Below are 121,896 nucleotides of genomic sequence, written 5' to 3' on the forward strand. Positions count from 1 at the left end.
TAGATGATAGATAGATAGATAGATAGATAGATAGATAGATAGATAGGAGATAGATAGATAGATAGATAGATAGATAGATAGATAGATAGATAGGAGATAGATATGAGATAGATAGATAGATAGATAGATAGATAGGAGATAGATAGATGATAGATAGATAGATAGATAGATAGGAGATAGATAGATGATAGATAGATAGATAGATAGATAGATAGATAGATAGATATGAGATAGATAGGGGATAGATAGATAGATAGATAGGAGATAGATAGATAGATAGATAGATAGATAGATAGATAGATAGATATGAGATAGATAGATAGGAGATAGATAGATAGATAGATAGATAGGAGATAGATAGATAGATAGATAGATAGATAGATAGATATGAGATAGATAGATAGGAGATAGATAGATAGATAGATAGGAGATAGATAGATAGATAGATAGATAGATAGATAGATAGATAGATAGATAGATATGAGATAGATAGATAGATAGATAGATAGGAGATAGATAGATAGATAGATGATAGATAGATAGATAGATAGATAGATAGGAGATAGATAGGAGATAGATAGATGATAGATAGATAGATAGATAGATAGATAGATAGATAGATAGGAGATAGATAGATGATAGATAGATAGATAGATAGATAGATAGGAGATAGATAGATAGATAGATAGATAGATAGATAGGAGATAGATAGATAGATAGATAGGAGATAGATAGATAGATAGATAGATAGATAGATAGGAGATAGATAGATGATAGATAGATAGATAGGAGATAGATAGATAGATAGATAGGAGATAGATAGATAGATAGATAGATAGGAGATAGATAGATAGATAGATAGATAGATAGATAGATATGAGATAGATAGATAGGAGATAGATAGATAGATAGATAGATAGATAGATAGGAGATAGATAGATAGATAGATATGAGATAGATAGATAGATAGATAGGAGATAGATAGATAGATAGATAGATAGATAGATAGATAGATAGGAGATAGATAGGAGATAGATAGATAGATAGATAGATAGATAGATAGGAGATAGATAGGAGATAGATAGATGATAGATAGATAGATAGATAGATAGATAGATAGATAGATAGATATGAGATAGATAGATAGATAGATAGATAGATAGATAGATAGGAGATAGATAGATGATAGATAGATAGATAGATAGGAGATAGATAGATAGATAGATAGATAGGAGATAGATAGATGATAGATAGATAGATAGATAGATAGATAGATAGATAGATAGGAGATAGATAGATAGATAGATAGATAGATAGATAGATAGATAGGAGATAGATAGATAGGAGATAGATAGATAGATAGATAGATATGAGATAGATAGATAGATAGATAGATAGGAGATAGATAGATAGATAGATAGATAGATAGGAGATAGATAGATGATAGATAGATAGATAGATAGATAGATAGATAGATATGAGATAGATAGATAGATAGGAGATAGATAGATAAATAGATAGATAGATATGAGATAGATAGATAGATAGATAGGAGATAGATAGATGATAGATAGATAGATAGATAGATAGATAGATAGATATGAGATAGATAGATAGGAGATAGATAGATAGATAGATAGATATGAGATAGATAGATAGGAGATAGATAGATAGATAGATAGATAGATAGATAGATAGGAGATAGATAGGAGATAGATAGATAGATAGATAGATAGATAGATAGATAGATAGATAGGAGATAGATAGGAGATAGATAGATGATAGATAGATAGATAGATAGATAGATAGGAGATAGATATGAGATAGATAGATAGATAGATAGATAGATAGATAGATAGGAGATAGATAGATGATAGATAGATAGATAGATAGATAGATAGATAGATAGATAGATAGGAGATAGATATGAGATAGATAGATAGATAGATAGATAGATAGATAGATAGATAGATAGGAGATAGATATGAGATAGATAGATAGATAGATAGATAGATAGGAGATAGATAGATAGATAGATAGATAGATAGGAGATAGATAGATAGATAGATAGATAGATAGATAGATATGAGATAGATAGATAGGAGATAGATAGATAGATAGATAGATAGATAGGAGATAGATAGATAGATAGATAGATAGATAGATAGATATGAGATAGATAGATAGATAGATAGGAGATAGATAGATAGATAGATATGAGATAGATAGATAGATAGATAGATAGATAGATAGATAGATAGGTAGATAGATAGGAGATAGATAGATAGATAGATATGAGATAGATAGATAGATAGATAGATAGATAGATAGGAGATAGATAGATAGGAGATAGATAGATAGGAGATAGATAGATAGGAGATAGATAGATAGATAATAGATAGATAGATAGATAGATAGATAATAGATAGATAGATAGATAGATAGATATGAGATAGATAGATAGATAGATAGATAGATAGATAGGAGATAGATAGATAGATAAATAGATAGATAGATATGAGATAGATAGATAGATCGATAGGAGATAGATAGATAGGAGATAGATAGATAGATAGATAGATAGATAGATAGATAGATAGGAGATAGATAGATAGATAGATATGAGATAGATAGATAGATAGATAGATAGAAGATAGATATGAGATAGATAGATAGATAGATAGATAGATAGATAGATAGGAGATAGATAGGAGATAGATAGATGATAGATAGATAGATAGATAGATAGATAGATAGATAGATAGATAGAAGATAGATATGAGATAGATAGATAGATAGATAGATAGATAGATAGATAGATAGGAGATAGATAGATGATAGATAGATAGATAGATAGATAGATAGATAGATAGGAGATAGATAGATAGATAGATAGATAGATAGATAGATAGATAGATAGATAGATAGATAGGAGATAGATAGATAGGAGATAGATAGATAGATAGATAGGAGATAGATAGATAGATAGATAGATAGATAGATAGATAGATAGATAGATAGGAGATAGATATGAGATAGATAGATAGATAGATAGATAGGAGATAGATAGATAGATAGATAGATAGATAGATAGATAGATAGGAGATAGATAGATAGATAGATAGATAGATAGATAGATAGGAGATAGATAGATAGATAGATAGATAGATAGATAGATAGATAGGAGATAGATAGATGATAGATAGATGATAGATAGATAGATAGGAGATAGATAGATAGATAGATAGATAGATAGATAGATAGATAGGAGATAGATAGATAGATAGATAGATAGATAGATAGATAGATAGGAGATAGATAGATGATAGATAGATAGATAGATAGGAGATAGATAGATAGATAGATAGGAGATAGATAGATAGATAGATAGGAGATAGATAGATAGATAGATAGATAGGAGATAGATAGATAGATAGATAGATAGATAGATAGATAGATAGATAGGAGATAGATAGATAGGAGATAGATAGATAGGAGATAGATAGATAGATAGATAGGAGATAGATAGATGATAGATAGATAGATATGAGATAGATAGATAGATAGGAGATAGATAGATAGATAGATAGGAGATAGATAGATGATAGATAGATAGGAGATAGATAGATAGATAGATAGGAGATAGATAGATGATAGATAGATAGATAGGAGATAGATAGATAGATAGGAGATAGATAGGAGATAGATAGGAGATAGGAGATAGATAGATGATAGATAGATAGATAGATAGATAGATAGATAGATAGGAGATAGATAGATAGATAGATAGATAGATAGATAGATAGGAGATAGATAGATAGATAGATAGATAGATAGATAGATAGATAGGAGATATATATATTAGGCAGATTTCTCTTGCATAAAGGCCTCCATGAACCTGAATTATTGATGTCATTGTGTCACCAGTAATAATCAGATGTGACCAGGGACCCCATCATTGATCTGTACAGCGCACGGAATACGATGGCGCTATATAAAGCTTTATTATTATCATCCAGACTGCACAGAACTTTCCTGGGTCCGTGCTGAGTCCCTTTTTATCGGTTTGGGAAAGGGAAATATCCTGAGGAAATATATTCCTGAATGGATATAGAGAGAATAATATAGTCCACAATAGTCCCTTCAGTGCCGCCCTTTATAGCACACAATGGCCTGGAAGCGGTGATCCGGGTATAGAAGGATACTGTTTACTTTTCGGCTCAGGACCCCCCTCCCTCTTCAATAGGTTTTCTATAGACATTTAACCCCTTCCTTGTTGGCAGTGAATGAGAGCTGTCTCTCAGGCCTCGGTGATCTCGCCCCTGGGGGGTCATTTGTTTTACGGACTTTAAGTGCCGCTATTTCTCATTCCCAAAATGCCTTTAAAATCCTTAGTGCCCCATTAAGTGCGGCTTTTATTCAATTCCACGGAGGTCGGACCATGAAAATGTAAAACAAAGATGAGCGCTCATCGGCGGCCAATGGCCCACTTCATTATCTTGTCGGATTATGCGGGAGGGACAGTCATGCGAGGAGAAGCAATGCACCGAGCAAAAGGCGACGGAATCTCATAAATATCATAGAATTTCCTGTATGTATCTATAGGACAATGAAGATCAGGCCCCTCAGTGCTGGGAAATGCTGCGGGGGTCGCACCAGGGGGGTGTTGGGGGTTTAGTCATCTCCATTATATTACCAGATCTCGTGATGGAAGCGATAAATTACTCGATTTCAGGATATGCTGCTTTCTTAAAGGAAGAAACTTCTGGGCTGATTTACAAACTCACTCAGTATTTATTGAATATGGCACCAACATATTCCATCACTCTGCACATAGATTATCCTTTCTCAGATCAGTCCCTATTCCAGGGAGAAAACAGAATATGCAATATAGGGAAAACTTGGAAACTCAATGCAGATGTTTCACTTGGTCAGGGACCAGACCGGTCCTAACCACTGAGCCACCCAGTAGTTATCACCAGTCTAGCCGCTGACCAAGTGCCACATCTGCATTTAGTTTGCAAGTTATCCCTATATTTCATATTCTGGGCATATTTTTTTTTGGTATTTTTAGGTCAATTTTTTGGTCAATTAAACCATTGACCTGAGCACTGGCAAACAAGAGTGCTACCCACTGAGCCAGGCCCCGATGCAATATGTCTTCTGCTATCAATCCCAGGACCACAGCAATGAAGGGCAACAGTGCAGACCTCCAAGCTGTACATCTATAGTAGTCATGTAAGAGATGTGGCTGTGGATTTCATTTACAACACAAGGAGATCTAACCACTGAGCCACCATGATTAAACTCTGCACAGTTTGTGTTTTTAAGCTATGGCCCTAGCAGGTATAAGGAACAGTAACCACTGAGCCACATTGCTTTAGGTCTTGCTTTAGGTGCTATCAAATACCCAAGACCCTAGTGCTCCAAGGCAAGAGTGCTGACCACTGAGTCCCTTGCTTTGAAACCCAGGGCCACAGAACTGCAAAACAACGGAGCTACCCACTTGGCTGGACATCTTGGCCTATTGTTCCATTGTAATCAAGGGGGTAGGGGGTTTCCTATACAACACTGGGAAAATATAAAAACTCAGTGCAGATGCTGCTATTCAGGACCACAACAGTATTAACCACTGAGCCAGTGTGTTGCACACCCTGTTCTATTGAACCCATAACTGCAGAACTGAACAGAAATAGTGGTAACAACTAAGCCCTTATGCTCTCAAACCCACAACTATACAACAACTATACAAGGCAAGAGTACTAACCACTGAGCCCCCATGCAGTATATCTTGTGCTAGTGTTCCATTGTAATCAGGAGAGAGCTGTGTTTTGCAGGTTTCCACTTGCAACATAGGAAGGACATACAAACTCTGTAGGACTATTTGCTCTTGGTCAGATTTGGACAGAAGTGCTAACCACTGAGCCATCATGCAGCACTTGTTCCATTGCACTTGTTTTCCATTATTGGAAAACAACAGTGCTAACCACTGATTCCTCCAGCTGTATGCCTTATGTTATCAAAAGACCTTAGCACTGCAAGGCAAGAGTGCAAACCACCAAACCTCTGCACTACAAGAAAAGAGAGCTAACCAATGAGCCAAACTGTATGATTTATGATAAATAGCCCAGGACCTGCAAGAAAAGCGTGCTAATCACTGAGCCAAGCTGTTTGCCTTATTTTATCAAACACAGGACCATACCACTACAAGGCAAAAATGCTAACCACTAAGCCAACATATATTCCATATATTATCAAACACAGGACCTCAGTCATGCAAGAAAAGCATGCTAACCACTGAGCCAAGCTGTATGATTTATGTTATACAGCCCAGGACCTCAGTCATGCAAGAAAAGCATGCTAACCACTGAGCCAAGCTGTATACCTTATGTTATCAAACCCAGGACCTTCACTACAAGAAAAGCATGCTAACCACTGAGCCAAGCTGTATACCTTATTTTATCAAACACAGGACCACACCACTACAAGGCAAAAATGCTAACCACTAAGCTAAAATATAATTCTTATATTATCAAACACAGGACCGCAGCCATGCAAGAAAAGCATGTTAACCACTTAGCCAAGCTGTATGATTTATGTTATACAGCCCAGGACCTCAGTCATGCAAGAAAAGCATGCTAACCACTGAGCCAAGCTGTATACCTTATGCTATTAATCCCAGAACCGCAGGACTGAAAAACAAGATTGCTAACCACTGAACCAAAGTGAACATCACCCAAGCTTCACTTTACCTGGTATGACATTTTCCACATGGAAGCAAAAAAGCCACCGAGGTGTTCAGGGTCCTGCACCTATTACTTACACAACTGAATAATGTAATGAACTTTTTTTAAAAGCCCCAAATATATAAAATGAATGAAAAATTAAAAATCAACATTTACCAAACTGCAGATTACGAGTTTCCAAGATGAAGCATCCTTTAGCGGAGCAGACTGGCATTGAGTGGAATGAATTGTGTACGATTTATGGCAGGCTTTGGCTATGGCTTTCATTTGTATTTTTTTGTATTTAAATTATTGGAAAGGGATTTTATTACTAGGAAAATTTAAGGTTTTGGGTCAGAATATAGTTAAAGCAAAGGACATAAAAGGGGCCACAGACAATGAAATATTTGGTGAGGAGGGGAATGCCAGGGATGCTGGAATGATGAAGGTCCCACATTCCTGCTGTTCCTGTAATGGGGACAGAGAGATGGATGTGAAGCCATTTGACTTTCTTGCCTTTTGGCCGCTGAAGCACAGCTGTGTGATGGACAGGACAATGGCCGGAGCCACAAAGGATGACTGTGACCCTTGGAAGCCATTGAGGCCGGGCTCAGAGCCAGCTTTTATATTGGAAACAGCTGCGGGTAATTACTAAGAAACACCAATACATTAATACAACCAACTTTACTAACACTCACATAAACCTGCACGGTACCACCCGGACCACAACCCATACAAATATCCAGGACATCCATCATCTCTCCACCCCCATTCCGCCTGACTGCTGATATAGATATACCCGGGCCACCACTAGCATTTTCGGGGGCTCCATTTTGTGGGCAGCCACCTATACATGCTAATTTCCTATCTTATACTACTACACCAATAATATAATAATAATCCTTTATTAAGACACAAACATAATACCTAGATACATCACCAATCTTACTACATAGACAAAGGACCAGAACCAAGAATATTAAACAGATATTAGACCAGAACAAGATTACTACATAGATACAGGGACCAGAACCAAGATAACTACATAATAATAATAAGAATAATTCCTTAATTTATATAGCGCACACAGATTACCCAGCGCTGCACAGAACTTGCCAAATCAGTCCCTGTCCCCAATGGGGCTCACAATCTAAAAAAAACCTACCAGTATGTTTAGGAGTGTGGGAGGAAACCGGAGGACCTGGAGGACACCCACACAAACACGGAGAGACCATACAAACTCTTTGCAGATGTTGACCTGGATGGGACTTGAACCCAGGACCCCAGCACTGCAAGGCTGTAGTGTTAATCACTGAGTCACTTTACTTCCTTAGATAGATACAGGGAACCCCCCTCCCCCACTCCACCAAAAAAAATACTACATAGATACTAGATCAGAACCAAGATTACTACATAGATACAGGGACCAGAACCTAATTGCTACATAGATATATTACCAGAACCAGGATTACTACAAAGTTTCATGACCAAAACCAATCTTACTACAGATACAGCAGTGGAATTGAGCTACTATGTAGATACAGAACCAGAACCAAGATTACTGTATAGATATGTTACCAGAACTCATATTGCTACATAGATGCATTAACAAAAAGAAAACTTACTACCTAGATATGTCACTATTCTTACGACTGAGATACAGAACCAGAATCAAGAATACTACATAGATACAGCACCAGAACTAAGCAGAGTGAGTAAGACAGAGGGTCAAGGGAATTTGACCTTCCTCTATAAGCCAGACTAGAGCGTTTTTCTGTAGGCTTCCATACAGGGCAATTTGCACTTGCCTTGGATAACAAGTCCACGTTTCTCCTGCCACGTTATTCTTAGGATAAATGCCTGGAGGAAGGCGGATAGTAAAATGTTTGTCTGGGGGGTGACCTGAGTGGGATCCCTGGGATCAGTGAATTGCCCCTATTACATGGTACCCATTAAAACGTATAGGCACCTATGTTATACACAGACCAGTCCTCCACTTTACGGTCACAGTTCTAGTGCTGAGTTCTGGACCCCTGTCTATGACATCTACAGGAAAGGTTGTCCTAATGGTACTATCCCTTTAAATAGGTTGGTCCCCATTCTCTTGCTAAGTCTTTCGCAAAACTAGCCAATCCCTTGGCCGCTGCTACTGGTACATCCCCAAGTTGGTTCTGGAGAGCCCAACTAATGAATCGGGTCTTAAAAAGTTTCAAGGGATGAACCTGGTCCACCAATATTTCACTCTTCATATTAGGATCCTGCATCATTACCTCCTGCGTCCTAGTAGGATACGTCCACTATCTTTGGCACCATAACTAAGTTACCCGAAACTTTCGTAAGTGAGATGTGGTCATCGCATGACAAGTGATAGGATAAGAGAACCACAACAATGTGAACATGCCCCTAACGCTGACCACATGTGAAGACGTCGCCTTATCATGGAGGAGCCAACCTCCTGACCCATTATCATGTCCCTGTTCTGCATCCGCTCAGTGCCATAAGACAAGATCCAGATCAGTAACATCGCCGTGTCTATGGATACAAAAGTATCAGTAATGGAGCGGAGATAAGAAATGGCGCCATTCGTTTGTATGATCTGTGACCCATTGGAGGGCATTCATCATGACTGATGCCCCAGTATCTAGAATACAAGGTGATGAATGTGGCAGAGGCCAGTGGCATCTGTGCAAACAATTTTAGGCAAATTGAGTTAAAAAGATCAAAAACTAAGGTTTTTGACTTTTTTTCAAGCCAGAAAGAAAATGATACATTTACCCAACTGGGTTTGAGGTGCAATGCCACTTATGGCCTGTAGACAAGAGTGGCGCTGTAATGAAATCTGAATTCATATTTTATTTGAGACATCTTACATTTATGCAGTGTATGGGGAGATGATAATAGAAAAGTCCGTTTCAGGGACAGTCCTGTATAATAATGAAACCAGTGTTAGGTATTGTCCCTGGAGAGATGTGTAATCAGACCTATGTGTATGTTGTTAGTAACAGCAGAACTGTGAAGTTTGAATTTGTATTCCAGGATTGTAGCTGCTCCAAGTGCACTGGGGGCGTCCTCAAACTACTGTGCTCTGTGCCTTCTGCAGTGTTAGGTATTGTCCCTGGAGAGATGTGTAATCAGTCCTTTGTGTATGTGTCTTAGTAAAAGCAGAACTGTGAAGTTTGAATTTGTATTCCAGGATTGTAGCTGCTCCAAGTGCACTGGGGGTGTCCTCAAACGGTTGTGCTCTGTGCCTTCTGCAGTGTTAGGTTTTGCACCGGAGAGATGTGTAATCAGACCGTTGTGAATGTTATTAGTAGCCGCAGGACAGTGAAATATACATTGTTATTCTGTAATTGTAACAGTGACATGTCTATACATTGCTGTACTCTGTGCTCTCTGCAGCCAGTGTTAGGTATCGTCCCTGGAGAGATGTGTTATCAGAACTTTGTGTATGTTCTTAGTAGCAGCAGGACTGTTTCCAGGATTGTAGCTTCTCCTGGTGGACTGAGAATGTGTCCTCAAACTGCTGTGCTCTTTGCTTTCTGCAGTGTTAGCTATGTCCCTGGAGAGATGAGTAACATATCTCTATGTACTGTATATTGTTAGTAGCAGCAGGACTATGAAATATGAATTTATATTTGAGCATTGTAGCTTCTCCAGGTGGACTAGGGAGTGCCCTCACACTGCTGTGCTTTTGTTCTCTGCTTTGAGTTGCTCTACTGCTTATTCTCTGTGCAGGGCTGACTCCAGGTTTCAGTAGATCCTTAGGCGACAGAGCCTCAGTGGGCCCCTTTGGAGTGAACTCATGTGGTGGCATTAAAAATTGAGAAACTAAAACAGTCCTCTGTTCCTCTAGTTTATCATCCCAGCAGCCCCATCATGGTAATGTTATATACAGCCCCTTATAGTTTAATTATATACAGCCCCACACGGTTATATATATAGTGAGATTCAGACATGTGGGCCCCCCCAGCAGCCCTGGGCCCTGGCAGTTGCCTGAATATGCCTGTTGCTGGCCCCGGCTCTGCCTCTCTGCTCTGAGGTAAAGTAGCTAATGGATTCTGGTAAAATATTACAGTTGTCAATCAAAGCAGAAGGGAGTGGCTATGGAGCGGACCAATGCAGAGAGCACAGAGCACAGCAGTGTGAGCACTTGAGTCCAGTGCACTTGGAGAAGCTACAATCCTGGAATATGTGATTATAGAGCAAAACATTTCAGCTGTTATGGAAAATGTAAGATCCTAAATATCCCCACATTTACTGGAGTTTCTTATGACCCTTTGATGACTCCGATGACATCCTCCTGTTATTCCACATCCTTAAATACATTGTATAAACTCTACAAAATGAGTTATATTTCTAATAGTCCCAGAGGAAAGTTGAAATGACAGAGCTGAGTCCAGAGAAGTCATACAATTTACTGCTCTGTAGAACCATGTAATTATTCCTGGATTCAGATGAAGTTTTAGCCAAAAAAAAGTAAATTTTCCTGGATTTTAATGAGAAAAAAAATTGTGTTCTATCTTAAAAGTAAAAAATGTAATCTTTGAAGCAGATGAGACCAGCTCTAGATGTACATGGGTGCAAAATGTGCCCCTATCATTCCCATCCATTACTTGTACCTACCCGTATTTACCCAAATTTTCATGGGCCCCCTAAGTCTGTGGGTCCTAGAAGTGGTCCCAAATTCCTGGTCATACTATCCCATTGGGAGGAGCCATGAGGAGATGATGATGAGGTTACGCCCTACTATGAGGTCTGGGGGACGCAGGTTCTAGCATCACTCATGGCTGTTCTTATTTAACCATTTCCTAAAGTCATACAACTATAGAGTACAGGGCTTTGATGATGACACCTCCTCCATGTCTTGTATGTGGTCAGGTATGGATATGAATGGCCAACTAGAAGATAGTGGGTAGCCATGTCCCTTAAATTGAATCTGATCACATATGGACACATATGACACTAGGCAGGAAGAATTTACTAGGTGGGAGGCAACGAGCTTGATGGTTACAATTTAGCAGAGGCAACAAGCTTATAGTTACAAGTCCTAAAATGAAAGCAGCAAGTTATTAACAGTTACTAGCAGCTACAAGCCTTGTGACGCGGCCCCTCATCAGTCCACAACAGACTGTCTCACAATCTCAGCACCGACTTTGTTACTGGGTATCAACCCTTCTCTGGCAGTCACCTCCAGTAAGAAGGTAGGTAATCAGTATGTGATCGGTGATGCTGCTGTTCTAGTTGCCTGAACCAATACAGTGGAAAGTAGAAGCCTCCGTTCACAGTTTAATAGGTAACTGGTGCAACAGGGGCGTAACTACAGCGGTAGCAGCCATAGTAGCTGCTATGGGGCCCGCAGTGTCAGGGGGCCCCATCATCCGACCTGACACACTAAAGAGTGGAGGATGTGCACAATGTACAGCATAATATGTATGTACCATATATGTATATATGCTGTATCAGCGATGTGTATATGGTGTATGGTGTCTATATATACTGTATGTGTGTACATCTGCTGTATGTTTGTCTGTGTGTGTATATGCTCTATATGTGTGCGCATGAGTGTATAAAAGTTTGATTGTAACTTGCATGTGTGAGTAGACAAATATGTATATTTTTTAAGTGGGAAGGGGGGCCCCATGCAGAAGCCTCCTGTAGGGCCCTGTAGTCTCCTAGTTACGCCACTGTGCTGCTATGATTATGATCTTATTCATTGGAATGGAAAGTGAGCTGCAATACCCTGACATCACCACTGTACAAAAGAAGGGGCCTTCTACTTCTACCTCCCTCTACCCCATCCAGAGGCAGAACAGTTGTTCATTAAAGGGAACCTGTTACCAAGGACCTCATTTTCACTGAAAACCAATTGTAGAATCCCATGACACCTGCAGTGCACATCTGCCTCTCTGCCTTTTCTAAGCATTTGCATTTCAATATAATTGTGTGTTATGACTTACGTTGCTCCACGACAAAATCCTGGGGTAGTCACAGGGGTTGGGCTGTGGTTTGGATGCATTTCAAAAAACAACATGTGACTTGACTGTGCTGTAGGCTGCCTCCATCTTTGTGCTCCTTTACAGCTTGTCCCTCCCTCACTGATGTCATCTCACCAGGCTGTGACCTCTGAGAAGGAGCAGGAGGTGGAGCTATACAGGAGCACAAAAGCTCTGAGGAGTAAGTAAGGCACATGTTGTATTTTGAAATGCATCCAAACCAAAGTCCAGCCCCTGGGACTACCCCAGGATTTTGTCAGGATGTAAGAGTAAGTTACAACACACAATTATATAGTGATGCAAATGCTTAGAGAAGGCAGACAGGCAATTTTGCACTGCAGGTGTCACGGGCTTCTGCAACCTGTCGTTAGTGAAAATTAGGTCCCTGGTGACAGGTTCCCTTTAAGGTTTATTTTGTTGTGTAAGAGGGCGGTAGACCTATTTCCATTGTGTTATGTAATACTACACTCCACCTGTAGTGGCCGCTGCAGGGAAGACTCATCACTTTATCTGGATCCCAGCGATCACCTGATCACGGGGGCGTTTGCTACGGATTCAAAAAAGTCTCATCATAAAGACATAACAAAATAATCTCTTTACAGAGAAAAACATTTGCTTTTGATAAAAACAGAAATCGTCATATACGGCAGAGTGTGAGCGACGTGACTGTGTGCAGCATTGTGATCTACAATCAGAGGCTGCCGCCTGTACACACGTAATAAATAGGTCTCCAGATAAAGCGGGGATTGTACTCAGGGACATCTTTGACTTTCTTCAGTTTGATCTTTACTCCCGGCTTATGCATAAAACCTCTTAAAAAGGAGGCATTGACAGCGTAGCCCGAGGGAGCGCCGCGCACAACAATGTATCTCAGAGCGCGGGTAGGTTCTCCTGCAGGACGGGTGAGTGGACTTCTGAGACCTGATGGGGCTTTACTTTTAGCCTCTTTTATTGTCTTTCTATCTGGGCCTGTTCCATCAGGAAAGTTTATTTAAGGAAGAAATTTGCTTTTATGTTGTGAAAAGTCTGAGCTGAATGTCCCGGGACTCCTTTATCAATGGGCCAATGAGATCAACTTGTCAATTTTTTTAGGTAACTAAAAGGCATTTCCACCTTGAGCAGGGGTGTACCTAGGAGAGGCTGGGCCCCATAGGGCCCCTTTACCGCTTTGCCAGGCAGTCTTTTTATCCCAGGGGGTTGAGGGCCCATATCTGTCCCAGTAACTGCAGGTCCCATGGGGGAAGTAGATGTCAGGAAGCGAGAGATGAGAGATTCCTAGTCCTGTCTCCTCCCCCTCAACATTTCTTATCTGGTTTCCTGACTATGTTGTGTACAGTAAAAGATTATATACATATGATGATATAACTGTGCACATTCACCATTCCTTAGTGTGTCAGATCAGATGACAGGGCCCCCTGACACTGCAGGCCCCATAGCAGCTGGATGCTATGGATGCTACTGCTGTAGTTACACACCTGACCTCAAGTATGTATGATGTTATATACATATTATGATGTACAATGTGCAACATAATACGTATGTAACTGTTATATACATATTAGATATACATATTATATACATATTATGATGTAGAATGTGCAGCATAATATGTATATAACTGTGCACATCCTCCACTCTTTAGTGTGTCAGGTCGGATCATAGGGCCCCCTGACACTGCGGGCCCCATACTAGCTGCTATGGCTGCTACCACTGTAGTTACACCACTGACCTTGAGTATGTATGACACATGCACTGGGTATGTCTTAGGCCCCTTACACACTAGTGAGTGTATTGCGTTCAATTTGCAGCATGCGCTGGTTAGAAACTCGGTCCCGAACACTGAGAACTGGAACTGATATGCTGAGTGCCAGATGTTACATCCACAGGCTGCAAGTTGGACGCATCACATGTGCTCGTCTGTAACGGGCATTAAACACTTGATAGGTGTAGTATAGGGGCCATCTGTGGGGCCGGCACCTATTTCAAGAACAGGGGTTTGCCGACCACATTCCCTCAGCTGAATGGAGTGTTGGGTGCGCATGCGCGATTACTATCCATTCAAGATATGGGAGCTCTGTATTTATGTATCAACTATTTCTGGTGCCCCCATAGGCCTAGATAGAGAGTGGCCACGTCATCCTGACTGCAGGAAAGGGGGTCATTCAGTGTATATGTCATACACTTCCATGACTAAGCTCATCTGAGCGAAACGCGTTGGATTTACCATGTGTTTCCATTGTGTTGTGCACTCTGCCATCACTCATGCTTTTAAAGAGGTACGAATAAAGAAACTATTATTTTTATTGCAATATTCTTCTGAAGCGCTGGTCTTTTCTACAAATGCGCTATTGCCTCGAGTCCATGGGGGATCTCCTCGTGTCCGAGCGCTGGAAGATTTTCGTCTGACTGGTGAGCTGGATTTTGCCTTTTTGTCTTAATGTGCTTATGTCATACAGTAAATACTGCGATGAGATGGACAAGGGCATGACACCTGGCGGCTCCACCGGTCTGCCGTCACTAGACCCTGCAGCACTCAGATCAGGGCCATGACTTCTCCTCTGTGTACCTAGCACAGCGCTGTACGTTGTATAGTGGCTGTGCTTTGTATTGCAGCTCAGCTTATTAACAGTTCAAGTGTCCGATAAATGTAACATCAGCGGCCTGGGAAGGAGAAGAATGATTGGTGGTAGCTCTCATATAGATGACCAATCCTAAGGAGAGCTGAAAAAGTCCAAAGAACCTTCATGTATCATGTATAGTACCTACCGAAACCCCCGCAGGCTCCGAGGTCCTGGTGGGACATCAGCACCTACAGACCTGCTGCTCCTCTGCACCTGCACAGGCCCGGGCTTGAATGAGGTCCTCTCAGTAGACGGTTGTGCCTCAGGCTGGTGTATTGTGAGCAGATTAGGAGCCATAATCCGCACCTCTCAACATCTCCGCCGGACAAAGAAGAACACTTAAGACGTAATGAGTAAAATGTCCGGGTACTTATGTGGTTACATACACCTGCCAGAGACAAGAGGATGAAGGCGCAGGATACAGAGGCCTTGTCTGAAATCTGTATAAAAGGAACGAGGGTGGAGGAGCACCTATTACAAGGAGAAGGGGGGGGGTGATCCCTTGCGATATAGAAACAGGTGGGATTAGGGGGTAAGGGCTTCTCTGCACCCAAATATTCTAGACCTGAATGATAAGGTTTACATTGTAGACCTATAGTCAATGTAATTATCAATATTTTTATGGTAAGATTGTCTTCAGGTCCCGTCTCAGAGTGTCTGCTCCTTGTAGCTTCTGGACCCAAATCCAAAATCTTTTCCAGGTCTCCGTAAGTGTAATGTATAATCACAGTACCCGCCTATTCACATGGGGAAAACACACCTTATAGACCACCTAAGACTCCTGAGCCTGGGTGTGACCACACACTTGTCACCTTTTACCTTGGGTGCTAGACTCTGTACCACCCAATGCACATGTCCAGGAAGCCCTTCCAGAAGCTACACCAGTGCCATAGAGGGTTTCTGTAACAGGAATTCCAATGCTCAGCTGTGATATATGGGAAAACTTAGGTAGCAAGTGTTTGATATCCCTGCAGCACCACCACAGGTCAAATGGAGTACTACACAGTTGAGTCCTCCAGCACGAGAGGGCCTCTTTGTAACCCCTCTCTAGTCTAGTCTAGTGTTTGATATCCCTGCAGCGCCACCACAGGCCAAATGGAGTACTACACAGTTGATTCCTCCAAAACGAGAGGGGCTCTTTGTAACCCCTCTCCAGTCTAGTGTTCGATATCCCTGCAGCACCACGACAGGCCAAATGGAGTACTACACAGTTGAATCCTCCAGAATGAGAAGGGCTCTTTCTAACCCCTTTCTAGTCTAGTCTAGCCTAGTGTTAGATATCACTGCAGCACCACCACAGGCCAAATGGAGTACTACACAGTCGTGTCCACCAGCACGAGAGGGGCTCTTTGTAACCCCTCTCTAGTCAGCTAATCGGATATTATACAGTAAGTTGTTTAGAGCCCATCTGTTAGACTTCTTAGTATAAAATGATCCAAGTAGAGGATTTGCATCAGGAATCAGAAGTTTCTAGACATCTTCATACAGTGAGATTATAGAGGATACTTTGTTCTTCACAGGATGGAAATCAGCCATGCTGACACGGGAAGAAATGTCAGCGCTCATCGCTCCTGATAATATGATTTACATCCATAGTGCGCCTGCAATCTGTGACGGCCCCGCTGCCAAAGAAACCAGCAACGCCTTCCAGAAATGGAGATTACTCTCATCCCAGACGTGACAGGCCCAGATTTGTAGCCTTGGACCCTGGACAAAAGGAATTGAAAAACCCAGTATCTATTGTCTAGTGTTTGTCAAACACTTGTGGGTGCAGGCAGCGGTCCCTGAGGAATACGAAGCTTCTTTCATCCCTCATTTCTCCGGATTGTCCGGATAGAAGCCACTTGTGCACGGTTGGTGATGTAACACGAGACGCCATAACTGTTGGCAGTAATAATAACTCCAGGTGCCTGCTGCGGAGTATAATAGGCAGGTAGCGGCGGCCACGCTTTTATCCTATGACTTCAATAACTCCATTGTTTAGATGCCGAAAAATCCCAGAATAAAATGGACATTCACACATCAAAGAGGTTTTTCCCATTAGTATTGATCCCCTATTCACAGGATTCTGGATAAATACCTTATCCCTGGGGGTCCAAATGCTGGAACCATCAGCGATTATGAGACTGGGGTTTTACAAGTGCCATATAGGAGCTCGTCCAGACTCCTTCTAGACTCTAGTTTTGGAAAACCCAGTTATTTTGGTAAATTTGCCAACATATAAATTAGTATTGTCTTACAAATTGTGCACATTTTTTTACAAAATTGGCACATATTTCTAATATAAATTGTAAAAATTTTTTGCCAGTGGTTCCTTTTTTTGGTAAAATGTTGCAGTTATAAATTAAAGATGGAGGAGCAAATATAAAGATATTGGGGCTCATTTACTTATCCAGTCCAGATGCGATCCCGTGGCGTGTTGTCCGGCGAGGATTTGGGTTCTGCCGGGATTCACTAACATCATGCGCCCAATATTCTGCAGGTGTCGCTGCTGCGCTGAGGTCTGCTGGAGTTCACCTTCTTCTTACTGGTGCATGTAAGTGCTTGATCTCGCGACACATTTCGTTTTTTAAATTATGCAATTTTTCGGAATCCGTTGGGTTGTCCGACGGCTACTACGCCACTTTTGCGTTAAAACCGATCGCGTGCGCCAAAATCCTGGTGGAATTCGGCGCAAAACGGAAACCTGACGAAAATGCGTCCGCGGAGCCCTTAGTAAATGAGCCCCATTGGGGCAGAGATCTCCAAAGTTTTCAGAGCATTCTTCACCCTTTAATTTTTACCACATTTTTTGCATTTCCTGCTAAGATTTTTTAGTAATTTTTAAACATTTGTAGAAAATTTTCTATTCCCATGCAAATATTTTTGTATGAAGTTGTGGACAATCCTTCACCAAATATCCAATTTGCCCCCCTATCCATGTGCCTAAATTCCCAAGGCAGATGGGCTTGTTGTCATCACCTTAATGCCCAGACACATGCTCCAAAAGGTTATGCCCCTCTATTTAGCAGAAATCCTTTCAAGGGTTAAGATGTTGACAATAAAATAGTTTGCATTTTGAAAAATCTGTGAAAAATTTGTAAAACAAAAATCTTAACTATGCAAAATTAAAATGTGTAGATGTCTAGCTTGAGCAAAATTTCGGTAAATTTGAATGAAATTCCATTTAGCAAATTTGTGCAAAATATTTGAAAATTTGCAGAAAATTAAAATTTGTGGTGTTTTTATTGAAAATTTCTAATTGAATGGCACTTATTTTATTAGCGTGTCCCAGTGTGTAACCCCAGCCAAGTGCCAATAACTTCACACCATGTAGGGCAGTTTGTTAAAATTTGCCACCCCATTAAGTTTGTATAGTGAATGATACGTCCCTTATAAATCTTATCCACAAGGCGGTGATCCGGCTCTTAGTCTAATGACTCCGGTCCCTAATAAAGTCCCTCTGCGACCATCTCCCAATGTGTTCCTCTTGAAGATTTATGCTTTGATCTGGACAATCCGATCAGAGGGGCACAAAAAGCCACTTGACCTGGACCTCATTACTTGCTGCAGCCAAAAATCTGGACAAGTTTTTGCAATTTTTCTGCCACTCCGACAAATAGTCAATCAGAATAAAAGAAACAAATGTTCCCCGGTCACTTGTCATATAGAGCCCATAATACATAGTGACAGCCAACAAGGGGCAGGTCCTAACAGTCCCCGAGGAGCTCAAGTTACTTTATGGGACTGGAAGAACTAATGTAGATTTCTTACTTGAAGAAGAGACTTATGACATTGCTACAGGATGATGATAAACTTGATGTACAATACAGAATGATTGATACTGTAGTGTAATTAAACTACTGTATGTACACCTATGACTCCACCAGCAGAATAGTGAGTGCAACTCTGGGGTATAATACAGGATGTAACTCAGGATCAGTACAGGATAAGTAATGTTATGTATGTGCACAGTGACTGCACCAGCAGCAGAATAGTGAGTGCAGCTCTGGAGTATAATACAGGATGTAACTCAGGGTCAGTACAGGATAAGTAATGTCATGTATGTACACGGTGACTGCACCAGCAGCAGAATAGTGAGTGCAGCTCTGGGGTATAATACAGGATGTAACTCAGGATCAGTACAGGATAAGTAATGTCATGTATGTACACAGGGACTGCACCAGCAGCAGAATAGTGAGTGCAGCTCTGGGGTATAATACAGGATGTAACTCAGGATCAGTACAGGATAAGTAATGTCATGTATGTACACAGTGACTGCACCAGCAGCAGAATAGTGAGTGCAGCTCTGGGGTATAATACAGGATGTAACTCAGGATCAGTACAGGATAAGTAATGTCATGTATGTACACAGGGACTGCACCAGCAGCAGAATAGTGAGTGCAGCTCTGGGGTATAATACAGGATGTAACTCAGGATCAGTACAGGATAAGTAATGTCATGTATGTACACAGTGACTGCACCAGCAGTAGAATAGTGAGTGCAGCTCTGGAGTATAATACAGGATGTAGCTCAGGATCAGTACAGGATAAGTAATGTCATGTATGTACACAGTGACTGCACCAGCAGCAGAATAGTGAGTGCAGCTCTGGGGTATAATACAGGATGTAACTCAGGATCAGTACAGGATAAGTAATGTCATGTATGTACACAGGGGCTGCACCAGCAGCAGAATAGTGAGTGCAGCTCTGGGGTATAATACAGGATGTAACTCAGGATCAGTACAGGATAAGTAATGTCATGTATGTACACAGTGACTGCACCAGCAGTAGAATAGTGAGTGCAGCTCTGGAGAATAATACAGGATGTAGCTCAGGATCAGTACAGGATAAGTAATGTCATGTATGTACACAGTGACTGCACCAGCAGCAGAATAGTGAGTGCAGCTCTGGAGTATAATACATGATGTAACTCAGGATCAGTACAGGATAAGTAATGTCATGTATGTGCACAGTGACTGCACCAGCAGCAGAATAGTGAGTGCAGCTCTGGGGTATAATACAGGATGTAACTCAGGAACAGTACAGGATAAGTAATGTCATGTATGTACACAGTGACTGCACCAGCAGCAGAATAGTGAGTGCAGCTCTGGGGTATAATACAGGATGTAACTCAGGATCAGTACAGGATAAGTAATGTCATGTATGTGCACAGTGACTGCACCAGCAGCAGAATAGTGAGTGCAGCTCTGGAGTATAATACAGGATGTAACTCAGGATCAGTACAGGATAAGTAATGTCATGTATGTACACAGTGACTGCACCAGCAGCAGAATAGTGAGTGCAGCTCTGGGGTATAATACAGGATGTAACTCAGGATCAGTACAGGATAAGTAATGCCATGTATGTACACAGTGACTGCACCAGCAGCAGAATAGTGAGTGCAGCTCTGGGGTATAATACAGGGTGTAACTCAGGATCAGTACAGGATAAGTAATGTCATGTATGTACACAGTGACTGCACCAGCAGCAGAATAGTGAGTGCTGCTCTGGGGTATAATACAGGATGTAACTCAGGATCAGTACAGGATAAGTAATGTCATGTATGTACACAGTGACTGTACCAGCAGAATAGTGAGTGCAGCTCTGGGGTATAATACAGGATGTAACTCAGGATCAGTACAGGATAAGTGATGTTACTTATAAATAGAAATAGTGATACAGATCTGGGGTGTAATAATTATAAATAATTATGATTGCACAACACCTGTGGGGCTATTTTAGCTTCCGGTCATTAGGGTATATCAGTCAGAGTCCGAATCACCATCATATCTATGACTAAGGACCTAATGGTCTGAAACGCGTAAGATGTAATCTGTGTACAGCACCTTTACTTTGTACCTGCCGTCATGTGTATTGTCCTCATCTTGGATCAATAAAACTACTGAAGAATTTTAAACGGACCCAGTGAGTGCCGATCTACCTTCTTTTGTTTTTCTTCCTATTGCCTGCTACAAGAGTGGAGACTCTCTTTGGATTGAGCACCTGGTGGTGAGCGAGCCTGAAATTTTCCTCTGTTCCCGTTGTAATAATTATAAAGTACAGTAATAGAATGTTTATCTAAAACAATTTAAGTTTAACTTTTACGTGTGAATTGGATTTTTAATGAGATAGAACTGATGACATCTATTACATTTTGTTTATATTTTAAGACATATTTCCTCATTTCCATTGATGTCTTATTGCTGTATTCGTTATGCCATTGCCCGAACATTAGTCAGAACATTCTGGGAGATGATAGAAGTAGAAATCAAAAGGTTTGTTCTTAAGTTGAATTTGTACGTAAGTCGAAACTGTAAATTTAATAATTGTAGATCCAGACAAAATGTATTTTTTTGCTCCAGTGACAATTGGAGTTTTAAAATTTTTTTGCTGTAATTGGACCAAGGATTATCCATAAAGATTCATTACAGACTCCTTACAGCTGATCACTGCAGTCTGGGACTATAGTAACATCCAGAGAGGTCACCAGAGGTCACAGTGGGCAGAGGGGTCCGTCTGTAACTAGGGGTCGTCTGTAAGTCGGGTGTCCTTAAGTAGGGGACCGCCTGTACTGGGATTACAATCCTTATAGGGACAGTCTATAGGGTTATATCATCCTGTGCAGAACATACAGGAGTATAAAGTGAAAGGTTATCACATGAGTGACTGCACCTGCCCCCTCAGCGCACCCTTTCCATTCCGGATGCGGCCTGTACATAAAGTTCTGGTTCTGTTTCCTACGAGTGCTCACACTGTGCATCAGTCACGGTACTCGGGATACAGAAGAATATATGATCGCACTATATTATTAGTATATGGTCAAGAATTCATAAATTGTATTAAAATTACTTGCACCAAATTTAAAATTCTTAAAATTTTACCTTTTTCAAAAAAAAAAGAATCGAATGAAAACATTGCGTTCGGCGTCTGTTCTACTTCAGAAAACCCCGGCGCTCATGTTAAAAGCCGAAAAAAATCCCAGCAACAGGTGAAAATTAGGAGCTTATGTAACGCGATACGGTTAATGAGTGGTAGGAAGCAGTCGGATATATATATGGTCTGATCGTGTTAAGCGCGGGGGTCTCTAAGGAGCGGGGGGGGGGGGGCCAGATGGAGCCTTAGATGTTCCTTTCATTGCACGTGCAATTTTAACAATGTGACCCTACCTACAACATTAGGCTACTATACACACCACCCTATATGGATTTATTGACATCTGCACCCCCCTCCCTAGTGACAGAGGGGGCCGCCGCTCCTCAGATCTTCAGATGCCTCGCCCTGACCTTTGACTTCACATACGGCCCTAAAATATACACAGCCATCCCGTAAAAATGCACTAGACAAGCAGACAGCGGCGTCACACCCGTGTAGTCATGTCATTATGGGAAATTAGAGGGGGACACGCACAGCCCCTGCTCTGGATACACGTCAGATACCGATCACATGCAAAACCTTATGGAGCGTTTCCCCTAATATATGTAATTTCCCCTTTAAGAGAAGGTCCTACGGTCATCCTAACGATAAGAGTGATAAGGTGCCCATCATGGGTCACAACCCAAATATATAACCAGAAATAAAATGATATGATTTTTATTATATGCAATTTTCGTTATATGAGATAGAATACGGTTTAAAGGGGTCCTCTGCTTGTAGGAGTGATCTCCCAGACATAAGCTAAACACATGGTGGTCCTACAGATTAATGATGGGACCAAAAGGTAAGATAGTTTGACAGCTTCCACCCTCCATGATTCCCTAGGAAATGGATCTTCGTGGTCCCCAAAATAATGTCTTGCTGCAGGACCTAAGGGATATAATATTATGTTAGAGTCTGGACCCACTAGAGCCTGGGGTTACCAGTAACTTCTCCCAAAATAGACAGCCTTACATCAGCACAAAACAGGAGCAGCCATGAACAGAATTCGGGTAAGGAATGTAGACGCCGTCCACCAACTGCACTACATATGTTCAAGCCTGGCACCAAATTCTTACAGAGAGTGACATTTGGTTCATAGGTAGATACACTACACAAATGGACGACTCTATCATCAGAATGGTGAATACTGCCCCCTATGTACAAGAATATAACTACTATAATACTGCCCCCTATGTACAAAAAATATAACTACTATAATACTGCCCCCTATGTACAAGAATATAACTACTATAATACTGCCCCCTATGTAACAGAATATATATCTACTATAATACTGCCCCCTATGTACAGGAATATAACTACTATAATACTGCCCCCTATGTACAGGAATATAACTACTATAATACTGCCCCCTATGTACAAGAATGTAACTACTATAATACTGCCCCCTATGTACAGGAATATAACTACTATAATGCTGCCCCCTATGTACAAGAATATAACTACTATAATACTGCTCCCTATGTACAAGAATATAACTACTATAATACTGCCCCCTATGTACAAGAATATAACTACTATAATACTGCCCCCTATGTACAAGAATATAACTAATATAATACTGCCCCCCATGTACAAGAATATAGCTACTATAATACTGCCCCCTATGTACAAGAATATAACTACTATAATACTGCCCCCTATGTACAAGAATATAACTACTATAATACTGCCCCCTATGTACAAGAATATAACTACTATAATACTGCCCCTATGTACCGGAATATAACTACTATAATACTGCCCCCTATGTACAGGAATATAACTACTATAATACTGCCCCCTATGTACAGGGATATAACTACTATAATACTGCCCCCTATGTACAGGAATATAACTACTATAATACTGCCCCCTATGAACAAGAATATAACTACTATAATACTGCCCCCCATGTACAGGAATATAACTACTATAATACTGCCCCCTATGTACAGGAATATAACTACTATAATACTGCACCCTATGTACAGGAATATAACTACTATAATACTGCCCCCTATGTACAAGAATATAACTACTATAATACTGCCCCCTATGTACAAGAATATAACTACTATAATACTGCCCCTATGTACCGGAATATAACTACTATAATACTGCCCCCTATGTACAAGAATATAACTACTATAATACTGTCCCCTATGTACAAGAATATAACTACTATAATACTGTCCCCTATGTACAAGAATATAACTACTATAATACTGTCCCCTATGTACAAGAATATAACTACTATAATACTGCCCCTATGTACCGGAATATAACTACTATAATACTGCCCCCTATGTACAAGAATATAACTACTATAATACTGCCCCTATGTACAAGAATATAACTACTATAATACTGCCCCCTATGTACAAGAATATAACTACTATAATACTGCCCCCTATGTACAAGAATATAACTACTATAATACTGCCCCCTATGTACAGGAATATAACAGCTATAATACTGCCCCCTATGTACAGGAATATAACAGCTATAATACTGCCCCCTATGTACAGGAATATAACAGCTATAATACTGCCCCCTATGTACAGGAATATAACAGCTATAATACTGCCCCCTATGTACAAGAATATAACTACTATAATACTGCCCCCTATGTACAGGAATATAACTACTATAATACTGCCCCCTATGTACAAGAATATAACTACTATAATACTGCCCCCTATGTACAAGAATATAACTACTATAATACTGCCCCCTATGTACAGGAATATAACAGCTATAATACTGCCCCCTATGTACAGGAATATAACAGCTATAATACTGCCCCCTATGTACAGGAATATAACAGCTATAATACTGCCCCCTATGTACAGGAATATAACAGCTATAATACTGCCCCCTATGTACAAGAATATAACTACTATAATACTGCCCCCTATGTACAGGAATATAACTACTATAATACTGCCCCCTATGTACAAGAATATAACTACTATAATACTGCCCCCTATGTACAAGAATATAACTACTATAATACTGCCCCTATGTACCGGAATATAACTACTATAATACTGCCCCCTATGTACAAGAATATAACTACTATAATACTGTCCCCTATGTACAAGAATATAACTACTATAATACTGTCCCCTATGTACAAGAATATAACTACTATAATACTGCCCCTATGTACCGGAATATAACTACTATAATACTGCCCCCTATGTACAAGAATATAACTACTATAATACTGCCCCTATGTACAAGAATATAACTACTATAATACTGCCCCCTATGTACAAGAATATAACTACTATAATACTGCCCCCTATGTACAGGAATATAACAGCTATAATACTGCCCCCTATGTACAGGAATATAACAGCTATAATACTGCCCCCTATGTACAGGAATATAACAGCTATAATACTGCCCCCTATGTACAGGAATATAACAGCTATAATACTGCCCCCTATGTACAAGAATATAACTACTATAATACTGCCCCCTATGTACAGGAATATAACTACTATAATACTGCCTCCTATGTACAAGAATATAACTACTATAATACTGCCCCCTATGTACAAGAATATAACTACTATAATACTGCCCCCTATGTACAGGAATATAACAGCTATAATACTGCCCCCTATGTACAGGAATATAACAGCTATAATACTGCCTCCTATGTACAGGAATATAACAGCTATAATACTGCCCCCTATGTACAGGAATATAACTACTATAATACTGCTCCCTATGTACAGGAATATAACTACTATAATACTGCCCCCTATGTACAGGAATATAACTACTATAATACTGCCCCCCTATGTACAGGAATATAACTACTATAATACTGCCCCCTATGTACAAGAATATAACTACTATAATACTGCCCCCTATGTACAGGAATATAACTACTATAATACTGCCCCCTATGTACAAGAATATAACTACTATAATACTGCCCCCTATGTACAAGAATATAACTACTATAATACTGCCCCCTATGTACAAGAATATAACTGCTATAATACTGCCCCTATGTACAAGAATATAACTACTACTAATACTGCCCCCTATGTACAGGAATATAACTAATATAATACTGCCCCCTATGTACAGGAATATAACTAATATAATACTGCCTCCTATGTACAAGAATATAACTACTATAATACTGCCCCCTATGTACAGGAATATAACTACTATAATACTGCCCCCTATGTAAGTTGGAGCTGTAGTTGATCTGTGTGAGCCAAACAACTCCATTTGTGTCCTTGACCCCCCTATGATGTGTGATTCGGGGTACTTTGGTTAATGGTAGTCACTCCTGAGATAAGATTCGAAATTTACAGTGCCAGTGCCGGGTGAAATCACTTGGTTTCTGGATTTTATTTCGATGACACACAGAAGAAGGGATTAGATCATTACAACTGGATGAGAGCTCACTACACCCGGGGGACCCTGCGAAATACACTAAAGGCAGCAGCTCAGCAGATGTGACCGGCCCTTTAATCACGGCGAGTGTATTAAATAGATTTAGTTATCTCTTAATGAATGAATCTATGAGGATGAGCTCATACACCAAGAAGGAAAGATTACGTAACCACATTGGTATCAGGAGAGTAAAACAAGTGTAATACACAATATATGTATATATATATATATATATATATATATATATATATATATATATATATATATATACAGGCAGTCCCAGGGTTACGTACAGGATAGGTTCTGTAAGTTTGTTCTTAGGTTGAATTTGTATGTAAGTCGGAACTGTATATTTTATAATTGTAGCTCCAGACAAATGTTTTTTGTCTCTGTGACAATGGGATTTTAAAAATATTGGATTGTCATAAGAACCAGGAATAACAATAAATCTTCATTACAGACACCGGTGATAACTCTTATAGCTGATTACTGTAGCCTAGGACTAAAGTACAGTAAGTTACCAATTACCAGAAGTCCTTTGTAACTAGGGGGTCGTCTGTAAGTGGGGTGTTCTTAGGTGGGGGACCGCCTGTATCAGGCAGACGCCTGTGATAACTATTACCAGGCCCGGCGCCAGCACCCGGCCAACCCGGGCAAGTGCCGGGGCCCCGGGGTACTGGAGGGGCCCACTCGGGCCCCCGGATCAATTGTACCAGTGTCTCTATGAGACACTGGTACAATTGATCACCATCCGGATCGATCACTTTTCTGCCTCTATGCTGCGCTGGTGGGGAGCGCAGCATAGAGGCAGAATCTAAAACTCACCTGTCCCGGTTCCCACGATGCGGCGCTCCGCAGGGTATGCGACGGCTCTGAAGCCGGCGCACACGATGACGTCATCGGGTCACGTGTGCCGGCTTCAGAGCCGGCACGTACGGGAGGCCCAGGCCGAAGACAGCTGCAGGTGCTGCGCCGGGGGAACCAGGACAGGTAAAATACTTCTTTCCCGGAGGGGGGGTTCAGTGTGTCCGCAGGGGGGGGGGTGAGGGGGTCAGTTTGTCCGCAGGGGGAGGTTGGGGGGGTCAGTGTGTCCGCAGGTGGAAGGGGGGGATGTCAGTGTGTCCGCAGGTGGAAGGTGGGGATGTCAGTGTGTCCGCAGGTGGAAGGTGGGGATGTCAGTGTGTCCGCAGGTGGAAGGGGGGGATGTCAGTGTGTCCGCAGGTGGAAGGGGGGGTGTCAGTGTGTCCGCAGGGGAGGGGGGGTGGTCAGTGTGTCCGCAGGGGAGGGGCGGTGGTCAGTGTGTCTGCAGGGGAGGGGGGGTGGTCAGTGTGTGAGGAGGGGGGGGGGGGAGTGTGGCCACTGGAGGGTGGCCCACGGAGGGGCCCACTAAGGCTCTGTCGCCCAGGGGCCCACTAAAACCTGGAGCCGGCCCTGACTATTACAGCTGATTATTGTAGCCTAAGGCTAAAGTACAGAAAATTACCAACATCCAGAGGTCCGTCTGTAACTACGGGTCGTCTCTAAGTCGGGTGTTCTAAAATTAGGAAACACCTGTACATATATATATGTATGTTTATGGTTTACATATAGGGATTAATTTATTCTTTACTAAAAGTTGCCATTATGTTTGTATCGAAAAAGGCACCGCCCCTTTAAATCACCCTTATTATTATCTTGTTAACCCCTTTAAGACCCATGTCGCTTCTCAGATAATAGCCAGAACCCCATTTTCTGACCTCCGCAGATCAGATGTTCAGTGCAGTTAATAAATAGAGAATGGGACAGGATGCAGACAGCGCCATTCTCTGTGTGGTGGCTGAACTGGGTGACTGCAGCTTATCTCCCATTCAACCTTCAACCCAAGATCCAACAGGCACGGAAATAAGGATAAAAAGGGAATTTTTATTACATGAACCAGTTGTATTGTTCTCTGGATACAGTTTTGTAGCAATCTCTGGACACGCAGGGCAAATACAGTTTCCATTGTTCCGTGGCTCAATGCACAGTGATGTATGAATAGTATTTACGAGCCATGACCAATGTATATTAGATAGATATTAGTAGTGAAAGGATGGTGGAACTTTCCTTTGTTAGGCTACATTCACACACATGTATGGGGGACGTATATACAGCCGACATATATATGGCCCATATACATCCCCCATACACTTCTATGGGCTCACGGCACTGCACGGGAGAGGTACGGTGCAGTCCCCATAGTGGACTTAAATTTTCCCTATTTTGTTGATGAACATAATGGGGGTCATTTTCTTACCCGGTCCTGTCGCGATCCAGCAGTGCGTTCACCGACGAGGATTCGGGTCTTCCGGCGATTCACTAAGGTTGTGCGCCCGATGTCCACCAAGTGTCGCTGCTGCGCCGAGGTCCGCCGGAGTTCACCAACCTATTCCCGGTGCATGTGAGTGATTGATTTTGCAAGACAATTAATTTTTTAAATTCCGCTTTATTTTAAAATCCGGCGGGTTTTCCGATGGCCACGCCCCCCCCCCCAATTTCTGTCGCGTGAAAGCCGGCGCCGATGCACCACAATCCGATCATGTGCACCAAAATCCTGGGTGATTTGGCGCAAAAAAGAAAAATACGGGAAACCGGAAGAAAATGCGCGATTCGGACCGTAAATGACCCCCAATGATTCCCATCAGATCCAAATACAGGCAGTCCCCTACTTAAGAACACCTGACTTACATACGACCCCTAGTTACAGACGGACCTCTGGATATTGGTAATTTATTGTACTTTAGCCCTAGATTACAATAATCAGCTATAACAGTTATCACAGGCGTCTGCACATAAGATTTAGTGTTACTCCTGGTTCTGATGACAACCCAACATTTTTAAAATCCAATTGTCACAGAGACCAAAAAATATTTTGCTGAGGTTACAATTATAAAATATACAGTTCCGACTTACATACAAATTCAACTTAAGAACAAACCTACAGAACCTGTAATCTGAACCAGAATCTTGTGCGTAACTTGGGGACTGCCTTAAATTAAACTTGCTGTTACCACTAAAATCAACAGTGGAGCACTTCTCCTCTATCCACACAACAGGCTCCTCAGCAGAGGTGATGCTATTCTCTTGATTCCTTCTGCTAATGAGAGGCTCGGTCACTGCAGAGTGAGCTTCCAGTCCAAATGCTTTTAAGCATTGAGACACTTTATGACTAGATAGATCCTTACCTTACTCAGTGCCGAACTGCAGAGAAACTTCAGCTGCAGCGATGAAACAATTACCCATGGAGAGTCTCTGCATTATCCTGTCCTCTTCTGCATTTGTATTTTGAGGGCAACCAGACGGTTTGGGGGAATGGAATGCAATTGTGATAGTGTAAAGTGGTGCATTTAAGCACATTGTCACCAGGTGCCAGATTAACACTAATAACTTGCAGGGATCCGAAAGTGATCCCTAATCTTGATCAGTGTCTTTTACAATTATCTCGTATTATATCTTACGTATATACTTAAGTATAAACCGACCCGAGTATAAGCTGAGGCCCCTAATTTTACCACAAAAAACTGGGAAACCTATTGACTCGAGTATAAGCCGAGGGTTGGAAATACATTGGTTACAGCCTCCCCCTAGTATATAGCCTGCCAGCCCCTACCCCATAGTATATAGCCAGCACCTGCCCCCCAGTATATAGCCTGCCAGCCCCTATCCCCCAGAATATAGCCAGCCCCCTGCCCCAGTATATAACCAGCAGCCCTTGTCCCCCAGTATATAGCCAGCAGCCCCTGCACCAGTATATAGCCAGCAGCCCAGGTCCCCCAGTATATGGCCAGCAGCCCCTGCTCCAGTACATAACCAGCAGCCCTTGTCCCCCAGTATATAGCCAGCAGCCCAGGTCCCCCAGTATATAGCCAGCAGCCCCTGTCCCCCAGTATATAGCCAGCAGCCCCTGTCCCCCAGTATATAGCCAGCAGCCCCTGTCCCAGTATATAGCCAGCGGCCTCTGTCCCCAAGTATATAGCCAGACAGCCCCTGCCCCAGTATATAGCCAGACAGCCCCTGCCCCAGTATACAGCCAGACTTCCCCTGCCCCAGTATATAGCCAGACAGCCCCTGCCCCAGTATATAGCCAGCAGCCTCTGTCCCCCAATATATAGCCAGCAGCCTCTGCCCCAGTATATAGCCAGACAGCCCCTGCCCCAGTATATAGCCAGCGGCCTCTGTCCCCCAATATATAGCCAGCAGCCCCTGCACCAGTATATAGCCAGCAGCTCCTGCCCCAGTATATAGCCACCAGCTCCTGCCCCAGTATATAGCCAGCAGCCCCTGCCCTAGTATATAGCCAGCAGCCCCTGCACCAGTATCTAGCCAGCAGCCCCTGCCCCTGTATATAGCCAACCCCAGTTCCATCGTGCAGACGCCTCTCCGTTTCCCGTCGTGCAGCCAGTTGATAAAAAAAAAATCAAAACTCCCCCCGACCCCCGTGGGTCTTCTGTGTGATCTGTCTGTGACATCAAGTGGCTGTGGCTGCTGACATACACAATACCACTGCAGCGGCTGACGTCAGAGCATGTGACGACGCACGGACCTGCTGCCGGACGGAGCGCAAAGAAGACCTGTGGGGGCCGCCGGAAAGGTGATTTTTGTATATACAATTTATGAAATATATAAATAGGTGGATATTCTATATATTGTGATGTAATGAAGGGGTTAGGTGTCATTATTAGTAACTCTGTTATGGGGACATCGGTACTAGGGTATGGAGATGTCCGTGGCGTTATACGATGCCGCCCTTTGATGATTGTGTGTTCCTCTTATTGCTGTGAATCTATAGGATTGATGCTGTTTTCTCTCCACAAAGAGATATTTTCATGGCGCTGATAAAACCTTACTGATAGATCGATCAAACGCTTCTCCTCTGTGTGGAGGCTTTGTAATCCCCCCGTTATGTGTCAGCTCGGAGCGGTGTCATCTGTGTGTAATTTACACGCCAGTTTGGCAGAATCCGCAGGATTTCGTGACAATCTCCACTGTGTTGTCACCCCGTCAGCTGCTTCCCCTACCGCACGAATCAATGGTGGCTTCTTGTTATGGGGAGACAAACAAGTCTGCGGCTGTCTGAGCCACACTCACCCCGGCTGCTGCAGGGTGACCCCATGCCACTATAGGATAGAAATTACTTCTTATAGCCCGGTCATTGCTTCAGCCTTAGCTAATGCTATTCCTAGAACTCAACTTTATGCAAGTCCACTGTTATTCCTCCTGGAAACGTTTAACTAAATGGACAAATGGAGGTAATCATTCCGCTTGCAATAAAAGGGAACCTGTCACCAGGTTTTACCCAAACTACTAGTCCCCTCAAGTAAGGGATGAAATGTCTTATCTCTAATTCCCTCTTTTATGTGAAATCTCATTAATTTACTAATAAAATGAAATCTCTCCCAAAGTCACCTAATTTTTACATGAGATGAGTCAAGTTTAGTGGTTGCATGAAGAGTGTCAAATGTTGAAACTCCTATAGCACCTAAAAACAAAGTTTTTGTGTAATATTAAAGATAAAAATCTTATCTTATAGATCCAATCGGGCCTATGGTTCTGTGAGATGCAGAACTGGACATACTGGAAGTTTAAAAATAAACACGCACTGGTTCTTTATCTGCAGCTTGCATTTTCAACTATGTATTTAGCTGCCTGTGTCTATGGTTCAGCAGCTCATAAAGCAATAAGTCTGATGTGATATGAAACATGTGATCCTTATCTTTAATATGACACCAGCAGTATTTTTCTAGGTGCTATAGAACAGAAAATAGTGCCACTCCATTAAAGCCACTAAACTTGACTCATCTCATGTGAAAAATGGGGTGAGAAGAGTCATATTTGCCTAAAACTGGAGATTTTTGTTTATAAGTAAACAGGTGAGATTTCACATAAAAGAAGGAATTCTAGAAATTATATTTCATCCCCTACTTGATGGCGCTAGGGGTTTTGTGGGGTAAATCCTGGTGACCGGTTCTCTTTAAATGCAAGTCTCAGTGGTCACACACTCTATTTATAAGATTAAATGGTACCACCCATTTGTCAATTTATTCCAAATCTTTTCATGAGGAATAAGTAGGGTATAAGATGCTTTAGGCTTATGTTTTGTACATTTAGAGTCCTTAAAACATATACAATGGAAAAACAGACCGATCCCCTTTAAAAACTCCTCCTCTATTAATTGTAATACTTTTTTTTTCCATTGTGCCCTTGTTTCTAGGTAACACATTCCATAGACTTTGGGGGGCGCTGTTCAATTTTTTTTCTAATTTGTTTCAAATTTCGTACAATTTACATAATTTCCTACTTTGGATCCAATGGGGTTTGTAAATTTGAGATTGGAGACATAAATGTCATTTTCGAGCCCAACAACCGTGCTGCTATTTGCTCCATTTGGCAGCAAGTGCATCGTCATTTATAAGAGCGTCGTGATTCATGGCGGCTCGGATTCCTTCTCTTGGCAGCGTTACATTTTCTTGTGCAGATAAGATCGCGGTATTAACGTCTCGTTGTGATAATGGTCTCATTAATCTTCTCTCACCTTGGAGAATTTGCATAAATGTATTATTCAGCTCTTCCCGCCGGGAGCCCATGTGATGTTTATCGTTCATCTTGTTGAACAATCGTCAATCTTAAACGAGTATTAAAGAATTAGCGAAGACGCTAAAAAAAGTAATTAGTCACTTTTTCCCAACAGGTGTAAAGGAGATGCCCACTAACGTTGATTTGTTCAATCAATAAAGATTTTACACATTGATGTATTACAGGGAGAGGAGATGTGTAGGGGGTCACCAACCCCAATGTGAGGTCTTGTGGGTGACATGTTTTTACATCCAATCAGGTCTAGGACATTGTGGGAGACCAGATGACAGATATACACAGTTGGGGGACATGTGGCGAGTCAGTGGGCTGAGCTAATTAGGTTGATCTGGCCCAGCCCACTGACTCGCCACATGTCCCCCAACTTTTCTGGCACAGTTAGGAGTGCTGGACAGACAAACGACTTCTGCAATGTTTGTAAAACCCCTTTAAATATTGGGAAAATTATGGAAAATTCCTCAGCTACAGCTGCAGATGAATGCACTTGTTAGGATCAGTGGATCCTCTGGACCACCGCGGGAGATGTAACTAGCCAACACCCGGAACCGGAGCCTAGCGGCACCTGGTATTCACCAGAGCCCGCCGCAAAGCGGGTTGGACTTGCTGCGGCAGGATACCACTAGGTCGTTCCCAGGTGTGACTAGCCCACGGTGGTAGCCGAGGTCGAGGTACCTTAGCGGATGACAATCTCGTAGTCGGGTCCAGGCACAGGGTCAGGGCAGGCGGCAGAGGTGCAACGTCAGGTCCAAGTCCGGGGTCAGCAACAGGAGGTCCAGGCAGGTGGGAACGGGAACACAGGCACACGGAACACAGCAACACGGAGGAACTCAGGTAACACGGCAACACAGACTCAGGAACGGGAACACACAGGAATACACAGGAACACAGGAATACGCAGGAACACAGGAATACTCGCTAGGAAGCTTTCTCTAAGGCTAAGAGGCACAAAGATCCGGCAGGGAATGATGGGAAACAAAGGGTTATATACAAAACAGGAAATGAGCAATACTAATCACCTGTGCGCTGGCCCTTTAAATCTTGAGAGAGTGCCGCGCGCGCGCCCTAGGGAGCGGGGCCGCGCGCGAGACCTAGTCCGGACGGGAGCGGGAGCCAGGAGAGGTGAGAACACAGGAGCGGGACCGGGGCAGCGGAGAGAGGCACGGGTGCACCCGCGATCCGCGATATGGATCGCGGGGGTGCCCGCAACGGAGGCACGGGTGCCTGTGACAGCACTTCATGCCAGGTGTTGCCAAAATTTGCCCCAGGAACATGGTGTACATGTAGCCACTGCTGGGGTGAAATTACTCTGGAGCTATCAAGGGCACACATTGGTGAAGAGGATGTGGTAGGGTTAGTCTATTGCAACTCCAAAATTCCAGCCATAATGGGGAGTGATTCAAAATGACTATCTACTATACAGGGGACTCGTAGATAATGGGAAACTCAAACATGTCAGCCAAGATCGGTGGAGGACTCAAAAACGCTGGCCAAGATAATGGGAACTCAAAACATTAGTCAAGATGGTGCAGAAGGGCTCAAAAATACCAAAATAGAGGAGAATCGGAAATAGTGGCCACTATAGGAGAGAAAAATATAGGCAACAATAAGGACGGGAGGTGGAATCAAAAATACTGCCCACTAAGGGGGGTTCAAAAATACTACAGTAATAACAATGGGTGATGACTCAAAAATACCAACCCAGAAGGAAGTGTGCTCAAAAATACTATCCAAAGTAAGAGGGCTCAAAATACAAACCAAGAAAGGGAGGACCCAAAAATACTGACCACTATAGGGGAGAAAGAAAAATATAAGCCACAATAAGGAGGGGGGATCTCAAAAATGCAGGTCAAGATAGTGGGAGACTAAAACATATCAGCAAAAAGAAGGGGGCAGGGCTCAAAAATACTGGACATAACATGGGGAACTCAAAAATACCCACTAAGGTAGTTTTGACTCACAAATAGGGGGGACTAAAAAGTACTATCGGAAATAGGGGGGACTCAAAAATACAGGCCATAGAAAGGGGGGACTCAAAAATACCAGCCACAAAAGAGGGCACTCAAAAATACAACTTACAAAAGGGGGGACTCAGAAGTACAGAGAAAGAGTGGGGAAACTTATTTGCCCCTAAAGGGGGAATTAAAAAATTCTGCCCACTGAGGGGGCAATTTAGGAGGGGGGGCACAAAAAACACTGGTCACAATAGGGGGAGGACAGAAGACTACTGATCACAACGGGGAGGCCTAAAAATATCATCCGTGATAGGGGATAGTTTACGGGCCCCATAACCTGAAAGTTGCACACAAATAAATATACTAGCCTATAATGGAGCCTCTAAAGGCTAAAGAAATCACCGGCTGTAGAACATGGACCCTGAGATCAGAGGTGATTTACTCATCTGCATCTGGGTCCAAGATCTTTAAGTTAAAACAAGGGCAAGGGCAGCTAAATATTTGCCCCAGGGTGAAGTGAAGCCTGGATACAAGTCTTTTTGTGAGGAGCCACTTTCCTGCTCATTGTCTCCTAATACAAGGACAAACAACCCTTCGGGCTTTTCATGGATTTTTCGGCCGTATTGATTGACAGGTAAGCAAATTAGCGAAATGTGAAAGGTCCAAAGGGAAAAGTGCTATTTGCTGACACACATTAGCCGCGGTGACCACAGAAATCCTCCTGTCAGGCGCATGTCAGGGGGATTAGCGCTTATTCACAAATGGGGAGGATTTAGGTTTTTGGGAGTTATGTTTCTTCAGTGACCCTGCACCACGCACTTGGGGTCTCACTTATACCCAGAATTGTAATGATCCGATACTCCTCCGACCTGTGCCTGCGGCGCGTCCGATCGCCGCCTGTTTGATGGTCCCTGAGTCACTGAAATCTGAAAAAAGCTAAATTTTCACGGTTCTTGACACGGCATGAAAAGTCTCAGCAGACGCCATATAGAGTGTCAGGATCACAGAACTTTCCGGGGATCAGAACTTTTCGACTCTTCCACCACAAACACATTACTCATGCGGCCGATAGAAATGTGATGACAAACGCCAGCAACATAAAAGAACAAAGTCCTTCTGATATTACAAGAGCAAAATATTAATGTCTCGGAGACGGATATTTGATTCCGAAGAAGAATAATTTGCCGTGGAAAGGGTCACTGGGGGCGTCGGAGGAGTCAATGACGCCCACTGGAATCTCAAATAATTTAATATCATATCCCAAAACCAGGCATTTTGAGAGGTCAAGTCTTTGGTCGTGTTCAGTCGCCAATGATCAGTCTGGGAAATCTGGACTACAAGGCTCATTTACTAAGGGTCCGAACGCCGCACTTTTGTCGGGTTTCCCGAATGTTTCCGATTTGTGCCGAATTGCCCCGGGATTGTGGTGCATTGGCGCCGGCTTTCACGCAACAGAAATGGGGGGGGCGTGACCGTCGGACAACACGACGGATTCGGAGAAAACGCAGAATTTAAAAAACGTTTTGTGTTGCAAGATTAAGCACTTACATGCAACGGGAAGAAGAGGGTGAACTCCGGCGGACCTCGGCACAGCAGCGACACCTGCTGAATATCGGGCGCACGACCTTAGTGAAACCCGACAGACCCAAATCCAAGTCGGACATCGCGTCGCAGGATTGTGACTGGACCGGGTAAGTAAATGAGCCCCTTCGTGTCTGAACACTGCCCTGGATCCAAACTCACATCATAGCCATCTATATAAGAAGTCCCTAACCCCATATTGTCCTGAAAACATGATTCCAGTATAGGACACGACACTTAGGGTGACACCTACTATCATAGATGACTATTATACTGTGAGTCTGGGTCACGGCACAATATCCAATCAAAGAAATATGGCCGACACAATGGGGGTCATTTACTAAGGGCCCGATTCGCGTTTTCCCGACGTTTTACACGAATATTTCCGATTTGCGCCGATTTCCCCTGTATTGATTTTGGCGCACACGATCGGATTGTGGCGCATCGGCGCCGGCATGCACGCGACGAAAATCGGAGGGCGTGGCCGAGCGAAAACCCGACGGATTCGGAAAAACCGCCGCATTTAAAAAAAATAAATTTGTAGCTTGGGACGCGCTTACCTTCACTTGGTCTGGGTCGGTGAACTCCAGCGCGTTCAGATGCTTTTCAGCGCAGCAGCGCCACCTGGTGGACGTCGGAGGGACTACCTTGATGAATCCCGGCCGGACCCGAATCCACCGCAGAGAACGCGCCGCTGGATCGCGAACGAACCGGGTAAGTAAATCTGCCCCAATAGATCAAAGTGACAACCTGTATATAATGGGGCAGATTTACTTACCCGGTCCTGTTGAAATCCCGCAGTGCGTTGCCTGACGAGGATTCGGGTCTGCTGCGATTCACTAAGATCGTGCAACCGAGTTCCTGCAAGTGTCGCTTCTGCGTCGAGGTCCACCGGAGTTCACCTTCTTCTTCCCAGTGCATGTAAGTGCTTGATCTTGCGACACAAATCCTTTTTTAAATTCTGCGGTTAGTCCGAATCCGTCGGGTTGTCCGACGGCCACGCCCCCCCATTTCTGTTGCGTGAAAGCCGCCGCCGATGCGCCAAAATCAAATTGCGTGCGTCAAAATCCCGGGGCAATTCGGCGCAAAACTCAAACATTCGGGAACTAAAGTGCGGCATTCGGACCTTTAGTAAATGAGCCCCAATATGTAAAATCATCCATATTGACTGTAAATTGATGTTTTTTTTCTTTTTCCTATAAAGAAAATCAACCATCAAAACCAAGCAGGATAAACCAGGGACTTCATCCTTTTAAAACCAACTTTTAAAATTATGCTCATTAGAAAAAAGGGCTCTAAGGAGTGGACGTTACTGTAGCCTGTAGCTTCACAGGCTGTTACACTGTGCCTCTCTGATGCCATGATTAGTTCTGACCGCAGCATAAGAGGGGTAAATATCCAAGATCCCAGGTATTTCCCATCACAGACACTGCAGGACCCGGGCACAGCCCCCAGCACCTGCAGTAATCCCACTGCTGATATTGCATGTATGTACTGTGTATATCTTAATAACCCCCATATAGTCAGGGTATCCTTGGACTGTGTGAGGAAAGTCTGGAGACTCTGTATAAACTAATGATGATGGCACCACACAGGCCGGCCATAAAACAAGTGTGAGTGGCGCAGTGTGAATAGGGTCCTGTCCTCTCTTCCCGCTCTTTCTGCAGCTTAAATTTGCTAAGGCTGTTACAATGATAAAATCTCCAGCTCTAACTTTACAGCCTCCTCCTACTTTCATCATCTGCACTTTGAACCCAAGAGACTTGACTTTATTGATGTCCATGAAACCAAGATGACTTCCTGGGACTGACCAGCTGCCTCTGCAGATGTGAGCTCCGACCTCTCAACATATGGCAGCGAGTGACAATGTAACAGTCCAGTATCATTATCATCCGACACTACAAATCCAAGGTCTACGCACCGGTCTTCTCTACTGAACAACAATTCCCAACAATGATGTGATGTTTATGATCTGGAACAGGACTCCCTGCTCTGCAGTCCTGACTCGCACAGTTAGAATTACTTATTCTCTACTGTCCTTGAATTTCCTCCTGTACTGCACTCACTATTCTGCTGAAGTCACTGTGTACATACACATACATGACATTACTTATCCTGTACTGATCCTGAGTTACATCCTGTATTATACCCCGGAGCTGCACTCACTATTCTGCTGCTGGTGCCGTCACTGTGTACATACATGACATTACTTATCCTGTACTGATCCTGAGTTACATCCTGTATTATACCCCGGAGCTGCACTCACTATTCTGCTGCTGGTGCAGTCACTGTGTACATACATGACATTACTTATCCTGTACTGATCCTGAGTTACATCCTGTATTATACTCCAGAGCTGCACTCACTATCTGCTGCTGGTGCAGTCACTGTGTACATACATGACATTACTTATCCTGTACTGATCCTGAGTTACATCCTGTATTATACCCCAGAGCTGCACTCACTATTCTGCTGCTGGTGCAGTCACTGTGTACATACATGACATTACTTATCCTGTACTGATCCCGAGTTACATCCTGTATTATACCCCAGAGCTGCACTCACTATTCTGCTGCTGGTGCAGTCACTGTGTACATACATGACATTACTTATCCTGTACTGATCCTGAGTTACATCCTGTATTATACTCCAGATCTGCACTCACTATTCTGCTGCTGGTGCAGTCACTGTACATACATGACATTACTTATCCTGTACTGATCCTGAGTTACATCCTGTATTATACTCCAGAGCTGCACTCACTATTCTGCTGCTGGTGCAGTCACTGTGTACATACATGACATTACTTATCCTGTACTGATCCTGAGTTACATCCTGTATTATACTCCAGAGCTGCACTCACTATTCTGCTGCTGGTGCAGTCACTGTGTACATACATGACATTACTTATCCTGTACTGATCCTGAGTTACATCCTGTATTATACCCCAGAGCTGCACTCACTATTCTGCTGCTGGTGCAGTCACTGTGTACATACATGACATTACTTATCCTGTACTGATCCTGAGTTACATCCTGTATTATACCCCAGAGCTGCGCTCACTATTCTGCTGCTGGTGCAGTCACTGTGTACATACATGACATTACTTATCCTGTACTGATCCTGAGTTACATCCTGTATTATACCCCAGAGCTGCACTCACTATTCTGCTGCTGGTGCAGTCACTGTGTACATGCATGGCATTACTTATCCTGTACTGATCCTGAGTTACATCCTGTATTATACCCCAGAGCTGCACTCACTATTCTGCTGCTGGTGCAGTCACTGTGTACATACATGACATTACTTATCCTGTACTGATCCTGAGTTACATCCTGTATTATACCCCAGAGCTGCACTCACTATTCTGCTGCTGGTGCAGTCACTGTGTACATACATGACATTACTTATCCTGTACTGATCCTGAGTTACATCCTGTATTATACTCCAGAGCTGCACTCACTATTCTGCTGCTGGTGCAGTCACTGTGTACATACATGACATTACTTATCCTGTACTGATCCTGAGTTACATCCTGTATTATACTCCAGAGCTGCACTCACTATTCTGCTGCTGGTGCAGTCACTGTGTACATACATGACATTACTTATCCTGTACTGATCCTGAGTTACATCCTGTATTATACTTCAGAGCTGCACTCACTATTCTGCTGCTGGTGCAGTCACTGTGTACATACATGACATTACTTATCCTGTACTGATCCTGAGTTACATCCTGTATTATACTCCAGAGCTGCTCACTATTCTGCTGCTGGTGCAGTCACTGTGTACATACATGACATTACTTATCCTGTACTGATCCTGAGTTACATCCTGTATTATACCCCAGAGCTGCGCTCACTATTCTGCTGCTGGTGCAGTCACTGTGTACATACATGACATTACTTATCCTGTACTGATCCTGAGTTACATCCTGTATTATACTCCAGAGCTGCACTCACTATTCTGCTGCTGGTGCAGTCACTGTGTACATACATGACATTACTTATCCTGTACTGATCCTGAGTTACATCCTGTATTATACCCCAGAGCTGCACTCACTATTCTGCTGCTGGTGCAGTCACTGTGTTCATACATGACATTACTTATCCTGTACTGATCCTTAGTTACATACTGTATTATACTCCAGAGCTGCACTCACTATTCTGCTGCTGGTGCAGTCACTGTGTACATACATGACATTACTTATCCTGTACTGATCCGGAGTTACATCCTGTATTATACCCCAGAGCTGCACTCACTATTCTGCTGCTGGTGCAGTCACTGTGTACATACATGACATTACTTATCCTGTACTGATCCGGAGTTACATCCTGTATAATACTCCAGAGCTGCACTCACTATTCTGCTGCTGCTGCAGTCACTGTGTACATACATGACATTACTTATCCTGTACTGATCCTGAGTTACATCCTGTATTATACCCCAGAGCTGCACTCACTATTCTGCTGCTGGTGCAGTCACTGTGTACATACATGACATTACTTATCCTGTACTGATCCTGAGTTACATCCTGTATTATACCCCAGAGCTGCACTCACTATTCTGCTGCTGCTGCAGTCACTGTGTACATACATGACATTACTTATCCTGTACTGATCCTGAGTTACATCCTGTATTATACCGAAGAGCTGCACTCACTATTCTGCTGCTGGTGCAGTCACTGTGTACATACATGACATTACTTATCCTGTACTGATCCTGAGTTACATCCTGTATTATACTCCAGAGCTGCACTCACTATTCTGCTGCTGGTGCAGTCACTGTGTACATACATGACATTACTTATCCTGTACTGATCCTGAGTTACATCCTGTATTATACCCCAGAGCTGCGCTCACTATTCTGCTGCTGGTGCAGTCACTGTGTACATACATGACATTACTTATCCTGTACTGATCCTGAGTTACATCCTGTATTATACCCCAGAGCTGCACTCACTATTCTGCTGCTGGTGCAGTCACTGTGTTCATACATGACATTACTTATCCTGTACTGATCCTTAGTTACATACTGTATTATACCCCAGAGCTGCACTCACTATTCTGCTGCTGGTGCAGTCACTGTGTACATACATGACATTACTTATCCTGTACTGATCCGGAGTTACATCCTGTATTATACCCCAGAGCTGCACTCACTATTCTGCTGCTGGTGCAGTCACTATGTACATACATGACATTACTTATCCTGTACTGATCCGGAGTTACATCCTGTATTATACTCCAGAGCTGCACTCACTATTCTGCTGCTGCTGCAGTCACTGTGTACATACATGACATTACTTATCCTGTACTGATCCTGAGTTACATCCTGTATTATACCCCAGAGCTGCACTCACTATTCTGCTGCTGGTGCAGTCACTGTGTACATACATGACATTACTTATCCTGTACTGATCCTGAGTTACATCCTGTATTATACCCCAGAGCTGCACTCACTATTCTGCTGCTGGTGCAGTCACTGTGTACATACATGGCATTACTTATCCTGTACTGATCCTGAGTTACATCCTGTATTATACTCCAGAGCTGCACTCACTATTCTGCTGCTGGTGCAGTCACTGTGTACATACATGACATTACTTATCCTGTACTGATCCTGAGTTACATCCTGTATTATACCCCAGAGCTGCACTCACTATTCTGCTGCTGGTGCAGTCACTGTGTACATACATGGCATTACTTATCCTGTACTGATCCTGAGTTACATCCTGTATTATACTCCAGAGCTGCACTCACTATTCTGCTGCTGGCGCAGTCACTGTGTACATACATGACATTACTTATCCTGTACTGATCCTGAGTTACATCCTGTATTATACTCCAGAGCTGCACTCACTATTCTGCTGCTGGTGCAGTCACTGTGTACATACATGACATTACTTATCCTGTACTGATCCTGAGTTACATCCTGTATTATACTCCAGAGCTGCACTCACTATTCTGCTGCTGGTGCAGTCACTGTGTACATACATGACATTACTTATCCTGTACTGATCCTGAGTTACATCCTGCATTATACCCCAGAGCTGCACTCACTATTCTGCTGCTGGTGCAGTCACTGTGTACATACATGACATTACTTATCCTGTACTGATCCTGAGTTACATCCTGTATTATACCCCAGAGCTGCACTCACTATTCTGCTGGTGCAGGTACCTAATTATATGTTGCAATAGGCATAATATTTTAGCAGTATGTGCTCTGAAAAGTACCAAAAAGTATTACAAATATCACACATAAAATACATAATATAAAATAGTTAATAAACAACAAGACAAGTGATGAAGCCTTAGACACTTGTGAATCTGATTACTGACTTATATTTGTGTTCTTCTTCCAGCTGGGAAACCTAATAACTTCCACTTATTCTTCCTCTTATACAGAGTTCTCAGTTCTCCTAATGGCTGCTCAGCGGGAGGCAGGGGGCTCCACCATATCAAACAGGATTGTAGAAAGGAGCCATTAAGGCGACCGCCAAGAGACCGAACCTGATATAACGCTATCGACTTTCTACAATCACCCTCACAATGGACGGACTTAACAACAGCTCAAATAACCACCTTCAAGGAAAACAGCCAAAGAATGGAAATTTCACTTTTTTTCTGTACCTAGAATGAATAAGATATTGTGCGGATCCTTTATTTAGTCCTGTTAGGATCTGCCTGTCTTATGTAATAAATGTATTCTCAATGCAATATCAGATCTACAGCATCTACCTGTGCTGTGCCTCTATTATTACTCCTGAAAATGTAGGAATAAGTAAGTAATGGGAGTCCCTGCTGAGCCTGGTCCTGGCGGCAGCGATAGGACTGAGAGGACGTGTAGCATTCACAAGGGGAATGGTAATAATTAGTGGTCATACAATCATTTCCAGGATAAATTACAGAGCACCAGCCAAACAAATGGATATGCTGATATTTAGGAGGATTGAGAGGTTCTACTTGTTTCATACCTGTCCAGCATATATTTTATTCACTCCCTCTGCCACTTACCCGGTCCTGTCGCGATCCAGTGGCGCGTTCTCTGTGGAGGATTCGGGTCTTCCGGTGATTCACAAAGGTAGTGCGCCCGATGTCCTCTAGGTGTCGCTGCTGCGCTGAAGTCCGCTGGAGTTCACTGTCCTACCCTGGGTGCATGTAAGTGCGTGTCAAGCAACACTTTTTAAAAAAAAATATGCGTTTTTCCCAAATCCGTCCGGTTTTCTTACGGCCACACACACCCCCATTTCTGTCGCGGGCATGCCGGTGCCGATGCGCCACAATCCGACCGCGTGCACCAAAATCCCAGGGCAATTAGGCGCAAACCGGAAATATTCGGGAAACCCGACAAAAGTGCAGCGTTGGGACCCTTAGTAAATGAGCCCCCATGTCTATTTTCCATCCTCAGCGTCTACTGTCCATGTCCGTACACCATGTTTACCATCCATCGTCCTGTCTACTTTCCAAACTCCATACCTACTCTTCATCCGTCATGTTTCTTACCTATACTCTATGTTTATTGTCTATCCTCCTTGTCTTCTGTCTGTCCTCTATGTCTAATGTCCATCCCTCACATCTACTATCCGTCCTCCATGTCTATTATTCAAACTCCTTCTCTACTCTTCTTCCTCCGTGTCTTTTGTCCATCATTCGTGTCTCTGTCTACCCTACATGATAATAATAATTCTTTATTTATATAGAGCACACAGATTACGCAGCGCTGCACAAAGCTTGTCAAATCAGTCCCTGTCCCCAATGGGGCTCACAATCTAATCAACCCAACAGTATGTTTTGGAGTGTGGGAGAAAACCGGAGGACCCGGAGGAAACCCATGCAAACACGGAGTGAGCATACAAACTCTTTTGCAGATGTTGACCTGGGTGGGATTCGAACGCAGGACCCCAGCGCTGCAAGGCTGTACTGCTAACCACTGAGCCACCATGCTGCAAGGCAGAAGTGCTACTCACTCAGCCACCGTGCCCCCCCCCCATACAAGTTTTTTATGCATTTTATAAGATATTTGTTCTCATTGCCCTTTGGTTGTCCTCCACAATTCTTGTCCACTTCTTCATGTATCTTGTCTTTACTCCATGCTTGTTGTGTTTCTTCCATCTTTTTCCACACGTGAATCCCTCAAGTCTTCTATCCATCACTCTTTCCGTCCCCCGTGTCCCTTGTTTGTCCTTTTCTCATTTCCACTCCTGTGCATTATTCCCGTGTTTTGACACCTTCTTTCTTTTTGTCCATTCTCCCTGTTTGTAATTACTTTTGTACACCATCCGTATCTCTTGTCTGTCCTCCAGGCCTCTCGCCCACCATGTCTCTTGTTGGTTAAGGTTTATTTTCCTGTCGTCATCTTCTCCTTTCCCCCCATGCTTCCATGATCCCAAAGCTGATATTTACCTACTTTATGGTTATTATAAAGTTTGATGAGAAAAGAGTATTTGTCTGTGGCCATCTCATGACCCTCGGCGACCTGAAGTTTGGATATCCAGTGATAACAGGAATAATAACCTGGAATTGTAGTTCTCTGCTTTAGTGCAGGACACGGAGCGGGAGGACGTGATGTTGGGCTGAAGCCACTTAACAAAGCCAACACCTCTCATGTTGTTGTTGTTTTGAAGATCCAGTAGAGTTTGTGTTTTTGGGATTGGGGAGGGAGGGGAGACAGACTGAGCCGACAACCTGCACTTACCAGGATAAGCTCCGATTTGACACGGTTTCAACAATCAACATATAAATGTTAATGGTCCCACCATCCCCAGCGCCCAGGCCAAACCTGTGAACAAAGTGACACTAAGAAAACAGTTTTAAGGAAAGAGAAGGAATTGGAGGGAAAATGGATGGAATCAAGAGCGTAACTAGGAGAGGCATGGCCCCACAGCAGATTTCTGAATGGGGGCACACGTGGTGTTTTGGGCCGTCTTTAAGCAGTACGTTAAAAAAAACACATGGATTTTTTGAAAACGCATCCGTTTTTGACAGTTTTTTCAAATTATCTTAATGAGGATAATTGGAAAACAGACAAAAACAGTCAAAAAACAGGTTCAAAACGCCACATGTGGCACCAGCCTTACCCCTTAACGCCAGGCGTATGAAAAGTTGCCGGCAGCAGCGAGTGCGCAGGCGTCCGGCCACGCCCCCCTTCACGCCCCACTGGCGTGAAGGTGGCGGATCGGGGCAAATAATCGCAAAAGCTAGCAATAAGCTAGCATTTGCGATTATTTCAGGGCCTCTGCGCACCGGCGGTGCGCAGAGGTCCTGATAAATATCCCCCTCTGTGTGAATACAGATCCGCTGACTATTCAAGTCAGATAATATACAGAATAGATCTTTGTGGTGGATTAAATGCACCCAATCCGTTCCCAATATTAATTATGTCGCCATCACAATCTTGTGCTGGTGCAGCCTCAGGCTTTGGGTCTGTAACTTTACATGCCTCTAAGGGTGGTGACACACATGGCGTTTTTAGGCCGTTTTTAGTTAGTGCATTTTCAGATCTTAAAAAACGCATGCGTTTTTGTCCAGTTTTCAGAATTTGCGCAATTAAAAACGGACAAAAAAGCATGCATTTTATACAAGCTGAAAATGCACTAACTAAAAACGGCCTAAAAACGCCATGTGTGACATCACCCATATTAATGATGTCGTCATCACAATCTCGTGCTGGTGTAGCCTCAGGCTCTGGGTCTGTAACTTTACATGCCTCTAACTCAGTCTCGAAGTACTGTGCTACAAATTGATACATTTCTTATGTAATGTTAAAGAACTTTATAACTTTCTGACTCGTTACTGAACGTGGAATGATCTCAGACACGTTTCAGAATACTACAGACATCTCACAACTTCTGGGGGTCTTCGGGAGCCTGACACATTGATGTGTGGTCACAGCGTGAGAAGCGTAATATTCAGTACATGTCTGTGAATCATGTTTTTTCCCAGTAAGTTGTTTGTTAGTAATGCATGGACATCCTCAGTCCATCCGCCATCTCTCTCGTCCATTGATAATTGCCCCCTCGCACACCTCTCCCAGCTTTTCCCATCTGCTGGAGGAATGTTAATGACTTTCTCAGATGGGCGCCTGCCATGGCATTACAATCAGTGGGTTTTTTGATGAGCAGCGTTGGGTTACATTACCGCGCCGCTACTGTTTGAAGGATTACAGTTCTTATAAATGTGAATATTTCAGACATCTTGTACAATAACCGCAGGCTGATGACTCCCATGAGTACCTATAGTCGTATAGGATGGCCCCCGTATATCACAGGGCAGGACAGATGTGCCTCTGATGTGACTCTATCTATACCTCTACCATTACATGATGGAAATAATTACTGCTTACAGCATACCTGCTATTAGGGAGGATGGATTGCAAGCCTCTGGGAATACACAGCTGTGATCATCTAATCTAACATATTGTGGATCTGGAGATGAATGGGGCAGAACTCACATCCATGGAGCATGTGTCATTGGCGATTCAGGTCCAGTTACAAACCGATGACCCCAATAAAGGCAGTACTAGCCGAAAACTCTGCTGGGAAAAGGAGCTGATCTAAGTTTTGCAGGTTGGGCATTCGGCTCTCATGTGGTTCAGTGGACACCACCAGGAGTGTAACTAGGAAAGACAGGGCCCCATAGCGGACTTCAGAATGCCCCCCCCCCTTCCCACTTTAAAATGTACATATTACACTCATATATATATAGTTATATTTGTGTACATAAACATACAGTTCTTAACTCATACACGTATTTATACACTTACAACATATAGAGCATATACACATCACATATAGTGCCATATACAGACGTACAGCATATATACACACAGCACATATACATCACATATATGTTATATACATATTATAATGTACAATATGTAGCAAAATATGTATATAATGGTGCACATCCTCTATTCTTTAGTGTTAGGTTGGATGACGGGGCCCCCTGAGACTGTGGGCCCCATAGCAATTGCTATGGCTGCTACTGCTGTAGTTACGCCCCTGGACACCACATCCCTGTGTGTGATCCCATAAAAATGATTGCACCCATCTGTTAAACCAGCAGATCCCACACGGCTGTGGTTTTCCACGGATCTGTGTGTGAGTCGACTGCCTGATTCCAAAAACTGTGGCTCATGTAGTCACACATCAATGACACAGGGGCCGCAAACAACGGACCATGGATCCTTAGTTTGTGATCCATGAAAAGTACATGCTCCTTACTCTCCGTTATTCCTCCTGGAAAATTATAAGTAAATTGACAATTGTGCCTTTTTCCACATTCTCATAGTGCCAGACAGCTTCTATTCACTGACAGCAAGCACCGAGGTTACACAATATTGTATCAGACTGCCTGCTACATGCCCAGCCCTGATTAACTGTTGGACTACAAATCCCAGCATGCCCCTAAACCCACATACACTGGTGGGACTTGTGTCGCCTCGGAAGTCAGGTAAACAAATGGTGAACCGTGAGTCGTCCCGGAACCCGGTTGCTTTCTTCCTGTTTCCGCCCGAGCCGCTGTGGTTGCACTCCAACCATACGCAGTAGGGTGTCGCCGCGAATTCCTTCCCCCTTTCTGTTCCTGTGCACGTTGGTGGCGGAAGCCGGTTTTTTGGGGCTCGCCCGGGACACCCCCTCTGACCACTGCCCGTCTGTCATCACCATGACCAAGGAGGAGAACAAGGGGTAAGAGGGCGGCACGACTCACGCTCCACCATCTGTTTACCTTACTTTAGAGGAGAGGCAAGGGTTAAGTGTCACGTGTGTGTGTGTGGTGAAGCATGTTATGGGGAACTACAAGTCCCAGCAGTGTATGTGCGCCGCGGGGCATGCTGGGATTTGTAGTGCAGCAGTTACTCAGAGCCGTGCATGTAGCAGGTTGTCTGATGCAATCCAGTGTAACCTCCATAGTGCACTCCATGTGGGGCAGTGGTGATGCCAGCCCTTATAGAGGGGCACATATAGGGCAGCACAACAGATTTATCATAGGATACCTGTGTCCCCAAACTTCTCATATGCCCCAAAAAGTGCCAAATCTGAGGCTGCTGTAACAGTGCGCCAACACAGATGCCCTAATAAATACCACAATCTTCCTCCGCAGGGTGCCCGGGGGCCTCCTCGCCCTCCGCCGCAGGGTGCCCGGGGGCCTCCTCGCCCTCCGCCGCAGGGTGCCCGGGGGCCTCCTCGCCCTCCGCCGCAGGGTGCCCGGGGGCCTCCTCGCCCTCCGCCGCAGGGTGCCCGGGGGCCTCCTCGCCCTCCGCCGCAGGGTGCCCGGGGGCCTCCTCGCCCTCCGCCGCAGGGTGCCCGGGGGCCTCCTCGCCCTCCGCCGCAGGGTGCCCGGGGGCCTCCTCGCCCTCTGCCGCACACTGCCCCAGGGTGCCCACTGCAGACCGCTCTTCTCCACAGGGTGCCCGGGGGCCTCCTCGCCCTCCGCCGCACACTGCCCCAGGGTGCCCACCGCAGACCGCTCTTCTCCGCAGGGTGCCTGTGGCCTCCTCGCCCTCCTCCGCAGGGTTACCAATGTCCCCAAACTTCCCATATGCCCCAAAAAGTAATAGCGTGCCCACACAGATGCCCTAATATATACCACATTCCTCCATTACAGGGCGCCCGGGGCTGCCTCACCGACCACCGCAGGGTGCCCGGCGGTAGAGACCCCACACCGTCACAGGATGCCCGGGCCGCCTGGCCCTCGTCCGCAGGGTGCCCGGGCCCTTGATATGCTGGGCCGTGGTGCTCTTATGAGATCACATGTAGTGTTGTGTGTGTTTATTTTTTTTTACTTTTGTTATTCTGGCATCTGATAATCCAGAACCTCTCACAGTTCTGCCTGACAGTCTTGAATTTTTTAGTCCTTTTTTTTTCAGATGACACAGTCTTTTTGCAGATTGCCCAGTCACAAGCCGAGCGGACGCTGCTGATTGACAGGCACATGTGCGGCCTCACCCATCCCTGGCACAGAGTCCTGGCGGGCAGCGAGGCTTCTCTGTGTGACTGACAGGCAACTATGGTGACATTCCAGCCCCTCCAGGGTATCCCCTCCCCCCACTGATAGAGACAACTTTGTGAGTGCAGACCTGAGAAGTGAGTCCTGTCAGACAGGTGCCAAGTCCAAAAAGTGTCCCGTCACTTTAAATAAAATTCGATTTCACAATTAAAGGGATTGTACTAGATTACAAAAACTTGTAAGCTTCCTCCTGGAAAACAGCGCCACACCTGTTCACAGGTTGTATCAGGTATTGCATATCTGATCCATGGAATTAAGCTGAGCAAAGCTGCAATACCATAAACAACCTGTAGACACGTGTGGCACAGTTTTTTTTTTTTTTTTTTTTTTTAAATGGACAGATTGATGATTTCTTGGTTATCCATTACAGCCTTCACACAAGTAGTTTTCTGGATGTAGCAGGTTTTTTTTTGCATTTTTTTTTTCAGAAAATTTTTAGATATAATCCAACTAACAAGCTTAAAAGGGAAGTATGGTGTTCTTTATATACTGTCCCAATTTTCAGGATCTGTGCTTGATGTCAGCGAATGACCACAGTCGTTACTGACATCCAGAAACTCTGACGAGGGGAGAGCTCTGACACTCTGTGACGCTGGGAAAGATCAAGACCCACGGGTATTTACAGGCAATGCCTTTTTTTTCACTGACGGGTAGCAGAGGTCTTGCGCTAGGTTCTTTACCTTACGCGGTACTAGAAAACTCTCTTCTTTCCTGTGATAAGGTCTCTGGCACGGGGTGACGCAGGTGTTCGGGGGTTATCGCAGATTGAGGCGCTGTGGTTTGCCGTACACAAGACCCTCATCCTCTGCCGAGTTTCTTTCTGTGCCCCCGCTATCATCCTCCCATCACACACCTGCTCTGGGGGGGGGGCTACAGACCCGCTCTGCGGGGGTGATCTGCTCCATCACCCGTCTCCAGACAGGGCCGTGCCACCTCCAGACTCGCTGTGGTTTCTGTACAGAGTCGTCTGCTACAGCATGAAGCGTATATTCAGCTTTGCCTTGTTATGTCTGGGAAAGCTGGGTGACGACAGCATCGCTTCATTCACACGGTCGACACATGATCTAGCGTAAGTAAGTTTGTTATCCGTGGTTGATAAGTATTCTTAACAGTGCGGCAGAATCCAGTATATCAGTATAACAATCACCGAGCTGTGTGTAACAGTGTTCCAGCCACAGAATCCTCTCTAGTATTCACCAGGTATCCCCCTCGCTGAGACCCCCACAGATGATGGACCAGCAGGTCTAGCGTGTCCCCTGCCTCTCCTATCACTGTCTATGCGGCTGCAGTCTTTCTAAGGCACATGCCTGGTCTGGGACTTTAGTTATTGGGTTAACGGGACCCCTGACCCTGCAACTGATTGAGGCCGAGCAGTTGGACCCCCTACTGATCAACATGTAATTTCTTATCTTGTGTGGAAGATATCAGCCACATCCTGTTCAAGTACTATGCTCTGACCTGACCCCTTTAAATCTCCCATCAGAATCCATCCTGATAAACCAGGGACATTACTCATAGATCCAGGCACCGGGACTGTGGTATCTTCTTATATGTGTTATCCATGGCCTCCTTCCTTCTAACATCAACTTTTATAATTATGCTAATCAGCAGGAAGTGCTCTGGGGATGTCACCAGAGCCCCTTTGTGCTGCAGCTTCACAGGCTGTTACACTGCGCAGGAGCACTTCCATTGTGTGATATTGCATAAGGAGGGAGGAAGACAGTGTGACAGCCTATAAAGATGGAGGGGCTCTGGTAACATTAGCTTAATTATAAAAGTTGATTTTAGAAAGAAAGAGGCCATGGATACCAAATATAAGATGATACCACAGTCACAGGTCTTGGATCTATCGGTAACTGCCCCTGGTTTATCGTGATGGATTTTGATGGCAGATTTCCTTAAAAATATAGAACAATATGTACTTCAAAACTGAGGCTTGTAGAAACTGCAACTGTCTGGAAAAAAAATCAAGTCCCCACTTTGCAAATTGCAGATGAGCAACATTCCAAAATGTCAAGTGTAGAGGATTGAGGCAGCGGATCACCTTGTGATACATTGTATCATGTTTCACTGGTACATGGTATCTGAATGTCTGATTTTACCTAATTCTATATGGAGAGAAGGGCCGGAGCATCGCATATGACTGATGGGATTTTCCCAGCCTCTTCATTCTCCTTCCATTGTCATCATTGTGGGGTCTTTTCATGGTGTGTCCTTGTCCCTGCTCCGGCTGGTGTGATGGCACAGAGGGCACCGGGAAGCCGTTGTGTCTGTGGGCAGCGTCGTCCTAGGAGACGCATTTCATCTTTTGATGAGACATTGACCCCGGCGTCTGCATTCCTCTCCGCTCAGACAGGAGGACAATGTCTTGTGGATGCGGGGAGCCCCTCACCCCTCATACCCCACCATAGGGGGGGACTAAACACCAGAACAGTCTGGGATTATCCAACAACTACAAACCCTACAACGCATGGCACTTTGGTTACCACCCAGCTTTCTTAGAGTTATGAAGGGCAGTTATGCATAGTAACCGCTTTGTGAGCTCTGTTAGACTCCATATGTGGTGTGACCCAGCTTTCCTGGTGTCCTGAGTGGTAGTTATCACTAGTTTTATTATAATTTGGCAGAGAATGAGAGCGTTTTGTATGGGGACTTGGAAAGAGGGTTGACAATTCATATGACTCCCCTCTCCCCCCCTCCATTTGGGTCGTCACCCAGCTTTCCTGGATTCCTGAACAGGAATTATACCTGATTCTGTAAAAATATAGGATCAGCAGGAATAACAAGAGCCTTGGAACTTGGAAAGCTGGGTGGAAGATGGGAGCAAAGGTTATTGGGGGGGTCGTTCATGGACCCAGAAAAGCTGGGTATAACAAAGAAGACCCTCTTCCCAACTTGATCTGGTAGTGGGTGAGGATTTGCTGTGTATCTCGTCTTCGTGCTGTCTGCTCTGTGGTTTACACTGGTGTATAGTGGTACATGCCCAGTACCCTCTGTGCCCGCGGCCCTGGCATCGGTGTCGGATCTGTCATGTGTGACTGTGCGCTGTGTGTGGCATCTGTGTTGTTTACCAGCCGTGGGGTGTCCTGTGCCTCGTGGCGCTCAGGATGTGGTCACGTTTATCACCTGTTATGTCGCTTTGTAAAAGTTTTTTTTATATCGTTTTCAAATCTCTTTTCCCTTTCACCCGTGTTTGAATTTATGTAGATCTCATATATGAGGTGCAATCACTTTAAGTAAGGATTTATAGATCCCAGAATAGTCAGTGACATTACAATCCCATCAAAGGGCCAGGATTCCAGGATATTTTTATTGAATTCTTACCAGATCAATGTGGGGAGGGGGGTGATCCCATCACCCATCACCCCCCACCCTTGAAGATATTGGAAGTGCTGTGGCCTTACCAAGCACAGTGCCACACGTTGTATAGTGGCTGTGCTTGGGATTGCAACTTCAGCACTTTTCACTTGAATGAGCCTAGGCTACAATTACTGTATTTTTCGGACTATAAGGCGCACAAAAAATCCTTTGATCCCTTGTACTGTGCACAGGTCTGCCCCCTGCTGGTCATTCATCCTTATAATCCGGTGCGCCTTATATATGAACCTAGACGTTTTAGCAGGCATTTATTGATGGTGCGCCTTATAGTCCAAAAAAATGCGATCGACCACGCCACAAATCGACTTGCATCACAGACCTCATTAGAGAGCTGCTTCCATCGCCGGGAGAACTGATCCGGATCTACCACATAGATGCTACGGAAAATTGCGTCACCGGCCTCCAAGTCATTGTAGTGCACGGGTGCCGCCATCTTGGAACCACTTCCTATATGTTAGAATATCAGGGGATGGTTGTGATAACGAGTTCCTGTGATTGGGGGGATCCCAGCTTCTAAAGGCATGCGATTAAAATCCAAAACAAATTTCTTTAACATATTAAAAACATTGAATCCAGAACAATGGGTGATGCACTCCCTTTGGTTTTTGGACAGATATGTCCTTACTTGTGGTACAGATAACTTCATGTGGCTTATACCGTATTACACTCAGAGACAGAACAACAGTTTACATGAAATACTTCAATATAGCAGCGCTGTTATATATTGTACTGGCGATGAAACTGAAGAATAAGCCTAATAATAAGCATCTGTAAGAAAATCACACAACCGAGACAACAAGCAATCTAAAAGATGGGACATCTTTAATATGTCACCAGCAGCAAGTTTCTCTGTGCTATGGAACCAAAGAGAGGGGAGACTCCCCTTGCAGCCTCTAAACTAGACTCGTCTCAGGTAAAATATGACTCTTCTCTGCTTTGGGGGAAATCTCCTTTTCTAGATGGGGCATTTCATACCCTACCTGGTCGGGGGGGGGGGGGGGGGTGTAGTAGTTTAATGGGGTAAAATCTGGTGCACTTTAAGCTTATTTTACACTGAAATGAACGGACCCTTCATTTCAGGGGCCTTTATTATGTAAAGAGTCTGTTTCTCCATGGATTTCGGGGGTGTAAGATGCAATGGTTCTGACACGTACAGTAATTGTGCGGGGGGTACGTTGGCGCTGCCATGGGAACCTCGCATTAGGGGCGGCTTTGTGAGTAAATATTTAGCTGATTTGCATGTGTGTAAAGAGCCCCCATTGTGTTTATGAAGTGCAGCGAGTGCGGACCTCCCATATCGCAGCGTGGGGACAGATGGATTTTAGCCGTGGCCGCGGCTTCTCTCTTCTTCATTGTCCGGGCTCTCACTGCTAGTAATTATCGCAGCTTAGGGTCACTTACTTTTCTGGAAGGAGAGGAGGGGGATAATTCATATTATCAGTGAGGTTATAGGGGCTTTGGTGGTCCGTCTCCATCTGCGCGGCGCCGGTTGCATTCAGACCCTCATATTTGGGGTATTAGATGTGGGGTGCCTAAACCACAGCATAATGGATCACATGTGATATTGGGGATCTCTTTATCTACACCTGCCACCCCCCGGAGTAACATGTGAACTAATCTCCGAAAATTAGTGATCTCCAGCTGTGAGAATTTTACAAATTGAGTTGCGAATTTGTTGCAGATTTTCCAAATTGCGACAGAACCGAAACATTGTAAATTTTGCTGCAAATAACCCACCTGTGGAGGGGACGTCGTAACGATGGTGGGGAAACGCTTACATATCGCGGCTCTTCTGATGTATATTAATATCCCCCTGCACGTGAGGTCAGAGGTGAAGGGGCATGTGTTGCTTTGTTATTAGGAGAGGACCCTCGGGAGCGCCTTATATTTAGCCAAGAGTAGCCCCGGGCTCTTTCATAGCTGCGGATGAGATGCCAGTGACATATTTCGCAGTCCGATCCTGTGGACTATGTGATAATTACCTCCCAGATTACACCCTATTGCAGGGCTATAGATATAACACCACAGAGGGTACAAGGGGTCGTCCCCAACTTCACTTTCACATCAAAGCTCGTGTCTGGCACCAAGAACCAGTCCCAATTTGCTATGGTAGGTTCAAGGTCGTCACTGCTTGTCTTCGACTACTACTCCCAGCATGTCCAGAGGCTGTGGCAGGCTGTCAGAACATACTGGGGATTGTATAGTTAGGAGCCTTCCTTATGCCGCGTCATGGGATCTGGTCGTAGGCTTTTGGTAATCGTTCACATTGTCCTGGCGGACATCAAACTTCCTATGAATTTCTAGTCCTGTATGAGCTGCTGGGTGGAGACCGAGCTGCTGTGACTCACTGCTCCCCCTACTCTCTCCATAGACTTCAGTGTAAGCTCATTGTGCTTGTGTTTGTCTTACCAACAAGTAGGACTGCAGCGGAGATTTCCAAATTCAAAGCCGATAAGGAAGGAGGATGATAAAGGCCAAAGTAAGAGGAGAAGGAAGCTCCGCTCTGACATGATGTACAACAAAGCTTCCTGTAGTCATTGGAACTTTTCATCTGCACGAAGTTTGTTACAAAGTAACATTTTTATTTCAGACTAGCTATTACATGAATAAGAAAAAAAAAAGAAGTTACCCCGATCCGGTCCCTGTGTTGCCCCGACACTTCCGGTTTTGTGCCTCGCCCGACCATAAGCACCAGGGGTCCCAAGTCATCCAATGAGAGACCTCCACGGACCATGGTTAAGTCTTGAAAAACGGAAGTGATGTCCCATGGTCTGGCAAGGCCCCCCATTGGAGGATTCGCCATCTGTGACTTCCATTCCAAAAATTGGATATAGTGGAGCAATGTGGGAACCGGAGTAGGGTATGTGATCTTTATTTTTCCGGTCCGCCCAACGTGCCCCAAATCCTTGCATTTTTGGGGCTTTCCTGCCCCGTCACACCCCTGACAGGTTGTAGCTGCTTTTACAAGAACCGAAACATTTCTAATTAATTCTACAGATCCAGGATGAGTTTATGGGGATGTAATCGTCGGGTGATTGTGGATGTCGCCCACAAACGTGGAATAAGAGGCAATTGTTTGCAGGCGTCACAGATTGTAATGTTAATGGGATGTAAATGCGGTGCCCAGCGGAGGGGCTCCGGGATGTGGCTCTTGCCTTTGTTACACAACACATCAATCATCCGCCTCTGCCATTGTGCAGCCGCTTACATTTAGCCCCATGCCGCCTGCGAGACCCTCACTTCTACATTTCATTCATCTTCAGATAGCGCAGATTAATATGCCTGTCACTGGCAGCCATAGACATCCGCGGCGGGTACATGAGACGCTGCGCTCCAACGTCCATCATCTCCTCACCATTCTGATTATATAGCACTGGAAGTTATTGTCAAGTAGGATAATTGATATTACGGGGCAAACAAGAGCTGCCTTTCTGTCGCAATGTATCGCGGTTGCTATATTCTTTGGTGTTCGGTGTGGGCTGTTGCTGCCTGTTATCAGTCTGGCACAGTGATGGGCACAAATAACCTATTGACTGGAGGTTGGGATTTCCAAGACTGAACCGGTATATGAGATGTCTGGGGGGACAGTGTTAGGGGGCCGCTGTCCCCCCGAGGGCTCCAATGTGGTGGCGCCGGCCCCCGAAGGCTCCACTGTAGGGGGTGGGCGCCGGCCCCCAAAGGCTCCACTGTAGGGGGAGGGTGCCGGCCCCCAAAGGCTCCACTGTAGGGGGAGGGCGCCGGCCCCCGAAGGCTCCACTGTAGGGGGAGGGCGCCGGCCCCCGAAGGCTCCACTGTAGGGGGAGGGCGCCGGCCCCCGAAGGCTCCACTGTAGCGGGTCTGGCACAGTGATATTTCATTAAAGGCACAAATAACCTATTGTCTGGCGTTCAGGATTTCCAAGACCGGCCCGGTGTATGAGATGTCAGAACACAGTGTTGGGCTGAGTCCTGAGTGCAACTCATGGGACATCAGGTGCGCAAAGTAAATGATACCATTGTGATGTCACCATGAGGAAGACTTGCCCCTGGGGGCCCCCTCAGTTCTAAGTATAAGCGCTCCCTGTATCCGAGTATCCGTAAACCCTTCTAACATCGGAGATCTTGGAATTTTTGGAATAATTAGCATAAGCAGAACATTTCATGACTCTATGATGGATCTTTGTCTAGATGGGACCAGACAGTCCCTTATCCAGAAGAGTAATGGGCACACACTGCGCATCATTGCTTCTTGCATACATTGACTACCTCTGCTTGCTTAGCCAAGCATTGCCTCATCTCATCACATCAGATTGATCGCTGATTATACAAGATCCTGGCTGGAAATCCCCCCATGTATAAACCTCATCATGGAGCGATTGACACCTTCGCTCTCGTCCCCAGGCTTCAGACGCCGGACGCTCTCTCCGAGGAATTTCCTCCGATCAAGAGTCAAGTGCAAATCCTCACTGTGCAGATGGCGCGCTGGTGACAGCCGAATATATAACACGAATCAATTAAGCAATTTCCCCCTCGTACAGAACGCCCAGGAATCTCCGGTAATCCCATATAACGCGCTGCGGCCTTGAGGTTCGGCGCTGAGTGACGAAGGATTCGCTCCGAGTTCCTTACATTCCTGCCAGTCAATTCTCATCACTTGCCCACAGCTGAGCCCCGGCTTCCCATATGCGGTGTCTACTCACAGTCCTAATCTCATCAATACGAGGCCTCTCCACGTTCAGGACTGGCAGCCGCCATTGTTTGGTTGACGTCCTGAAGGTCACAGAATCGGGGAAATATTCATTCAGCTGCAGGGGGGACCCTCCGACATGGATCCTAAGTGACTCACGTCCTCTCCATTGTATGACGTTACTGCACCCAAGGTCATAGTAGTGGCCTTGTAAGTAACTAATGAGATGAGAGCCTCAAGGCAGGTGCAAAATTTAAAAAAAAAAAAAAAAAATTACAATTTTTTAAAAAATACATTCAATAAAAAAAATATATATAAATAATGGAAGTTACTTGTGTGAAATTTTCAAGTGTGTGGGTGAGATTGCATCTGGCCGAAAAAGGGGGAAGTGTTGTGGGGGGAGGTGGAGACAGTGTCACAGCCTGTGAAGCTGCAGCATGGAGGGGTTCTGGTAATGCTTCAGGATTAGCATCATTTTATGGTCATTCCTCTAATATTCATACAGCAGGATCTTAAACTCCTTATTCCAAAAACATGCAAAATCTATTACATTTCCAAATGTTTAGATATTTCTCGTCTATGTTCACCCCACAGATTTGTTTGCAGTAGTTTACCCTGAAATTTCGTACCACCCTTTTACAGGAGCCTAACAGTCACGGTGCCCGGCACAAGGGGATAGGACGTGTTTGTAGGAAACACCATTGTTCCGAGATATTTGTATCTTAAACCTTTTCCCTGAATGTGACTCTGGATTGTGAAGTGTTTGTGGAGGTTTCCTCTGTGACTAATGTGTTTGTTGGATGCTGTAGTGGCGGGTGCTGGCCACCGCCAGGCAGGTGCAGGCACGAGTCAGCCCGTGACACCTGTTATTGTCCTGCGGCGGCTGGGATTGTAGCGCGGTGCCTGTTCTCAGGATCACATCCTCCGTATACATCTCTATACTTAGTGTTCCTGTACGTAGGGTCCCTCCACCCGCCTGTACTGGTCTCCTGGATCCTGTATGTATACAGTCTATAAATGACCCATTGTAAGGAGGGGGGTAGCTATATAGAACTATGCTACATACAACAACACTACTAGGATAGGCTCCCGCATCCCCAACCAGCATTGTGCAGGACACTTTATATTATTTCCTGTTTCCTACTAATCTTTACAATTTTAATCTTCTTTTTCAAATTTGCTTCTTGTCGCCCCAGGGGTGGAGCTGGAGCCACAGGTGCCCCAGGGGTGGAGCTGGAGCCACAGGTGCCCCAGGGGTGGAGCTGGAGCCACAGGTGCCCCAGGGGCGGGGCTGTGCCTGCAGGTGCCCCAGGGGCGGGGCTGTGCCTGCAGGTGCCCCAGGGTTGACTATCCCCATGGTTGCTTGATGGGTCTCATCTCTATGTGTGTTATTTAGGGAGGTGCAGGCCAGGGCTGTCATGTATTACTGTATCTATCTCCTATCTGTCAGCTATTATGTATCTATCTCCTATCTATCAACTATTATGTATCTATCTCCTATCTATCAGCTATTATGTATCTATCTCCTATCTATCAACTATTATGTATCTATCTCCTATCTGTCAGCTATTATGTATCTATCTCCTATCTATCAACTATTATGTATCTATCTCCTATCTATCAGCTATTATGTATCTATCTCCTATCTATCAACTATTATGTATCTATCTCCTATCTGTCAGCTATTATGTATCTATCGCCTATCTATCAGCTATTATGTATCTATCTCCTATCTATCAACTATTATGTATCTATCTCCTATCTGTCAGCTATTATGTATCTATCTCCTATCTATCAGCTATTATATATCTATCTCCTATCTATCAGCTATTATATATCTATCTCCTATCTGTCAGCTATTATATATCTATCTCCTATCTATCAGCTATTATGTATCTATCTCCTATCTATCAGCTATTATGTATCTATCTCCTATCTATCAGCTATTATGTATCTATCTCCTATCTATCAGCTATTATGTATCTATCTCCTATCTATCAGCTATTATGTATCTATCTCCTATCTATCAGCTATTATGTATCTATCTCCTATATATCAGCTATTATGTATCTATCTCCTATCTATCAGCTATTATGTATCTATCTCCTATATATCAGCTATTATGTATCTATCTCCTATCTATCGGCTATTATATATCTATCTCCTATCTGTCAGCTATTATGTATCTATCTCCTATCTGTCGGCTATTATGTATCTATCTCCTATCTGTCGGCTATTATGTATCTATCTCCTATCTGTCGGTTATTATGTATCTATCTCCTATCTATCGGCTATTATGTATCTATCTTCAGCATCTATCTCGTATCTATCTCGTATCTATGTAATGATATCATATCTGTCTATCTGCTTGAAGCTGTCCCGGATGATTGTGTGAGGTCATCTTCTCCCCTATGGCACAGATGATCGGTCTTGTAGATGGGGTCAGCTTCTTGTTGGAGCCTTCATGGCTGACACATTGAACATGATCATCACAAGGGACAGATCAGACAGCAATAAAGACCCCGACCCCCGGGAGACATGCTGGCACAGAGCGGGTGTCACATACCACAATCTGCTCCTCCGATTATGATTTCCCTCCTGTCAGTCTAGATGTAACTGGAGCGTTAACAAAGGTGGTTCCCTACATAGACTGCACCGTCACTCACCCGCTACATGTACCCATCATGGTGACCACCTGATCCTCCACCACAGCAGAAAGATCTTATCTAAGACATTACCGCCCCAGCCACAGGATAATGCATCATAGTATGTATGTAGTGACTCCACCAGCAAAATAGTTAGTGCAGCTCTGGTGTATAATACAGGATGTAACTCAGGATCAGTACAGGATAAGTAATGTCATGTATGTACACAGTGACTGCACCAGCAGCAGAATAGTGAGTGCAGCTCTGGTGTATAATACAGGATGTAACTCAGGTTCAGTACAGGATAAGTAATGTCATGTATGTACACAGTGACTGCACCAGCAGCAGAATAGTGAGTGCAGCTCTGGGGTATAATACAGGATGTAACTCAGGATCAGTACAGGATAAGTAATGTCATGTATGTACACAGTGACTGCACCAGCAGCAGAATAGTGAGTGCAGCTCTGGGGTATAATACAGGATGTAACTCAGGATCAGTACAGGATAAGTAATGTCATGTATGTACAGTGACTGCACCAGCAGCAGAATAGTGAGTGCAGCTCTGGAGTGTAATACAGGATGTAACTCAGGATCAGTACAGGATAAGTAATGTCATGTATGTACACAGTGACTGCACCAGCAGCAGGATAGTGAGTGCAGCTCTGCGGTATAATACAGGATGTAACTCAGGATCAGTACAGGATAAGTAATGTCATGTCTGTACACAGTGACTGCACTAGCAGCAGAATAGTGAGTGCAGCTCTGGGTGTAATACAGGATGTAACTCAGGATCAGTACAGGATAAGTAATGTCATGTATGTACACAGTGACTGCCCCAGCAGCAGAATAGTGAGTGCAGCTCTGGGTATAATACAGGATGTAACTCAGGATCAGTACAGGATTAGTAATGTCATGTATGTACACAGTGACTGCACCAGCAGCAGAATAGTGAGTTCAGCTCTGGGGTATAATACAGGATGTAACTCAGGATCAGTACAGGATAAGTAATGTCATGTATGTACAGTGACTGCACCAGCAGCAGAATAGTGAGTGCAGCTCTGGGGTATAATACAGGATGTAACTCAGGATCAGTACAGGATAAGTAATGTCATGTATGTACAGTGACTGCACCAGCAGCAGAATAGTGAGTGCAGCTCTGGAGTATAATACAGGATGTAACTCAGGATCAGTACAGGATAAGTAATGTCATGTATGTACACAGTGACTGCACCAGCAGCAGAATAGTGAGTGCAGCTCTGGGGTATAATACAGGATGTAACTCAGGATCAGTACAGGATAAGTAATGTCATGTATGTACACAGTGACTGCACCAGCAGCAGAATAGTGAGAGCAGCTCTGGGGTATTATACAGGATGTAACTCAGGATCAGTACAGGATAAGTAATGTCATGTATGTACACAGTGACTGCACCAGCAGCAGAATAGTGAGTGCAGCTCTGGGGTATAATACAGGATGTAACTCAGGATCAGTACAGGATAAGTAATGTCATGTATGTACACAGTGACTGCACCAGCAGCAGAATAGTGAGTGCAGTTCTGGGGTATAATGCAGGATGTAACTCAGGATCAGTACAGGATAAGTAATGTCATGTATGTACACAGTGACTGCACCAGCAGCAGAATAGTGAGTGCAGCTCTGGGGTATAATACAGGATGTAACTCAGGATCAGTACAGGATAAGTAATGTCATGTATGTACACAGTGACTGCACCAGCAGCAGAATAGTGAGTGCAGCTCTGGAGTATAATACAGGATGTAACTCAGGATCAGTACAGGATAAGTAATGTCATGTATGTACAGTGACTGCACCAGCAGCAGAATAGTGAGTGCAGCTCTGGAGTATAATACAGGATGTAACTCAGGATCAGTACAGGATAAGTAATGTCATGTATGTACACAGTGACTGCACCAGCAGCAGAATAGTGAGTGCAGCTCTGGAGTATAATACAGGATGTAACTCAGGATCAGTACAGGATAAGTAATGTCATGTATGTACACAGTGACTGCACCAGCAGCAGAATAGTGAGTGCAGCTCTGGGGTATAATACAGGATGTAACTCAGGATCAGTACAGGATAAGTAATGTCATGTATGTACAGTGACTGCACCAGCAGCAGAATAGTGAGTGCAGCTCTGGAGTATAATACAGGATGTAACTCAGGATCAGTACAGGATAAGTAATGTCATGTATGTACACAGTGACTGCACCAGCAGTAGAATAGTGAGTGCAGCTCTGGAGTATAATACAGGATGTAACTCAGGATCAGTACAGGATAAGTAATGTCATGTATGTACACAGTGACTGCACCAGCAGCAGAATAGTGAGTGCAGCTCTGAAGTGTCTCCCTTTGAAGTAAATGATATAATTTATGTTTGGTGCTGTTGGATTTGTGGTCTGTATGACAGGTGAATAGGGATCGGGTCTAGTGCCAGATTAAGGTCACGGGGGTTCACACAATGTATTGCTATTGTCAGCGTCCTAATTGGAGGAGGATGCCTCTTCATTTTGTGTTTTGAAATTGTTGTTAATAGAAATATCCCATGCTTATTATTTCCAGGATCTCGCTTCCCTAGAAATTTCCTGTTTTTATTTTCTGGAAGAGAGAAAAAAAAAATCTTTCAATGAATGGAAGAAACTAAACAAATCATTTAGGAGACAAAGGAATAATGCGCCCCCCCCCCCCCCCCCCATTAGTATAATGCAATGAATGGGACGGCGTTTCCCACCGACTGAAAAACTTCCTCCAGGAAGTGGAATAAATAGTAAATGGAAGCGGCAAGGTCACCTTTTATTCGGCCCCCTGCTCGGACATCACTCTCTATTCTCACTTTGTGTTTTGTAGTGCGGCCGAGGACCCGACTCAGTCCAAGAAAGCGCTGAAGAAACAACAGAAGGAAGCCGAGAAGGCAGCGAAGAAAGCTGAGAAGCAGGCCAAGCTGGTCAGTGCCTAACACAAACACCCTGGGAAAACAATGGTAGACACAATAAACAATGACCAGAACCCCCATCGTGATATTCAGCTATAGCGGTGCTGAAAGGTGTCATGTGGAGCACCGGGGTCATGACCATCACGGTCTTAACCTTTAGAGGTCTAGATGCTGGAAAGTCAAAGTTAGGACAAGTGCAGACCTGGTTCTACTGATCGGCATCAGATTGGTGGGGGTCCAGCTTTCAGACCCCGCACCACACGGCTGTCGGCTATACAGTGGATGGAGCCAAAGGTAGAGGGCTTTATACAATGTATAAACCATGTGGGGGGCTGCAGCTCAGCTGCTATTTTCATAAATAGAAACCCCCACCTGACTATAGGTCATCAGTATCAAAATTATCACAGGAACCCGAAAGCAGCTATAAGTCCAGTACAAGGAAGTCAGAATAAATGTGTGGTTGGCAGTGAGAGTCATGATTACTCCACCTACTCACAGTCATTGATACGGAGAGTCCTGATTACTCTGCCCACTCACAGTGATTGGCAGTGAGAGTCCCAATTACTCTGCCCACACACAGTGATTGACAGTGAGAGTCCCGATTACTCCGCCCACACACAGTGATTGGCAGTGAGAGTCCCGATTACTCTGCCCACACACAGTGATTGGCAGTGAGAGTCCCGATTACTCTGCCCACACACAGTGATTGGCAGTGAGAGTCATGATTACTCCACCTACTCACAGTCATTGATACGGAGAGTCCTGATTACTCTGCCCACTCACAGTGATTGGCAGTGAGAGTCCCAATTACTCTGCCCACACACAGTGATTGACAGTGAGAGTCCCGATTACTCCGCCCACACACAGTGATTGGCAGTGAGAGTCCCGATTACTCTGCCCACACACAGTGATTGGCAGTGAGAGTCCCGATTACTCTGCCCACACACAGTGATTGGCAGTGAGAGTCCCGATTACTCTGCCCACACACAGTGATTGGCAGTGAGAGTCCCGATTACTCTGCCCACACACAGTGATTGGCAGTGAGAGTCCCGATTACTCTGCCCACACACAGTGATTGGCAGTGAGAGTCCCGATTACTCTGCCCACACACAGTGATTGGCAGTGAGAGTCCCGATTACTCTGACCACACACAGTGATTGGCAGTGAGAGTCCCGATTACCCCACCAACGCCACAGTGATAGATAATGGGGGTCCTAATTACCCACCCACACACTGAGTGAGAGTCCTGATTACCCCACCCACGCACAGTGATAGATAATGGGGGTCCTAATTACCCACCCACACACTATGAGTGAGAGTCCTGATTACCCCCGTCCCCCTGCCCACACATAGTGACTGACAGTGAGAGTCCTGATTACTCCTCCCACACATAGTGACTAACAGTGAGAGTCCCGATTACTCTGCCCACACACAGTGATTGACAGCTTTTAATGTTTATGTATATATGTATCCTTCTATTCTTCACTTTTTGATCTTTTTGTTTCAGGCCTCTGAGCAACAAGCTGATGGAGAGGTAAGAGCACAAGGTGTCTGCCTGTATCTAATGGTTACAGCGATGGCTGGTGGAACATGTTCCTTTATGTGTTACTAAGGGAGTGACTGCCTCGTGTCCATTGTATTGTCTAATCCAGACTGCAGCTATTACACGTGGATCCCTGGATCACAGCGCGCTCTGTTATTACTATGTTATGTGCGGTCCGGTGATGCTGCTTGGAATCTATGAATAATATCTGACACAGAACTCTAATAGCCCCTGTATATGTATCATACACTGCATTACTGACCCTGACCTTTATCTTATATTATACTCCAGAGCTGCACTCACTATTCTGCTGCTGGTGCAGTCACTGTGTACATACATGACATTACTTATCCTGTACTGATCCTGAGTTACATCCTGTATTATACTCCAGAGCTGCACTCACTATTCTGCTGCTGGTGCAGTCACTGTGTACATACATGACATTACTTATCCTGTACTGATCCTGAGTTACATCCTGTATTATACTCCAGAGCTGCACTCACTATTCTGCTGCTGGTGCAGTCACTGTGTACATACATGACATTACTTATCCTGTACTGATCCTGAGTTACATCCTGTATTATACCCCAGAGCTGCACTCACTATTCTGCTGCTGGTGCAGTCACTGTGTACATACATGACATTACTTATCCTGTACTGATCCTGAGTTACATCCTGTATTATACTCCAGAGCTGCACTCACTATTCTGCTGTTGGTGCAGTCACTGTGTACATACATGACATTACTTATCCTGTACTGATCCTGAGTTACATCCTGTATTATACTCCAGAGCTGCACTCACTATACTGCTGCTGGTGCAGTCACTGGGTACATACATGACATTACTTATCCTGTACTGACCCTGAGTTACATCCTGTATTATACTCCAGAGCTGCACTCACTATTCTGCTGCTGGTGCAGTCACTGTGTACATACATGACATTACTTATCCTGTACTGATCCTGAGTTACATCCTGTATTATACCCCAGAGCTGCACTCACTATTCTGCTGCTGGTGCAGTCACTGGGTACATACATGACATTACTTATCCTGTACTGATCCTGAGTTACATCCTGTATTATACCCCAGAGCTGCACTCACTATTCTGCTGCTGGTGCAGTCACTGTGTACATACATGACATTACTTATCCTGTACTGATCCTGAGTTACATCCTGTATTATACGCCAGATCTGCACTCACTATTCTGCTGCCGGTGTAGTCACTGTGTACATACATGACATTACTTATCCTGTACGGATCCTGAGTTACATCCTGTATTATACCCCAGAGCTGCACTCACTATTCTGCTGCTGGTGCAGTCACTGTGTACATACATGACATTACTTATCCTGTACTGATCCTGAGTTACATCCTGTATTATACCCCAGAGCTGCACTCACTATTCTGCTGCTGGTACAGTCACTGTGTACATACATGACATTACTTATCCTGTACTGATCCTGAGTTACATCCTGTATTATACCCCAGAGCTGCACTCACTATTCTGCTGGTGCAGTCACTGTGTACATACATGACATTACTTATCCTGTACTGATCCTGAGTTACATCCTGTATTATACCCCAGAGCTGCACTCACTATTCTGCTGCTGGTGCAGTCACTGTGTACATACATGACATTACTTATCCTGTACTGATCCTGAGTTACATCCTGTGTTATACTCCAGAGCTGCACTCACTATTCTGCTGCTGGTGCAGTCACTGTGTACATACATGACATTACTTATCCTGTACTGATCCTGAGTTACATCCTGTGTTATACTCCAGAGCTGCACTCACTATTCTGCTGCTGGTGCAGTCACTGTGTACATACATGACATTACTTATCCTGTACTGATCCTGAGTTACATCCTGTATTATACTCCAGAGCTGCACTCACTATTCTGCTGCTGGTGCAGTCACTGTGTACATACATGACATTACTTATCCTGTACTGATCCTGAGTTACATCCTGTATTATACCCCAGAGCTGCACTCACTATTCTGCTGCTGGTGCAGTCACTGTACATACATGACATTACTTATCCTGTACTGATCCTGAGTTACATCCTGTATTATACCCCAGAGCTGCACTCACTATTCTGCTGCTGGTGCAGTCACTGGGTACATACATGACATTACTTATCCTGTACTGATCCTGAGTTACATCCTGTATTATACCCCAGAGCTGCACTCACTATTCTGCTGCTGGTGCAGTCACTGTGTACATACATGACATTACTTATCCTGTACTGATCCTGAGTTACATCCTGTATTATACGCCAGATCTGCACTCACTATTCTGCTGCCGGTGTAGTCACTGTGTACATACATGACATTACTTATCCTGTACGGATCCTGAGTTACATCCTGTATTATACCCCAGAGCTGCACTCACTATTCTGCTGCTGGTGCAGTCACTGTGTACATACATGACATTACTTATCCTGTACTGATCCTGAGTTACATCCTGTATTATACCCCAGAGCTGCACTCACTATTCTGCTGCTGGTACAGTCACTGTGTACATACATGACATTACTTATCCTGTACTGATCCTGAGTTACATCCTGTATTATACCCCAGAGCTGCACTCACTATTCTGCTGGTGCAGTCACTGTGTACATACATGACATTACTTATCCTGTACTGATCCTGAGTTACATCCTGTATTATACCCCAGAGCTGCACTCACTATTCTGCTGCTGGTGCAGTCACTGTGTACATACATGACATTACTTATCCTGTACTGATCCTGAGTTACATCCTGTGTTATACTCCAGAGCTGCACTCACTATTCTGCTGCTGGTGCAGTCACTGTGTACATACATGACATTACTTATCCTGTACTGATCCTGAGTTACATCCTGTATTATACTCCAGAGCTGCACTCACTATTCTGCTGCTGGTGCAGTCACTGTGTACATACATGACATTACTTATCCTGTACTGATCCTGAGTTACATCCTGTATTATACTCCAGAGCTGCACTCACTATTCTGCTGCTGGTGCAGTCACTGTGTACATACATGGCATTACTTATCCTGTACTGATCCTGAGTTACATCCTGTATTATACCCCAGAGCTGCACTCACTATCCTGCTGCTGGTGCAGTCACTGTGTACATACATGACATTACTTATCCTCCCTGTACTGACCCCGAGTTACATCCTGTATTATACCCCAGAGCTGCACTCACTATTCTGCTGCTGGTGCAGTCACTGTGTACATACATGACATTACTTATCCTGTACTGATCCTGAGTTACATCCTGTATTATACCCCAGAGCTGGACTCACTATTCTGCTGCTGGTGCAGTCACTGTGTACATACATGACATTACTTATCCTGTACTGATCCTGAGTTACATCCTGTATTATACCCCAGAGCTGCACTCACTATTCTGCTGTTGGTGCAGTCACTGTGTACATACATGACATTACTTATCCTGTACTGACCCTAATATCATCTTGGGGGTAACAATACATGAGTGAGATCTCTTCATAACCAGCAGTGTCAGTTTGGTGCCAGGATTAGAATAACGTTGAGGATGTTTGTTTTAATAATTCAGTTTGATGTTATGAGGTTTTGGCAGTAAACGATCCTGTTTTATAGAAGATGAGGAGACTCCAAGTAAACGGCTCTTGGCAGCGATTCTAATCCTTCTTCTCCATATATTTGCGGAGGACGTGTCACAATAGGAGCGCAGTAGAAGGGGCGCAGTGTTGGCCGTGATCATCCATAGATTTTATGGATAAAAAATGTAAAATAGATTTATAAATATAACTTTTTATGTTTGGTCGCTGCTCGTCTCCTGTATATCGTCTGTGCGGATTGTGAATGTAACTCAATGTTTCCTGTTCTGTAGGATTTTGCTAAGGACAGATATGGGGTTTCCGCCATGATTCAGTCTCAAGAGAAACCTGGTAGGTATAAGTAGTAATCAGATTATCAGGGTACAGGGTTTATCTACACTTTTATTTCGCTTCTGTACCTTCTATTAGTATCTGACACATAGAAAGAGAGATGAAACAGATCAGAGATGACAAGAATTGTGAGGTAACACATGCAGGGTCAGCTCTGCTATCCCTTTTTATAAAGATCTTATATGTCTATAGCTAAGTCTCTGCACGCTGCTGCTTGCTGGCAGGAAGTGCCTGTGTCTGAGCTGGTCTTGTAATGCAAGAGTGAGGGGCAGGAGGCAGAGAGCACTGCAGTGTGCAGACAGGAGAAGCTATTCAAGAGAAGAATCCAACCATAGTCAGAAGATTCGGGGGTTGGATCCAGGGACAACCAAAATTGTATACAGCAGGACTGATAGAGACAGGTTGGAATTATATCTGTGAAATGCTGTATTTTTGTTAATAACAGTGAATTAGAGAATGTGTTATTTTGAGAACATACAAGAAACTTGTCTTTGTGGGAGGAAAACTTCTTTAATGAAGAAACTTTTTAATGAGATAAAGCAGATTTTTTTTTCACATTTTATTTGCCAATTCTATTTAAAAAACATGTAATTAATACAAACTATTCTATCAAGTTAAAGTCATGAAAAACAATGAAAATGGTTATGGTATGTTAAGCGGTTCCATAGATATTGTCATGTAAAGAAGAACAGAACTGCAACAATGGACCTGGACATCCAGGTACCAATGACCCTTGGTTAGGAAAAGGTTAAGCAATCAGACCTGGCGCCTCTCCAGGTGACTCCTCTCCGTGGTATATTTGCTTTGTGGCACAGGGCGGCTTTGTTTCCTCTTTTTACGTCCTGCCTCTCATCATCTATGGCCGATATAGTGATACCAGGATATTTGGGTAAGGCCTCATTCACATGGTCGTTGGGAGACGTATATATACGTCATATATACGTCCCCCATAGGCTGGCAATGGGTGCACGGCGCCTTACGGAGCGGTACAGTGCCATGCCACGTGCGCCATGTTTCTCTATGGAGAGGGGTGGGGGTGAGCAGCGCTGACCCCCTCTCCCCGGCGGCGCCGTGTGCCCGCGTGCTACGGTACGGCGGGCACACGTGTGTGAATATAGCTTAACATTTTATATCCAGAATTTGCAGGTTGGAATCTGTCCCTGCCAATTCACAACGGAAAAGTAAACGGAAAATGTAAGTGGGGGGTGGGGGGAGGGGGCGTTGTTTCTGCAGAAAGATTGAACTTGCAAATAATTTTATTATTAGTGTCCCCGGAGCTATTTGGGGAATTCCTGCTCCGCTTTCTGCCCGGCGTGTCCCTGCAGGTAGCGCCCTCCGCAGATGGGTCTCACCTGTGCAGGTGTTTAGCACTGAGGAAAATCCTTAATGGGGGTTTTATTATTTATTTTATTAAACATAAATTTGGGGCGCCTTGTGCATGAATATGAGGCTGGAGACCGCAGAATAACACATGGAGGTCGTAGTGTCAGAGATGGCAGCTTTCACACCTCCCCGTGTTACATTCATTTCTGTGTAAGAAGCATCCTGACTGTTTGTTGTATCTGTTACTGGAAACCATGGGTGACAAAGTGTTCAGTATCACAGGATATACACGTATTGTCCTTCATCTGGGGCTGCTGCAAAACTACAACTCCCAGTGTGCCGTACTACCCCATGAGCCCCTCTAGAAGTGGTCCTAGAACTACAACTCCCAGCGTGTACTATTACCCCATGAGCCCCTCTAGAAGTGGTCCTAGAACTACAACTCCCAGCGTGTACTATTACCCCATGAGCCCCTCTAGAAGTGGTCCTAGAACTAGAACTCCCAGCGTGTACTATTACACCATGAGCCCCTCTAGAAGTGGTCCTAGAACTAGAACTCCCAGCGTGTACTATTACACCATGAGCCCCTCTAGCAGTGGTCCTAGAAATACAACTCCCAGTGTTCCCTATTACCCCATGAGCCCCTCTAGAAGTGGTCCTAGAACTACAACTCCCAGCATGTACTATTACCCCATGAGCCCCTCTAGAAGTGGTCCTAGAACTAGAACTCCCAGCGTGTACTATTACACCATGAGCCCCTCTAGCAGTGGTCCTAGAACTAGAACTCCCAGTGTCCCCTATTACCCCATGAGCCCCTCTAGCAGTGGGCCTAGAACTACTACTCCCAGTGTTCCCTATTACCCCATGAGCCCCTCTAGCAGTGGTCCTAGAAATACAACTCCCAGTGTTCCCTATTACCCCATGAGCCCCTCTAGCAGTGGGCCTAGAACTACTACTCCCAGTGTTCCCTATTACCCCATGAGCCCCTCTAGCAGTGGTCCTAGAAATACAACTCCCAGTGTTCCCTATTACCCCATGAGCCCCTCTAGCAGTGGTCCTAGAACTAGAACTCCCAGTGTGCCCTATTACCCCATGAGCCCCTCTAGCAGTGGTCCTAGAACTACTACTCCCAGTGTGCACTATTACTCCATGAGCCCCTCTAGCAGTGGGCCTAGAACTACTACTCCCAGTGTGCCCTATTACCCCATGAGCCCCTCTAGCAGTGGTCCTAGAACTACAACTCCCAGTGTTCCCTATTACCCAATGAGCCCCTCTAGCAGTGGGCCTAGAACTACTACTCCCAGTGTGCCCTATTACCCCATGAGCCTCTCTAGCAGTGGTCCTAGAACTACTACTCCCAGTGTGCACTATTACTCCATGAGCCCCTCTAGCAGTGGTCCTAGAACTACTACTCCCAGTGTGCCCTATTACCCCATGAGCCCCTCTAGCAGTGGTCCTAGAACTACAACTCCCAGTGTTCCCTATTACCCAATGAGCCCCTCTAGCAGTGGGCCTAGAACTACTACTCCCAGTGTGCCCTATTACCCCATGAGCCTCTCTAGCAGTGGTCCTAGAACTACTACTCCCAGTGTGCACTATTACTCCATGAGCCCCTCTAGCAGTGGTCCTAGAACTACTACTCCCAGTGTGCCCTATTACCCCATGAGCCTCTCTAGTAGTGGTCCTAGAACTACTACTCCCAGTGTGCCCTATTACCCCATGAGCCCCTCTAGCAGTGGTCCTAGAACTACAACTCCCAGTGTTCCCTATTACCCAATGAGCCCCTCTAGCAGTGGGCCTAGAACTACTACTCCCAGTGTTCCCTATTACCCCATGAGCCCCTCTAGCAGTGGTCCTAGAACTACTACTCCCAGTGTGCCCTATTACCCCATGAGCCTCTCTAGCAGTGGTCCTAGAACTACTACTCCCAGTGTGCCCTATTACCCCATGAGCCCCTCTAGCAGTGGTCCTAGAACTAGAACTCCCAGTGTGCCCTATTACCCAATGAGCCCCTCTAGCAGTGGGCCTAGAACTACTACTCCCAGTGTGCCCTATTACCCCATGAGCCTCTCTAGCAGTGGTCCTAGAACTACTACTCCCAGTGTGCACTATTACTCCATGAGCCCATCTAGCAGTGGTCCTAGAACTACTACTCCCAGTGTGCCCTATTACCCCATGAGCCTCTCTAGTAGTGGTCCTAGAACTACTACTCCCAGTGTGCCCTATTACCCCATGAGCCCCTCTAGCAGTGGTCCTAGAACTACAACTCCCAGTGTTCCCTATTACCCAATGAGCCCCTCTAGCAGTGGGCCTAGAACTAGAACTCCCAGTGTGCCCTATTACCCCATGAGCCTCTCTAGCAGTGGTCCTAGAACTACTACTCCCAGTGTGCACTATTACTCCATGAGCCCCTCTAGCAGTGGTCCTAGAACTACTACTCCCAGTGTGCCCTAATACCCCATGAGCCCCTCTAGCAGTGGTCCTAGAACTACAACTCCCAGTGTTCCCTATTACCCAATGAGCCCCTCTAGCAGTGGGCCTAGAACTACTACTCCCAGTGTGCCCTATTACCCCATGAGCCTCTCTAGCAGTGGTCCTAGAACTACTACTCCCAGTGTGCACTATTACTCCATGAGCCCCTCTAGCAGTGGTCCTAGAACTACTACTCCCAGTGTGCCCTATTACCCCATGAGCCTCTCTAGTAGTGGTCCTAGAACTACTACTCCCAGTGTGCCCTATTACTCCATGAGCCCCTCTAGCAGTGGTCCTAGAACTACCACTCCCAGTGTGCCCTACTACGCCATGAGCCTCTTGATCCTGTAGCTATGGTAGAAATAAAACTCCCAGTGTGCCATGAATCCTTCTACAATAGCTAGAGGATCACTAGTAGAACTACAACTCCCAGAATCTTAACATTATTTGACCTATCAAGCACTGGTTACCAGCCTCATGCAGAACTACAACTCCTTGTATGGGCTGCTTTATCATGAGTCCATAAAGTACTGGTCTCCAGGTGTTGCAGATCTACAACTCTTCGCATGTAATGAGCTCAACAGATAGAGAACTACATCTCCTAGCATGCACAATGCCCCATGCCTCCAATACCGCTTATCCCAACCCTGTAGTTCATCCAACTGTTGCAAAACTACTACTCCTACCATTCAAATATACCTCTTAACTCCCTACGCCTATTATCCCTACCCTGTAATTGTTGCAGAACTACAACTCCTAGCATTCAGCAATTTCATTCGACTCCATAAAGTGCAGGACTGGGCTCTTCAGCTGTTGCAGAACTACTACTCTTAGCATGTACTGTTATTACATGGCTGCATAAGGTACTAGGCTTCAGCAGTTGCAGGACTATAACCCCTAGCGTGCACAATTCCATATGACTTCGTAAAGTAGTTCTTTGTAGCTTTTGGAGAACTGCAATCTGTAGCAAGCACTGATTTCCCATGGAAGTCTCTAAAGTACTGATCTCAAACCTGTGGCCCTCTAGCTGTTGCGGAACTACAACTCTCAGGATGTTCATATAGCTCTTGACTCCCAAATGCATCCTGTAGTTCCTCAACTGTTATAGAACTACTACTCCTACCATACACTGATACCCCCATCCTTTAGCTCCGCATCTATTACAGAACTACAACTCTTATCATGCCCTGATATCCCGTTACTCCCTAAAGTACTTGTCCCCATCTTGTAGCTCCCCATCTATTACAGAACTACAACTCCTAGCATGCCCTGATATCCAGTGTCTCCTTAAACACGGCTCTCCAAACAGTTGTTTCAGAACTACAACTCCCAGTATCTTTCTTGCATCTCTCGGTGCTGTTGATTCTCATATAACCCGTTTTGCATAAAAACCGTATGTGTAGATGAGATGTGATTCATGGAGCGACCACAGAAAGTTGTGTGGGAGATGAAGGAGATACAACCCCCATCATGCGGTCTTCTTTATATCTTGTGTTTACATGGTGGTCTGGAGGCGTCAGGCTGAGGATCAGCGCACAGCAGAGCGCACATGAGAGGTGGCTGACCTGTGCATTGTATGCCATGTCTGCTATACATCCCGGGGTCATGGCTGTCCTGGTAGCCCTGGGGTCACCACTCACTGATTAACCATTGTATGACCAGAGCAGCGGTGGTCAGGTCCTCTGAGTATGTGGGGAACATCTTTAGGCCATTTTTACCTTCACTCCCCCCTGTGTTACCATTCCCAGCTGTTACAGGATTCCTTATTTCCAGGGGCCAGGGAATGGCATGGCGTCAGCATCTCCACATAAAACCAATGACAACGATGATTTCTCTTCTCCCCTCCAGAGAGGCTTCTTGTGAAAGTGAAAGACCTGACTCCAGAGAAAGCTGACGAGACGGTCTGGGTCAGAGCCAGGGTCCACACCAGCCGAGCAAAGGGTAAGCGCGTGTATTTCCAGTGCATGCCGGCGCGTTTCACTGACTCTTTCATTGATAACACTTCTATTTCCATCCATTATCCCTTCGAACACCATCAAAAGCGATCATCACAAAACAGGGGCACTTACTCGTTACAATTATCTTTTTCAATTATGCTAATGAGCCAGGGGGGCTCTGGGAGTGTTACTAGAGCCCCTCCGTGTTGTAGCTTCTCAGGCTCTCGCTCCTCCTTCAGCACTTCTTCCACATCCCTCTGCCACCTGCTGCACACAGAGGGAGAGAGTGTAACAGCCCTTCCTTGCCTTAGCTTCATAGACTGTTACACTGTTTCACCCTCCCATTTGCTCCACCCCCTTTCCGTGTGCTGCTGCCATGAGATTACATCAGGCAGAGGGAAGAAGGAGAAGGTCTGAGGCAGCAGAGGGCAGACAGTAACAGCCTGTGCAGCTGTAGCACAGAGGGGCTCTGGCACCACCTAAAGAGCACTTCTAGCTGATTTGCATAATTTTTAAAGTTGATTTTAGAAGGAGGCCATGGATAACAGATAGAAGAAGATCGCCACAGTCCCGTTGCCTGGATCTATGAGTAATGTCCCTGGTTTATCATGATGGATTTGGATGGTAGATTTCCTGTAACTCCATACATGCGATGTTATTTGTTGTAACGTTGTACGGTAGCTTGCGCTCAGCTCACACGCATTAGAATAAAACAATAGCGTCTACAATTCGTTCCATTAGTGCAAACCTTCCGCTGTGGGAGGAGCAGAATTGTATGTACAGGAACTTCAATGAGTCACTGACAGCAAGCAGAGATCTAGACACGCAGAGGATATGACACAGAACTTCTTGTTATAGAGGGTTAATACAGGAAACTGCATTTCATTCACAATAATTATTTTTGGTTCTTTGTATCTGGAACATCATTATAAAAAATACAGTGTTAAGGTCGGAGCAGTCCTGTGAACGTGGGAGGAAAATTCAGGATCCTAAACTTTGCAGCAGTAAGACGATGCCCCCCCAATCACCCGGCCACCCAGACTCTGCAGGCGTGCCGCTCATTTCCCAAATGTCATGTTATTTTAGTCTTACAAAATAAACATTCTCCACCTATACCAGCCCCGGGAGCCATTGTGATGGAGACGGGTATGTGCCATTACTGATCGTCACCCTGATGAGTGACGGGAAACGGGGCGCTCGCCTGCACCGCACCAGACTGACCCGAAGAATCGCCAGATACTGGATTATTACTATGTACAGTGTTCAAGAGATGCAAGGGCAATGTCTCCTTACCTACAGCCCTATTGAGGATAGGGATCAAAAATCCCATTAATATTTAAGTTGAAAAACCCCTTTTAAATTAATAATTTATGAATTTTAACCCCCATAACACTATTACCCCCCACCTCCACCCAGATAGGGGATAAAATGTCCTTTTTAGAAATCTGTTTATAAGAACTTTCCTCCAAAGAGTCCGATTTTTCCAGAGATGAGTCAAGTTTTGAGGCTGCAGGGTCACTAGTAATTGGTGGGACCCATTCAGCAGGTTATTCACTAACCAGGAGAAAAACCTACTGTGATCGTAGTCCCGCAACGTGTGAGCATGAGCCTACCCCTTCCCAACCCTTGTTGCATTTACACAAAGGTATGGGGGAAATATATATGCCGTATATACGTCCCCCACACACCGCAATGGGCAGACGGTGCAACGCCGTGCGCTGTGTATTTCTATGGAAGGGTGCGGGGTGAGCCGGGCGCCGACGTGTGCCCGTCGTGTGTTGCAGTCCTGTGTGCACAGCGGCCATTGCTGTGTCACCCAGCCCCCCCGCCCCCTCCCCGTTATGAGATTGGACGTCTTTATATAGCGGTGTTTTTTCTATATACGGTTGTTTCTTTTTTTCGAGTCCATTCTTTTGTTTGTGTATGTTGTGTAACAAGTGTTACAATGCACCTGTATGTGGTTTCCTCTCCGCAGGAAAGCAATGTTTTCTGGTCCTGCGTCAGCAGCAGTACAACGTCCAGGCCCTGGTGGCGGTGGGAGAACGCGCGAGCAAGCAGATGGTTAAGTTTGCTGCCAAGTAAGTAAGCAATTCTATCCTGTTGTCAGAGTAAACAATGGTGAGAACCCTGTCCGCCAGGGTCCGGGCCATTTTCACACATTCACATCAATGCTCCGTTTGTTTAAGGAGGAGAAGAAGAAGAAGAAGAAGGAAGGGGGAGGGGGGGCACTTATTTAAGATTGTCACTTCACCCTCGCATTGAATACATTAAGCTCACAATGGACTCCAGACCTAAAATTCATTGGAAGCCGATGAAGCGGCAGTCTATCCAGCAACCGGCCACATTGCCTTTACAGCACACACAAAAGACCTGGAATAGGGGGGAACACACAGGAGGCTGTATATATGCAGATTGGGAAAGTTTTTGCAACTTTTCTAGAACTTATTTACCAGACTGTAAAATCTCTTAAAGAGAACCTGTCCCCAGGTTTTACCACACTAAACTACTAGCCCCCTATTAGGATGGTTATAAAATGTTTCCCATTCATTTGAATTAGCAGTTCCCCCGTCCAGCCACTGCAGAGAGAATGGAGCTGTTTTTTCTGTTGACACCAGGCAGCGATTGCTTCGTACAGATGAGGGTTTTCCTCTTTCCCCGAATACTATTTTACCATTGAGTTCTATGTGCGAGCAGTATGCAGTCAGCTCCACCTAGTGGTGGCTACTGGCATCAATCTGTAAAGTATATTCATAGCAGAGCCTCACTATTACACTTGGAATATATATCCTATGTCCTGGACGATTCTCTTTGTTCTTACTCAAGGCTTTGACAAGGAACAGTTCATGAAAGCAGCAATGTTCTGCAGAGAGACCCCGGGGCCGGGGCTGTGGTTGGGAATTCCCGGCTGCTTACGCCCTACGCGACGCTCAAACCACAAATCTGTTAAATAAATTACCCTTAGAAATCGGATTATTTTCTTCCCACATCTGCAAATAAAAGCCATAAAATTAACGGTAAATTTTATTTTAGTTCTGTTATAACTGGATGCAATGGGGATTTCCTCTGCCTTCATCATCATCATCATCGCTTCTTCATCTTCTATAGGGGTATCACCCAGTGGCCCCTAAGCCACAGACACAGTGTAATTAATGGTACATAGTAATAGTGTGTGGCCCTGTTACAGATTTAGCCTCTGATAGGTTAAAGGGTGTTTTCCAAATTTAGAAAAAAAAACACCTCAGTTGTGTATCAAAATGAAACAAATACTGATACTTACCTCTTCCGAGGTCTCCCTCATTGAAGATGCAGCTCCTTAGTATTTCTGCAATTGATGATCACATACATTGGACACATAATGACTAAAGCAATCACTGGCCTCATCCGTCACGTCTGACTGTATTGCACTTGACCATTGAGGCCTGTGAATGTCTGAGTTATCACGTCTACGTGTGTATGATGTCGCCTCTCCCTGGCTGCCTAGATTGGTGCATAGAAGAGGAGATACTCAAATCCACAGTGGGAAAGGGGTCTGAGACCCTCACTATTGAAGCACCAGGTCTCCTGGGAAAGTGATTTCTCATTAAATCATGTGGCTATTCCATCATTTTAGGGTTCACTTATCCGGAGCAAGGAGAGATCATAGGGTCAATTTAGTGCTGTGGCTTCCTCTCTATTTTCAGTGGGGTCCCAAAGTCACACCCGCACCACAGCGATGGCTTATCCTAACAATAAAACTTTACTTTATGATATGGGAAAACCCATTTAAAGTTATTCAGCCAGGTGCCACTTTGCGGTAGCGAGTAGGGGGGACCCCATTCTACTTCTAAGTAGAGATCCCAAATGTCAGCCTGTGCACAGAAATTTTTAAAGGGAACCTAGTTTTACCCCCAAAAAAACTACTGGCCCCCTCAGGTCAAGTATGAAATATTATTTCTAAAATTCCCTGTTTAAGTGAAATCTCCCCCCTTTAACGATAAAAAAAATCTGCCCCAAAATCAGGCTCCTCGCCTCACATGAGATTCGTCAAGTTCAGTGGTTGCAGGGGGGGCGGGAGGGAGTAAAGCTTCAGAAGCCCCAATCTTTGGTTCTATAGCACCTACATACAAGCTTTTTGTGTCATCTTAAAGATAAGAATCTCATCTTTCAATCACATGGTTTATGGTTCTGGACATGCAGGCAGTTATAAATTAGGCAGGAATAATAATATTAATAATTCCTTTATATAGCGTACACAGATTCCACAGAGCTGCCATATCAGTCCCTGTCCCCAATGGGGTAATATAATGGGACAATCTAATCACCTACCAGTATGTTTTTGGAGTGTGGGAGGAAGCTGGAGGACCTGGAGGAAACCCACACAAACACGGAGAGAACATGCAAACTCTTTGCAGATGTTGACCTGGGACATGAACCCAGGTCCCCAGCACTGCAAGGCTGTAGTGCTAACCACTGAGCCACCGTGGAACTGAATGTTTAGCTCTAGCTCCCATTTCCAATTATGTTTTTTGCTGTCTGTAGCTCACAAAGCCATAAGCCTGATGAGATCTGTATCTTTAATATTACACAAAAAGCATGTTTCTAGTTACAACATTACAGAAGATAGGGGCTTTTGAAATGCTACTCCTACCCCTGGGGCAACTAAATTTGACTCATCTTATGTGAAAATGAGATAAGAAGAGTGCGGGGGGGGGGGGGACATTTTTATAGGTAAATGGGGAGATTTCACATTAGCGTAATTCTATAAGGGAAATTTCATCCCCTACCTGATTATGTTAGTTGGGGTGAAATCTGGCTACAGGTTCCCCTTTCATTTTCGATGAATGCACAACCATCGTTTTTCAGATTTGATTGACAGCTCTGGAGGCCAAACTGCTGCCCGGGGCATCCATTGTAGCTGACCCAGCAGCTTTCATTGACTGACCACTTCATTATAATGACACTGTCCTGGGGGGGCACAGTCCTGCCCCAGGTTCGCTCCATAATTAGTCCTCCAAGGTGTCTCATCTGTTTTTAGTTAGAGTAGCGCGCAGTGTTAATTGTATCTGCCAGTAAATTGCAATTAGTAACATAAGATTGACAGATTGACCGGACTAGCCAGCGCTGCTCCAATATTGGATATAACCACGAAAAATGACATTTTAAGGGCGTTCCGGAAGACGACAAGGATTGAATGTGTTGCCTGTGATTGTATTGATCTGGGTTCCGTGTATTCGGATCAGCGCCGCTGTGTGTCATTTCTTCCCCATGATTTATAGTCTCGGCTGCGATACATTGTTTACCTCTAGTGATTCATCGCCTGTAAACAAGCACGTCGCTGCTTTTACATTTGTTTCTTTTTTGGCATTGTCTTGTTTTCTTCCACTTCCTCAATTTTTTTTTATATATATTTAGTCCGGGAAGAAGGAAGAGCCAGTAATAGATGTTTAGTCTCCCGGGACTCCTCCACATCTATCCATGGGAAGAGGGACGCTACCTTAATGGGGACGGGAGAGTGACTGATTCACCAAAACAAAGCGCCCTGTCTGTCTGCGTGTCCATCAGTGACATCACATCACCAGGGTTAATGGTAATAAGAGGGGAGGGGGGATATTAAACCGTTTCCTCCTGTAAGAAGCAAAATCCCCTATAGGGGTTAAGGTAAAGTAATAACACAACGTGAGCTGAAATAATATATGGTTGTGGGAGTTCTAGTGGAAAAATAGTGATGATAAAATTGTGGCTTTTAAAGGAATTTTCCATTTTTATGTTAAGAAATCTTCACACTTCACAACCCTTTTCGGTCAAGACGAGATTGGTTGCTGTAGCATTCACATCTCATCTAAGAGCAGGGCCAGCTATGTGCAGGATTAGGCAGAATTTTAGCCACCCTATATACGCCCCCCCCCCCATTGGTTCGTGTGAATGCAGCCTTATTCTTCATCCCCCAAGATCGTAATAAGTGTCTGATCGTTGAGGGTTTGACTATGGGGATCATCAGTAATCAGTTGTGTTAAATGCTGCAGCGACATCAAGGACTGATATAAATTATTGTTCCGGAAGTCTAATAGAAGTCAATGTAGTGGTGGCCCCAATTTTGTGAACACTCATTGCAGGACATTGGTCATTGCAAGACAATCCCTTTAATAAGCACTTCCCTCTGTCCCCTATGTGTAAAAGCTGTGTATATAACGCATCACTTCCCACTTATGATGGTATAAGACGTCTCGGCACGAGGGGAAACTCTTCTCTTTGATTTCTCAGAATACGTCTAATGTGACCTGAATATCCTGACATGTAGAAAATGAAATGAAGACTGTCCTGTCCCACGGGTTACACTTTCACATCCTTAAAGGGAAAACCACAGTGAAAACTTTTTCTGAACCTGTAATTCAATGAGCGGGAGGGGGGAGGGTCACAAACGTTACTCTTAACGTACCTTTGGGCAAAGTTTTCCATATGTGACTCATAATTTTCCGCACAATTCTGGTGATGCCGTGAAATGTAACCACTGAGCTGCTTCATTTCCATTTCGGGTTCTTTATGCCAAGCTAAGACTATTTGGGTGGGCATTAAAGGGGTTTACCACCATAGGGACTTATATACTTTCTCCAGGATGGGAGGTAAGTCTTATGAGTGGAGCACCCATCAGTAGGGAAAACAGGGATCTTCAAGTCCCATACGGCAATAGAGGAGGTCCCTATACTCGGCCATTGATCCAGTCTTCTCTATGACCCTTAATGAACTCTAGGAAGGATATTTCATACCCCACCTGAGGGGGGTTGTAGTTTAATGGGGTAAAACCTTAATAACTGGTGACTGGTTCCCTTTAAGACAAGTTTTCCCACAGAGGAGCAGGAAAAGAGCCAAATAATGAGAGAAGGAAGCAGTTTCCTCTGATACATTGTATCACCTTGTAGTGTTTTAGTTATACAAAGTTTGTCAGAAAGAATCTGAGTGACCGTTCCGAGGCTCATAAGATTTGATATAGTTGATATTTTCGCTGATTCTCATTGATCAGGCTCCTAGGGTTATAGGATATTTTGTCGGTGCCCGTGCCAACCCCCCTCTCTCCCAATTCCCTATTTTTCTCCCTCCCCTTTTAACATCTGTTAAATGCTTGTTTCAGAAACCGTACAAGAGCCTAATGAATGCAGCCCTATGACTGATGTGTCATGTGTAATGTCAGCATCTTGGAGGGGGTCATTAATTCTCTGACTAATGATGCTCCTGACACTGTACATGACAAAGGGGCCAGTGAAAGCGCAGGGTCCGCTCCATCCCCCTGCTGGACAAGCATTCATCCTTCTATTGCCTAGAAGACCCTCCTCGACCTATCATTACTGCAGGCTAATCAGCCCGGAGTGGGGGCTAGCTACCTCCCCCCCCCCCCCCCCCCCCAGGTACCTTCGCTCCTAGCTGGATCTCAGAATGAGTCCTTTATGTTAGAGATGGCAAATTACTGGGGCGTCTTTGATCAGTTGATAGAGCGCCGTATCTTCAGTCAAAGCAATTAGCTTGACGAGTTTTTTTTGGATGTGTTAATTTCCTGCAATAACAAGGCTGTGTTCTGCTTAATGCATGAGGAACAGTAGGCCCCCTGCAGGCACCAGGCTGGGGGGGGGCTGCAGATGAATACTATGGAAATTGAGGCTTGCAGGGTCCTTCTTCTTCTCAGTCACATTGTCCTATTGAAGGACCACTGGACTCGAAATTCTTCACCTAATTGACGAGCTTATTGCCTGGGCTGCAGGGATTACATGGGGGGGGGGTGATAATAACATTCCTGGTCTATTCATAGAAATGGACATAACTGGTTATTGTTGGATATCACCATTTTTCATGCTATTATAGGGACTGTGACTTTCTCTGTGGAGGAGACACTGGTGCCGCTCATCTGTATTCATATGACTTCTGAGATTTCTGTTACTAATATCGGAAACAAGAACGCAGCCGCCGCATTTTCTTTCCTACTTCTTCTCCTCTCAGAATCACGGTGACTCAGTTGTTAGCAATTACAGCCTTGTAGCGCCGGGGCCCTGGGTTTAAGTCCTATCCAGGTCAACAACTGCAAAGAGTTTGTATGTTCTTTCCGTGTTTGCATAGGTTTCCTCCGGGTCCTCCGGTTTCCTCCCACCACTGTTAGGTTTAGATTTTGAGGACAGGGACCGGTTTGACAAGCTCTGTGCAGCGCTGCGTAATCTGTGTGCGCTATATAAATAAAGAATTATTATTATTATTGCATCTCTATCCCCCTTTCTATTTACATACAAAGGACAGCACATGTAGATATTCAACATGCCCAATCCTTCTGTCTCGCTGACATCCAGGAATACAACTATGACTCTGTCCCATGGTTGAATGGCTATTCTGGGGGTTGTACAGGCAGTCCCCGGGTTACATACAAGATAGGTTCTTTAGGTTTGTTCTTAAGTTGAATTTGTATGTAAGTTGAGACTCTATATTTTATCATTGTAACTCCGCCCAAAACATTTTTTGGTCTGTGTGACAATCGTATTTTAAAACTTTTGGGTTATCATAAGAACCAAGATTAACAATAAAGCTTAACTGCAGACACATTTGATAACTGTTACAGCTGTTTATTGTAGCCCAAGGCTAAAGTACAGTAAATTACCAACATCCAGAGGTCCGTTTGTAACTAGGGGTCGTATGTAAGTCGGGTGTTCTTAAGTAGGGGACCGCCTGTACTTATAGTTTAGTTGCCGCATGCCCTAGCTGCCTGGCTATAATGTATATAATACACGTGTCTGATCAGTAGCATTATACACGTCTCTATGTAATCAGATATCAGTCATTGCACTAATTAGAGTCACTTTTACTTTCTTCCTTGTATTTTGGCCCCGTCCTCCCGGATCCAGGATGTGACCTCTTCTCTCCCATTAGATTGTATCTCCCTGGTTCCTACCCTGGTTGTTTGTTCTGGATAATGCAGCTATTTTGGGGACATCTTTCCTGGATTTGTTTAGACTGACGTTTTATTTGTGGCTTTGATGCAGAGAATTCCAGATCCGCAGCCTATAACGAGGGGCGAGAGGCTCATAATCTGTCGTGCCGCCATATGAATAGAGGGGCCTGTCTGGGGATAAGGGGGTTATCTGTAATGTGTGTTATACATTCATATGTAACAATATCCCTATCACAATAGTCACTTCTTAGGTTGTCAGTCTGACCTTGGCTTCACACGTTTGGCTTCACACGTTCTGACCTTGGGTTGTTTACAGCTAAGATGAAGGTTATCTATCATACGATGGCTGATAAAGGAGGAAACGTGTGATCGGCCACGATAAGGGAGGTGATTTTTGCTTAGTGCAACCTTATACAATGGGGCTTCATATCTGATGTTGTAGCTTGGAAGCTACTACATGGGTTTAGTGGTTTTAACCCAAGCATGGTTACACAATGGCGTGTGCCCTTATAGTATAGTATCCATTCTACATTTAGCTGTCAATTACTTAATTTTTGTGAAAAAGGAAATTTTAAAATATGCAAATGAGCCTCAGGGGCTCTTGTGAAGCCCCACCTGGCTCAGTCGGCTGTCACTGACTCTCTGGGAGGGGGAAGGCCCGGATAAGCACCAAAGGAAGGTGGGAATAATTAGCAGACTGAGCAAGGGGCATACACAGGAGCCTCTGAGGCTCATTTGCATATTTTTTAAAGTCTTGTTTTCACAAAAAATAAGCCATTATCAGCTAAATGAAGAACTGATCCTGTTTCTGGGGGAACACGCCAGCAGGTAACTATGCTTGGGTAAAACCACTAAATCCATGTGGTAGATTTCCTTTAAGAAGTTCCACATTGCATCTGGACTAGTATGCTACATAATATGTAAATTAGCTCTCCTCCAAAAAGAAGAGCAATTGTTTCACTAACCTCAGCTATCAACTTGTTCTAGTGACATTGTTTTCTTACCTGGGAATTGCTTTACAATCCCTACAAGTTCCAAACTGATTCTCTTATCATTTTCTGCTTCAGTATCACCAAGGAAAGCATCATAGATGTGGAAGGGATCGTGCGTAAGGTGGACCAGAAAATCGAGAGCTGCACACAGCAGGACGTCGAGCTTCACATTGAGAGAGTGAGTGTATGGGGAGCACGAAGTGTTCGGGAAAGGGAAGGTGTCTGCAGGCGTTTGTAGCAGCAGGACTGTGAAACCTGGATTTATATTCCAGGACTGCTGTGTCCTCACACTGCTGTGCTCTGTACTCTCTGCATTGAATTGCTCCACAATACCTGCCAATACACTGCTATGGCATTCAACAGAAGCCTGCTACAGCTTTTACACTGATAGCAGAGAGAAGGGTCTCTGAAGCCGCGCAGCGCGAATGGCACAGCAGTGTGAGGACACAGCCTCCGTGTACAATCCTGGTATATAAATCACGAAGGTATGCTTACACATCTCTCCAGGGACAATACCTAACATTGTCTGCAGTCTGCTTGGTCAGCGCTAGTACCCTCCAATATATTGATGCACAGAAGGGGTCAATACCCTTGCCAATAATCTGATTTGAAGGAGGTTGCTTCTGAGGTCCAAAGTTCTTTCCCATCCCAATGAAAAGTCCTGAACTGCAGTTCCAAGCGCAACCACTATACAATATATAGCGCTGTGCTTAGTATGCCATGTGGCCCTTAGCGTTGCACACTGCTGCTACATTGCGCGACGGCACCCGAAAATTATCTACTTATCCATGTTTGCCTGTTTCCTTCTCCATCTCTGATCCACTGGTCCTGAAGTTTATCATAGTTTGGCGGTAAGAGGCTCAGTATCCAAAGAAGCTGAAAATTGCTTTTTTTTAGTAACATGCGGTGTGAAAGATGTTTAGATTTTTAATGAAGACGACTCCTGCGGCCTAATGGCGCCCTGTGGGTCCTGGCAGCTCTGTAGAACATCTGCTCGTCTCCCTGGCCACTTATAGAACGCGTTTCCTCATACACGTCACAATCGCTGCGTTGGCAGATTCACACACTGTTATAGTGTCCTGGTGTCTCTAGAAATCTCACAACAGTCTCAGGTTATTTGTGTCCTGACTTTCAGATTTTCGTGATCAGCGCAGCCGAGCCCCGTCTGCCGCTACAGCTGGAGGACGCCATGCGGCCTGATGGCGAGGGGGAAGAGGTGAGGAACCTGCAACCGCCTTCATATGTATACACACATACATACATGTCATAGATGTACTCACTGCTGCGCAAGTCACATTGAGAGACCCACAATCAGTGTGCAAGACGAGATTTTATCCCTCGTTTTCCTGACAAAGTAGCAGGTTGGCGGAAGCAAACGGGACTCTCACAGAGGAGGATTTTGGAATTTTCTCTCCAAATGTGGAAAAAGGATCTTTTAATTACATCTTCTGCACTGATTCCATCATGTCCCCTCCACTCACCCATCTAACATCATTGCCTGTATATCACATATAAAATATCTATAAGGCTGCACGGCAGCGGGAGGGGAGGAGGAGGTGAGCGCAGCTCACCCCCGCCCCTCTCCATAGAGATACATGGCGCACAGCGCCTTATTACGGGAAAAGATAAGACATGTCCTATCTCTTTTCCAGGTACGGAGCGGTATGGTGCCACACGTGTGCTGCCGCTCCCGTAGGGCGCCGTGCTCCCATTGCCGTCTATGGGGGACATATATCGGCCGTATAAACGTCCCCCATACAGTCGTGTGAATGTAGCCCAAGTCAAGTAAAATGGCAGACCTTGCCCATAGTTGATTATTCACCAAAATTCTGTAGGCCTTCTTAGATAATAATTATTTATATAGCGCACACAGATTATGTAGCGCTGCACAAAGCATGTCATATCAGTCCCTGTCCCCAATGGGGCTCACAATCTAAACAACCTAGCAGTATGTTTTGGAGTGTGGGAGGAAACCAGAGGACCCGGAGGAAATCCACGTAAACACGGAGAGAACATACAAACTCTTTGTGGAGGTGGCGTAATTGCCATAAAAAAAATCACAATTACTTGTTTTCCGCAAGAATTTGAGATTATTTCAGTGCTGCTTCGTCATTTCTCTGATGTATAAGCACTGATAAATCTCCCCCACTGTGTCAGACATTGCCCATATCCTTTAGCCACCAAGGTGGATAATAAAACTCAACTTTTATTAGATATTAAATTAAGACATCATAGACGCCTGCGCGTCACCCTCTCTACACGGGTGGATACTTACCGGCAGCGCGCCTGCGCGCACCGGACTGTGGCGCGCATGCGCCAAATCTTCTTCGCTCGCACTCCCTGCGAGATTCCATTGCGCAGGCTCCATTGATAGACGAGGATTCGTAGATAGAGAGGCTGACGTCTTATGACGAGGAAGGGGAGTGGTTGTCTCCACAACTACGGATTGGACAATCCCCTATCAACATCCGGCTTGAGGTACGCAACACTGGGGCTTATTAGCCTATCCATAAGCCCTAAACGGAGCTTCACACCATATTTTCTCTAAAAACCACATTTATAGGACCACGTCACTTTGGATCAGTGGCGCAACCCGATGAGTCAGTAATAGATAGTTTATAAAAGTCCGTACTGCACGCCGATCGCGTAGCAGTCAGCCCCAAACCCCTGATGACGCCAGTTCGGCGAAACATGTCGGGTGGGCTTGGTTGAGCGGCACGTCTAAGTTTTAATTCAGCAGCAGTCAGTATATAGGCACAGGTCAATCTATTGTTATATAGTCTAGTGAGGGTTAACTAGAGGAATTACAATGCCCTGAATGGGGCAATCGATTATATAGGAATCATAAAGTTGGCTTCTATGAACACTCAACAGTGACATACAATACCCTTGAGTGAGAACTGATCCCTCTCCCTCTAGGAAACTGACATACTTTGTACCTCAGTTTAAGGAAGTGTCCTAGTAGTACTTATACATCTCAGTTCAATGAAGCATCCTAGTAGCATTCCATCCTATCGATCTGTCCCACTATTGCCTGTCTGCAAATTTTAAATGAGTTTTGGTTTTCTATGATGTCTTAATTTAATATCTAATAAAAGTTGAGTTTTATTATCCACCTTGGTGGCTAAAGGGTATTATTGGTCGCTGGCCGTGCGACTTTTTGAAGTTTGAATTAAGTAATTTAATTACCCAGCCACCATAGGAATATATACTAACGGGGCCCAAAATACTTTCCCCCTCCCTCTTGGAAGGGGAAATTTTGCTATAATAGACATTGCCCATAGGCTTCATGTAGAAAAAAATATAAATAAATAAGTCATTTTAATCACTTTTTTATTAGTCTTTCATGAACTGGTGACAGATGCGGGTCCCATGTTACACGGAGGCTCCGGCCCCTGGTGCATTGTGTCTACGTCACCAGCGATGGGCGGAAGTCATTATGTCCTCGGCTCTATAGTCCCTGCGTCTCCTGTTTACATTCACTTCTCCATGAGTTTTTTCCTCTCTGTACGTGAGAAGCTCCTGTGTAAACACCACAACCTCGGGATCCTCCCTCACTTTATTCCAGTGATTAAACCTACAGATAATTAGGGTTTTCAGAACTTCCTGTCTTCCAAAACTCTATAAAAGGTGAATGTGTCATATTATCCCATAGCAGCCAATCACTGCGCAGCTTTCATGTCTGTTACTGCTCTGAGCAGATGAGAGCTGCGCTGTGATTGGTGGCTTCTAACATCAAATATTCCCATCACCTAAATGGTGAATGTCATGTTTACCTATAGTAACCAATCACTGAACAGCTTTCAAGTCTGAGAGTACTCAGAGAATATGAGAGCTGGGCTGTGATTGGTTTTAGGCAAATTCCTATTTTCGACTGTTTTTGCTAAATCTGCTGCTCTGCATTCGCTCTCTAACTAAAATGGGTGCAGTATCTTGAATTAAGTTGCTCTGGGAATTGTGATTCGTCTTCATTAATGTGACTTCATAAAACATCACAGGTGATGTTGTTGGACATCCCAAGCAATCACAATGCAGCTTTCACTTCTGGAGATCAGTTTCAGTTTTCAAAGCTGATCACTGATTGGTTGGTATAGGACATGAGTAGTTATAGTTAATTTACTTGTTAGAGCAACCAATCACATTGCAGCTTTCATTTCCTATCCCTGGGTGGTCGATCTCTAGATTTTGTGAGTTTCTTACTTAAAGGGTTGTCTCACTGAAGACCCCCTGCTGTAATGCTGAAGATGGAGTAGTAGTTATAGCCACGGAGCAGCACGCAGCACATTTCAGACATGTCCAGATCTTTTCCTGACATATTATATTATAAGTTTTTGCTTTTTGACCCGTTTTACCTCTGGCGACACATTAGAGGGTGAACCTTCCCTCCTGTGCTGGGAGTGTGCACTCACCAGCCGGACGGTGCGAGCCGCCACTGGGAAAATCCACCGCAAAGCCCCTCACTGTATTATGTTACTCTGCTTGATGTTTAGTGAGTGTTTTCTTTTGTGTTTTTTTTCCTGCTTTAGGAAGGAAGAGCGACTGTAAACCAGGATACTCGGCTGGACAATAGAGTCATTGATTTAAGGGTAAGGATTGAATTCCAGAGCACGCACGGTCCTGGGGATGTGCCGGGACTAACGCATCCCTACTACAGGTGCCGGGACAAACGCATCCCTACTACAGGGGCCGGGACAAACGCATCCCTACTACAGGTGCCGGGACAAACGCATCCCTACTACAGGTGCCGAGACAAACGCATCCCTACTACAGGGGCCGGGACAAACGCATCCCTACTACAGGTGCCGGGACAAACGCATCCCTACTACAGGTGCCGGGACAAACGCATCCTTACTACAGGTGCCGAGACAAACGCATCCCTACTACAGGTGCCGAGACAAACGCATGCCTACTACAGGTGCCGAGACAAACGCATCCCTACTACAGGTGCCGAGACAAACGCATCCTTACTACAGGTGCCGAGACAAACGCATGCCTACTACAGGTGCCGGGACAAACGCATCCTTACTACAGGTGCCGAGACAAACGCATCCCTACTACAGGTGCCGAGACAAACGCATCCCTACTACAGGTGCCGAGACAAACGCATGCCTACTACAGGTGCCGAGACAAACGCATCCCTACTACAGGTGCCGGGACAAACGCATCCCTACTACAGGTGCCGAGACAAACGCATCCCTACTACAGGTGCCGAGACAAACGCATGCCTACTACAGGTGCCGAGACAAACGCATCCCTACTACAGGTGCCGGGACAAACGCATCCCTACTACAGGTGCCGGGACAAACGCATCCCTACTACAGGTGCCGGGACAAACGCATCCCTACTACAGGTGCCGGGACAAACGCATCCCTACTACAGGTGCCGGGACAAACGCATCCCTACTACAGGTGCCGGGACAAACGCATCCCTACTACAGGTGCCGGGACAAACGCATCCCTACTACAGGTGCCGGGACAAACGCATCCCTACTACAGGTGCCGGGACAAACGCATCCCTACTACAGGTGCCGGGACAAACGCATCCCTACTACAGGTGCCGGGACAAACGCATCCCTACTACAGGTGCCGGGACAAACGCATCCCTACTACCGGTGCCGGGACAAACGCATCCCTACTACCGGTGCCAAGACTAACAGAAACCCTACTACGGGTACCGAGACAAATGCATCCCTACTACGGGTGCCGAGACAAACGCATCCCTACTACAGGTGCCGGGACTAATGCATCCCTACTACAGGTGTCGAGACAAACGTATTCCTACTACAGGTGCCGGGACTAATGCATCCCTACTACCGGTGCCGAGACAAACGCATCCCTACTACCGGTGCCGAGACTAACAGAAACCCTACTACGGGTACCGAGACAAATGCATCCCTACTATGGGTGCCGAGACAAACGCATCCCTACTACAGGTTCCGAGACAATCACATCCTGCTACAGGTGTCGGGGTGGCCCTGAAAGTTTGCTTATGATTGGAGCAGCCATAGTGTGGTGCGAGGATACAGTTGGTCATTGTTGTCACTGGTTACAACCTGTCAGTTTTGATGATGTCACTAGCTGCAGACTGTCAAGTGTGATGATAGTGACATCATCAATACTGAGAGGCTGCAGTTAGTGTGATGCTGCCCAGATCTGTCTGATACTATATTAATATTCACCATTCTGAATCATGAGAAGAAGTGGGCACGGGGGAAACTGCCCAGCAGCGTGCGTGTCACTGACGGTACTTAGCCCAGCAGCGTGCATGTCACTGACGGTACTTAGCCCAGAAGCGTGCATGTCACTGACGGTACTTAGCCCAGAAGCGTGCATGTTACTGACGGTACTTAGCCCAGAAGCGTGCATGTTACTGACGGTACTTAGCCCAGCAGCGTGCGTGTTACTGACGGTACTTAGCCCAGCAGCGTGCGTGTTACTGACGGTACTTAGCCCAGCAGTGTGCGTGTCACTGACGGTACTTAGCCCAGCAGTGTGCGTGTCACTGACGGTACTTAGCCTAGCAGTGTGCGTGTCACTGACGGTACTTAGCCCAGAAGCGTGCATGTCCCTGACGGTACTTAGCCCAGCAGCGTGCGTGTTAGTGACGGTACTTAGCCCAGAAGTGTGCGTGTTACTGACGGTACTTAGCCCAGCAGCGTGTGTGTCACTGACTGTACTTAGCCCAGCAGTGTGCGTGTTACTGACTGTACTTAGCCCAGCAGTGTGCGTGTCACTGACGGTACTTAGCCCAGCAGCGTGCGTGTTAGTGACGGTACTTAGCCCAGAAGCGTGCATTTTACTGACGGTACTTAGCCCAGCAGCGTGTGTGTCACTGACGGTACTTAGCCCAGCAGTGTGCGTGTTACTGACTGTACTTAGCCCAGCAGTGTGCGTGTCACTGACGGTACTTAGCCCAGCAGTGTGCGTGTTACTGACTGTACTTAGCCCAGCAGTGTGCGTGTTACTGACTGTACTTAGCCCAGCAGTGTGCGTGTCACTGACGGTACTTAGCCCAGCAGTGTGCGTGTTACTGACTGTACTTAGCCCAGCAGTGTGCGTGTCACTGACGGTACTTAGCCCAGCAGTGTGCGTGTCACTGACGGTACTTAGCCCAGCAGTGTGCGTGTCACTGACTGTACTTAGCCCAGCAGTGTGCGTGTCACTGACGGTACTTAGCCCAGAAGCGTGCATGTTGCTGACGGTACTTAGCCCAGCAGTGTGCATGTCACTGACGGTACTTAGCCCAGAAGCGTGCATGTTGCTGACGGTACTTAGCCCAGCAGTGTGCGTGTCACTGACGGTACTTAGCCCAGAAGCGTGCATGTTGCTGACGGTACTTAGCCCAGCAGTGTGCGTGTTACTGACGGTACTTAGCCCAGAAGTGTGCGTGTTACTGACGGTACTTAGCCCAGCAGTGTGCGTGTCACTGACGGTACTTAGCCCAGCAGTGTGCGTGTCACTGACGGTACTTAGCCCAGCAGCGTGCATGTCCCTGACGGTACTTAGCCCAGCAGTGTGCGTGTTACTGACGGTACTTAGCCCAGCAGTGTGCGTGTCACTGACTGTACTTAGCCCAGCAGCGTGCATGTCACTGACTGTACTTAGCCAAGCAGCGTGCATGTTACTGACTGTACTTAGCCAAGCAGCGTGCATGTTACTGACGGTACTTCACAGGCGGTGAGCAGACTCCAGGCACAGGACGCACGGAGATGATTCTTGACAATAGGGGGGTATTTTTTTTTTTTTTTTTACCAGCGATGAAACTTCCCAGCGCTCCTTGGGATTGGAGCCTCGGCAGAGGTATATAAAAAGTTCTTGTATGTCCAGGAGTTCCGCTGTGTCCCCCTCCTGCTGTTAGCAGACATCTCTCTCCGATTCTCTGTCTGCTGTATCACCCCCTATGTTCCCTGTAAGAGTCGCTTGTCTTGTGCCCTATAATTATTCACAGTCACACTGCAGTCATCTATACAGTCATTGTGCAATCTCCTCCACAATCTCATCAGAATTTTATAGAATTTCTTTTTCATTTTCTGCCAGACTTTATTTTTGATGTAAACAAGTTAGACCCAGACAGAGAATCGTCTGCACCGGCTGATGCATATAATGTGCTCATTGTGAACTTCTCCATTTTGGTGAATCTCTTAGTGTACAGAATCTGCAGGGACTTTTAGAGAATGCCAGGTCATACACTACTGATTCCCAACCACGAGGGGAGGTCACATCACTGGTAACCGGACATTACCTCAAATATAAAACCAAACATCCATTGTCTAGAAGTGACCCAAAAACAAATGATGTATGACCCAAAGTGACTGCACCAGAATAGTGAGTGCAGCTCTGGAGTATAATACAGGATGTAACTCAGGATCAGTACAGGATAAGTAATGTCATGTATGTACACAGTGACTGCACCTGCAGCAGAATAGTGAGTGCAGCTCTGGGGTATAATACAGGATGTAACTCAGGATCAGTACAGGATAAGTAATGTCATGCATGTACACAGTGACTGCACCAGCAGCAGAATAGTGAGTGCATCTCTGGGGTATAATACAGGATGTAACTCAGGATCAGTACAGGATAAGTAATGTCATGTATGTACACAGTGACTGCACCAGCAGCAGAATAGTGAGTGCAGCTCTGGGGTATAATACAGGATGTAACTCAGGATCAGTACAGGATAAGTAATGTCATGTATGCACAGTGACTGCACCAGCAGAATAGTGAGTGCAGCTCTGGGGTATAATACAGGATGTAACTCAGGATCAGTACAGGATAAGTAATGTCATGTATGTACACAGTGACTGCACCAGCAGAATAGTGAGTGCAGCTCTGGAGTATAATACAGGATGTAACTCAGGATCAGTACAGGATAAGTAATGTCATGTATGTACACAGTGACTGCACCAGGAGCAGAATAGTGAGTGCAGCTCTGGGGTATAATACAGGATGTAACTCAGGATCAGTACAGGATAAGTAATGTCATGTATGTACACAGTGACTGCACCAGCAGCAGAATAGTGAGTGCAGCTCTGGGGTATAATACAGGATGTAACTCAGGATCAGTACAGGATAAGTAATGTCATGTATGTACACAGTGACTGCACCAGCAGCAGAATAGTGAGTGCAGCTCTGGGGTATAATACAGGATGTAACTCAGGATCAGTACAGGATAAGTAATGTCATGTATGTACACAGTGACTGCACCAGCAGCAGAATAGTGAGTGCAGCTCTGGGGTATAATACAGGATGTAACTCAGGATCAGTACAGGATAAGTAATGTCATGTATGTACACAGTGACTGCACCAGCAGCAGAATAGTGAGTGCAGCTCTGGAGTATAATACAGGATGTAACTCAGGATCAGTACAGGATAAGTAATGTCATGTATGTACAGTGACTGCACCAGCAGCAGAATAGTGAGTGCAGCTCTGGGGTATTATACAAGGTCATTACTAGAATAAAAATGTATATATAAATATAATCAAGTGATTCAGCCATGTAAGAGGTTGTTAGTAAGATCCATTGATGATCGCTGTGTAGAGGTCCGTCCTCCAGGATCCTCACCAGTCGGCACAGTGACTGGGACCCATGTTTTGCTGCAGTGATAATCCTCCATTACTATTTTCAGGCCATCTAGGAATATGCTGTTAATACTATATATATATATGTGTGTGTCCATAAGAGATGGTATATAGAGTATATGAGAGTAATGGACTCTCCCTAAAGTATATGCACAGCTGTGATTCGCTTTGATCCGACCACCGTGAGACCGTGATTCAGCGCCGCGCTGTAAACAGGAAGAGAAAATACTCGCTATTTTTTGCACGTGCAACAAAATAAACGTCTGTATTTTTCCTGAACGTCGGTTCCTTTGAAGTATTGTTCTGCTCCAGCAGCTACATCTGCCGGGAGGCCGAGGCTCTGACAGCACCTGAGACCTGACACCAGGGAAGCGGCGGCGCAATCCTCACACGCGTCTCATTCTAGACCTCGCTGTGTGCATGGAAAGGGGCTCCTCAAATGTGTTACTTAGTTAAAATATATTTATATTTATATGTGATTCAGTGTAACACAGCCCCTCCACATATCCCAGGACAGATCTTTCCTGTCATTGTGGACAAAGGTCAAACAATAACAGCAAAGTGTTTGTGTCACAGGATATCAGTCATACTGCGAGTATGGAGAATAAGTGCTGAGAGCTGCGCCCCCAGGACCTCTACACAGGGGGGTCTACAGGTGGTCAAAGGACCTCTAGGGAGAAACGTCAGTATATTATAGTAGTTATATTCCTGTACATACGGGGCAGTACTATAGTAGTTATATTCCTGTACATAGGGGGCAGTATTATAGTAGTTATATTCTTGTACATAGGGGGCAGTATTATAGTAGTTATATTCTTGTACATAGGGGGCAGTATTATAGTAGTTATATTCCTGTACATACGGGGCAGTACTATAGTAGTTATATTCCTGTACATAGGGGGCAGTATTATAGTAGTTATATTCTTGTACATAGGGGGCAGTATTATAGTAGTTATATTCCTGTACATAGGGGGGAGTATTATAGTAGTTATATTCCTGTACATAGGGGGGAGTATTATAGTAGTTATATTCCTGTACATACGGGGCAGTACTATAGTAGTTATATTCCTGTACATAGGGGGCAGTATTATAGTAGTTATATTCCTGTACATAGGGGGCAGTATTATAGTAGTTATATTCTTGTACATAGGAGGCAGTATTATAGTAGTTATATTCCTGTACATAGGGGGCAGTATTATAGTAGTTATATTCTTGTACATAGGGGGCAGTATTATAGTAGTTATATTCTTGTACATAGGGGGCAGTATTATAGTAGTTATATTCCTGTACATAGGAGGCAGTATTATAGTAGTTATATTCTTGTACATAGGGGGCAGTATTATAGTAGTTATATTCTTGTACACAGGGGGCAGTATTATAGTAGTTATATTCCTGTACATAGGGGGCAGTATTATAGTAGTTATATTCCTGTACATAGGGGGCAGTATTATAGTAGTTATATTCTTGTACATAGGGGCAGTATTATAGTAGTTATATTCTTGTACATAGGAGGCAGTATTATAGTAGTTATATTCTTGTACATAGGGGGCAGTATTATAGTAGTTATATTCTTGTACATAGGGGGCAGTATTATAGTAGTTATATTCTTGTACATAGGGGGCAGTATTATAGTAGTTATATTCCTGTACATAGGGGGCAGTATTATAGTAGTTATATTCTTGTACATAGGGGCAGTATTATAGTAGTTATATTCTTGTACATAGGGGGCAGTATTATAGTAGTTATATTCTTGTACATAGGGAGCAGTATTATAGTAGTTATATTCTTGTACATAGGGGGCAGTATTATAGTAGTTATATTCTTGTACATAGGGGGCAGTATTATAGTAGTTATTTTCCTGAACATAGGAGGCAGTATTATAGTAGTTATATTCCTGTACATAGGGGGCAGTATTATAGTAGTTATATTCCTGTACATAGGGGGCAGTATTATAGTAGTTATATTCCTGTACATAGGGGGCAGTATTATAGTAGTTATATTCTTGTACATAGGGGGCAGTATTATAGTAGTTATTTTCCTGAACATAGGGGGCAGTATTATAGTAGTTATATTCCTGTACATAGGGGGCAGTATTATAGTAGTTATATTCCTGTACATAGGGGACGGTATTATAGTAGTTATATTCCTGTACATAGGGGGCAGTATTATAGTAGTTATATTCTTGTACATAGGGGGCGGTATTATAGTAGTTATATTCTTGTACATAGGAGACGGTATTATAGTAGTTATATTCCTGTACATAGGGGGAAGTATTATAGTAGTTATTTTCTTGTACATAGGGGGCGGTATTATAGTAGTTATATTCTTGTACATAGGGGACAGTATTATAGTAGTTATATTCCTGTACATAGGGGGCAGTATTATAGTAGTTATATTCTTGTACATAGGGGGCAGTATTATAGTAGTTATATTCTTGTACATAGGGGGCAGTATTATAGTAGTTATATTTTTGTACAGGGGGCAGTATTATAGTAGTTATATTCCTGTACATAGGGGGCAGTATTATAGTAGTTATATTCTTGTACATAGGGAGCAGTATTATAGTAGTTATATTCTTGTACATAGGGGGCAGTATTATAGTAGTTATATTCCTTTACATAGGGGGCAGTAGTATAGTAGTTATATTCCTGTACATAGGGGGCAGTATTATAGTAGTTATATTCTTGTATATAGGGGGCAGTATTATAGTAGTTATATTCCTTTACATAGGGGGCAATATTATAGTAGTTATATTCCTGTACATAGGGGGCAGTATTATAGTAGTTATATTCTTGTACATAGGGAGCAGTATTATAGTAGTTATATTCTTGTACATAGGGGGCAGTATTATAGTAGTTATATTCCTGTACATAGGGGGCAGTATTATAGTAGTTATATTTCTGTACATAGGGGGCAGTATTATAGTAGTTATATTCCTGTACATAGGGGGCAGTATTATAGTAGTTATATTCTTGTACATAGGGGGCAGTATTATAGTAGTTATATTCTTGTATATAGGGGGCAGTATTATAGTAGTTATATTCCTGTACATAGGGGGCAGTATTATAGTAGTTATATTCCTGTACATAGGGGGCAGTATTATAGTAGTTATATTCCTGTACATAGGGGGCAGTATTATAGTAGTTATATTCTTGTACATAGAGGGCAGTATTATAGTAGTTATATTCTTGTACATAGGGGGCAGTATTATAGTAGTTATATTCCTGTACATAGGGGGCAGTATTATAGTAGTTATATTCTTGTACATAGGGGGCAGTATTATAGTAATTAAATTCCTGTACATAGGGGGCAGTATTATAGTAGTTATATTCCTGTACATAGGGGCAGTATTATAGTAGTTATATTCCTGTACATAGGGGCAGTATTATAGTAGTATAGGAAAAGTATATGATTATAGTCCGATAACTATTGTCTATTTTTTTGGGGGGGGGGGTTTATTGGGAAAATTTTCTCTTAATATGGGATAGAAATACCAGAATGAGATGATTTGTCTTTCCCTGGTAATGTTTGGAATGTATAGAATGTATAATTACGTTTCTTCTTGTTTATAGCTGTTTTTTCCTCTCTTTGTTCAGTATATAATCTGTGAGGTGTTTATGTGAGGATTGAGGTCACCGGACATGTATGTGGATGTCACATGTGGCTCTTCCCGGGTGTCGGGGATCACCATAGGGTTCATCCTTGGAGCAGGAGAAGTTCACACTTGAGGCTCCTCGTGCTGTTCCCACCTATCGCTTCTCTCCGCATCTTCCGCTCTCCAGGAAATACTTATTATACATTCATAAATAATTCTCCGGCTATTAACAGGAGGGTCTCGCTGCGATACCCCAGGTACAATACAATGGATGTGTTTGTTAGAAAGTAGATCCTGGAGGACGGAAAGCCGGAGTATTGTCAGAATATTTCACTGATACATTTGAGTTTCCTGTTTTCTTTCTGAAAGAGGTGCAACAAAGAAACACAGGGCAGTAGTGGTACAAGATGAGATTTATAATAATATGATCATTATATACTGTGTATATCAACCATACCAATTATTACTAATTAAATACTATGACTCAGATAATCCCTGTTACTAGTGCACCCTCACCGAAGAGAGACTATAGGGCACCTGTACACAAGGGACCCCCAAGGTTGAGCGAAAATATCTATAGATCATAATACCATAGAAGGCGTCCATTGTCTTCTACCCCCTGACCTCTACTTCTGACCTTATTTTGTTCTATCCTCTGACTTATTAGCACACTGAGCAGAGACTCTGCCTTCCTATGGTCTTGTAACTTTCATAACCCCAATGGTTAACCAGAAGTGAAATTACTCCAGGCAATACTGCGGCTGCTTGGTTATAGATAGCAGTGGTTAGGAGAGTTTCTATACAGCAGGGAAGCATACTCTGAAGAGAAGGTTTAAATTCGTCCTCAGTTCTAGTTATAGACCCAGATAGATATTTCATCTTGAAGAGCTTTCTGCTCTTTCTGTACCACAGCCCCTCCCCTCTGCTCTGAATGACTGCTTTAGGTATCCAACCAAAATCTGGCTACACGGGGAGAGGAGGGACTATGGAGCAGTAGAAAGCCCTTCAGGCTGAAAGCCCCGCGCAAAGCCCTGGACTTTTCACAGTCCTGTCACTGCTGTCAGAATACACAAAGCTATGATAGCACAGTGCTGCTACCCTACACAGTACGCAGCTTTATACGGTCAGAACTACTAACAGATTCTGTGTTCTTGCGTCCTCTAGAAGCCGCTGCTTTCAGCAAAAGCTTAGCAGCCCCCTTGCTGCTAGCAGCCTGGAATAGCGCAATCCTCTGAATAGGAGTCTCTCTATGCCGTGCCCTGTGCAGAGCATCCCTCCAGCCACTGGAGCTGCTGTAGTAAATATGATCCTTCCTTTGAAGGAAATCTACCATCAAAATCCATCATAATAAACCTTACTGATAGATCCAGGCACATTACTCACCCGGTCTGCGGAGTTCACAGAAGTGCATTGTCCGTGTATAATGCGATGTGCGGGGAGTCACTAAGATCCTGCACCTGATATCCTGCATGTGTCACTTCCCTGCTCAGGTCCCCGGAGTTCACCTTCTTCTTCCTGGTGCATGTAAGTGCATTGTCCGTGTATAATGCGATGTGCGGGGAGTCACTAAGATCGTGCACCCGATATCCTGCATGTGTCGCTTCCCCGCTCAGGTCCCCGGAGTTCACCTTCTTCTTCCTGGTGCATGTAAGTGCATTGTCCGTGTATAATGCGCTGTGCTGGGAGTCACTAAGATCCTGCCCCCGATATCCTGCATGTGTCGCTTCCCCGCTCAGGTCCCTGGAGTTCACCTTCTTCTTCCTGGTGCATGTAAGTGCATTGTCCATGTATAATGCGCTGTGCGGGGAGTCACTAAGATCGTGCGCCCGATATCCTGCATGTGTCGCTCCCTGCTCAGGTCCCCAGGGTTCACCTTCTTCTTCCTGGTGCATGTAAGTGCATTGTCCGTGTATAATGTGCTGTGCTGGGAGTCACTAAGATCGTGCGCCCGATATCCTGCATGTGTCGCTTCCCCGCTCAGGTCCCCGGAGTTCACCTTCTTCTTCAAGTGCATGTAAGTGCATTGTCCGTGTATAATGCACTGTGCTGGGAGTCACTAAGATCCTGCACCCGATATCCTGCATGTGTCGCTTCCCCGCTCAGGTCCCCAGAGTTCACCTTCTTCTTCCTGGTGCATGTAAGTGCATTGTCCGTGTATAATGCGCTGTGCGGGGAGTCACTAAGATCGTGCGCCCGATATCCTGCATGTGTCGCTTCCCCGCTCAGGTCCCCAGAGTTCACCTTCTTCTTCCTGGTGCATGTAAGTGCATTGTCCGTGTATAATGCGCTGTGCGGGGAGTCACTAAGATCGTGCGCCCGATATCCTGCATGTGTCGCTTCCCCGCTCAGGTCCCCGGAGGTCACCTTCTTCTTCCTGGTGCATGTAAGTGCATTGTCCGTGTATAATGCGCTGTGCGGGGAGTCACTAAGATCGTGCGCCCGATATCCTGCATGTGTCGCTTCCCCGCTCAGGTCCCCGGAGGTCACCTTCTTCTTCCTGGTGCATGTAAGTGCATTGTCCGTGTATAATGCGCTGTGCGGGGAGTCACTAAGATCGTGCGCCCGATATCCTGCATGTGTCGCTTCCCCGCTCAGGTCCCCGGAGGTCACCTTCTTCTTCCTGGTGCATGTAAGTGCATTGTCCGTGTATAATGCGCTGTGCGGGGAGTCAGTAAGATCCTGCACCCGGTATCCTGCATGTGTCGCTTCCCCGCTCAGGTCCCCGGAGTTCACCTTCTTCTTCCTGGTGCATGTAAGTGTATTGTCCGTGTATAATGCGCTGTGCGGGGAGTCAGTAAGATCCTGCACCCGGTATCCTGCATGTGTCGCTTCCCCGCTCAGGTCCCCTTCTTCTTCCTGGTGCATGTAAGTGCATTGTCTTGCGACATTAAATTGAATGTTATATCCTGCAATGATTCCGAATCAGTTGGATCATCCGACTGATTTTAGAGACCATGAATAACAGATACCACAGTACCGGTGCCTGGATCTATGAGTAATGTCCCTGGTTTATCAGGATGGGTTTTGGTGGTAGATTTCCTTTAAGAAGGGTCTAGATGCCTTTTTACATCTAAATAACATTGATGGTTATAACGGTTACAGTTACCCTAAATCCCTTCCTCATCCAATCCCTTCCCTTCCTTGGTTGAACTTGATGCACATGTCTTTTTTTCAACCGTATAAACTATGTAGCTAACAAAGAAATTTGGTACAACCTCATACCGTATACCGTGTATAAGCCGAGTTTTTCAGCACAAAAAATGTGCTGACAAACGTCCCCTCGGCTTATACACAAGTCTATTAAAAAAATAAAGTTGTATACTCACCCTCTGGCGGCCCGATGCTCCACGCGGCTCCCTGATGTCCCTGATGTCGGCGCGGCCGGTCTTCTTTCTTCCCCGCGGCTCCTCTTCTTTCTTCTGTCATGGGCGGGGCCAGAGGTCGCACTAACATTTTTCCAGAAGGGTAAAAATACTCCTCTCACCATTTTTGAGGAGTATTTTTACCCGAGGAGGAGTATGAAGATTTCGGTAATACACAGCGCACACTACACGACACGACACTACACTCACACGACACTACACTCACACGACACGACACTACACTCACACGACACTACACTCACACGACACGACACTACACTCACACGACACGACACTCACACAGCACACACGACACGACACTACACGACACGACACTCACACAGCACACACGACACTACACTCACACAGCACACACTACACTACACTCACACGACACGACACTACACTCATACAGCACACACTACACTCACACAGCACACACGACACTACACTCACACAGCACACACGACACTACACTCACACAGCACACACGACACTACACTCACACAGCACACACGACACTACACTCACACAGCACACACGACACTACACTCACACAGCACACACGACACTACACTCACACAGCACACACGACACTACACTCACACAGCACACACTACACTACACTCACGCAGCACACACGACACTACACTCACACAGCACACACGACACTACACTCACGCAGCACACACGACACTACACTCACACAGCACACACGACACTACACTCACGCAGCACACACGACACTACACTCACACAGCACACACGACACTACACTCACACAGCACACACGACACTACACTCACGCAGCACACACGACACTACACTCACGCAGCACACACGACACTACACTCACGCAGCACACACGACACTACACTCACACAGCACACACGACACTACACTCACACAGCACACACGACACTACACTCACACAGCACACACGACACTACACTCACACAGCACACACTACACTACACTCACACAGCACACACTACACTACACTCACACAGCACACACGACACTACACTCACACAGCACACACGACACTACACTCACACAGCACACACAACACTACACTCATACAGCACACACAGCATACACTACACTCATACAGCGCACACTACACTACACTCATACAGCGCACACTACACTACACTCATACAGCACACACAGCATACACTACACTCATACAGCGCACACTACACTACACTCATACAGCGCACACGACACTACACTCACACAGCACACACGACACTACACTCACACAGCACACACAACACTACACTCACACAGCACACACGACACTACACTCACACAGCGCACACTACACTACACTCATACAGCACACACAGCATACACTACACTCATACAGCGCACACTACACTACACTCATACAGCGCACACTACACTACACTCATACAGCACACACAGCATACACTACACTCACACAGCGCACACACACACACACAGCGCACACAACACGACACTCACGCAGCGCACACAACACGACACTCACGCAGCGCACACAACACAACACTCACGCAGCGCACACAACACTACACTCACGCAGCGCACACAACACTACACTCACACAGCACACACTACACTACACTCACACAGCACACACTACACTACACTCACACAGCACACACAACACGACACTCACACAGCACACACTACACTACACTCACACAGCACACACTACACTACACTCATACAGCACACACTACACTACACAATACACAATACACTGCACTACACTCACACAGCACACACTACACTCACACAGCACACACTACACTCACACAGCACACACTACACTCACACAGCACACACTACACTCACACAGCACACACTACACTCACACAGCACACACTACACTACACTCATACAGCACACACTACAATCACACAGAACACTGCACACACTCACCCGGCCTTAAGTCCCGTCGGGATCACGTAAATGCAGGCAGCTGCTGTATACTACATGGGGGCAGGCTGGCTGTATACTACATGGGGGCAGGCTGGCTGTATACTACATGGGGGCAGGCTGGCTGTATACTACATGGGGGCAGGCTGGCTGTATACTACATGGGGGCAGGCTGGCTGTATACTACATGGGGGCAGGCTGGCTGTATACTACATGGGGTCAGGCTGGCTGTATACTACATGGGGGCAGGCTGGCTGTATACTACATGGGGTCAGGCTGGCTGTATACTACATGGGGTCAGGCTGGCTGTATACTACATGGGGTCAGGCTGGCTGTATACTACATGGGGGCAGGCTGGCTGTATACTACTGGGGGCTTGCTGGCTATATACTGGGGGTTGGGGGCTGTGACCAATGCATTTCCCACCCTCGGCTTATACTTGAGTCAATAGTTTTTCATATGCAGAAAGAAGTGATATTGATTCACTCAGATAATCAACAAGTTTGTGGTGTTTTTTTTTTTGGGGGGGGGGGGGGGTTTGTGTTTTTTTTAACAAAGCGTTTTGAAATGTCGCCTCGGACCTGGCCCCCAGGAGCTGACTTCACATGTTTTGCTGAAAGAGAGCAACGTGTGAGTGACCAAGTAAACAACAAACGGCCAGACCTCAGTAAACACTCAAAAATGGGGAAGTCTGGCGCGCTGTGACGTAAGTGGAAAAAAGTGAAACAAAGCTGAAGAAAGAGGGTGGATGAGGTTTTCACAACCTGCGGTGAACACGTGAGCCTTATCTGAGATCCTGCGGCCGCTATATCTGACACCAGCATCACCGCACTCTGTGCTTGTCCCGTATTTTATGCAGAACAGCTAAAAAACAAAATAGGATATCTATAAATTACTGTGATGGGAGCTGAATTGTGGGCTAATTTATTACTGTATCTAGATGACAAAGAGCTTTTCCCCTGTATAAGAATTATTTAACTGGTCAACCACCACCAGGGGGAGCTCCATGCATACAGATGTAGACCTTCCCTTGTTATGGTAATAGCTGGTGGTGACTGAGCTTGTGTCATGCTTCTACTGGTCCCTTGAAACATAAGGTCCCTGTATCCTGACCCATAACACATCAACCCCTGACCCTGGTTCAGTTATAGCGGTGTTATTATAGCCTATTATGACCTCAGTAGCTTTACCTATGTTGCAGACATCCACCAGTCAGGCCGTCTTCACCCTCCAGTCCGGTGTGTGTCAGCTCTTCCGGGAAACCTTAAGCAAGAAAGGGTTTGTCGAGATTCAGACTCCGAAAATTATTTCAGGTTTGTAATACTTGCATCCTGTATGTGATTGTGTGGGTAACAGCCCATGGGACTGCTCCACAGCCCTCTCCCCTGCTCCACAGCCCCCTCCCCTGCTCCACAGCCCCCTCCCCTGCTCCACAGCCCCCTCCCCTGCTCCACAGCCCCCTCCCCTGCTCCACAGGCCCCTCCCCTGCTCCACAGCCCCCTCCCCTGCTCCACAGCCCCCTCCCCTGCTCCACAGCCCCCTCCCCTGCTCCACAGCCCCCTCCCCTGCTCCACAGCCCCCTCCCCTGCTCCACAGCCCCCTCCCCTGCTCCACTGCCCTCTCCCCTGCTCCACTGCCCTCTCCCCTGCTCCACTGCCCTCTCCCCTGCTCCACAGCCCCCTCCGCTGCTCCACAGCCCCCTCCCCTGCTCCACTGCCCTCTCCCCTGCTCCACTGCCCCCTCCCCTGCTCCACAGCCCCCTCCCCTGCTCCACAGCCCCCTCCCCTGCTCCACTGCCCTCTCCCCTGCTCCACTGCCCTCTCCCCTGCTCCACTGCCCCCTCCCCTGCTCCACTGCCCTCTCCCCTGCCCTCTCCCCTGCTCCACTGCCCTCTCCCCTGCTCCACTGCCCTCTCCACTGCCCTCTCCCCTGCTCCACTGCCCTCTCCCCTGCTCCACTGCCCTCTCCCCTGCTCCACTGCCCTCTCCCCTGCTCCACTGCCCCCTCCCCTGCTCCACTGCCCCCTCCCCTGCTCCACAGCCCCCTCCCTTGCTCCACAGCCCCCTCCCTTGCTCCACAGCCCTCTCCCCTGCTCCACTGCCCCCTCCCCTGCTCCACTGCCCCCTCCCCTGCTCCACTGCCCCCTCCCCTGCTCCACTGCCCCCTCCCCTGCTCCACTGCCCCCTCCCCTGCTCCACTGCCCCCTCCCCTGCTCCACTGCCCCCTCCCCTGCTCCACTGCCCTCTCCCCTGCCCTCTCCCCTGCTCCACTGCCCTCTCCCCTGCTCCACTGCCCTCTCCACTGCCCTCTCCCCTGCTCCACTGCCCTCTCCCCTGCTCCACTGCCCTCTCCCCTGCTCCACTGCCCTCTCCCCTGCTCCACTGCCCCCTCCCCTGCTCCACTGCCCCCTCCCCTGCTCCACAGCCCCCTCCCTTGCTCCACAGCCCCCTCCCCTGCTCCACAGCCCTCTCCCCTGCTCCACTGCCCCCTCCCCTGCTCCACTGCCCCCTCCCCTGCTCCACTGCCCCCTCCCCTGCTCCACTGCCCCCTCCCCTGCTCCACTGCCCCCTCCCCTGCTCCACTGCCCCCTCCCCTGCTCCACTGCCCCCTCCCCTGCTCCACAGCCCTCTCCCTTGCTCCACAGCCCCCTCCCCTGCTCCACAGCCCCCTCCCCTGCTCCACAGCCCCCTCCCCTGCTCCACAGCCCCCTCCCCTGCTCCACTGCCCCCTCCCCTGCTCCACTGCCCCCTCCCCTGCTCCACTGCCCCCTCCCCTGCCCCCTCCCCTGCTCCACTGCCCCCTCCCCTGCTCCACTGCCCCCTCCCCTGCTCCACTGCCCCCTCCCCTGCTCCACTGCCCTCTCCCCTGCTCCACTGCCCCTCCCCTGCTCCACTGCCCCCTCCCCTGCTCCACAGACCCCTCCCCTGCTCCACTGCCCTCTCCCCTGCTCCACTGCCCTCTCCCCTGCTCCACAGCCCCTTCCTTGCTCCACAGCCCCCTCCCCTGCTCCACAGCCCCCTCCCCTGCTCCACTGCCCTCTCCCCTGCTCCACAGCCCCTTCCTTGCTCCACAGCCCCTCCCCTGCTCCAACTGAAACCCTCCTATAGATGGTAATATCTTAGCAGTGTGAGGACACACCCCTCGTGCACTTCAAGAAGTTACATTCCTGGAATATAAATCCATATTTTACAGTCCTGCCGCTACTAAAAACACAAACAAAGGAACGACTACACAACTCTGCAGGGCAGATACCTAACACTGGCTGCACAGAGCACAGCAGTGTGAGGACATGCCTCCAGTGTACCTGAGAGGCTACCATTCTGGAGCAGAAATCCATATTTAGCAGTCCTTTTGCTACTAACAACATACACAAAGGTCTAATTACACAGATATATAAGGATAATACGAAGTACTGGCTGAAAGGACGTCTACCACCAGGATGAAGGGTTATACACCAAGCACACTGACATACTGGTGTCCGCCCCATCTGGCAGGATCTGCTCTTCTTTCAGCTTTTTATGTCCTGATTTTTAAAAATAAAAGGATTTAAAAATTATGCAAATGAGACTCATGTGCTCCTGGCTCCATTTAAACTTATGGACTCCAGAGCCCCTCAGACTTATTTGCATAATTTAAATCCTGGGAGTAGGGAATAACATAGTAAAAGATGATCAGAGGGGGGGCACATCAGTATGTCAGTGTGCTGGGTTTACAATCCTTCATCCTGGATAATATTTGCTGATAGCATTGCCCATAGTAACAAATCATATTCCTGCTTGTTACATAGAACTATGCTATTGGTTACATATATGACAAGGGGGTGGAGTGAAACCACACTAAGGGAAACCAGAAGAGTTTAAGAAGCAGCTTGTATATTGGATAATACATAGAAAACAAAGCATTTTATTGATTTAATTAAGTTTAATGTGGAAAACGTTTTTTTTTTTTAAATAAAATGGTTAATAAAATGAATAAATGAGTTGATATGTAATGTTTTTCTTTACTCTTCCAGCGGCCAGTGAGGGAGGAGCCAATGTTTTCACCGTATCATACTTTAAGACCAGCGCCTATCTCGCCCAATCCCCCCAACTCTATAAGCAAATGTGTATCTGTGCTGATTTTGAGAAGGTGTTCTGCATTGGGCCAGGTAAGAGATCACCTGATAGACCTACAGCATGTCATAAGTTATATATGTATTGTCAGTCCAATCACAAGAGATCATAGCATAATACAACATTATATATAGGGAATATAACTACTATAATACTGCCCCCTATGTACAAGAATATAACTACTATAATACTGCCTCCTATGTACAGGAATATAACTACTATAATACTGCCCCCTATGTACAGGTATATAACTACTATAATACTGCCCCCTATGTACAGGAATATAACTACTATAATACTGCCCCTATATACAGGAATATAACTACTATAATACTGCCCCCTATGTACAGGAATATAACTACTATAATACTGCCCCCTATGTACAGGAATATAACTACTATAATACTGCCCCTATATACAGGAATATAACTACTATAATACTGCCCCCTATGTACAGGAATATAACTACTATAATACTGCCCCTATGTACAATAATATAACTACTATAATACTGCCCCCTATGTACAAGAATATAACTACTATAATACTGCCCCCTATGTACTGGAATATAACTACTATAATACTTCCCCCGATGTACAATAATATAACTACTATAATACTGCCCCCTATGTACAAGAATATAACTACTATAATACTGCCTCCTATGTACAAGAATATAACTACTATAATACTGCCCCTATGTACAAGAATATAACTACTATAATACTGCCCCCTATGTACTGGAATATAACTACTATAATACTTCCCCCGATGTACAAGAATATAACTACTATAATACTGCCCCTATGTACAATAATATAACTACTATAATACTGCCTCCTATGTACAAGAATATAACTACTATAATACTGCCCCTATGTACAAGAATATAACTACTATAATACAGCCCCCTATGTACAGGAATATAACTACTATAATACTGCCCCCTATGTACAAGAATATAACTACTATAATACTGCTCCCTATGTACAAGAATATAACTACTATAATACTGCCCCCTATGTACAGGAATATAACTACTATAATACTGCCCCCTATGTACAAGAATATAACTACTATAATACTGCCCCTATGTACAATAATATAACTACTATAATACTGCCCCCTATGTACAAGAATATAACTACTATAATACTGCCCCCTATGTACAAGAATATAACTACTATAATACTGCCCCCTATGTACAGGAATATAACTACTATAATACTGCCCCCTATGTACAGGAATATAACTACTATAATACTGCCCCCGATGTACAAGAATATAACTACTATAATACTGCCCCTATGTACAATAATATAACTACTATAATACTGCCTCCTATGTACAAGAATATAACTACTGTAATACTGCCCCTATGTACAAGAATATAACTACTATAATACTGCCCCCTATGTACAAGAATATATATACAATAATACTGCCCCCTATGTACAAGAATATATATACAATAATACTGTCCCCTATGTACAAGAATATAACTACTATAATACTGCCCCCTATGTACAGGAATATAACTACTATAATACTGCCCCCTATGTACAGGAATATAACTACTATAATACTGCCCCTATGTACAGGAATATAACTACTATAATACTGCCCCCTATGTACAGGAATATAACTACTATAATACTGCCCCTATGTACAGGAATATAACTACTATAATACTGCCCCTATGTACAAGAATATAACTACTATAATACTGCCCCCTATGTACAAGAATATAACTACTATAATACTGCCCCCTATGTACAGGAATATAACTACTATAATACTGCCCCCTATGTACAGGAATATAACTACTATAATACTGCCCCCTATGTACAGGAATATAACTACTATAATACTGCCCCCTATGTACAGGAATATAACTACTATAATACTGCCCCCTATGTACAGGAATATAACTACTATAATACTGCCCCCTATGTACAGGAATATAACTACTATAATACTGCCCCCTATGTACAGGAATATAACTACTATAATACTGCCCCCTATGTACAGGAATATAACTACTATAATACTGCCCCCTATGTACAGGAATATAACTACTATAATACTGCCCCCTATGTACAAGAATATAACTACTATAATACTGCCTCCTATGTACAAGAATATAACTACTATAATACTGCCCCCTATGTACAGGAATATAACTACTATAATACTGCCCCCTATGTACAAGAATATAACTACTATAATACTGCCTCCTATGTACAAGAATATAACTACTATAATACTGCCCCTATGTACAGGAATATAACTGCTATAATACTGCCCCCTATGTACAGGAATATAACTACTATAATACTGCCCCCTATGTACAGGAATATAACTACTATAATACTGCCCCCTATGTACAAGAATATAACTACTATAATACTGCCCCCTATGTACAGGAATATAACTACTATAATACTGCCCCTATGTACAGGAATATAACTACTATAATACTGCCCCCTATGTACAGGAATATAACTACTATAATACTGCCCCCTATGTACAGGAATATAACTACTGTAATACTGCCCCCTATGTACAAGAATATAACTACTATAATACTGCCCCCTATGTACAGGAATATAACTACTATAATACTGCTCCCTATGTACAAGAATATAACTACTATAATACTGCCCCCTATGTACAAGAATATAACTACTATAATACTGCCCCCTATGTACAGGAATATAACTACTATAATACTGCCCCCTATGTACAAGAATATAACTACTATAATACTGCCCCCTATGTACAAGAATATAACTACTATAATACTGCCCCCTATGTACAAGAATATAACTACTATAATACTGCCCCCTATGTACAAGAATATAACTACTATAATACTGCCCCCTATGTACAAGAATATAACTACTATAATACTACCCCCTATGTACAAGAATATAACTACTATAATACTGCTCCCTATGTACAGGAATATAACTACTATAATACCGTCCTCTATGTACAAGAATATAACTACTATAACACTGCCCCTATGTACAAGAATATAACTACTATAATACTGCCCCCTAGGTACAGGGATATAACTACTATAATACTGCCCCCTATGTACAGGAATATAACTACTATAATACTGCCCCCTATGTACAAGAATATAACTACTATAATACTGCCCCCTATGTACAAGAATATAACTACTATAATACTGCACCTATGTACAAGAATATAACTACTATAATACTGCACCTATGTACAGGAATATAACTACTATAATACTGTCCCCTATGTACAAGAATATAACTACTATAATACTGCCCCCTATGTACAAGAATATAACTACTATAATACTGCCCCCTATGTACAGTTATATAACTACTATAATACTGCCCCCTATGTACAGGAATATAACTACTATAATACTGCCCCCTATGTACAAGAATATAACTACTATAATACTGCCCCCTATGTACAGGAATATAACTACTATAATACTGCCCCCTATGTACAAGAATATATCTACTATAATACTGCCCCCTATGTACAAGTATATAACTGCTATAATACTGCCCCATATGTACAAGAATATAACTACTATGATACTGCCCCCTATGTACAAGAATATAACTACTATAATACTGCCCCCTATGTACAGGAATATAACTACTATAATACTGCCCCCTATGTACAAGAATATAACTACTATAATACTGCCCCCTATGTACAGGAATATAACTACTATAATACTGCCCCCTATGTACAAGAATATAACTACTATAATACTGCCCCCTATGTACAGGAATATAACTACTATAATACTGCCCCCTATGTACAAGAATATAACTACTATAATACTGCCCCCTAGGTACAGGGATATAACTACTATAATACTACCCCCTATGTACAGGAATATAACTACTATAATACTGCCCCCTATGTACAAGAATATAACTACTATAATACTGCCCCCTATGTACAAGAATATAACTACTATAATACTGCCCCCTATGTACAAGAATATAACTACTATAATACTGCCCCCTATGTACAAGAATATAACTACTATAATACTGCCCCCTATGTACAGGAATATAACTACTATAATACTGCCCCCTATGTACAGGAATATAACTACTATAATACTGCCCCCTATGTACAGGAATATAACTACTATAATACTGCCCCCTATGTGTGTATATATATATAATACTATGTGTATGTATACGGTGCAGTATATTTCCTCTGTGTTATGTGACAGGTTTGATTTCTGGTGATTGCTTGTCTCTTGCGCTTTGTCTTTGTGCTGTCACTTCTCTGCGGTTGTTTGTTGCTGTCTGTATAATTACTGTCACTTTCTGCAGGTATAATGTCGCTGTTGTGATCACATAGAGAATCTCTGAGTATAATTTGGATTAGGAACATTCTCTCATTCTTGGAGTGAAGTCTTGTCTGCTGCTTTTCTTTTCCTTCGCGGTCTGGATCCCATTCACACCTATAACCTGAGGATATGATTTATTATGGTAGCTGGAGCGCGGCCAGTCCTCCCACCCAGGAGACCTATAGAAGTGATTGCAGTAGTGTCTGAGCAGTTACCTCCACTCCTTATGGGGCTCTAATCATCTCCTTTTGTGCTAATTGGGTAGAGTTTACCCTATGTGAGGGAATACTTTTATACATTATACATTTCCAGCTGCCAGCAGTCACCACTAGGGGGAGCTTCATGTACACAGAATTATACAACTTCCATTGAACTCAATAATAAGTTTCCGTTTCCTGTGCACACACAACGTTGGCCCCACCACCTGTATAAACCACTAGACGCTTAACAAAACGCAAGACCAGTGGGCGCCATAGATGGGCGGAGCCATGGCTGTTCCCTGACGCCAACTAAACCTCTCTACTCCCTCTAATGGCCGTTGCAGGTCAGTGCATATCAGTCTGGTATGATGACTGTCCGTTGCCCCTACACCCAGTGTGTCTTTAAAAGTTTTTAAAATTTGACAATGAAACTTTCTGTACATAAAACCCCTAATATTTACCATTTTAAGATCACATAGAAGAAGCATGTGCCTACCTAACAAGTGTCCTCTAGGAAATCCTCTTAGTCTACACTTTATTTTTCCCCCTCTACTTTTGTAAGAAAGGACGTGCCTATTCCCTGACTGCAAGCAGAGGTCTTGAAAATGGAGGAAAAGTAAAGCTTTGCGTAAAGCTGCAGAACTTCCAATTATAAGCTGCTATTATGTTGCTGTGTGAGCCATGAGCTGGACTCTGCTGCCCTCTAGTGGATGCTTATTGGAATTGCAACACTTTATTACATTTACATTATGTTTTATCAAAATTTAATAAAAAAAAAAAAATTGGAGCAAAATTTTGCCTTGAAATTTTCTTTTATTTTCAGGATTCTTTGTATTTTAACAACCGTCTAGGCGACTGTTTTATGATTTTGTACAGGTCCATGTCTGTCTCTGCATATTGACCATATATATTCAGGCTCGGGCTCATATGGCGGATGGATTCCCGGTGACTTGTTTGTGTTTCTTGCAGTTTTCCGTGCGGAGGATTCCAACACTCACCGGCATCTGACAGAGTTCGTAGGTCTGGATATTGAGATGGCGTTCAACTATCATTATCATGAGGTGGTGGAGGAGATCGCAGACACCCTGGTCCAGATATTTAAGGGATTGCAGGAAAGGTAAAGGGACTTGTTATCCTGGACAGATCTCCTGCTGTGCAATCCTATTGGCTGAGCTGGATGGAAGCGCGACTCTATTCAGTGTCAGTATTTACTGTATATTTATGATGCTGTGATTATGGCTTCCATTGTCTAGGAACCTTCATTATCTCCAGTGTCTGAGAAGTTTGTATTGTCTTCCATTGTGTAGGAGGCTTAGCATTGTCTCGTACTGTCTGCGAGGCTCCCATTGTCTTCCATTGTTTAGGAGGCTTGCATTGTCTCTTACCATCTCGGATCTTTGCATTGTCTTTAATTGTCTCGGATCTTTGCATTGTCTCGTACTATCTCGGAGGCTAGGCTTTGTCTAGGAGGTTTGTGCTATCCAGGGGGCTTGTATCCTCTAACATTTGCTAAGAGGCTTGTATTGTCTTGTATTGTCTTGCATTACTATGGGGGCTTGTATTGTCTTGCATTGTTGTGGGGGCTTGTATTGTCTTGCATTGTTGTGGGGGCTTGTATTGTCTTGCATTGTTGTGGGGGCTTGTGTTGTCTTGCATTACTATGGGGGCTTGTATTGTCTTGCATTACTATGGGGGCTTGTATTGTCTTGCATTACTATGGGGGCTTGTGTTGTCTTGCATTACTATGGGGGCTTGTATTGTCTTGCATTACTATGGGGGCTTGTATTGTCTTGCATTACTATGGGGGCTTGTATTTTCTTGCATTGTTATGGGGGCTTGTATTGTCTTGCATTGTTATGGGGGCTTGTATTGTCTTGCATTACTATGGGGGCTTGTATTGTCTTGCATTACTATGGGGGCTTGTGTTGTCTTGCATTACTATGGGGGCTTGTGTTGTCTTGCATTACTATGGGGGCTTGTATTGTCTTGCATTACTATGGGGGCTTGTGTTGTCTTGCATTACTATGGGGGCTTGTATTGTCTTGCATTACTATGGGGGCTTGTATTGTCTTGCATTGTTATGGGGGCTTGTATTGTTGTGGGGGCTTGTATTGTCTTGCATTACTATGGGGGCTTGTATTGTCTTGCATTACTATGGGGGCTTGTATTGTCTTGCATTACTATGGGGGCTTGTGTTGTCTTGCATTACTATGGGGGCTTGTATTGTCTTGCATTACTATGGGGGCTTGTATTGTCTTGCATTGTTATGGGGGCTTGTATTGTTGTGGGGGCTTGTATTGTCTTGCATTACTATGGGGGCTTGTATTGTCTTGCATTACTATGGGGGCTTGTATTGTCTTGCATTACTATGGGGGCTTGTATTGTCTTGCCTCGTGTAGCGCTCGGCTGTAGCATTTCTAGAGTCTTTCCATGGAGCTGCAGCAGCGATGATGATAATCGGTATAAGGGTTCGCACTTTTCATTCTCCATGACCACTGCTCCCCCTAGTGTTGATGCCAGATATTGCAGTCACACAGTTGGTCGTGTACATAACGTGTAGCCTGACTTGCAGACTTCTAGCGTTCATTTACATTTCTTCTCTTTTCTTGTTTTCAGCTTTCAGACAGAAATCCAGACGGTGGGAAAGCAGTTTCCATCTGAGCCGTTCAAGTTCCTGGAGCCCACGCTGCGGCTGGAGTACCGCGAGGGGGTGGCCATGCTCCGAGAGGCTGGGGTGGAGATGGGAGATGAAGAAGATCTCAGGTGCATATTATTCATTGCTTAGTATTTGCCTTTTAGTTGTGTGTGAGTGGGGCCCTAAATGATGTGACCCCCATCCCTGATCTGAGGGTCTTGATGTGTCTCATGGATCAGCATTGATAAACTAACCCGCCTTGTCTTGTGTTTCCCCAGCACTCCCAACGAGAAGCTCCTGGGACGGTTAGTGAAAGAAAAGGTACCTGTCCCCCTGACATTATGGCAGACACAAGGTCTGTGCCCCGGATGTTGTGACTGGAGCTGGACCTATGGGCTTGCTCTCTAGTATATAGTGATCAGGAGTGGAAGATCCTAATATCCTCGATATGTTGTGTTTATTTCTCAGTATGACACTGATTTCTACATCCTCGATAAATATCCATTGGCTGTGAGACCCTTCTACACAATGCCGGACCCCCAGGACCCTGTGAGTATTAAACAACTGGTTCCAATGTCGATCATGTTCAGTATTTTTAGAGACTTTCTATGTGAGTTCCCCCCCAGTCACAGGACCCTCAGTGTCAATGTTCCCCTAGGTCTAGGACCCTCAGTGTCTTTAAGGGGAACCTGGCAGATAAACTAACCCACACTAACTAAGACAGTACAACTATTCCTATATTGTTCCTCCCCATGCTGCAGATAATTCCTGAGGGAGGGGGAAATAAGGGAGCTGATTTTTCTTTGTAGAGTTGCACACAGTCAGCTTCTCTCTCATTCCTGAGGGAAGGGTGAATAATAAAGCTGAGCTGACTCCACTGAAGAGAAAGCTGGTGCCTTGTGAGGAAGCTGGAGACGGGGCTCATCTGGAAGACAATGAATATACATAGATGGCGAGTTAACTTTATGATCGGACTGGCAGTGTCAATGAGCCCCTACCCTATCCCAGGAATCCTGTGTCCATGTGCTTTCATCATAGGATCCCGAATGTCAGCTTCCTCCAGACTTATACTTCTCAGTGTACTTCAGTCCTGGGACCCCAAATACTGGTGCTCCACAGTCCTAGGGTCCCAAATGTCCCCCATCCCAATACAAGTGTGCCCCAGTCTCAGGACCCTCGGAGTGCCTTGGACCTTACCCACATCCCATTACCAGTGTGCCCCAGTCTATAGACCCTCGGGGTGCCTAGGATCTTACCCACCTCTCATTACCGGTGTCGCCCAGTCTCAGGACCCTCGGGGTGCCTAGGACCTTACCCCCCTCCCATTACCGCTGTACCCCAGTCCCAGGACCACTATTGCCAGTGCATTTTCTTCCTTCTCCCTCTGGACTCCTGAGACGTCTGATGATGTTGGATCCGTCTGATTTCCTGCCTTTTGCTTTTCATCTGAATCTCCACTACATTCACAGAAATATTCCAACTCGTACGACATGTTCATGCGAGGAGAAGAGATCCTGTCCGGGGCTCAGCGAGTGCACGACGCTCAGCTGCTGACGGAGAGAGCGCAGCACCACGGTATAGGTGAGACACACAGGGATCTCCGGCCAGCGCTGGTGTCCCTGCCTCTGCATGGCTGCTGCATACACAAAACGAGAGGAGCTTGTGAATTGAGTCTATTTCTGACTCCGTTATTACTGCAGATGCTGTGTAGTAACTTATATCCATCAGTTCCCATCTTTCTCGTGCTATAAATCATCTGTCACATGTGAGCACAAGGGTTTTACATCATTTTTCCATGTTTTCCTCAGACTTGGAGAAAATCAAGGCCTACATTGACTCCTTCCGTTTCGGAGCCCCCCCTCACGCTGGCGGAGGCATCGGTAACAAAACTTTTATTATAACCTTACACGTTTTTGGTTGTGTATTGTACTATTTATTCTATGTCTCCTCGCTCTTCTCTCCCATAATCCCTTGTTTCCCTGTGCTATAGGTCTGGAGCGGGTGACCATGCTGTACCTGGGATTGCACAATGTTCGGCAGACCTCCATGTTCCCCCGCGACCCCAAGAGGCTGACCCCATAGTGTGACCCCCAGACCTGGAATCACCTGCTCGCACCCACCTTGTGAAAGTCATAAAGCCGGACTGGCGCCAGTCCTGATAGATCTCCTCCCGGTCCTACTAGTCCTGGGGCCACAGGCCTGTAACCAGCGCAGAATCTCCTGACACTGCAGGGTTAATCGTCCTCATCTCACACAGTCGCCTTAATCCCCTTTTGTAACGATAACGGGACAGAAAGTGCACAACGCTGCGATAGCGAGTGATTTCTAACAATAAACTTATTGATTATATTCGTGGCCTCGTGACTCTTTGCAGTTTGGGGGGAGGGGTAGGATCGTGCAGGTCTCGTCTGATGTGTATTAATGACACACACAGAGATATAACGGGGTCTCAGTGTCAGACCAGCGGGGTCTGACTGATGAGACCCTCCAACCTGCACCTACAATGAAGAAGTCGTTGGACCTCGTAGAGAGGCAATGACGCTGGTTATTAGGGTCCAAGAGGTCATGAACCTTCCAGGATAGGTGAGAAGATGCTGATCAGGGGGTAGTACAAATGCTGGGACCCCCAAAGGATAGTGGAGCACAGCACTTGGCTCTCTCTGAGATGAGCGAAGCCTCAACTTACCTACAGGACATTCATATAGGGATCCAACTAATGGAAGACCCACTGAACCTAAGAACTGGGTTCTCATTCTGTGTATCGCAGCTTGAACTGGACTGTAAGTGTTGTAAGTAGTGCTTAAAGGTATGGAAAATATGCTATGACTTTATAGACCGACCTCTGTCAGACCCCCAGTGATCAGCAAATTACCCCCTATCCTATGGATTTACACCGTGGGACAACCCCTATAAGGTAAAACGTGGCTGCTTCCTTCCAGAATCAGCGCCACTGCTGTACAAAGATTGGATCTGCTATTGCAGCTCATCGATATTGAAGTGAATAGAGCTGTGCTGCAGTACCAGAACCAACCTGTGCACTGGAGTGGCGCTGTTTAGAAAGGAAAAAAAAACAGGGTTTTCAACAATGGATGTGAGTATATTGGACTCTCCCCTGTCAGGATTCAGGGCCATATATCCAGCGCTCTGACTCGTCCTCTGTAGACTCTCCCCTGTCAGGATGCAGGGCCATACATCCAGTGCTCAGACACATCCTCTGTATTGTCCTCTGTATCGATAATGGACTCTCCCCTGACAGGATGCACGGCCATACATCCAGCGCTCTGACTCGTCCTCTGTATTGATGCCTTCTCTCCCGGGATGTGAGCATAAGACTCTCCCCTGTCAGGATGCAGAACCATACATCCAGCGCTCTGACACGTCCTCTGTATCGATAATGGACTCTCCCCTGTCAGGATGCAGGGCCATACATCCAGCGCTCTGACACGTCCTCTGTATCGATAATGGACTCTCCCCTGTCAGGATGCAGGGCCATACATCCAGCGCTCTGACACGTCCTCTGTATCGATAATGGACTCTCCCCTGTCAGGATGCAGGGCCATACATCGAGTGCTCTGACACGTCCTCTGTATCGATACCTTCTCTCCCGGGATTTGAGTATAAGATTCTCCCCTGTCAGGATGCAGGGCCATACATCCAGCGCTCTGACACGTCCTATCTCTCCGCACCTGTGATGCTGCTGTCAGGATGACTTTATGCCGCGGGGATGGAGCTGTTACCCCGGAGCAGGACGCCTGCAGATAACGCAGATTTATGAGCTGCAGCTCAATGTCACCCGGCGCAGCGTCACACAGACTTCTCACTCGTCTTTTCCCTAGTTGTGTCTCATACATCAAGATCTGTGGAGGAGAGAGACGCTGGACTGTACATTACCCAGCAAGCAATGCAGATCTACCCTGGCATGGGGGGAAATTTTACAGCAGATGCGAGGGGCTGTGGAGCAGTTTCAATACAGAGATCAAAGAATGCAGCAGTGTAAGGACACAATACCACAATACAAGTCCAGCTACAATCCTGGAATACAAAATGCTTATTTACTATTACTACTAACATACAGAAAGTTATGATTACACATCTCTCCGGGAACAATAGCTGCAGAGAGCACAGAGCCAAGCAGTGTGAGGCCTACAGTACTTGCACGTCTCCAGGGACAATACAGAACACTGGTTGCAGTCCCTGTATGTGGTCCCACCTGCTGACACCTTCCCTTCACCTATACTCCTAAGAATTTAAAGGCATCTTGAAGTCCTCAGTAATTTCTTACAGGTCAGGAGTTGGCCGCGGTACCTCGGAGTCGTGACATGAGGTTGTTACTAGATTTAGGAAGAAATGGAGACAAGACCTGAAATTAGATACAATGAAAAAAATGTCAGAGAATAGAAATATTCTAAGTGTCAGCAAAGGGGTTTCTGGATCCTATTACAAGCCATACCCAGACCTCTGCTTGCTGTCAGTGAATGGATGAGCCCCTTTAAGTGATGCTAGGAGTCTCCTGGTTAATACCCTGGGCTGCTCCATGCTTCATACAGTGTAAGTTATTATCCACAGGTCGCCCGGGGTGGACGGAGGCGTCACATTATATGATATCAGTCCTTGTGTCTCCATCTAAACTTCCAGCTCTCTGCCCGGCGCACTCATAAATACCGCAGGCAATTTCATCCTGACAACCTGGAACGTGTCTGAAATACAGCGGCGCTGGTGGTGAGCGCAGGGGGGTGCACCGCGCTCCCGTAACTGCGACCACAATAGCCGCGCCATTTATTACACCGGACAAGTCATTCACATCAATGACTGATGAGATGATGATGATCCCGCACCTGGGGGTGAGGACTCGGCCACCCTGAGAGGGACACGTTATCCATTCCCGGAGCTTCACCTCCGCAGATTCGGAAATAATCCTAGAAACCGAGGTTTTTGTAAAGTTTTCTTTTTCAGTAATCCATAAATGGTTAATAATAGAAAAAAATTGACTCAGTTCAGATTGAATAATCGCCCCGCGCGTCCCCTTGGGGGTGCACCGTCCGAATTTACCAACTTTCTGAAGATAAAGAAAAAATTTTAAAGGGTTTTCTTATAAGAAGTCAGGAAGGGTTAATTCTTCATGGATCCCGGGCAGCCGAGTGCCGTGTGAATAAGCCTCAGGGATGATGGATACGGCCGGGTCAGGATAATCGCTGCGTGCTGGGCGGGTTTATATATATATATATATATACTAGGAAAGAGTCCAAGCAGCACAAACCATGGGTACAAGATGACGGGTGCAAGTTTTATAAAGAGCGGGCCATAGATCCTCCAAAAATATCAAGACAAAAACATCACTCCAACAGGCGGTGATAGAAGAAGTGGCTCCCTTTATTCCATCAAATGCGACGCTTCGGCCCTGTGAGAGCCTTTCTCAAGCCTATTAGTCCTATATACAGGCAGTCCCCTACTTAAGAACACCTGACTTACATACGACCCCTAGTTACAGACGGACCTCTGGATGTTGGTAATTTCTGTACTTTATCCTTAGGCTACAATAATCAGCTGTAACAGTTATCACAGGCGTCTGTAATGAAGCTTTAGTATTACTCCTGGTTCTTATGACAATCCAACATTTTTAAGATCCAATTGTCACAGAGACCAAAAAAAATTTGACTGGGGTTACAATAATAAAATATACAGTTCCGACTTACATACAAACTCAACTTAAGGACGAACCTACAGAACCGATCTTGTATGTAACCCGGGGACTGCCTGTATGGGACTAATGGAAAATTCAGCCTTCCGCCTTGTGTAAACCACATACAGCCGGATTATCCAGATTTTGGGCTGTGTCCTCTCTCAGCAGTTTCACATCAAAACAGGCTCCGGGTATAAATAGGACACAGATCCTTAGTGGGCCCTACTGCCTTACCTCCCAATTATGTGGTGGTGCCCATTACCACACATACACTACCTCAAATTGTGCCCCTTAGCTGCCCAGATTACAGATGAGGGGTCACTCACCACTGAAGTGAAAAATATCTTATTGCAGTGTAAGGAACAGCAGGCGGACGCCAATCACAGTAAGGCTATGGGATGTTTTGCGCTATGCCAGTTAACTTCCCTTTTTGCCTAACCAACCTCTACCATGTGCCCTCTCATATTCCGGCCCTCCGCTCGCTCGCCCTGATATTGTGGACCCTTTCCTCCTCTGTAATAAAAAAAAAATTACAAGTTACTTACCTTTCCCCACACACACACAGAGCAGCAACAGCAGTTCTCCTCTTCTCCTTTCTGCTGCGGCTGTGTACAGCACTGAAGCCAGCAGGCTGCATGACAAGATATCATTGTGCCTGCCGGCCTTTACTGCCACAGCGGAGGCTCGATGATCATTATATCCCTGGACGTACCCCTGTGGGATAGACAGATGATCGAATATAATGGTGAAGCAGGCAGCCCCCTGCTCCCTTTTTTACTGTTCTGCCTCTGCTGTGTGTGGCCGAGGCCAAATGGGATATCATCAATACACAGTTGACTACAGGCAGCCGGGGCCCAGAATACCAGAGTGGCTGGTGGTTGCGGCCTAGGGCACACTAGTGTCACGGTGCTTGGTATGTGGACCGGAGGGCTGTGCTACAGCCTGGCGGGTCTCCAGCAGGGTGGTGTGTGCAAGAAATGATAAGGGAGAGGCTGCTGTATTGGTTCTCCCTGGGGCAACCCCTGAGTGTCTGTAAGATAAGTCCCTTGGTAATGGATGGGGAGCCCGTGGTGGTAACAGCCGTATCCAGGGATCAGATGGGGGAAAGGTTGTGCAAATCAACTCACGGTTCTTTCAACTCCAAACAGCAGTCAACGGCCAGACGCTAGCAGTAGATTCAGCGAGCTGATGGGAGATAACTGGTCCATATGAAGGTTATTCACAGATTGGTAATAGCTTCAGGCTGGGCTGCTAGAGATGGAGCAGAGTCCGGATGGTGGCCCTCAGCTCTGGGGCTTAAGTCTCCTGACTTTCCCTCGGGTATCAGGCAGCGGATTGAGACACCTCATTTTTCTGGTAGTGGGTCTGGACAGCAGCTCTGCAGGACCTGAACACTGGACCTGCTTCTCTTATCTACTGACTGGTCTATCTAATTCTATATTATTCCAAGACCATGTGCTCCCACCCATCAGGGGTTTGTATACTCCCTTGGCCATGTGGTAGCACTCCTCCAATCAGCTCCCAGCTTGCTTTACAATATCACAAAACATATCATAGGACATTAACATTTAGTAGTGTTAAAGGGGTTTTCCCATTTGGGCATTTACATTTAATTGAATTCATTTGCCTTAATTTCTCATAAATGTAGTCATATGGTCCCTGAGAAACGAGATAGCTTCCTCGGATACGACCACCTCACATTTAGGCAGCGTTGGGCAGACATGCGCTATTGAGTACTGTTTCTTTGTGCAATCCCTGCAGCAGAGGTGGTCGTATTCAAGGCGTCAGTCTTGTTTCTAAGGGACAACATGACTATATGAGAAATTATCTTCACACAGGAACATTTTTTTAATAACTTTAATAACTAATCAATTCAATTAAATGTACAT

At 44.9% G+C, this 121,896-nt stretch overlaps 1 protein-coding gene across 1 annotated transcript; it reads left to right on the top strand.

The window, feature by feature from the left end:
- Positions 1-48,334: 48,334 nt before the first annotated feature.
- DARS1 (aspartyl-tRNA synthetase 1) lies at positions 48,335-116,676 on the top strand. Its single transcript, XM_072122245.1, has 18 exons — positions 48,335-48,495; positions 63,367-63,463; positions 64,959-64,985; positions 68,863-68,920; positions 74,564-74,656; positions 76,628-76,730; positions 84,622-84,724; positions 85,682-85,762; positions 89,073-89,132; positions 104,213-104,324; positions 107,024-107,158; positions 112,662-112,809; positions 114,309-114,455; positions 114,606-114,648; positions 114,796-114,876; positions 115,797-115,908; positions 116,136-116,207; positions 116,318-116,676. The coding sequence occupies exons 1-18, from the start codon at positions 48,473-48,475 to the stop codon at positions 116,407-116,409; spliced, it is 1,587 nt and encodes a 528-aa protein (XP_071978346.1). The 5' UTR covers positions 48,335-48,472; the 3' UTR covers positions 116,410-116,676.
- The last annotated feature ends 5,220 nt before the right edge of the window (positions 116,677-121,896 follow it).

Source organism: Engystomops pustulosus, chromosome 8 (assembly GCF_040894005.1).
Source record: "Engystomops pustulosus chromosome 8, aEngPut4.maternal, whole genome shotgun sequence".
In the NCBI taxonomy this organism is placed as follows: domain Eukaryota; kingdom Metazoa; phylum Chordata; class Amphibia; order Anura; family Leptodactylidae; genus Engystomops; species Engystomops pustulosus.

What these genes read in the sequence shown, in the direction of transcription:
- DARS1 (XM_072122245.1), top strand. Translation starts at nt 48,473, where the DNA reads ATGACCAAGGAGGAGAACAAGGG. An exon ending in CTGAGAAGCAGGCCAAGCTG is followed by an intron (nt 63,464 to 64,958) that starts GTCAGTGCCTAA and finishes TTTTTGTTTCAG; the next exon opens with GCCTCTGAGCAACAAGCTGA. An exon ending in AGCGCAGCACCACGGTATAG is followed by an intron (nt 115,909 to 116,135) that starts GTGAGACACACA and finishes TGTTTTCCTCAG; the next exon opens with ACTTGGAGAAAATCAAGGCC.